Genomic DNA, 113,234 nt, shown 5'->3' on the forward strand with positions numbered 1-113,234 from the left:
AACTTGTGGGTTCTTGGCGGTTCTGTGGCATAGTGGGTAAAACTTTCGACTCCCGATCGGAGGACCCGAGTTCGAGTCACGATTCGATCACGATGTACAATTTCTCGATGGTAATGATTATATTAACATCATTTTCATTTTATTTCGAAAATTTGGGAATAATGGACTTGCAGGTCAACGACAATGAAGTTGGCATACATGAGGTTGACAAACTTAAAAGTCCACGCAATTTTTTGCAAGTTTTCACGCTAAAACATCTAAATATCCATTATTTGTGGTAATATCATTAAACGAAATCAAATCTAGTCAGGATATTAGATAAATAACCATGTTTAACCAAAAAACAAAAACAAAAACAAAAAACAAATAAGGCATTATCTTAATTCAGGCATCTTCTGTAGACATTTAACTTAAAGTCAATACTTTTGTTAGATCAGCCATGGTGCCTTATGGATGTCCAGAAGCTGACGCTGATTCACCGGGTGCGCTTCACGAGTTCGACACTCACGAATCATACAACCCATGAGTCAAAGATCCCGCGAGTTATACAGCCTGTGAGTCCTACAGCCCTTGAGTTCGTCACCCTTGAGTCTTACACCAGGCAAGCCAGGCCCTCCGAGTTTGCACGTAATAAACAAGACCCACGAGAAAAACACATTTACGGCCCTGCGATGTGAATATCGAACTCGTTGATCGTTTTTAACTTGTGAGTTTTTTTTGTTTTTTGTTTTTTGTTTTTTTGTTTTGGTTTTTTGGTTTGTTTGTTTGTTTGTTTGTTTTGTTTTTTTTTTTTTGGGGGGGGGGGGAGCAGTTGTTGCTTAGAAAAGTGTCAATCTCGTGGACCTTGTTAGCCTAGTGTCAAACTTGCGGGCCTTGTTTGTATACTGTCGGACTCATGGGCCTTATTTGCCTGCTGTCGAAGTCATGGGCTGTACGACCCGTTTGCTGTATATTTCGTGGATGTCGAACTCGTGGGATGACAACGAATCACTTTGCCATCCTTTCAAAGTCTGAAATTCTTTTGAGCTCTGAATCGAATTCCGATGTTACCATCATTGTAATTTTATGAGTGTATAGGTTTAATGAATTCATTTTTGCTCCTGTCACTGCTTCTATGCCGGTATCGGGCTTTGATACATCAGCCATAGTGCCTTTCAGAACGTCTACAAGCTGATACGGCATCACCTCCCCTGAGGTGAAGTCAACAGAGGTCGCATTAGATCTTCAGCCTTCGTCTATCCATGATCTTCATTTTGGTCCGTTGCTAGCTTCCATATTCTTAGTTTGATAATTGCTACGGAGGACATGCTGTTCAGAGACGTCTCTGATGAGAAGCCAAATCAAAAGTTTTTGCCTTTGTGACATAAATCATTTTACCGCACTTAGACTGTATTGTCAAGAATCGCAGAGCATTCACCTCCAAATCCTTCTGTTACCATGCAAAGCAGAGCAAAGTTCAGTTCATCCATCACCTCAGCTGTCCCATTCATGATTCAGCCCTTGTATGTACATAATTTCCAGGACTCCACGCATTTACTGGCTGCAATACCACTGGTGCCTTATGGGTAAGGGGAAGGTAAAAACAATGTCGAGGCAGATGAGTCATTTCATGCTGTATTTCCAAAGCTTGCTGAATCTTTAAAGCTGAGATGATGATGAACTGGAACGATTTACCTGTGCCTTGCATGGTAACAGAAGAAGGTGAATGCCCTCCAAACTCTTTACAGTCCAAGTGCGGTGAAATGGCTAATGTCACAAAGGCAAAAAAAAAAAAAAAAAACTTTGATCTGGCTATGATACCGCCCTGCTGAAAGGTTTTAGAGCAGCATGTCCGATGCAATTATCAAACAAGAACATGAAAGCTAGCAACAAACCCAAATGAAGGACATGGATGGACAAAGGATGAAGATCTAATGCGACCTCTGTGGACCTCAAGGGAGGTGCTGCCGCGTCAGCTTGGGGACATGCATCCTGGAAGTCACTGTGGCTGATGAATCGGAGCCGATACTGGTATGGCAACAGTGACATGAGTAAAAATGGATTACAGTGCACTCCCGTTATAACGAAATGCTCGGGACCGGCAGTTTTCTTTCGTTATAACGAAATTTCGTTATAACCGAACAAATACAATATATAACGAAAACAAGGAAACCACGTTTATATATCATATTATGTTTGCTGAATACTCATCATACACTGGAAAGCTATGTGAAATGTGATGGGATAACTGTATTACAATAATAAACGCAAGGTCCCCTCAGAAACTGTGCGTGACACAAGGAGCGGACACACAGTGGTGTGAAGCGTTCACACATGCAGAGACGCTATAAATGCTTGTTCCGCTACGTATTTTCGAAAGCAATTCACATTTCGTTATAACGGAGCACATTTCTTTTGTTTTTCTTTGTCTGTGGCGCTCGGAAAAGACTTCGTTATAACGGAAATGTCGCTATAACCGTGTTCGTTATAAGCGAACTTTGTACCATAGACTTTGATGGTGACAATTTTGGGACCAGAAGATTTACTTCGTTATAACGAAATTTCGTTATAACCGTGTTCGTTGTAACGGAAGTGCACTGTAATTCAACATATACCGCACTCAGAAAATGACCATTCTGGACATTGGAATTTGATTTGGTTCAGAACTCATGCGCAAATGAATATCAGACATTGACAGGATGGCGAGATGATTCCGCATCAGCTTGGGGACATCTTGTTAGGCACCATGACCTATGAATCGGAGTCCGATACTGATAGTGACAATGCAAGTAGTGAAAATGAATTCATTCAACCAATAGAATCACAGAGTTACAATGATAGTGACATCGGAATTTAATTGTAACAGTGTTCATGGGCAAACAAGTGTCAGACTTTGAAAGGATAACTTAGAGCTGGTAAATGACTCCATCAATTTCAACATATCGGTATTAAACCAGTGGTAATCATTTGAAGTATTTTGATGTTGGACCCTCAATAATTTCATCGGAAGTAAATCATGCTGGAAAAAATACATAATAATTAGCAAATAATCTTTATGAAATATCGTATAACTATTTCTACTCTGAACAATGTTACATTTACAAAGTTTCTTTATACTTTCAGATGGAATACAAAAATTTAAAAAGAGGTATCACAAATATAATTGGTTAGTGTTGACTAAGTATGAATGCTAATTTTTTTTTTTAAAGCATAAGTTACGAAACTTTACTAAGCCAAAAAATACTCTTGAAAAAAAGGCTATTTGAATTTGAGTATCTAACAGCAACCAACTTTTAGCAAAGAATGAATGTATTATGTGCCTCATATGATCTATGAAATAAAACTCTTATTACTGAACTATCATTGTCTAATAACCATTTCAGATAATGTCCCATGAATTGGGGAATTGCTTATGAATAATAAACATGCCTTTATAGTCACATTAAATGATTTGTCGTGGCAAATTATGATAGAATTATGTTGTCGTTATGATCAATAGAAATGGTGACAAGAGAACTGTATAGTTGCCTCCCTCTTTCTCATTTTAAGCCAAATTTCTCTTAGTTATTTTCTTTTATATTTTCTTTAATGCAAATTATGATACTTGAAGTTTCTGATCTTTGACGAAAAACCGATTGCTAGACAGCAGAAAAGAACTTACGGCGGCTTGTTTCACACACCTTGCATGCACAATCAGGATTATTTAAAAAAAAAACATACTAAATTATCTTTAAAGGATTCGAGTTTGTTGAGAAGGCAAAATGCAGATGTAATCAAAATTTTCTTTTCCTCAAAGCTAATGGTGTTAATCTTTAAGGGTCGTCTTAAAGTAATTGCTAAATTCAGTTGAATTTGGTATTTAGACGAAACTCCAATGTGATTTTGTCATCGACGTCGCTGTCTGTGCCGTCATCACTGAAGTCAAATGTATTTCAGCAGGTGTTTGATGATTTAACAAAATGATTAAAGTTCCGATTCTACTTGAAATAATACGAGTTAATATATCAATTTACTAGTCACCAAAAGGGACATGTTGTTGGTTCTTATTTCGCACTCCTCCTACCCTCTTGAACATCTACAGAAGAGGCCAGGATTAGAATAATGGCTCATTTGTTCTTTTTTAATGAAAGATAGCTGTTTATTCAAAGGAAAAGTTCAACTTGACAGACATGTGACTTGTGGATTGAGTGAATACACCAATATTAGTAGAATACATCAGTGAGAGTTTGAGGAAAATCAGACAATCCTTTCAAAAGTTATGAATTTTTGAAGTTTCTGCTCGCTCACTGCTGGATGAGAGACTAATACAGCTTGTGATGTCACTGCCATGTGTAAAACGATATAAAGAAAGTAAAAATAAAATTCAACATATTTTCACTTTTCTTACAAAATGAAGAACACTTGACCTTTCTCTGTCAGAAGGCAGGAAGAATAATATCCTTGATATAAGTCACTGACATGTCGAAGAAATATGCACGTTTTTCAAAAAATAAGATTCTGTACAATTTTCTTTATATTTTCCTTACATTATATATATCGTTGTACGCATGTGACATCACACACTGTAGTAGTCTTCTCATCCAGCAGTGACAGTGCAGATACTTTAAAAATTCAGAACTTTTGAATGGATTGTCCGCTTTCCCCAAACTTTTACTGATGTTGAATTCTACTAATATTGCCGCATTTACTTCATCTACATGTACACGAAGCTGGACTTATCCTTTAACATCCAGACTACATTCCAATTAATATAGTGAATTAACCATAAAGTAATGAATATCTAAATTAGCATAAGAGCTTGTGCTGACTTAGTTTGTCGACCTCACTAATGCCCATTTCGTTGTTGATGACCTGCAAGTCTCTATTGCCAAATTTTCGAAAGAAAACAGTAAAAAAAAAAAATCAAAATAGTTTAGGTCATATACTGCGTATTACTCAAATGAATATAAATTCAGTGAAATCAACGTAATAAACAAACAATCAGATATTGACGTTGATAAAATCATTACCAACGAGGAAATGTACATATTTGACTGACCCAATTACAAACATGACTTACAATATTTTTTCGAAATTTTAAAAGAGACTAAAACATATCAAAAATAATCTCTGCTATGTCGTAATTGTAGTCTTTGACGTCGTCTTCATCTTCGATGTCGTGACCAACGTCATCATCAAAAAGAACCATGGTCATCTTTGATTTCTCATTTTAAGGCAACTTTTATTCAATCAGGTGATAGCTGATTGTAAAAATTGATTAAAGTTGTGAATTTACATGATAAAAAGATTCGTTGTAACTCATTTTTTGATACTGGACATGAAAAAAGGCATTTCGGAGGCTGATTTCCAGACACAACGCATGCTTACTTGAATGTCTACAGAAGAAGATAGGATTACAATTAGGCCAAAATCTTTTGTTTTCGTAAAAAGGGATATTCATTTGATATCCAGACCAAATTTCAAGTCATTTAACAAATTTTTCACAAAAATATACAAACTTAAATGGAGAAACTTGAAAAATTGCAAAAATTTTGTAAAATTTTGTTGAATTTTGTCGACGTCGTTGCCCATTTCGTTGTCGATGACGACAAACTGAGGGCTTATATTGACAAACTTTGCTTTGCATCATATTTCCCATCTCCTGAGAAATCTAGAAATACCACAATCTTTGGTTTTCATTGAAATATAAAGGCATGGGGACCACTTTATTAGGATAATACCCAAATGCTATTCCCCCCATATTCGCGAAGAGGTCGTTCCGGAAGTGACGTCACAAAACGTCACGGGGCGGGTCTTGGGACCCAACTTTTTTTTTGTTAACATCACTTTTCTAACTCTCCAGACCAAGGGCTACATGGAAACAACAATGAATGTTAGGTGCAGAGTGGGTGCACGTTGACCCCTACTAGCCCATGGCCTAATGCATTGTTGCACAGCTGATTCGTGCAACGTTTTTGACTGGCTGAAAGTTATGGTTGCAGTCATCTAGGACCTACTTTCACGTGGTGTTTTGGACTTTGTTGTGCCCAGATTCGATGATGACTTGAATATTATTCTTGCGATTGGAAATGGCGAGCTACAATTCGCCAGCTCGCCGATGTATGATTTGTGATGTGCCACTTCTAACGTCCAAACACTACATAAAACTGCAAAGAACTCTGTGAAGGTCGTGAGATGTGGACCTCAAGAAAAGTTGGAAGATTTGTTTGGCGATGTTATTGTTGGTAAAGCAACTAAAGGGGATCAATATGTTGTTTTTTTTTTGGGGGGGGGATTGTGCCAATCATATTCATTAAAGGAAATAATTTTGTCATCAATTATTCTTCATTAATAATATTGTATGATGAATTTTTTAGTTAAGACCATATTCTAAAAGAGCAGACTTTAAGCTTTAAAATGATGTATAACTCAAATCAAATGGACTCTCCTAACTTATCTTAACATTGGAAAGAAAGCACAAACTCAGGAAAAGTGTGAAATGAGAAAAGAGGCTCTGAAGTACAGTATCTATTCAAGCGCTTAATCTTTACCAAACCGTGCTGGCTGTGCGATGAATGGGACAAAAAACAGGAAGTAAACCACCAGAGTAACAACAATGAAGGGATTATTAAATTAAACTGAAATTGAGCATGCCTCATTAACACATTCTGTCCATGATTAATGCCAACTTTCAAAGCAGTAGCACTATCCTTTCAAAAGTTATTAGAGTTGAAAGTGAAGAGTGTGGACAAGGTTTCTCAGAAATGAAAAAGGGATTCTAAAGACACACCTAATCACACAATTCTACCAAAAATGTTCGAGATAAACTGCTAAAAAACACACTTTCCTGCCCGTTTTATGATACCAAATTTTAGCATAATGTAAAAGAAGACCCGCTCTTTCAGAAAATATGAAAAAGTTAAGTTCGGCTAGGTTGACTTATTTCACTTATTTGCAGTCCTCACGCACAATCAGTGTGTGCGACTTTATGTTTGTTTTGAGGTGCACTGTCACAATTAAAGAAATTCTTGTAATGTAAGTTCAGGGCTGTGAGATGTGGGTTCTATGACCCGGTACTTGATAGCTATGGTATACAAGATATCAAGCATAATCAGGGGTGGTGGAGGTGAAGGGGATACATTACACAATTTGTAGTGCAAAGTTTTGAAGTACCGGTACATGTAAGGAACCAGAAAGTGCCTTTTTTGTTTGTTCTTTTCCCCAAATGTTAGTAGAGAGCAGTCTAGATTTAAAGAATTGCACTAAGTTTGTAAAACTTTTATCATTTTATTGCCACTTCATGTAGGGCCTACTGGGCAGTTAGACCGAAACTATTCGCTTTGATAATTTCTATAACAGAGACAATCAGACCAATATCCCTGTTGTAAAAATACCCAGTCACTCAGTCTTTGTTTGTTAGTCTTCATGATAATAAAGCTAAATTTAGTAAACCAAGATGAAGACGCTTAAGGGCATTTTTGCTACAGAGATATTGGTCCATTTGTCTCTGGCATTACAGAAGTGAACAGTTTTGGTTGAACTGCCCTTCTGCATATGCATATATATACAAGTATGTATGTATATATACATATATATATATATATATATCCAATTATATCTTCCTTTTTTTTGGCAAACCATACCTGTATTTGCTCAAAATAGTAGCTCCATGTATATATTATACATTATTAAATAAATAGGCCTATTCATATCAAAAGACAGTCTAACAGAGCAACTTGTTTGTTTCTAATTCACAAACATTTAAGGGGGATATCAGCGTGAAATTGTGCTTGGGAAATGTGTGGGCCATGCACACACACACACACACACACACACACTCAAATGTTAGCAATTTGATTAAACCCCCTATTACAAATCACATCCAAATTAAAACATTGTACATGTACTTTGTACATACAGCTGTAGATACCTACAGTGTAGTAGACTTTACTTTTTTTCCACGTTTATGGCAGCTGATTATTGGTAAAAAGGTTTTTTTTTCAGTGTTGAGGTGTGGTCACGAAATACATCAATTTATCACTATTGTACTTTGAAATGTACAATGTACAGTGTACATGTACATCGTACATGTGCAATATGTATACCGTTAAATACACTGTGTAGTCTTCATCATTTCATGTACAGTAAGAGCAGACAGCAAAGTGAAAACAAATGGACTACGAGTAGTGTAATGTGAACATAATTATGTATAATTTGTACATTTTTTAATCACATTACTTCTTAAGCCTTCATTATAAAAATTTGGCCATAATGGTAAAAATGTTAATGTTGTATCAACTACCAAGGAAGTTTCAAAGCTAGCATCCCACTCCCAACTGTCTATAATGAGTTCATAAAGTTGTCACTCTGGGAAGGACGTTCAAAATTATTCCTCAGGTGTATAAGTGTCTTTAAAGTTGGATATTCTGTGCCACCATGTACTCATAAGGAACTGAAATTAAATGTTCTATAGTTGAGAAAATATTAGGCATATTTCAGTTTTTTCTCCATGCTCTTGAAATTCCTTCATTATACACATGTACATGTACAAGTACTGTAATATACAATACATTTACTGTATATTCATGATAGTTCATGATCACTGTTCAACAACAGTGCATTATTTCAAACAAAATACATTGTAAACTGTTTGACTCTGAATTTTGAGGTCAGAAAAATAATTTGATATGTCACATTTCAGTCTAATTACCATGTGTAGTAGACTCTCATTACACATCAAAAACACGGGATTAACACAAACTGGTTACAAGTTATGACGAAGAAATCTTCCTGGTCCCACTGTAGATTTTGTTTTTTCAATTGCTTCGAAGTTCAAAAAAGAAAATAAATTCATTGCTACACAGTTCAACCTACAGGTACAAATGAAGAGTTTGTTTGCAAAAACCGATAAGTCCATATTTGCCAAATGGAGATATTTGCGATTAAAGGTCAAGAAAAATAAAGAGAATAATAAGAAAATTTTTGCTTCTTTTGACCATAACTTCAAAAATGTACCTTTATATGTAGTGACCAATATATCATTTAAAAGGTATTATTTTATACTTTATGACAGAGACAGTACTTCAAAATCTTCAAAAATGGACTTATCGGTTTTTGCGAACAAACTCTTCAAATGTTCATGTGCATTAACAGAACTAGTTTTATTTTTATCAAAATGGGCAAAAGAACATACTGTACTTCTCATGAATGATTTTGTATGTAAAGAAAGTATATGTGGTAAACAAGTCCTTGGTAGTTGTACAACTCAAAAACATACTCTACACATGTGTACACTTGTATGTACATGTATGCATAGATGAACATGCAATGTACAATTACATGTGCAGACAAACGGCATAACAATTCAATTTTCAAACACCCACCCAAACACCCAAAACACACAGCCCATCCCCACTTGGTATGGTCTGTATGTACATGTACATGTAATCCACTACATTACAAAAGCGCAACCTTAAACTAAAATATTTCAACTTTTCCATTATTTTATCACTTGTAATTACGATATGTACCCATCAACATGTCCAATGAAATGAAAATATTCACGCCTAAAAAACAAAGTACAGTATGAAAAGTAGGTGTGTACAAATGTACATTGTATTTGCTTCTATGAATAAGAGCAAGGTACAGTAATTGCAGTGATAAAAAGAAAATTATTGTAAATGTCGCATGGAACTGCAAAAATGTAGGTACACCAGAAACCAATGTACCAACCACTCACCATTACAAACCTTAAGGAGGAAAAACACCCACAGTGGATTCTTGTTTTAAACCAATCACATGAATTCTCTAAAAAAACAATTTTCAAAGCCCAAAGGTACAAGCTACACGTACACGTGTGTACGTAACATTCTTCACTTTAAAAAAAAAAAAATCTGAGCTACGACGTACAGCTGTACAGCTGTACATGATTCTTCATGTTACCAGTATATCTGATAAGGCCTGAAAATTGAGTGCTTTTAAAAAGTGGATATACTCGTCTAGATCACTTGGGCATCCACACAAAACCGTACTGTGTACGCTGCTTACGTCAACACCCAGGCCAGACGTAATGGTAGCTATCAGAACTCAGATTTCACCATCTGTTTCCAACATGCTGTCAACAATTTCCTTTTGGATATCAGTTTCCGTGTTCCGGTGGTACATACACGTATAAACTTATTGACATACCTGTGGCAACTTTCTGGAAGCAGTGCCATAAAGGCCACGTACCCATTACTGCACATTTTTCTTATCATCCTTTCACAACATGCACCATGGGTCTTCAAGTCATCTGCCAGCGAGTTGAACATTGTATCTAAATCTCTTGCAGCAGACTTGACAACATGTTTTATATTTTGCTTGTCCGGCAACTGATTTACCCACACATAATTGCGAAGACCAAAGTTTTCGATGATACCGCTACGCCCATCTTTGGTTGCAGTGGCTGTCATGGCAACAGCAGGACTGACGACTTGAGTTTCGATCGTAATTCACCCAATTTTCCATACGCTGCTCGAAATGCTTTGGTGTATCCAGATGCGGTCCCCCTATTTGAAAAATAAGAAAAAAAAAGCAGTACGATTAAAAAAAACAAAAACAAAAACAAAACAAAACATTTTCTACATTGCACATACTGGTAAGTGATTTTAATAATGCCTGCAGTCTATACAATGCATATCGCATAACCATAAGACTGCATAATTTTAATCTATAGATGAACAAGTATGAGTACATTTGCATACTGAAGCATGTTCCTATTTGAGTTTTTTCTCAATGTACATGCACATGAAGAATAAGTCTGAGGGCCACAGCGTGTGTGTCGATCGCTCCTCTGAGTAGAGGAGCAAAGCCGACGAGACACAGGCTGTGGCTCACAGACTAAAGCTATGAAAAGGCAGTAGGCCTATGTGTAATTGCATTTGTATGCGAGAAAGTTACAGTAGTTACTATAGTGTACAAAACAATTAAACCAGTGCAGTTACGGTGTTAACAATTTATCACAATTACACAGGATTTAACTCGGTACACCTAGGAACACTCACAAGAGTAGTACTGTAGTAGAAGCCTGACATGTGTTTACCCTACCCGGCCCAGAGGCCAGACATAACTACATTTAGTTTTACAATCATTTTTTGTTGTTTAACTAGGGGCCTACAGTTACAGTTTCCAATTCAAGACAATAGACACGTAATGAAAGTTGCCTTGACGAATCATTTTTAGAAACTGGATAGATCTAAATGATTAGCTTACCGCTAGGTAGGCCGCTGGAGTCTTTGACTTTGTCACGCAGGCCAAGCAAGATCCATATAGCCCTGCTCATCTGGTCCGAAATTAAAGACTTCAAAGGCATGACAACAAGAGCCACAGCTTTCGGAGAGTCTGGTGCATCATGTAGATCTAGTTTGCGAAGAATATCAACGCATAACTGTGCAGCTTGGAAGTGGAAACACAACACTATTGCCGAAACCAGTCGGCAGGGAGATAAACAAATCATGACCATGCACGGAGAAACGAGTACGTGTACGTGTAGGGACTTAAGTTCTGGTTCTGCTGCTGCTCCCCGAAACCGTCAGAGCACATTTACATTGAATGCTCTTCTCATTATCACTGTCAGAAAAGCGACGCGGAGACGCTGATGTTGACTTTCATTGATCATGTAAACAAGATTTGGAGGAAATACTTGAAATGCTGCAGAGATTTTGGTCGGAAAACGCAAGACTCGGAATCAATACGAAAAGCACATTGCTCAAGCTGTATGCTGTACACGCGATCCCGGACGCAATTTTTTTAAAGACGGCACAGATTGGGGCATGGCGCGTGTTAAACCTATGGGGAAAAAGTTGGGTTAGGGTTTTTGGTTATGGTTAGGGTTAGGGTTAGGGTTAGGGTTAGGGTTAGGGTTGGGGTTAGGGTTAGGGTTAGGGTTAGGGTTAGGGTTTGATGGTTAGGGTTAGGATTAGGATAAGGGTTAGGTTTAGGGATAGGGTCCCCGATAAATTTTTAGTTTCCCCAATCTGTGCCGTCTAAAAAAAACACGCATCCCGGACCCCGATCGAGAAGTAAAAGCCACCTCGAAATTGACATGTAAGATATGTCACGATGCTTTGAATGGGCGAAGACTTTTTTCTATACGCATTTATCAATTTTTCATTTGTGATTTCGAAATCATTATTTTTTGTCTAAAAATATAGATTTAAATTGTTGATAATTGTGATATCTATAATTTAATTTGTAACAGTTATGGGAACGAGTAGAAGTTAGTCTTAATCTTACGCACGGTTTATGTACGTTCTAATTTTATTCTCCTCTTATGATCTCTAAGATATATTATTTGAGCAATCTTTTAATAAAAAGAAAAATAATTTTGACATTCCATTAATACATGTTGAGATTAATAAAAATATTGGAGTAAAATACTTATCTTATATTGCTAAATGCAATATACCTGTTTGCAATAAGACTACAAGATTAGAGATCGATCGACTTTTTTCGATCCCGCAAATTGCCTCCTGGACGCGTTCTCATCGACCAATCAGGATGCTCGAAATGGATGAGGGAGTGGGGGTGGGGCTAATTTTTTCCGAAATATTTCGGGGAGACTTGGCAAACCAGACTGGAATGTTTTGGAGGTCGAGATGCGTGCGTGCGCGGCAAATTTATACACGAGCGTACGGTTGGGCATACGCGTGCTGTAGCGGTGTGTGCGCGCGGTAAATGATCACACAAAACAGTCCAGGCAGTGGACTGAAAGTGTGGAGCAAAGAGATTATACCACAAGATAAAGAGGGCGTAGTCCAGTGGGGAGGCAGCCGCGCGAGGGAGCTGCCATTTCGCGTTGTGGGAGCCGCCATTGCACGGATCTTGTACAGGATGGCAGCGCACTGTTTAATGCGCTCGACTTGAATATTCGGCGCAGTGACCTTGCGTTGTTTTATTGTGACGTCACAATGGTCATGTTTTAAGCGTCATAATGGTGCTGATGTTGTTTGATTTTATGGCGTGAGTAGGAATGTACGCGAAACAAACGTCATAATGCTCAATTACTGTCTAATCTACACCCAAGTTCCCACTGTTTATTTTGCGAACAACAAAAAGGTCTGGACTCTACCAAATGGGTCAAATGATATGATATCATCGTAGAAACTAATATTTAAACAATTAACCACATTGTGATTCTGAAAATGAAAATGTGGAATGAAGAATAACATATCATTCCAGATATGGTATGAGAAGATATGACTTGAACGTAGACTTAGATCCAGTCTGAGTGTGCGCTCCCTCTTCAATTTTGGACGCACTATTTGTACGCACGCGTATGCCGACTACTTACTCTATAGGTATAATCTCTTTAGTGTGGAGTAGCAAAAGCACCTGAATTTTATGATATCTTCGTCTGGAGAGAGTCTGCGGTTGCTGTGGCGATGTGATTCCAGCTGAGCTTCCTGTGTGAGTAGACTCCAAAATATTTTGCACAATCCGCTTTATCCATGGTTTGCCATGAATGCTTATTCATTCCCTGGGTAGGTCTCTGATGGCAATAGTTAGTTGCAAAACACAGGATTGCTTCATGTGGAATGCATGTTGGGCCTCACAGTCTGTTGAACTTTTCAAGATTGTCCATGATGTCGCAGTTGTGGACTGTACACTCCAGGACCATGAGTCATTCATCGCAGTCATACTGTAACAACCCACAAGCTTGACATTGGCCAATACACGCCCACCAGCTACTAACTATGCAAATATTGCCCATGAGCTTAATACTATAAGCAAACCAGTCCCAAACTGAGTCCGACACATGGGGGAAAATGTCTACGAGACCTACACTGGATAGATTAAACGCTCTGATGTATGTCAGTCTCGTGGGCCTTATTTTCCTCGAGTGCGGAGATAATGGCCATATTTGCTAGTCTGCATAACTAACCCAAGCATAGAATTCATATTTGAGGTCACTGCCATCACTCAAGACACTTAAAGCTTTATTTCTGAAGTAAGTGATCTCTCACATTCCAGAGACCTGTTACTAAAAACTAATGCTCTGTGGAATATCCCGGCATATATGCTTTGATCAAAACGTCAAGGCGGATTTTTACATGAAGCATTAACGATGAAACCAATGAAGCCAAACATCAATACAAGTATGCCTTCACAAATTCTGATATTCTAAAAGGTCAGTGACTTCTCATTGTCCTGAGGTCAAAGTTGGATGTAATGCACAGGGAAATGACTAATGTTCCTTGGAATGACAAGATTCTTGTATTATAGCATAGAATAAATGCTAATAGCATAATGCATGATTGTACATTGGGTATAAGTTGACCATTGACTATACACAAAATATTCAGATATTTTGAGGTAATTGTCCTGTCACAGTCCTTAGAGGTCAACGGTTTAGACACACGAGTAATTTCTCTTGCTCTGTGGAATAGGAAATGCAATTATAATACAAATGAATGTAACATGTTAATCATGTTTATCATCAACCAATAGCACTAAATATCAATGTTCTGATATTTTCAGGTCATTGACCTCATGATAGGTCATCTGAGGTCATCAGAGGTCAAAGGTAGAAACCTAACTTAAAAGGCTCTGTGGAACATTGAAGCATTTCCACTTACAAAAAAAATCAGATTTTAGTACATAATTACCGTGTTTCAGTAATGAGTGACGCATTAAAATATCAATTTTCTGACATTTTGAGGTCATTGACCTCTGAAGGTCATCAGAGGTCAAAAGTAGAAACCTGTCAGGGCTCTGTGGAACATGAGGACAATTCCACTGTAACAAAATGTAGGTTCGATACACTATTACCGTGTTAATCATTAACCAATGATGCAAAATACCAATTTTCTGACATTTTGAGGTCATTGACCTCTGAAGGTCATCAGGGGTTAAAAGTAGAAACCTGTCAAGGCTCTGCTGAACATGAAGACAATTTTACTGTGATAGAAATTAAGTTTTAGTACATCATTACTGTGTTTATCATTATCCAACGATGCAAAATATCAATTTTCTTACATTTTGAGGTCGTTGACCTCTGGCGACCTCTGGAGGTCATCAGAGGTCAATTCAGACTAACCTCCCGATCTTAAAATCAATCTTATAGCATGCACTAACAATGGTGAAAGTTTCATGCTTTAGTCAAATTTTGCACAATTATTCAGCTTAACTGCTCTACTACCGCGTCTTTTCTCGCGGATGACACCTCGCGCCGTGGACTGTCAATACATACGGATTATTATACGCCTTCGGATTATACTCATACGGCTTATACGCTTTCATATTTCTCCGATTTCGGGCTTCTACTTCGCGATCTTCGCTACATCCTACATCGCGACTCACACATTTTTTTACACTCCATCTGGGATTTTTACATCGCTACATTCAACGCGATCTGCTTCTCGTTACATCGCTGCTTCGGTCCTGCCAGCGTGCTGTCCGTGGTGTGCAGACTCTACCAGGGACCTCGCAGTTTTTCCTACCCAGGTTCCAGCGGTGGCTCTACCCTCGCTTGTGCTAGCCGCGACACTCGGAGGCTATTCCATGCTGTCGCTGGATCTTTTGCACATATTTCTATGGGACACTGTCGTCTTCGGACACCCTGAGTGCATTTCGGAGTTTGTCCATATTGTTTCTTATCATTTCGGGAAGTGCAATACCATTACAAGGACACTGTTCACCTCTCCTGGTGCCCTAGTGCATTCTACTACGGTCGTCTACTCCTGCTGACGGTCCCTTCAGCTCCACGTCCCGTTAGCCATTTGGTGAGTAGGTATTTCATTATAGGCCCACACAATAATACCTACAAAATTTTAATTTGTCATAGACTATTTTGCTAAAAGTGAGTGCATTAAAAGTTACCGTTCATCACAAAGCAAACAAAAAGTCGCACCCCTTGGTTTTACATGAATGCTCAAAAAAGCTATCTTTCTTCTATTATTGGGATCTTAGCATGACTGGGAAATGCGTTTTTAGCAGTTTTTTTTATAACCTCATTTTGGGGGAAGAGGAGAATGATCAGGCATGTCTTGGAGAAAATTTTTCATGTCTTGAAATGCTTTCCACACTCTTCACTTTCAAGTCTAATAACTATCGAAGGGACGACACTACTACCATATAAAAGTTAATTCAATTCACTTTCAACCTGGTAAGTCAACTATTAGAGGGAAATCTAGCGCATTAGGAACACATTTGCCGTTCTCTTCCAAAGTAAAAATTGCAAAAATGAACAAGCTGTCATTCATTCCTATGCGCATTTCCATGTAACAATAATATAAAGAAAAATAGATATATTTAACACAATAAAACACAGGATTTAAGACTCAACAATTAATGTATGATCTTTTCATTTTTCAAGCACAAAAGATCACCAAAAGACCAAACAATTGAGGAATATGAAGAATCTTTTGTCAAATCCAAATTCAAACGAAATCAAAGGAGAAGCATTTTAAACAAAAATGGTAGAAATTTGATTCGATTTCTCAAATTAGTAAAATTCAAGATAGTTTTTGGTTCTTGAAGTTGTCTCAGAATTCTTCAATTACGAGATTGAAAGAATGTAAAACAAATTCATTCATTTCTGTTCATTTAATCATCGTTATGCCTTTACTACCGATAAATGTACGTCATTTGAAGTTTGGGTTTAACAGAAATTTCTTGTTTTCTCCCTTTCATTTTCCTTATTATTTTGTTGCAATTGGAAACTGTATTTGAAATGTTTTATGAAATACAGGGCACTCTGTTAAAGCAGTTGTATGTACTGAAGACATTACTCTGTTTAATGAACACAGAATCAATCAATCATTAAATCAATATAAAGAAATAAGAGATCGGAAACTTATTTTAGCGATTTCATTCATGACTTTCGTGCAGATAATTGTTTCTATCATTGTTATGTTAAAGGGTATTTCCAAATGAACAAAAACATGTCAATTTTTGAACTTTTCTTTTTTCGTGCCTTGGAAGAAAAAAACTGAAAATATGGAATATTAGGTCCCTTCTAAATCTTGGTATTGTAAATGTGATGACTGCTTTCTATATGATTACCTAACCCCCGACCAGACAGAGAGAAGCTAACAGACCAGACCAACATTTATCTGCCTCTTTACATGATTGGTCGCACCTTAGGACAATTTGGGGTTTAGGGGGGTTATATATATATAATATATATATATATATATATATATATATATATATATATAGTTATATATATATATATATATGCGAAATTGAGATTTTAATTACTAATGCTAACATGTCCGTGAACTTAGACGTTTTGCTCTAAATCAGAAAAAAATGTCCCTAGAATTATATTTTTTTGGTCTATGAAGCCTTTTTAGCATTCGTTTCTTACATGGTACGTATTAAATTGTTTTATCAATATTTTTGTGTGTTACATTTTTCATTAATTTATTAAGAATTTCCCTGTTTTCAACATTATTTTTGTCACAGATCCGTTTTGAAGGAAAATTATGCTAAAATAAATCTCTCTCAGTTATTATAAAGTGAAAATAATCATATCTTTGTAAATAAGCTGAGAAAACTGATTTTATGTCTGTGGTCAAAGAATACAGAAATACAGAAAAATAAGTGTTATAACTGCTTTAGAAGAAAGATAAAGAAGTTTTGCTAGACGTCGTTGTGCTTTAATGATTTCAGTCGAAAATGGAGAGAAATCGATTATATTGGTATTTTCCCCTTTCTTTTTGAATTGGTATGCTTGCAACTAAAAATAGAAGTCGGATAATTAAGTAAACTTCATTTAAAGGACAAGTTCACCTTCATGTACATGTGGATTTTATAGTGAATGCAACAATATTAGTAGAACACATCAGTGAAAGTTTGAGGAAAATCGGACAATCCGTTCAAAAGTTATGAATTTTTTAAGTATCTGCGCAATTACTGCTAGATGAGAAGACTACTACAGTGTGTGATGTCACATGCGTACAACGATGTAATGAAAATAAAAGGAGAATTTCACAAAATTTTACTTTTTTAATAAAATGCACATTTCTTGGACTTGTTACTGATGTATGTTAAGGATAATATTATTCCCCTTGCCTTCTGAAAGAGAGAAGTCGAGTGTTCTTTTGTTATGCGAGAAAAGTGAAAATAAGGTGAATTTTCTTTATACTTTCTTTATACCGTTTTACTCATGTGACATCACAAGCTATAGTAGTCTTCTCATCCAGCCATGACTGAGCAGAAACTTTAAAAATTCATAACTTTTGAACGGATTGTCGGATTTTCCTCAAACTCTCACTGATGTGTTCTAGTAATATTGCTGCATTCACTCAACCCACATGTCTATGAAGGTGAACTTGTCCTTTAACTTCATTTAGCGCCATCTGTTATAAAGTATAATCTAGTAGTTGCTAAGTTTCCGATATGTCTTTATCGATCACCACTTAAAAAGCTCTAACATTGTCTCCTTTGAAAACTAATAGATATATTGCCTTTTCTTCCCTTAGATGAAAAGTATTCTCATGGATTGTAAAGATCCAAGTATTACGGCAAAAGATAATCCATTAATCCATTCAAAATTTTGCTTTCAGCTATACGTGTATACCTTGCCACTTTATTAAAAGGTATAAGACACAATGCTTCATGGAGACCACATACACGGATCTTTTTTTTTTTAATGAGCCTTACCCGAATTCTTTATCTCAATCTTCATCTTAGCAATTTGTTTTACATAAACAGTTCCTGACGACAAAATTTCGTTTGGGATAGACTGCTTGGTAAATACTTGCATATGTAAGGGCTTATAAAAGACTACCATTTACCTGGTGTTATGCATTCCACCCCAACGTCTTCACCATGCGAACAGTCGTGCACCCCGTATCCTTTGTGTTGACAATCTGCCAAGTAACTCTCCGTGCCAGTGCATTCAACGTCGTCTAGCAGAATCGGGCCAGATCCCTCTCCGTACTCGGCGCAGCAAGAATAACGTAAGGCGCTTTCAAAGCCCAGAATCCGACACACCACGTTGGCGTCTTCGATATCCCACCAGTCGTCACAGACAGTCCCCCATTGACCATCGTAGTAGATTTCCACTCTCCCTTGGGTGTCGTCTTCCCCTCCTACAAGTCGAACTTGGATTCCAGTATCTGTATTCAATTGGTAAAGACAAAAACATATGACAAAACAATGTAGGATTGTTGATTTATCTTGGACACTGTTTAACTCTTGGGGAAAGATGAAAGAAATTGGACTACAGATGAGCAGCAATTTCCGGAAATGGTCATGGAGCGAAGAAAACTAGACATTATATAATTGCCTTAAAGGCCAGCATTTGGCTAGAAACAAACTTGTACATTCTTTTTTTATATAAGCAAATTTGCATGTTTACTGGATTTGCCTTTTTTATCAGTATTTAATGAGCAGCTCACTAAAAATCCACTCACTCTAGCCGGGTCGATGTTGAAAAGCTGGTACCGTTCAGTTTCTAATACAAGGGTCAGCTATACACTTTGGTTTAAAAAAAAAAACACGAAACTCTTCAGTGACAGCTTTTACATAATTCTTCTTATTATCAATGAACATATCTTATGGTAACTTTACATTGAAGAAGACGGCCTACTAGTTACTTGCTTCAGCTTGAGCTGCTCGAGGTAAACCACAATGAAACCTTCATTGACCTTTCTTACTCCGGCGGTCAAATCGGTTCAGAATAAACTGTTCATTGCATGAATACGTGCATATGTATTAGAACATGTAAAATGTCAAGTATTAACCTGTTGGTATGCACTTCACTCCAGCGTCTTTATCATGACCGCAGAGTTGTCCATATCCGTTATGCTGGCAATCTGCCAAGTTGGTCTCTGCGCCAGTGCATTCAACGCCTTGCAGAATCGGGCCAGATCCCTCTCCGTGCTCGGCGCAGCAAGAATAATGGAAGGCGCCCTCAAAGCCCAGCATCCGACACACCACGTTGGCCTCTTCGATGTCCCACAAGTCATCACAGACAGTTCCCCATTGACCATCGTAGTAGATTTCCACTCTCCCTTGGGCGTCGTCTTCCCCTCCAACAAGTCGCACTTGAATTCCAGTATTTGTATTCAATTGGTAAAGACGAAAACATTATGACAAAACAATGCAGAATTGTTGATTTATCTTGAACACTCCTTAACTCTTGGGAAAAAAAGAAAATTGGATATAGATGAGGAGCAATTTCCGCAAGTAGTCATGAAGCGGAGGAAACTAATCATTGCATATATACCTCAAAGGCCAGCAATTGGCTAGAAACAAACTTGTACATTCTTTTTTTCATATAAACAGATGTGCATGTTTACTGAATTTGCCTTTTTTTAAATCATTGTTTATTCCAGCTCATTAAAAACGCACTCAATCTTGCCAAGTCGATGTTGTAAAGCTGGTACCGTTCAGTTTCCTATACAGGGGTCAGCTATACACTTTGGTTAAAAAAAAAAAAAAAACCCACGAAACTCTTGTGACAGCTTTCACATAATTCTTCTCATCATCAATGAACATATCTTGTAGTAACTTTACACTGAAGAAGACGGCCTACTAGTTACTTGCTTCAGCTTGAGCTGCTCGAGGTAAACCACAATGAAACCTTCATTGACCTTTCTTACTCCGGCGGTCAAATCGGTTCAGAATAAACTGTTCATTGCATGAATACGTGCATGTTTTTTACATGTAAAATGTCAAGTATTAACCTGTTGGTATGCATTTCACTCCAGCGTCTTCATAGTGACTGCAGTCTTGTATTTCGTATCCGTTGTGCTGGCAATCTGCCAAGTTACTCTCTGTGCCATTGCATTCAACGTTATCTAGGAGAATCAGACCAGATCCCTCTCCGTATTCCGCGCAGCAAGAATAACGTAAGGCGCCCTCAAAGCCCAGCATCCGACACACCACGTGAGCGTCTTCGATGTCCCACAAGTTGTCACAGACAGTCCCCCATTGGCCGTTGTAGTAGATTTCCACTCTTCCTTGAGTGTGGTCTTGGCCTTCTACTAATCGGATTGTACCTTAAATGAAATGGAAAGGAACCGTATTTTTATCGAGACCTGTCTTCTGTTCCTATCTCAGCAAAAATCTCAAAATCGAAAATTTGACATTAGATGTGATATTGATTTTTCTTTCTAAATCAATATTAATACAATCAGAAAAAAAGAGGAGTGTACACTACTAAAGTGTTAATTTCTCATAGAATATTTTGGTGAAGGTTAATACATTATGTGACATATAAAGGTTAATTTCATTTGCTATGAACCTAGTAAGTCAATTAAGAGGAAAATCTTACGCATTTAATACGAAACGCCTTTGTTGTCCTCTTCAAAAGTAAAAATGGCAAAAATAAACAAGCTGTCATTCATTCATGAGCGCTCTTGCATGTGACAATATAATGAACAAAACATGAATAAAACACGTGATTTAAGATTAAAAGATGTATGTGACCGTGCACCTCAAAACGAACATAAAGTCGTACACACTGATTTTGCGCGAAGACTGAAAATAAGTGAAATGGGTCAACCTAGTCGAACTTGACTTTTTCATATTTTCTGAAAGAGCGGGTCTTCTTTTACATTATGCTAAAATGTGGTACCATAAAACGGGCAGGAAAGTGTGCTTTTTTAGCAGTTTATCTCGAACATTTTTGGTAGAGTAGTGTGATTAGGTGTGTCTTTAGAATCCCTTTTTCATTTCTGAGAAACCTTGTCCACACTCTTCACTTTCAACTCTAATAACTTTTGAAAGGATAGTGCTACTGCGTTGAAAGTTGGCATTAATTATGGACAGAATGTGTTAATGAGGCATGCTTATTTCAGTTTAATCTGATAATCCCTTCATTGTTGTTACTCTGGTGGTTTACTTCCTGTTTTTTGTCCCATTCATCGCACAGCCAGCACGGTTTGGTAAAGATTAAGCGCTTGAATAGACACTGTACTTCAGGGTTCGGTGTAAAAATGGCAGAGGTAAAAATGGCAGAGGTAAAAATGGCAGGGGTAAAAATGGCAGAGGTAAAAATGGCAGAGGTAAAAATGGCAGAGGTAAAAATGGCAGAGGTAAAAATGGCAGAGGTAAAAATGGCAGGGGTAAAAATGGCAGAGGTAAAAATGGCAGAGGTAAAAATGACAGAGGTAAAAATGGCAGAGGTAAAAATGTCAGAGGTAAAAATGGCAGGGTAAAAATGTCAGAGGTAAATAATTATGTCAGTGGTCAAAATGTCAGAGGTAAAGTTGTCAGTGGTCGAAATGTCAGTGGTCAAAATGCTAGAGATAAAAATGCCATTGATAAAAATTTAGTCGTTGAAATGCAAGAGGACGAGGTAAAAGTGACAGATTTTTTTTTCTTCATGTTTCTGACACCTTTCTCGCAATACGCGCTTTTCGTGCCTTCTGAAATAAAGCACGGGGGAGACCGGGGAGAAATGGGACACGGGAAGAAATATGAGACACTCATGTAGCTTGAAAAATGCTTGGCCAGTCAACAATCCAATTGAGTATATGAATATAAGAACGACCCAAGTCCATTAGAGAAAATTTCGGGAAAATGGAAATTAATTAAAAAATTCCCTACTCCCTTAAGTTTTTTCGGTTATTGGGGTGTGATCAATTCAAATTTGAATATAAAACAGTCACTTGAATGATTATCTGTATTTGCATGACTACGTAAATGTCTTTCAAACGCGATAGCCAAATTTGGACTAGGGTCGTTCTTATATTCAGGTACTCAATTATATCAGTAAAAAGATGAGCCTCGGTACACCTGAAAATGGACAAGTTAACCGCTATACAGCTCTACAGGTATCTTGTCAGAAAAATATCAAACTTACCATAGATCTGGTAGGTCCTATACTATGTTTATAGGTATTGAAAGTGTGCAAACTTCTGAAAATAAAATTGCTTGATAACAGACATGCAGGTATGAAAAATTGGCAGGGATCTTTTACTGTTTCTGTTACCACTGGGAGAAATTTAATAGGGCAGTGTTACATTTCTCCCCGCGGCACATGTAAATCCTACTTTGGTCATGATGGTTATCCAATTTCTCTCCAGGTTGTCTCATTTCTCCCCGCTTGATGTCCCATTCCCCCAAAATTAAGGGTTAAACAAATCATTAATTACACGAAAATGTTTCATATATAAAGGGGTATCACTAAATACTCTTAGTGGGGCAGCTTAGCAAACCTATCGTGCATTTTGTGATACAAGCACCAAATTTGGCACAAATGTACATTAACATATTGCAAACATTTTCAGATATTGGGCCACTTGGAATTCTCTCTTTATGTCCGTCATATTGAATTTCAAAATGGTGGCCATTTGAAATCTACAGTTGCGATTATCTCTGGGTCTAATGGTGCTATTGACCTGATTCTGGTGTGTTCCGGGATTTACGCCCATGCTTTGGGGCAACAGCTAAGTTTGACAGGCATCAAACATTTACATTTTTTCGCCTGCGGATTCGTTCAACAATGATTGAAAGAAATCCCATGGCAAACTATCGGTTTTTTCTCTCACTAGAACAGTTTCTTGCTAAAGTTCGTCTCCAGTTTTAATAGGCATAAGTTTGTAAAGTGACCACAAAGTGTTCATTAAACTTTGAGATATTTGTTTTTGCGCCATGTGATACTTGAACAATGTAATAAAATATTTTGCAAGAGCTTACTTATGTCTGCCGATACATCTGCTGTAGTTTGTTTTTTGCGTTTTGTATTTTTACTTCTACATTATGTCGTGATCAGGACTTGTGAGATAAATAGGCTCCTACGAAACCTGAATGTGAGAAAATAACATAGAACAGGTGAAAAATTAGCGGTTTGCTTCGACTATGTCTCCTTCACTTCTTTACACTAAACAGTTCAAAAATGAAAAATAATGACAATATACTAGCCTGGACGTGAGCAGAATTCGTTTGTGTAAGAGTGTGTATGTGAGAGTATGTATATCTGCGTATAGAAGTATATGTTTATACCAAAAGTGGGTTCGTGCGTGTGTGTGTGTGTGTGTGTGTGTGTGTGTGTGTGATAACTTCATTGGGCGAAACAACGTAGGATTATACTGTTTAAGAGCTTTGCAGCATTGTTGGAACCCCCTTATAATGATAGATGATAGTAATAATGATAATGATAGTATTAATAATAATAATAATAATAATAATAATAATAATAATAATAATAATGATAATGATAATAATACTGAATGATAAAAATAATTTACCATAGGCCTACTAGGCTCTTAGCATGTTTATCATACCTCTGAACAGACAGATTACGCCACTGCACTTGAATCAAACTCAGAATAATGAGAGTGCTCTAGTCTTTTTAAAACATAATTCAATTAACATTCTTCAATTCTGCAGTTTGGATTTGATAATTCGATAAATACAGTTTGCTCTGGCTAGGTTATCATTTAAAACCTCTTCATACGTTTATCTCTGACGAAATCGCTGTCATTACTTCTAACATTTTACCTCTGCCATTTTTACCTCTGCCATTTCTACCTCTGCCATTTTTACCTCTGCCATTTTTACCCCTGCCATTTCTACCCCTGCCATTTTTACCCCTGCCATTTTTACCCCTGCCATTTTTACCCCTGCCATTTTTACCTCTGCCATTTTTACCTCTGCCATTTTTACCTCTGCCATTTTTACTCCTGCCATTTTTACTCCTGCCATCTTTACCCCTGCCATTTTTACCTCTGCCATTTTTACCTCTGCCATTTTTACCTCTGCCATTTTTACCTGGCACTGTACTGCAGAGCCTCTTTTCTCAATTCACACTTTTCCTGAGTTTGTGCTTCCTTTCCAATATTTAGATAGGTTAGGAGAGTCCATTTGATTTGAGTTATACATCATTTTAAAGCTTAAAGTCTGCGCTTTCAGAATATGGTCTTAACTAACAATTTATGTCTGGCGACTTTTTGTTTGTTTTGAGGTGCAAGGTCACATATGTGACCGTGCACCTCAAAACGAACACAAAGTCGCACACACTGATTTTGCGCGAGGACTGAAAATAAGTGAAATGGGTCAACCTAGCCGAACTTGACTTTTTCATATTTTCTGAAAGAGTGAGTCTTCTTTTACATTATGCTAAAATTTGGTATCATAAAACGAGCAGAAAATTGTGTTTTTAGCAGTTTATCTCGAACATTTTTGGTAGAATAGTGTGATAAGGTGTGTCTTTAGAATCCCTTTTTCATTTCTGAAAAACCTTGTCCACACTCTTCACTTTCAACTCTTATAACTTTTGAAAAGATAGTCCTACTGCTTTGAAAGTTGGCATTAATTATGGACAGAATGTGTTAATGAGGCATGCTTCATTTCATTTTAATCTGATAATCCCTGATGAATTTTTAATTAAGACCATATTCTGAAAGAGCAGACTTTCAGCTTTAAAATGATGTATAACTCAAATCAAATGGACTCTCTTAACCTATCTAAATATTGGAAAGAAAGCACAAACTCAGGAAAAGTGTGAACTGAGAAAAGAGGCTCTGAAGTACAGTGTCTATTCAAGCGCTTAATCTTTACCAAACCGTGCTGGCTGTGCGATGAATGGGACAAAAAACAGGAAGTAAACCACCAGAGTAACAACAATGAAGGGATTATCAGATTAAAATGAAATTAAGCATGCCTCATTAACACATCTACCCATAATTAATGCCAACTTTCAAAGCAGTAGCACAGTCCTTTCAAAAGTTATTAGAGTTGAAAGTGAAGAGTGTGGACAAGGTTTTTCAGAAATGAAAAAAAGGATTCTAAAGACACACCTAATCACACTATTCTACAAAAAAATGTTCGAGATAAACTGCTAAAAAAAACACTTTCCTGCCCGTTTTATGATACCAAATTTTAGCATAATGTAAAAGAAGACCCGCTCTTTCAGAAAATATGAAGAAGCTATTAAGTTTGGCTATATAGGTTGACCCATTTCACTTATTTTCAGTCCTCACGCAAAATCAGTGTGTGCGACTTTATGTTCGTTTTGAGGTGCACGATCACATATGATCTTTATATATTTTTCAAGCCAAAAAGATCACAAAAAGACCAAACAATTGAGGAAAATGAACAATCTTCTGTCAATATTCCCAATTCAAATGAAATCAAAGAAGAAGCATTCCATACAAAAATTGTAGGAATTTGAATTGATTTCTCAAATTAGGAAAATCTAAAATAGCATTTGGTTCTTGAAGTTATCTCATGAATATTCTCAAATTACGAAATTGAAAGAATGACCACAAAAACAAAACAGATGCTCATTTCATCTCATCATCGTTATGCTTTTACTACCGATAAATGTATGTCATTTGAAATTCGATTTAACAGAAAATACTTGTTTTCTTCTTTTAATTTTCCTTTTTAGTTTGTTGCAATTGTAAAGAGTATTTGATATTTTGATGCAATACAGGACTCTATGTAAAAGCAGTTGTATGTATACTGAAGAGACTACCCTGTACAAAGAACACACAATGAATGGATAAATAGATAAATGAATATAAAGACATAAAGAGATCGAAAACCTATTTTAGCTAGTTCATTCATGACTCTCATGGAGATTCTTTCTATCCTTGTTATCTTGAAGGGCATTTTCAAATGAAAGAAAACATGTGAAGTTTTGCAATTTTTCTTTTTATGCCTTAGAAGACAAACTTTAAAATTTAAGATTTCCTTTTATGTTGACTCACTATATTTTGAAAGCTTAACTGGAATATTGGGTCCCTTCTAAATCTTGGTATTGTAAATTTGATGATGATTGGTGTCTATGAGATTACCTAGCGCCCGGCCAGTACAGAGAAGAGCTAACAGACCAGTCCAACATTTATCCGCCTCTGTACATGATTGATAGCCCCTTAGGACATTTAGGGGTGGGGAGAGGGGTTGTATATAAATGTTTTATCAATATCTTGTGTGTCACAGATCCGTTTTGAAGCAAAATTATGCTAAAATAAATCTATTTCAGTTAAGTAAAGTGAAAATAATATCTTTTTGAATAAGCTGAGAAAATTCTTTTTTTTTCTTACAGCCACTTTCGGATTGACGAACATGTATTTTAAAAACGTCATACAGCGTCGTAGCAGTATACCCGATTTTTGTGAACATGTATTATGTCATAAGATGAGGAACACGTGAGATAAGGGATGATCTCGATGTCAGTCCGTCCGTCGCAAAAAAAAAAAAATGAATTAACTCTCTAAAAAGGGGTCCACATTCAATCAAACTGGGGGACTGTTATACAAAGTTTCACATTTTACCAAACATGGGGGGTCATCTCAAGGTCATTGAGACATAGGTCAATGTTATTTTTTTATGACGAATTTCTATTATGAGTCATAGTAGGGCCACACACAGAGACTCACATACATACACATACAGACATTCCTCACGCACAAACATGCGCGCGAGCCCGCACACACACACCCTTTTCACACATTACCCATCATCTGTCCACTCCCCCCCCCCCACACACACACACATGAACACACACGGTTTTGATTTGACATTGTACTCAGAGGAAGATAATGTAGAAAGAATTAACTGTAAACCAAACCAAACCAAACCAAACCAAAACCACGAAACTCTAAGTACACATCTTTTGTAAGGTTCTTCTCATCACCATTCAACATGTCTGATTAACAATAATCTGAGGATATAGGCCCTAGTTACTTTTCTGCTTGGGCTGAACCACTGTACCCTTTTTGGCCCTTCTCAGTACAAAGGTCAAATTCGGTAGGTCCTATGCTTAAACTATTCAGCGAATATATGCCTTTACCTGGTATGCACTCCACACCAGCGTCGTCAGAGTGATCACAGTTGTGCTCTCCGTATCCTCTGTGGTGGCAATCTGCCAACTTACTCTCTGTGCCTGTGCAGTATACATCGTCCAGAAGAATCGGTCCAGATCCCGGGCCGTACTCGGCGCAGCAAGAATAACTTCGTAAGGCGCTCTCAAAGCCCAGCATTCGACACACCACCTTGGCGTCTACGATATCCCACAAGTCGTCACAGACAGTCCCCCATTGACCATAGTAGTAGATTTCCACTCTCCCTTGGGTGTCGTCTTTCCCTCCTACAAGTCGCACTTGAATTCCGGCAATTTCGTGTAAATCGTAAACAGTCAGAGAATAAATCCAGTTCTGGATGATGCATTTATATTGTACATTGTATAAGCTTTGAGAGTGCCAAAACAACGGAGACATAATGAGGTACAATTTCCGCAAGAAGAAATGAAAATGATTGACTAAGGCTGCGTGCCAGCTCAAATGTCAGTTTTTGCTAGAAAAAATAGTTGGTTGTTGTGTTTTTTTCATTCTATGCAAGGGATGCATTAACCTTAATTTTTCACTCCATTTTACATGAGTACATCCTGAGTGTGTCAGTGAAACATGAGTCACTTACCCCCTGGTTGATGTTGTACAGTTGCTGCCAAGTTTCTTACAATGCTACAGATATCAGTTCGACTTTATAGAAACAAAACTCTACTAAAACGCTTTAATATAGTTCGTCTTATCATCAAAAGATATATTTTTTTTTGTAGTATTTACAACTCTACTTTCACACGGCTGGATTATATATATATATATATATACCATGCCCCTCAAAACGAACATAAAGTCGCACACACTAATTTTGCGTGAGGACTGAAAATAAGTGAAATGGGTCAACCTAGCCGAACTTGACTTTTTCATATTTTCTGAAAGAGCGGGTCTTCTTTTACATTATGCTAAGATTTGATATCATAAAACGGGCAGCAAAGTGTGTTTTTTAGCAGTTTATCTCGAACATTTTTGGTAGAATAGTGTGATTAGGTGTGTCTTTAGAATCCCTTTTTCATTTCTGAAAAACCTTGTCCACACTCTTCACTTTCAACTCTGATAACGTTTGAAACGATAGTGCCACTGCTTTGAAAGTTGGCATTGATTATGGACAGATTGTGTTAATGAGGCATGCTTATTTCAGTTTAATCTGATAATCCCTTCATTGTTGTTACTCTGGTGGTTTACTTCCTGTTTTTGTCCCATTTATCGCACAGCCAGCACGGTTTGGTAAAGATTCAGCGCTTAGATAGCCTCTTTTTTCAGTTCACACTTTTCCTGAGTTTGTGCTTTCTTTCCAATACTATAGGTTAGGAGAGTCCATTTGATTTGAGTTATACATCATTTTAAAGCTTAAAGTCTGCTCTTTCAGAATATGGTCTTAACTAAAAATTAATGTCTGGCGACTTTTTGTTTGTTTTGAGGTGCAGGGTCACATATATACATATATATATATATATATATATATATATATATATATATGTATATATATACACTCAACAAAAAATGTACGTTCCCCCCTACCATTTTTGGATATATCTCAAAAAGTATTTTACCGATTTTCATAATTCAAACGGGAATTGATAAGGATTTTAATTACTCATAACATGAGTGGCAAATCATTGCCACCAGACATTATTGGTGTGAAAAAATGCATTTTGTGTCAAAATGCATCGAAACAAAAGTTGTACTTTAGTGATTTGCAACGACTTTTACACAAATAATCAAACAATCACTCATGATTCTGAACATTTAAGCATGGTTTATTGCATATTTCTCTACCTCTTTCTTTTCATGAGCATACTGTGACGTATTCAATAATTGATATGTCCACCATCCGCTTCAATGACCAGCCGGCATCTCTTCGTCATACTGTTAACTAAAGTTTGTAATTGGCGCTGCTCAATGTTGACCCATGCTCTGCAAGATGCGCTGAAATTCTTGCAGTGAAGTGTCATCTTTCACCTTCTTGCTCGCTTTCCGCTTAATGATATCCCAAAGAATCTCTACTGGATTACAGTCAGGGGATCTTGCAGGCCACTCCATGCGTTCGATGTCATTTCCCTCAACAAACTGATCTACAACTTGAGCGCATGATGCAAAATGTCCATAGGCACCTTAATGTGATCAACCCAAATTGGAATAACAAATCACATGGCTTCTACCAACATTTTCATATTGAAAAGGCTATTGTTTAAAATGTATGCATAACACCTGTTTAATATAGGGCAGCATATTGTACTTGCGGAAATTCCTGAGAATCACACAATTTAAAAAGGTCATTTGCTAACTTACATAGAAAATGTATACAATATGCTTCATATAGCCTTAAGTGCAACTTTTTTTCTCATGCATGTTGACATAAAATGCGTTGTTTTACACAAATAATGACATCTGGTGGCAATGATATGCCATCCATGTTATGAGTAATGAAATTCCCTATACATTTCCGTTTGAATTATGACAATCCGTAAAATACTTTTTGAGATATATCCAAAAATGCTAGGGGGAACTTTTTTTTTTTGTTGCTGAGTGTATATATATATATATATATACATATACAGCGAGAGAGAGATGCACACCACCAACTCAGATCATGGAATAATAGTTTCTAAACGAAATATAAATCCCTCTATAAACCTTTAAAAAGATCTACATCAATGCTCTCCTTACTTTTATTGACAAAGTAGTCAACGTTACTGACAACACGTGACATATCGTTGCTATATTTCTGGACATACTTAAGACCTATGAAACTAGCAATTTCACCGTACTGTTACAATCACGAACCCTTGCACTATGCGATTTAAAAAAAAAATTGATTTAATATAATATATGTATATTTTATATGTAATTGTATATACATGCTTTTTTTTGCGAGTCCTCACAAGAATCCGTTTCGGACTTGCTGTTCTTATCATTTTTTTATAAGTTATTACCAAAATTCTTTAAATATTTTTTTCTGTTTGCCTACGTGTCCCCCCCCCCCAAAAAAAAACAACAAAAAAACAAAAAAACAAACAAACAAACAAACAAACAAACAACAAACAAACAAACCAAAAACAAAAACAAAACATGTTTTTACATCAAAAACTAACAAACTAACGAGCTGGAGAGAGTAAATTAAAATAAGTTCAGATGACGGGAGTGAGTAAATTAAAGTAAGCTCAGATGACGATTGAACCAACATCAAGTTAACGCGTGGTGTAAATAAAACCAGATATGTGGATTGAAGAAAACACCAATGTACCGCTCAATATAAGTAAAATTGTTTTATTGCCATTTTAGTGATTGAGTTTGTCATAATCTAGAAGGGAATGATGGCTATTGAATCATTTCAGCAATTACATGTAGTAATGAACATTGACCAGAACTAATGGTGAGATGTATTATTCTCAAGATATAGAGTTAAAGAAGAATAATACTATTTTTGGTGACGTATTGTAAAAATTCTTGTTGGTTCTAAACGTTGTAATATTCTGAAATGATTTTATTGTGATTGTAAGGCTTTAAGTGGACCCGAACAAATTTCAAATATGTTTGATTCATAGTGTGTTGATACAGGTCTTAATTTAGCATGCAAAAAAATTTAATGCAACGCCAATAGAATTTAAAGATTATGTATGAACTTTTTTTCTGAAATCATTGTTTTACGACCAAGTAATTATTAAGAAAAAAAAGAAATTGAATATTGTGAATTCTTGAAAACCAAGAAGATCTGTTGTATATGACTTAATTAGTGTTATTCGTTATATATTCATCTAATTGAACCTTTATTATATATTCTTGTTTTATCTATTATATATATATGTCCGGTATTTGCCAAGATTCTTTAAAGAATGCCATAATCACAGTAATATTTGCTGTAAAGAAAAGACGACCCGTCGTTAGCATCAAATTATAGTACCATATCAATTTTAGGAATCAATCTTACGAAAGATAATTCACCCAAGACTATTTGGTTGTGCTGGATAAAATAACATATCAAATCCAAATCTATACGGGTTCCTAAAGTTTCATTCCACAGATTCTGCTATTATACAACTACACGACAACATCATAAAGGCGTTATCGAATAAGGAACACTGTGTTTAAGATTTTAAGGGCCTTAGGCATACGTGACCCTGCATCACAAAAGACAACAAAACAGTCCCCAGACACAGATTTTAGTTAAGAGTAAATATTGAAAGAGCAGATTCTAAGCTTTAAAATGATGTATGGCTCAATTCAAATGGACATTATTAACCCGTCTAGATATTGGAAAGAAAGCACACACTCTGGGAAAGTGTGATCTGAGAAAAGAGGCTCTGAAGTACCGAATCTCTTCAAGCTCTTAATTTCCACCAAGTCGTATTGGCTGTGAGATGTATTGGACAAAATCAGGATGTCAACCACCGTAGCAACAACAATGAAGGGATTATCAAATTAAGCTGAAATCGAACATGCCATATATAAACACATTCTTTCCACGAATAATGCCAACTTTCAAGGTAGCATAGCTACATATTTCACAATTTGTTTTTCAAGAAATGAAAAGGGACCTGTATAGAAAGACATACTTGATCACCCTATTCTACAGAAAAGGTTGTAGGAAAACTGTTGAAAACACACCTTGAAATTCCTTTTTGACCCCAAACTTAAGAATAATGTAGACGAATAATAGGATTGACTTTGTTGACCTGTTTCACCTTTTTGGAGTCCTCACGTAAAATCAAGAGATGCGACTTTTTTTTATACGGTCACACATAACGGTTCATTCAATTGTGATTCACAAATATGAGTATTATTGTTCAAAGATAACCTAACAAATAGAAGACAATATGTGACCGTGAACCACAAAACGAACAAAAAGTCGCACACGTTGATTTTGTGTGAGGACTGAAAATAGGTGAATTGGTCAACCGAGCCGATGTTGACTTTCTCATATTTTCTGAAAGAGCAAGTCTTCTTCTACATTATGCTAAAATCTGGGATCATAAAACAGACAGGAAAGTGTGCTTTTTGCCGTTTTTCTGGAACATTATTTGGCAGAGTAGTGTGATTAATTGTGTCTTAACAGTCCCGTTTTCATTTCTTAGAAACTGGGTACACACTCTTCACTTTCAAGTCCTGTAACTCTTAAGAAGATGGCGCTATTGCTTTGAAAGTTGGCATTAATTAAGGACCAATTTCAATTTTGATCTGATAATCGCTTCATTGTTGTTACTCATGTGGTTTACATCCTATTTTTTTTTTGTCCCATTCTTTGCACAGCCAGCACGGCTTGGTAAAGATTAAGCGCTTGAATAGACACTGTATCTCAGAGCCTCTTTTCTCAGTTCACACTTTTCCTGAGTGTGTGCCTTCTTTCCAATATTTAGATAGGTTAGGAGATTCCATTTGATTTGAGTTATACATCATTTGTGACCCTGTACCACAAAACACACAAAAAGTCGCCAGACATGGATTTTTAGTTAAGGGCAGATCCTGAAAGAGCTGACTCTAAGCTTTAAAATGATGTATAACTCAATTCGAATGGATTCTCCTAACCTATAGGGAAGTGTGCAAGGTTTCTCAGAAATGAAAATTGGACTCTCAAGACACATCTAATCCCAATATTCTACCAAAAATGTTCAAGACAAACTGCTAAAAACACACTTTCATGACCGTTTTATGATCCCAAAGTTTAACATAATGTAGAAGAAGACTTGCTCTTTCAGAAAATATGAAAAAGTCAAGATCTGCTAGGTTGATCCATTTCACCTATTTTCAGTCCTCACGCAAAATCAGTGTGTTCGGCTTTTAGTTCGTTTTGTGATGCACGGTAACATTTTAAACCTAAAAGTCTGCTCTATCAGAATATGCTCTTAACTATAATGTCATGTCTGGCGACTTTTTGTTTGTTTTGTGGTGCAGGGTCATATATGTTTCGTTTTAATCTTCATATTCACCAAAAAAAAAAATGAAATATGAAATGTGGAGTCCCACAGGGCTCAATATTTGGTTCCCTTTACTTTATTATGCACATCAACGACATTGTTTCAGCGATTCAGCGAAAGTTGATTTATTGTTTCAATGTATTAGGTTATCATCGAAATAACCTAAACTAATTTCACGTATCTTTAAAATTGTTCATGCTCCACCTCTAAATCTTAATAATTGTGATTGATGGTTAATATCTCTTATGAAATTCTTAGTTAAATGTTGCATAACCTGGCATGATCATGGAAATAATGTATCGAGTTTATCATGGCCGGCGGAACCATGGGGACCGTAGGGGCTCGGGCCCCCACACTTTTTGTGCACCATACAAAGAAATACTTAAGGTGTCATCACTTTGGGCCCCACACTTTTTTTTTTTAACCCGGAAGTACGTAAGTAGCACTAAATAGAAATAGATAGAGATCTTGAAGTGTGATCATGAAGACTTTTTCTTTGCTTGTCAGCTGAAAAAAAAAAAAGAATAAAACCGGAAATGGAAGGGGGATATCCGAGGAACTTTTCTTTTTTTTTTTTTGCTTGTTAGCTCATGAAACCCGGAAGTGGCCCCCCGCGCTTTTAAAAACGTTCCGCCGGCCTTGATTATCTACAAATATAGGTGTACTATATCAATTGAAAGATCTTTTATCTATAAAGGTTTTTTGTTGTTGTTGTTCTTGTTGTTGTTACACAATGCTTTTATTCTTCTTGTTTGGCGGAAACTGCTGCAAAACCAAGATCGAAATACTCTCATTATTACAAAAGAAAGCAATTAGAATATGCTCCAAATCCAACTATTTTGATCATGGCACCCCCGTTTTTACAGATAAGAATGCACTTAAAATTGAGGATATTTATACATCCCAAGCAACCACTTTTATTTTCATATCCCCAAACGAGATTCTTTTTGCCAGTTGACAGAGAGATGGAAAGGTTGGTAATTCACCTGTGTGAAGCAGTCAAGCGGTACATTGTATCCTTCTTTCAATGGTCAACTGCATGTGCCAGTTCACGATGAAAATATCGATCGGGTGCGAGGTATGAGTAAAGCGTGCACTGAAAGCAGGCACTGTTGTCTTCATCTTGGGAACTTGATATACCAGGTTCCCGTATATCAGCTGCTCCTACGGGAACCTGGTATACCAGGTATCCGTAAAGAATGGGTTAATTTTCTGTCATATACATAATGCTTGTATAACATTGCCTTTTTGTAAGCTCTGTATATGTGACCCTGCACCACAAAACAAACAAGAAGTCGGCAGACATGGATTTTTAGTTTAGGACATATTCTGAAAGAACAGACTGTAAGCTTTGAAATGATATATAACTCAATTCAAATGGACTCTCCTAACCTATCTAAATATTGGAAAGAAAGCGCATACTTTGGAAAAGTGTGAACCGAGAAAAGAGGCTGTGAAGTACAGGGTCTTTGTGTCTATTCAAGCGCTGCATCTTTACCAAACCGTGCTGGCTGTGCGATGAATGGGACAAAAAACAGGATGTAAACTACTGGAGAAACACCAATGAAGCAATTATCAAATTAAATTGAAATTAGGCATGCTATATTCACACATTTTTTTCATGACTGATGTCAATTTCCAAAGCAGTAGCGTTATTCCTACCAAAGTTATCAGATTTCAAAGTGAAGAGTTTGCAAAGGGTTATAAAGAAATGAAAAGGCTCCTCTAAAGACATACCTGATCTAATACTCCACAAACAAAAGTTGAAGAAGAACTACTGCAAATGCAATTTCCCACTCATTTTATGATTAGGAATAATGTAGAAGAAGGGTAGCTCTTTAACAATATATGAAAAACTAAAAGTTGACATGGTTGACCAGTTTCACGTTTTTTGAGTCCTCACGTGAAATCAAGGTGTGCGACTTTTTGTTCGTTTTGTGATGCAAGGTCACATAATAGCCATGTCATTTGTATGTCTTTTTATGGCGGGAAATAAAACCAATCCAAACCAAAAGAGTTTGTTTTGTAAAGCGAGTTTGGTCGCATACCGCTGTCTGAACCATACATTAATTGATTTTGGTTGGAGTAGTAACAACGGTATGGACCATGATTGGGAGAAACATTTTAGTTAGCACATCATATATCGATACGGGTTCCAGTCATAATCTACGAATCGACGTTAGCGAACGGGTCTGTAAGGCTGGGGCGGCTATACCGCTACGAGGAGCGTCGCCAGCTGATGGCCAAACCTGCTGCCGATCTGCGAGGTTCTACACACAACCAAAACTTGATTATTAAAAACGTTGATTTAATTCCTTATGTGCCATGGTGGAAACCTCCAATGTGTAACATTATTCTGAGACACCAACGTATTAATGCTTTGAGAAAACATTCGGTTTTTCAAATCTAGATAACTTTTACAGGTTTCTGTGAAATTGTATATGAAGTGAGCAAAGTTAAAAAGAGCTTTGCATAATGTAAATTTTATGTCAAATCTATAATGGCTTTTCTTTCGGAAGCCCAATGGCTACATTACTGTCAATGTATGACTTTTGCACACAAAGCAAATTCATCAAGTTAGAATTTGTTAGCAAGTCCACCAGGAAACACTGCTTGTTAGTCAATCACCATAATTATACAATGCTAGCTACAGACGATATTAAACGGAATCGCGAGGAAAGCTTTCATTGTACTGTGGCATTTGCCGATTTATTGATCAGTTTGGGCAGGTTTGTGCGTTTGAGCAGAATATGCGAAGTTGGCACGCCGTCGACAGAGTCGGTCGTGCGAACGCGGAACATAAAGAGTTAAATCTACTTGATCTGCTCGAATTTAAATGTTTATGAGTCAACGGAGCAGAAATAAATAACTAAAAATGTCGCTACGGCAACTGGTATGCATCCGCCATAATGCCTGGTTCTCCTAATAACCATTGTAGGTCTATAGGACAATGTCTTGACAATGTGTGATGAGTTTCACACAGTTGGCAAAATATCAACATGACATGTTTGTCACAAATGGGTTGGACGTTCACTTTCCTTGAACTAGGTTTAATTGGATGGATGCTATAGTGAATAACAGCACATGTATAGTGGATTTGGGGATATTTACCTCACTTTTGACACTTTTTTATAAGTCTTTAGATGCCTTGAGTCGCTTTCAAGTTATGGAGAAAAAGTGTAATTTTACTATTAAATAGCAAAATTGTTACATTTTAATTTGGCCTTTGACCCTGGACTTCTGACACTATGACCCTAAGAAAAGAGAATCACTTTCACTTAGAACATGCTTAAATGTTTATTCTGTTTCTTGATGATACCTTGAGTCACTTTTGAGATATGGAGGAAGAAATGAAATTGAGCATTTTCACTTGACCTTTGACCTTTGAACTTTGGGCAAAAAACTTCACAGAAAATCTCTATCGGGTTTGACGTGCCTGTATCTAATCTATGTCACCTTTCAAGAAAAAAAAATCATTCATGTATTGCATAGATTAAATATGAGGGAAATAGTGAAATTATGAGTTGACCTTGACCTTTGACCCATGACCTTTTGACTATAACCTCCACATTTCCTACATAATCACTTCTAGGTAGTACATGCATATATGCTAAGTTCCATGAAGGTACCTTGAACCATTTCTAAGATATGGAGAAAAAAAAGTTATATTTTAACATTTTCACTTGACCTCTTACCTTCGCCCTTCTTCCTCATGTCTCCAGACTCTCTCTTGAGAATCATTGTGTTGTACTACTTGTATCCACCACGTTTCAAGAAAAAAACTCCATGCATTGCATAGATATGGGGAAATAGTGAAATTTTGAACATTTAACCTTGACCTTTGACCTTGAGCATGTGCACTCAAAAGTTACATAACTGCATTCACTTATGCATATATATATATATATATATATATACCAAGTTTCATATTAGGATAGCTTAAACGTCTTTTTTTTTTTGTAACGCTGTCCGCAAAATCCATTACGGAAGGACGGAAAGACGGAAACCCGAAAATATAATTCCTCCGGCGACACTTCGTGGCGGAGGCATAGAAAAAGGTGCCTCAAGTGACAATTTGGAGGTTTGTACGTAATCAGAAAAAGCACACTTACATTTGTGACCTGAAATAAAGTTTATCGCAATGGGATGACTCTGAATTGAATGTTTTTGTCTTCCGCTGATACACGTGGACGCAGTACACTTGTGTTACGCGCATTTTACATGTTAAACCTGTTGGATGTGAATTGTGAGTGTTGTCTGTGTGATAATGTTAAGTGATTTTGTTGGCCTGGTATACATTGTTATACAAATGATGCACAGGATAGAGTGCGTTAGTGGAGGCGTAGCGCACTCTCGGGTATTTACAATGTAGTGCAACATGCACTCGGCGAAATAATCCTGTGCATCATTTGTTTTATAAAATGGGTCGAAAATTCGAAAACTAACAGCATTTTTCACGTACCTTTGTGGGTCAAGATGTCCGAAGATGTTCGTCCCAAACATTTAAGCACGTCGCACTCGGAAATCCCGCACATATAAGTATGATGGGGGGTTGGGTTTCCGGACACTTAAGTTCCCGCATGAAAACTTACTTATTTTACATAGAATATGCACCCTTTACCTTAAAGACTTGATATAGACTCCTCATTTAGGCCTACTAGACAACATACTCTGAAAACGGCGTGAGAATTAACCTGCTAAATCGTTGGATTCAAAGTGACTCCATGTACGCGTCCGGTCCCACAACGCTTGGTCTACTGTACGTATAAGAGTATACGTACGCCACACAATATGTTATGCACGTCACAAGGGAAGAAAGGCCGGCCGGCCGGCAGCCCGAACTAGAAGTTGTTTACAGGATTGACAGCGCGTATGCATGCAATTCAAAGGAGCCGCCGCGCGCACAGACGATCGGCAATAGGATTTAACACGCAGTGCAATAGGACTAAGATAACCAAAGCACACGTGACTCATTTCAGCGCTTCCTATTGGCTACATTCTTGAACCCATTTTATAAACATGTATACGACATTTTACCCTAAGTGTTTCTCCCCAACGGTTACGCCCTTGATACTTTTTGATAAGACATAGCCGGATGGTTCGATTTTAGTGTCGTGAATTCAGGTAGGGAATATTTTTGTGCTACGAATCTTGTCAAGTGAGTTCGACGTGTTCGCCATGGTCTGCCCCACACCTGGTTACGCACTTGGTAGTGTCTTTGAGATTTAGTTCGGAGCGAAATTGATTTACGTGCCAGAAATTCTAGTAGAGAATTTTTCTGGGCTATGAATCTTCACGTATGAATGACCCGCCAGGTGAACGCCAGGTTACGTCCGTGGTATCGTTGAGATTCAGGTTGGAACGGTTATGATTTTCGTGCTGTGAGATGCGATATAGGGAGTAATGTGATGAAATGATTTTTCAGGGGGGGGGGGGGGTTCGTATGAATTCACACACATTACTTTATTACATGATTTCGCAAAATACCAGAATTGGCTGACATGGGACTCTGCCCATGTGTTAAAAACAACAACAACAACAACTATGCAATTAATGTTTACTGAAAAGGCTGAAGGATTAATTCTACTTGCATATACTGGTAAACTGTAAGTTAAAAAAAAAACAATTGTCTTCAGCAACGCCAAGTTTTTGAATGATCTACTGTGGCAAAGAGGATAAGACTCCCGACTCCGAATCGAAGTACCCGAGTTCAATTCCAGTCCAGTGCTTAAACGTCATTGGACAAGATGTCTTTTCCCATCATGGCGTCCCTCTCCCTCCAGGTGTATAAATGGGTACTTGGTAACTCTAGGGTAATAATAATGGCAGAACCCACTGGTAGACCAGTGACAACAATAAAGAGGCTACCCTGGATAGATAAGACCTTATTATAATTATTATTCTTACTATTATTGTGACCCGCTACAACAAAATGATCCTAAAGTCGGGCGAGGTCGATTATTTGAAAATTGCATGATATAATCCCCTAATCTTTTTGCTTTAAATTGATATATAACACATTTTATGAAAATAATCGGCTGCGGAGATATCGATGTTTAAAAGAGAGCATGTCGAGATGTCTAGAAAATCACTGTTCTGAGAAAAGCGCCCTAAAAGTCTTCCTTCCGACGCAATCGCGATCAAGGGACACGCAAGTCAGTTTTCACCTCGACACAATAGAAGGTAAGCCCTAGCAACCCCCGAAGAGTTCATTCAAGCACATCAGCGTCGGCGGTCTCCTCACCAACCAATCAGTGACCAGGATGAGAGAAGCGGTTGAACATAGCGCACCCCGCCCGCACGCACCAGTCGACTGGGCAGTGTGCGAGCTTCACGCTTCGGTTACCAGCAAGCACCAAACTGACCAATGAGATCACTCTGGTCGTTGTTAGGGGCGGAACCTATCTGTGGCGCTCAATCCAAATTTTCGAACCAGTTTCTGCTTCGTTGAAACGCCAAAAAACATGGCTCAGAAAAACGCTATTTTTTATCTTTCCTTTGATTATTTTGCTTCAAAATTTCGACAGATGAAAGAAGACATGTTAGACTCGAGTGATATATCAAAATCAGAAAATCGTAAGTTTTGACCAATTTTAATGCTCTGACTTCAAACTCGATTTTCACGGCTTCGACCGTGCGCGACTTTAGGACCTTTTTGTTGTAGCGGGCCACTATTGTTAATATTTATACCAATAGGCCCCTATTATTATTACTATTATTATTATCATTATTACTATTATTACAACTACTACTAGTTCCACTGTCATCATCTTTCCAAACATATCGTAAAATATGCTCAAAACTCCAATCAGTGGTACTCAGTGGTTATAAGTTGCCTTTATACTAGAACCCTTCCAATCTGCTATTTTACGTTATCCTCTGTTAAATACGTTGCGGATCAATCTTATGTTCATGTTTGTTTTTGTGTTCTATCCAATTCAATTCAAGTCAATGTTTTCCATTCTTCTTCTTCCAACAAAATGTAACACAGAATGAATCAGGAATAACATAAACATTCGACTTTGCAAAAGATAAAAGATATAAATAAACAAAAGAATGCATACTGGCAAAAAAAATCAAAGTTATGCTTCAGTTGAAAAAAGTGACTTGAGATCGATGTTCACTAAAAAACAAGCTTGTATGTTGTGAACCACTCAAGAAAAAGGATGGATTAAGGGGTTGATGGAGTATGTGCTTCAGAGAGCTGGTGGCTGATGTTCAGTGTCTTGCTTCCATAGCCTCATTACACCGTTCTCAAACTCTTAATTCTTGATGAAATCAACTGTAAATGTGGTCGATTACGTTATATTGGCCAAAGCACGTCGGTATTTTGTTTTCGCCTAGTTTCCTGCTCTTTTTTTTGTAATCAGTTCCCTTGGTACATTGTTTTTAAGCTTTTAATACAATTATTTCATTTGTTCTTGTTTTGTGTCTCGTCTCCATTATCAGATGTACTCATAATGTTGACAGGAACACATTATTATGTACATGCCTTTGTGTCTTCTTTCATAATAGCAATATAATTTCACATCTATCGGACAGTGTCTTTCATATTATCTCCTACACATTCTAGTAATGATTCACCGTATTTCATTATTGTTTTTGTATTTTTCATTTTCTCTATTATCATTAAATTGAAGAGAAGTATGACAACATCAGACCACGTTAAGAGTAAATATCAGATGGGCGTTTGGTGTCACGTTCTATGTAAATATACCCATGCATTCTGTGACTGTTCAGTCTATAATATCTGAATTGGAAAGACAACACAACAACATCGCAAATAGGAAGTAGTTATTTTCTGCTTCAGCTTAATTGCTTTCCTTCTTTATTGATCCTTCCCGTTCCAAAGAGTAAATTCCTTCAGCAAAATTTGTTCAGAAAATAAATCACAATGCACATATGTTAACATTTAGGGCCTACCTGTCGGAATGCATTCCACGCCAACGTCTTCATAGTGTCCGCAGTTGTGCATTCCGTACCCGTTGTGTTGGCAATCTGCCAGGTTACTCTCCGTGCCATTGCATTGGACATCGTCCAGCAGAATCGGGCCAGATCCTGGTCCGTACTCTGAACAGCAAGAATAACGTAAGGCGCCCTCAAAACCCAGCATCCGACACACCACGTTGGCCTCTTCGATGGTCCAAAAGTCATCACAAACAGTCCCCCATTGACGATCGTAGTAGATTTCCAATCTCCCTTTGGCGTCGTCTTCCCCTCCTACGAGTCGGACCTTGGGCTCTAAAATCAAAGTTGGAACCTTCTAATGATCCATTATTGAACATCGATACGCCTGTGGAATTACTCATCGACAAAAATTAAAGCAAATTTCTAATTTTTCCCAAGTTGACTACTCGCTATATTACCCTTTTTTTTGCCTCGATGAATATATTTGCTACGAAAAAATGCTTCAAAAATTCCATTCTAAATTAATTTGTACTTTCGCCGTATACTCGTAACTTTTAAGTTTCCCACAGAGTGACAGCTATATGCCTTTTCTTTACAACCACAAAACCATGTTTTCACACTTTCAAATTGATTTTTTTTTCTTAGACATGAAATAACGTAATCTTTCAATAATCTACACTAAGGAATTATTTAGGTCTACTTTTCTGCCTCAGCGCAACCAACTTTTCTTTAATCCTCAAATTCCAACTGTCAATTTGTTTGACACAGCGCCGTTTCTTTAACCGTTCTCTTGAATATTATGTATGGGCATATTTGTACTCATAAAACAAACAAAAAGTCGCACACCTTGATTTTACAAGAAGACATGAAATCTTAAGTTTTTCAAATTTTCCGAAAGAGCTATCCTTCTGAACTATTCTTTAGTTAAGGCTTATAACATGAATGGGAAAATGCGTTTTCACCACTTTTTCTACAACCCTTCTTGGGGGAGAGTATAATGATCAGGTATGTCTTTAGAGGCCCCTTTCATTCTTTTTTTTTAAATCTTTTGCACACTATTCTCTAATTTGTTCACAACTCTAATAACTTTTGAAAGGATAATGCTACTACTTTGAAAGTTGGCATTAATCATGGACAGAATGTTTTGATAGAACATGCTCAATCTCAGCTTGATGTGATAATCCCTTCATTGCTGTCGCTCCGGTGGTTTACATCCTGTGTTTTGTCTCTTTCATCTCACAGCTAGCACGGCTCAGTATAAAAATTAAGCGCTTGAATATTAAAACGCTGTACGTCAGAGCCTCTTTTCTCAATTCACAGTTTTTTTCAGATTGTGTGCTTTCTTTCCAGTATTTACATAGGCTTGGGGAGTCCATTTGAACTGAGTTATACGTCATTTTAAAGCTTAGAATCTGCTCTTTTAGAATCTGTCCTAAATAGATATTCATGTCTGGCGACTTTTTGTTGGTTTTGCGATGCAGGGTCACATTTACTCACAGGATTAAAAAACATAATTATGGAAATTTTGACTACATGACAATTAGGCGTTCAAGATTTTTCTTTTTGATTTCTCTGTATGTTGTTAGGGTGTTGTGACTTTAAAACTTCTGGTTCACCTCAATTGCGTATTGAGATGTACAAAATGTTTAGACATTTTTATTATATTCATTCTGATAAAAACATGATTGTGATTTACATTTCATTTGATCTGAATTAAAAGATCAAGAATAATAGCGAATGGTGGAGGATTTACTTTCAACTAATAAGAAATAGAAACTTTACCTGCTTTACTATAAAGATGATTATTAAAGTGTGAGAACAAATTGTATTCAATTTTCAAACAGGAAAATGCAAACTTTGGACCTTTCGACCGTTTTTTATGCGTAGTCTCTGTTAAATATTTCATTCATGTTACCCTTTGGGAAATAATCCGGGTAATGATGCACGTATGTTACATATCAGTCCACAATACTTGTAACACGACTATTTTATATTCAACAACATATTCTATTTTCTGTGATATTCTAATCGATGACGATTTTCCATCTAGGGAAAAAGGGGAAAAATCCTATTATACCAGCGAGAGGCATCACAATTTTGGTGCAAATCAAGAACAGTTTACTTGCAGGTAAAATTTCCTTTAATTCTCATGTCTCCTTTCATAGTTTCTATATTGGTTTCTCTCAGTGGCGTATCTAGGGAAAACGGCGCCCGGGGCAAGCGCGGAAATCTACGCCTCTAATTTTTGAAAAAGTGTTCAACTCCAACCCCATCCCGGTAGGGACTTTAAGCTTTTTCATAATATATGCTTTTTCAAGCACTTAAAAGGGGTCCTTTGAGAGTGATTTAAATGTCATAAATTGTGATAAGCGGCGAGCGAGCACAGCGAGCGAGCCGAAAATTTTTGTATTTCAGCTTACAAAACATGGAATTCTTGTCATTTTTTGCTTACTAAATCTTACAATTCTAATCAAGATATAGTGACGGCCTTATAGATAACGATTTATACCAACAAACTAAAATACTCCAACTTAGTAGGCGCGAGTGAGCCGAAATTTGTATATTTCCACGTCATCATCACGTTTTGTTCTTATCTTTTTTGTGTGACAAATTTTGGCGAGCGAGCCGAAAATTTTTGTATTTCAGCTTACAGAACTAATAGATAACCTAACGATCTATACCAACAAAGTGAGGACTTGAAAAAAAATACTTGAAATTACTACGCGCCAGGGAGCCGAAATGTGTATATTTCCACGTCATCATCACGTTTTGTTCTTATCTTCTTCTTTTTTTGATAAATTTTGGCAAGTGAGCGCAGCGAGTGAGCCGGAAAAAAAAAATTATATTTCAGCTTACAAAACATGCAATTCTTGTCATTTTTTGTTTATAAAATCTTACAATTCTAATCAAGATATAGTGACGGCCTTATAGATACGATTTTTAAGAACAAACTGAGGACTTGAAAAAATACTCCATCTTAGTACGCGCCAGTGAGCCGTAGTTTGTGTATTTCGGCGTCATCATCACGTTTTGTTCTTATCTTTCTTTCTTTTTTTTGATAAATTTTAGCGAGCGAGCGCAGCGAATGAGCCGAAAAATTTGTATTTCAGCTTACAAAACACGGAATTCTTGTCATTTTTTTGCTATTAAATCTTACAATTGTAATTATGATAATATCATAATATTATATTATTATAGTGACGGCCTTATAGATAACGATTTATACCAACAAACAGAGGACTTGAAAAAATACTCTAAATTAGTACGAGCGAATGAGCCGAAATTTGTATATTTGCGCGTCATCATTACGTTTGTTCTTATCTTGTTTGATTTTTTGCGCCCCCCCCCCATGTTCGAAACCGTTGGCGCCCTCCTTTAATCCAATCGGCGATCGCTTCAGAACAAATAAATTCGGTGTAACATTCTGCCTGCTAAATATAAAATGACATGTGTGAACACAATATACATTGTCATTTTGTCCGCATCATCATCATGTTTTGTTTTTATCTTGTTTGATTTGGATTTCTGCCCCCTACAACCCCCCCCCCCCCCCCGTCCGGGCGAGGGTTTTTTCTTCTTTTTCTTCTTCTTCTTCCTTTTCTTCCCCCCCCCCTTTTTTATCTTTTTTCTTCTTCTTTCTCGTTTTGTTTTTCGTTTTTTTCGTGGCCCCTTGCCCCCCCCCCCCGTTACGCCACTGGTTTCTCTTCCTTTTTATCTCCCAATTATTTCTGAATTATAGGGGTTTAGATTCACGTATAATTGTAACCATTCCATAAATTCTTCATGAAGTCAGATGAACCTTGACTCAAATGAATACGAACGCTGTTGCGACACGGATTGTCGCCCCTACACGGATTGTCGCCCCCGTAGACGACAATCCGTGACGCTTGTGGAGTTCCCTATTTTTGACCTCGATGGCGACAATCCATGATGGCAAAGAAAAAAAAAATGTTGCGACACGGATTGTCGCCCCGTCAAGGATTGTCGCCCCGGGCTCGGGGTGGTTGCTCCGGTGTTAAGCTTTGGTGGGATGGGTATGACTGGTAAGTTTAATATGCGTATGTGTGTGTGTGTGTGTGTGTGTGTGTGTGTGTGTGTGTGTGTGTGTGTTTGGAGTATAATGATACAATATGTAGAAACTGTGCATGTGTGGTGGTTGTAAAGTGGTAGTGGTTTGTTTGTCTGTGTGTATACGTGTGCCTGTATGCGTACGTGTGTATGTGGTATATAGTGGCGTATGTGTATATCAACGGGTATGTGACGGTGCGAGTTTGTGGGAGCAGTTTTGTGCCTGCATGAGTATCTGAGGGGTTTGGTCTTCGTGGGCTACGTAGGCCCTACGTATGTGTGTTGTGTGGGAGCGTTCGTGTGTCTACGTAAGGCCCCAGTCACATAATGCTCTGCGTCCGGTGTTACGTCCAAATATTTTTTTTTTTTTTTTCTGCGGACACCAACGGATCCCTTGCCTGAAGTACAGTGTCTATTTAAGCGCTTAATCTTTACCAAACCGCGCTGGCTGTGCGATGAATGGGACAAAAAACAGGAAGTAAACCACCAACTTATCGGTTTTTGCAAACAAACTCTTCATATATATATATATATATATATATATATATATATATAATATTTCGAAAAACTGGGTTTTTTACCAGGTCTGAAAGATAAGTCACAAAATCTAAAGTATTCGAATTAGGAAGTCTGTATATTATACCCAATAACACATTCCTACATCCTGGGATAGAAATTTCTACAAAAAGAGATTCAACAGTGTTGTCCACTCTACAAATGTCGTTGTGAACAATACACTTGTAAATACTTGATACATAAAATGCAACACCGCCTCCACTTCTGTCTGATCTATTACTGACATACATATTGTATCCGTCAATTGCAAAGGAATCTTCCGTAGTGGAAGTCAACCAGGTTTCGCTATTACAAAGTCCAATGATAGAGAGTGATTGGCTAGCATCGGATTCTAATAAAAATTTTAACTCATCAACATGTTTATTCAAACTTCTTATGTTAAAATGCAACAGAGAAAATGTGTCTTTAGAGAATTTAAAATACATATCTTTGAATTGATTAACTGTTATGTAATTACATAACATGTTCAGATTTAAATCATTTCTAAGATCATAAGGCAGTTCATTTACTGCTGAATTAAGATAATCGGCAACGAAGTTGTCATAAGGAGTTGCTTGTGTAACTGGTGCCTCATCAACTGAGTCAGATTCGGATGTTGTGAGCCTATACAATTCAAAAAAAAATCGTCATTTGGCACGGAATGAAAGGGTGCATTCGAGAGATCAGCCATAGCGAAAGATGAAATTGTCTAAGATATGAACCTGCATATTAAACAGTAGCGCTGTAATGAAGGAATGCCAAGTTATTATGCAATGGGAGAATAGCCAGCAGACACGGAAGACGGAATGTGACAAGGTGCGGGAAATAATCGTTGCACATAGCAGTGTGCTTGGGTTGCGTAAAGACCTGAATAAATAGAGGATTGTTGCGAAGGAAGGGAACTTGGAGTAAAAGAATGCGGAATGAATTGGGCTAGAAGGGTCAATAACGATGAGAGAGAAGAACAAGGAACACACACCAGGTGAACGAAGATACAACGAGTGTCTCGGTGGGCTTCCGAAATAAAATAAAAAGACATGCATACGCAAGATGATCGGCGGAGAGTATAGACAAAAGAAGAAGGAATGCACATGATCTTACCAGCAGAGAGCATTGCCCTACCGCTGCATTAATACAACAAATCCGCCTCAGAAAGTACAAAAACGCTATAACAGAAAGCATCGGTGCACATCTTCCTGTCAGCCACCACCATACACCGTTTAGAATTTGGCAGACAGGAAGAAAAACAAGTAAAATGAATATCCAAATCAAAAGAAAATGCAAAGGGAATTTGAATTATCTAAATTTCAGTAAGTAACAAATTTTATGAAGGAATATACTTAATGCGAATACCTGCGTTCACTCGCGGATATTCTTACGAATTTTCACGTAATGTTTTTCTTTCAACTTGCATAAACTTCCGAATAGTTCGGAACACTTGCGGAGAGTTGCGACTATTTACGGAGAGTTGCGGATATTTTCGGATAGTTACAGATTGTTATAAATAATTATGTACAATATGACGATCCCTGCCAAGTCAGTGCATTATGACAGTAAATTTATCACATATTGGACTGTCTTACATTGTGCACTTAACTGGGGAAAACTGAAATTGAATTTACGTACAAGTTGTGAAAAGTTTTCGCATTTCTTTAATTTGTTTTACAGTAATAAAAGATATATGAAATTTTGAGCTTGAAGTTTGAATTTATTTGTGCAGCTCAAATATAAATAAACATCATAAATGTAAAGACCACATAACATAATTATACCACAAATAGAATATAATCTAGATCGATAAGTTGAACAGAGTAAGAAAATATTACTTACAGTCACGGAATAGACAAACTGTGGTTACGCTGTCATTGTGCAGCGATATGCATGACTTTCTGGGTTATGTTAAGGAGATTGTTATAATAAAGCAATGCCTATTACATTTCCAGAAAAAAAAAAAAACATTAGGACATTCGGACACCCCTCCCCCGCCCAAATACAATAAAAGAAAATTTGATATCCATGGAGCGTAAAGTGGGTAAGACTATAGGGAAATACTAAATTCGTTCTCATTTTATATAGTTTATCGCTGTCCCACACCTTCCCGACCAGAAAAGTGAAAAAAAAAAATGCTGTCACCTCATCCCCAAACCAAAAATTGCCTTCCGAGTTTCGAAAAATATACATTCAAATAGTACAAGGAAAAATGTTCAGCACCAATGGTCAAGCGGTGCCACCTAAAATGACCATTTGTGGGAGAAATTTCGTAACATGACTTTGCGGTTCTGCCTTCCCCGCCGCTCCGAGTGTGTTGTAGCATTCCTTCAGGTAAATGCACTGCAGCTTGGCAACACGAGTTGTGTGGCTTCCCACGCGTCTCTGTGTTCCCATGCGAGTGGAAAACAGAAAACGTCGAAGGACGTAATCGTCTACAGAATCCGTAACTCTCCGCAAATACATACATACACACACACACACACACACACACACACACACACACACACACACGAAGGTTCGTTATTCCGAAGGTTCGGTTTTTTTTTTTTTTTTCCGACGCTTCATTTATCCGAAACACACAATTCCCTGTACCTAGAGGTTCGTTGATCCAAAAATGAAATTCGGAATAACGAACCTTCGAATAAAGAACCTCGGACTAAAGAGCCTTCAGAATAACGAACTTTTGCAATAACGAAATGTAACCCCCTTCCCACATACGCACACACATCCGAACCGATACCACATTCCTTCTTCCCAATGTTGATAAATAAGACATAACGGACCGTATGCAGAAAAGCAGCATCCGTCCGCACGCAAGCACCACTCCGAATTCATTTATAAATCCGCCAAACAAACTCATCAAAGTCAAAGCTGCTGATAAAATCAATATCAACGTTTATGCCAGTAACAGTTTACTAGGTATCCCTACCCACGCGCATTTAAAAAACACATACGCAAAAAGCTGACATAGTAAACACATTCTTCCATCATACACACACACACGCACAAACGGACACTAAATTATCATGTGCGCGCGCACATACACACTTCCTTGAAACCTCACCATGACTTTTTACATGGCATGTTTGCATGGATGTAGCCATTTAAGTTATGTGTTAGTATTTCAATGACTATGTCCAGAACGACATTACCCAGCAAAATGTACTTCGAGGGCGGGTGACAACCCGTGCCGCCAGCCCTCGTGCCGCCAGACAACAATCCGTGACGGGGGCGACAATCCGTGTAGGGGCGACAATCCGTGTCGCAACAAACGCCCTCATGTTTTGCTTTTGGTGCACCTAATCATCATTATGATTAGGTACACTAAAAGCAAAACATGAGGGCGTTCGTATTCATTTGAGTCAAGGTTTATGTACCTCGCTGGCAGGATCCCTGAGAAAGACGAATGTCATCTATAGCGATGTCACTTTTGTAGCTACTCCCACGCACACCTTCCATGGTAATATAGAATGGCCGGGTGTAATTGTCGATAGGGATCTATTAAAGAAAGAGCATGTGATTTGCAAAATATTTTCTCGTAACAATGCAATGCAGCCAGGGAAATCAGAGGAGAAATGTAATAGCTTAGTGTAGTTAACAGCGGTTGTGATGGACATGATGGACATTGTGGCATATTTTCATAAGTATGAACTTTTGTGTAGAGTTTAATGTAGCACTTACGGTCATAACGATGTTATACGGAGTAATGATTTCGTCATGATATCGCAAAAGAGATTTAAACCTAAGGGTGGTATTTCCCGAGAGTTTCCAATTCCCCCCATGAGTTTAAATCAAGACACATCAGGATCATGTTGTAATGAGGTTAAAGAAGATAAATCAATCGGCCAGTATTTAGCACACAGATCATAAAATCAAGGTGTTTTATTCCAGTAGACTGCTTTAATTGCTCTCTTCTCCCCTGCCCCGTGTCATTATTTGATTTGATTTGATTTAATTTACTGGTTTCTGTATCATTATTGTACATGTACATTCATGTATCATACATAAACATAAGTTGTTCACAGACTATTTTTTTTTTATTCATTTCCTTCGCACAATATACAGCAAAACGTACAACAAACATACAACAATGTATAATGATAACAGTCATCTCTGTCACGATTACTATATGCTGCGTAAATGATTGCATTTAATCTTGATGATTCACTTTCTTAATACACGTCCATCTGCGCGCATTCTGCAATGTTCGTACCTATATTTTTATTTTTCTGTATAGAGCTGGTACATACACGTACATTATGTAAATATATAAACATATATATACTCTCTAAAAAAAATCGAGTGAAAATATTCACTCTTAAAAGAGTAAATACAAAAAAAGAGTGAATTCTATTCACTCTGAATTCACTCTTTTTTGTATTCACTTTTTTAAGAGTGAATATTTTCACTCGATTTTTTTAGAGAGTATATATATTAATTATATATATTTATATATAAAGATAAGTAACAAAGCTGCAACAAAGTTCATGCTGTATTCATCAACGGTTTATTTCTTCTTATTTCTTCAACCGTTGGTGAATACAGCATGAACTTTGTTGCAGCTTTGTTACTTATCTTTTTATCTTGCCAACACGTGGACTACCTTATCAACATATATATATATATATATATATATATATATATATATATACATACATACATATAGATATACATATATAAGTCTTTGGAAACACTCTTGTCTAAACTAACCTGTGCTTCATACCAAGCATTTCCACTGGCTCCAGTAAGTGAGAATGAAACGTCACTTGAACTTGGAGTCGTTGACGCCGACTTGTAGACATTCAGTGAATGTATTGTACTACCGTGCATATGATACCAAAATGTCAGGCACTGAGGCCCGTAACGATACTGGGCGGGGCTGGTTAGGCGTGCGTCTTGCCCAAGAGAACGTGGATGAGATGCCTCCATGTACATGTAATATCCGTCTACAATAGAAAATGAATATACAGTACACTCAATGAAGGGAAGAAAAGAATGCGGTTACAGTCTCTTTAATACACTGAAGGTTTCATTATCCGGGTGGTCATATAGTTTGGCAATCCGAAGATGAGTTGAAATCCAAAATGAAATGAGGCTCGTTATTACAAATTCTTATTTATCCACAGACTTAATAAGGTTTATTACTGTTAAGGGTTATTTTGATTTTTCTGCAATCTGAAAATGACGACGGTACAATTAACAAAGGAATACTTTTAACGTAAGAAATAAAAATCGATACTAAAAGCACTTACAGCCGGTTGTATGGTCTCCTCCAGGTCCGGTGAACCACGACGAGGTACCTCCATTGTTACGGGTCCAATCAAAGTCATCATAATGTGACTGCTGCCAGCCACAGGTACCGTATTCAAAGTCACAGTCAATGCTATGTTGCCCTGAGAGATAGCGGCACAATAAAATAACGGTCATTTTTTTTTTGTACTATTAGAATACTACAAGCGATATTGATGCACCAGTCACTTTCAGAAAAGGAATGAATATGAATTGTTTTATGAACATAACATATCAGCAATTAAGATTTGATTTTTTTTTATTATTTAACCTTCGTTTTTTAGGCTTAAATGATAAGTGTAGATCCTATGTCACAAAACAGGGAACAGTTGGTTTAAGCCCTATATCAAAGTGATAATAAAAAAAAAATGTTATCATGAAATTGATCCATAGATATCTTACCTTTGGGCGGTGATGTTGTTGGTTCATAACTTCCGTGTGTTCTTGTAAGTAAATCAGTCACTTGTTTGTGAGAAAAGACAAGGACAGATAAGATGTTTCAGACCAGTTCCTTTGTCAGATATTACTGAATGTAATCACCCTTGGAGGCTTTGAAAATAAGAAAAGAAAAAACTTGGCATCTAAAGATAGTCGAGGTTCGAAAAATACTTCATCTGATTTCATACGCTGAATGGCCTTATTCTTTACACTCATGATAGTCAGGAGTGTTAGGTGCAGCCATCAAGTTGTTACAATTCTTATCATCATATTAACATAGGCATGGATGCTTTCACAACTCAACAAACTTGAATTCACGGGTTCGCGTCACGACACCGACACCCACGAGTCATACACCCCACGAGCCATACAGCTCACAAGTCATACAGCCCATGAGTCATACAGCCCACCAGTCATACAGCCCACGAGTCATACAGCCCATGCCCAACTCGTGGGCTGTATGACTCGTTGGTGTCGGTCTTTTGGGATGACCCCGAATTCACAAAGGGTTTAAGGGGGATAAACACGTTGCAGTATTATCTTTACTTATATATTTGACAATATACAATCAAGTCAAGTAAGACCCTAACTTTTTTCCCCTCGATCGAACAGTATTTTCTTCGCATGTGGGTTTTCCATCAAAAATCATCCAAACCCAGGATCTTTTCTTTTTTTAACTTGACTCGTTGGCATTTTATTCTCGTCGAAGAATAATTTTCTTCAAATTTACAAAAACAAAATATCAAAACATGGAAATTGATATTAGTCTATGGATTTCCCAGTGATAAGCATTGAATATCATTTTCTAATCGTTTTGTCATTCGAAGGTTTATTGGTTAATAACTACTTTTTGCCTTAAGATTTTCCATGTACAAACATTCAAAGCCACTTTCCCATCATTTCCTATAAGATGAATCATTGGCAACATACCTGTTGTTCCTGTGAGTAAATAAGTTTCTTTGAGAGTGAAAAAAAACAAACAAACAAACTTGAAACTAATCATTGAAGGCTAATGATTGTACAAAGGAAGGAAGCACTTTGCTACTTAAGCCATGCGGCTGAACTCGAATGGGAAACATTACAAAGTTGGCGTTTGGTCCTGAAGTTTACTTTGCTATCAGCTAGTTTCTTCTACATTCTACTTTCTTGAAATGAAAGCGGTCGAAGCATAAACCTACGGTAGAGTAAAGAATAATGGCACATGTAAAGGCTTTAGGATTGGACTTTATGACGTAGCATAACCCAACCGCATACTCCCCCCCCCCCCCAAAAAAAAAAAAAAATCTAAACACGTAACGCATATCGTTAGGTTATAGGAATTGTTTCCTGTACATAAGGAAGTGCTAATTAGAAGGAAGAATAGGAATCTGGCATAATGGCCAAGAGAAGTCATAAAGTAATAATGGGTCAGAATTTTGAACGATGTACAACTGAGCTAAAACAAACCAAATTTAAAAAGTAGGAAATTCGCCAAATCATTTATCTTACCTGAAAGAGTATAACTCAAGCTGTAATATGAATCAAATTATACTAGGATTTTCTCACAGGAACAAGCTTTTATTCACCGCGGAAGTTTACCATGTCCAGAGCAGCGAATGTCCGTGAGGAATAGTTGTACTGCACATACATTTGAATACCATTTAAAATAGATTGCAAAGAACTGATTCAGTTCAAAATCGTAACAAAATATCTTAAGGGACGTGTGTACGTGTTGGCATAATATTAAGCTTGTACTCCTAACCTGTACGTTATGGCAGACAACTGATGATTTTAGGCAAATTCGTCATTTCTGTTGAAATATTGCTGTTCCGCTAAACACTTTCTCAACTATACGCGCATTTTACAGAAACTCAATATTTTGACCTCTTATTTCACTATCCCATACTTTAATCCTCACTCCCAAATAATAACATAACTTTTTAAGATGTATCTGATCTAGGTAGTCTCTATAACCCAACAAACATAGCATAGTTTTCATCACGGAGGTTCGCATATAGCTCACGGACGTTCGGAACAAACAAGGTATTGAACAATGCAGTTCTCTTGAGTTGGAAACGCATTCTACTCAAAACAAACAGTAATTTTATGTCGAGAACAAACTCCTCTACAAAATCCTGAATAGATATTACCAATTCTCAATTATAAAAGCTTGTTTATCTTCTCACACTGAGGAATCAAAGAAAACAATTTTCCATCTCTCGTAAATAAATGTACAAACGTACGTGTAATCTCAGTGAAATATATTTTTTATAGTCCATCCTTGAGAACGAATGGCGTTATCACGAAGTAAAGATTCAGGTCCTAAATTTGTTATCTAAAGTCTACAATGCAAAATTTGCTTATAACGAACATGGTCACAGCTAAATATGACAAAGAATTAACAAACAAAAACAAAAGAAATGTACTCCGTTATAGAAATACGAAGTTTAGCTGGGGAGGGCAAACAAATACGTTAGGAAGAAATCCCTCTGCGTTTGCTCCTTGTGTTACACACTGTCACCGAGGAGAATTTGTGTTATTAAATAGTCAGAAATGATTATTATGTTCGATACTGCGAAGTTTCGTCATAACAAGACACAATAAATCCATATAACTTGGATGGATGTTTGTGACTTCGATATTATACATGGTTTGTTATAACAAACATTTTGTAGCGCGTCATTTCGGAGGCTCGTTATTCATACAGTTTGTCAATCCGAAAATTGATAGAGTTCGTAAAATCATGAAGCTTTTTTATTGGGTAAATGATAGGAATCTCCGAAGTTTAATCGAAAGGTTTATTAATTGAACATGAAAAATCAGGTTCGCTTATCCAAATGTGGAGAAACAAGTTAACAACCAAATCCTCCACATTTCAAAACCTCATGATAACCGTTTTCACCTAAACGAATATCAGGCCCATTCCACTTTTAGAAGAACGGACGTAAACATACTGAACCTTAATATTTGATTTTCGGACTAACAAACTTTCGGAATAAGAACATTTTTAATAAGAAACCTCCTGAATTAACTACGAACATTTTTTTTTTCATTTTCGGAATAACAAACCTTTGGACATTCCGAGTAACGAATCTTTGGAAGAGCAAACGTATCAAAATGCAACCTTAAACCTATTCTTAATCATTACTTTTTTAGCATGATGTGTTTTCAAAGTAAGAACAAGAGCACAAACAAATTAATGACGATCTCGCTGTCTCTGAAATGTAAAATGAAAAAAAAAAAATCTTGGAAAGAATGACATATTAATATTGCTTTTCATTGATGAGTATAAAAAACACACCATGTCATGATAAGCGGAGGATTTGCGTGTTTTCATCAGACGATTTTATTGAATACTGCATTATTTTTGTTCGCTTGTGACGGCATTTCGATGAATTAAAAAAAACTTCTCCAGAGGAATTTGGTATAACGGGAGTGCACTGGTAATTCTTTTCTCTGTGTGTTGGAGCTCGATCCCTTCTCCGGTTCTTCTCATTTTCATTCAACTGCTTCCACGTCTTTTTGAAACTTTTTCGTTTCTTCTTCAACACATGCCCATTACAGACTTCTTCCGTCATTATCCTGAATGTGATTGCGTAGCACTTTTGGTATTTGTTTTGCTTTTGTTTTCTGTTTGGTCGCAGCATGTTCAGGCTACTTAGGGAATGAGAGAAAAATCGTCGTGAAGAGATAAAATAAGAATGAATTAAGGCATTTAATATCATAACAATTACAGCGAACGTCCGCTATAGAGACCAAAATAGGATGTGTTCTGTTTGAGAGGGCAGCTACCATACTCAAAAGATAAACACTTGGAGCAGCTGTCACTAAAAAGTGGCACTGTTCTTCTTTCTCCTACTATGTAATCCATTGACTTATTCTACCAACGAACATCCGTGACCAAAACGTTTTCCGTTTGTTGTTACAGGTAAATCGAGTGCTGAACGTTATTCACTTTTGTGTATGAGCGACTCGGTGATTAGGTAATATTTTCAAGTAACATTATCTTAATGTGCAGTGATATATTATTTGTAATTATCAGAAATGTCCTTTCTCGGACAGAACGTCCGTGAGCGAAACTTTCAGAACCTGTAACAATACAAATTGTCTCCAGAACCTCATTAGAAAGACATTTAGATGCACAGAAATTACAGATTATGCAAAATTTTATTTTCCTATTACTTTGTTTTCAGTGTTAAGCTGTTTTTGTATGATTACAAGGAAAACAAGCGTAAAACTGTGAGTAAATTTTCAACTGTGTGTTCATTATGATCATATAACGCCTTAAAAGCTCTGAAACTACTGTTCGAAACTCATTGTTTACTTTGTAAATCTTTATTTGTCGCTATTGGAGCCCAAGGATTTAAAGAATACAGGACACTTTCGGGACAAGTTATCCCTATCGGTGGGATTGCATACGTCACGGACGTTCGTTCTACTACTACATAGGGTCATGTTCCAGGACTGATAACTAATCGGCAGAGAGTACCTAGCCTTCCTAACTCTTTCAAAAATTTGAAAAGGTATTGTCAATGCAAATTATAAGAAATTTGACATCCTTACAATATCTGTATTGCTCAGAGGGGAATCAGGAGGTGACTTTTCAGAGAAAAAAAATAATTATTTGCTTGGGTTTCGGTAAATTGCATGGTCCAAAAACTGCGGACGAGCGTCAGTCCGCTCCAAAAATGACATGCAGCTCCTCGGCTAGAGAGCCAAAGGTCAAATGTACCTTCGCCATCAAAGCAAGATGGTGTCCCACTCGAAAACGTTCTAATCATCACGGACGTTCTTTTTTTTCTCGGAGGTTCGTCTAAAAATATAATTTCGGTTCCTATTTGACAAATGATGGACAGAAACTCAAAACAAACACATCATCGTGTGGCTAGATCTTAGCTGATTACGACTCAGAACAATATCGCCAATAACGTCTAATGGGCTACGATCTTTATTAGAAAACAGCGGAAGCACGTCCGTGTCGAAAAATGAGTATAATTTTGCATAAAAGAATGTTACGTCCCATGTACAGCCAGCAGACGTAAAATTTTTGCAGGATATATTTATTAGTGGAACACCAAATTTTCGTATACATTACAGTTGGGACAACAAAATAGAATTTGCAGCAGCGATAGAAATAAAAGCATCACGGACGTTCGTCTGTTTAGGGCTTTTATACGTGCTCATAAAGTTCTTATAATGTTGTGGTACATACCCATGATATGTAAGATCCAGAACATGGTCAGATATTAGATGCCACGTACCATAAAAAAGGTCGTTTGAAAAACAAAAAATATAGTGAAAATAGCGTTTTTACCGTATTTTTACGCTTTAAGTCCTTGTCAAATGAAAAATATCAGGCAAAAGTCAACCAAACCATACATTTCCTGAAAGGAAATTTACCAATCTTTCAGATGACATGAAAAAATCTGGTTTCTTAGATCATCCTGGCGTGTGCTAAGGGAAAGAATGTCATAAGGTGCGATAATTCGCAATTGTACATCGTTCAAAATTCTCACCCATATATATATATATATATATATATATATATATATATATATGGGCCGTGACGCGAGAAAAGGGCCCTTAGGCCGTAAAATACCGAAATTGAGTTTTCAACGCCACATTGAAGCGCGAGTTCTGACGTATGTAAATATGCAATCCGTTTTCTGAAATTCCACTCCTAAGTGCCCCAATTATGAAATTTAAAAAAGCATGTTTTGCCCAAATCCTGCCACTTTTTAACGCGTTTATGCATGCGCGCGCGTAAGTCATGGATGGGGAACACTGTGCCCCTTTAACAGCTCATAGTCCCACAGTTTGGGTCCGTTATTCATCAAAGTTGGAATCTTTCCCCCAAGTCTTGTCATGGATGATATGATGTAAAAATTAAGTATTCTTATGAAATCATCGTTGCCATGACAACCACAAAAATAAGAGTTGCATTTCAAATTCTAAACGAATTTGGGCTTTCAGTATAAAACACGCATAGAGAAACATGTCGTTAGATATGGTAACAGAATGTATCCGATTGAGAAGTGGATGTGTGCGTGTGTGTGTACTTGTGTGTTACTTACGTGTATGTACATTGAAGATTTGTGTGTCTGTCTGTTTGTGTTTGAGAGTGTGTAGGCTTGTGTGTGAGTGAGACAGGAAGATGATAAGAGACCATGTTTTTGTCGTGAGTGTCTAATGTAAACTATACAGTCATGCAAGTTTAACGCTTGTGTTGGATTGTATGTTAAGCCATCATTGTGTTCTCTAGCCTGTGAAAGTGGGTGTGTGTATGTATGTGTGTACTTCTGTGTGAACTTGCGCGTATGTATATTGTATGTTTATGTGTCTGTCTGTCTGTGTTTGAGTGTTTGAGTGTGTGTATGTGTGTGCTGAGACAGGAAGAGGATAAGGGACCATGTCGTTTGTCTTGCATGTTTGAACACATGTAAATAACGTTTGAATGTGTTTGAATGTATATTAAGCCATTATTGTGTTCCTCTGCATGTGAAAAGGTCTATAAACAAGCTTTATATTCTAAACAGTTGCATGCATGAGTGTTTGGCTAGGTGTGTGATATAGCTGAAATACGAACAGGGCCATGGTTAAAAATGAATGCAGCAATGTTTGTGCAGGCCTAACGGAACATCCCGGCACTGTTACACATACAAGATGTAATGTGTTTTTGCAAAATATGCAATCTAGATGTAGCAAATGTGCGGATTTTATACTTGCAATGTAGGATGGAATTAATCATGGCCTATTTTAACCCTTCTTTTACAATTACATTACAAAATTAAACTAGAATTATGTCACTGGGGTAAGAGTACTCCAATTATACATTCATTTCATTCATTCAACATAGGCCTACATGTGCAAAAACACACACGCATACACACCTATGTACAAAGAAGTACCGGTACACAGCATGCACTATGCAAACAAAACTGTAACATACATATTCACACATACTTCCAAGACAGTATCAAAATGAACATGAAAAAGAATACATAAAGAATTGTAGGCACATGCTCCATATGGAATTTGTTGGAGTAAAGAGTTATTGCACTTGCAACACTTTAATCTCTTCTCCTACCACTTAATGGATCTCAACTCCATCAAAGACAATGCATGATGCAGTGTAGATAATTCAATTCCTTTTTCTTCATTCTTCTTTTTCCAACATAACACAACACAGAATAAATCAGGAACTATATCATAAACGTATACATTCGACTTCGCAGAGGATAAATGATACAGATAAAGATATATGCATGCATACTGGCAAAGAAAAAATACAGTTATGTTTCAACTGAGAAAAAAAAAAGAATTGAGAGGTCCACTAAAAAGCAAGCTTGTGTATTGTGAACCACTCAAAGAAAAATGTTATGAAATACTTATTTGCAAATAAGGGACACGACGTGACAGAATAGATGGAAAGAATTGAAGAAAGAAAAAAGAGAATGCCTCCACACTGAACAATTTACATGGAACTCCAGAAAGATGGATGCAACTTCCACCAAGAGCAGATACAGAATGAAATAGTCTAAAAGTAAAATTCAATAGATAAAGTAATGGAATTCAACTATGTACCCTAATTGTCTTGTATAATTGTACTAAAAACTATGTGTCGATATACTGTTTTGTCATATTCAAATGACTGTAAATGACATGTACATACTCATATCTGATGTAACGGAATTAAGCAGAAATAAATCAAATCAAATCAAATCAAATCAAATTGTTCCCATTGCTATATGAAAACTGAGGTAATGTTAACATCTGTTCCCTGAAAAATGAAAAAACAAACAAACATATAACTCTTAATCATGTCATGTTGCCATTCCCCCTAAGAAAGAGTAAAACATCTACTCACGAAAAAGATCCAGTGATTCTCAAGTGGAAAGTTTTAAGTGAGATTTCTGTTGGTTTCCATGCTTCCCATACCCTGATGAAATTACAGTAATCACGTTACATTAATATCAGCCCAAGCTCAGCTACATGTGAAGAATAGTCATCATATGTATCCTTTTTCCCCCCTGATATTAGACACAGAAAAACAGAAAAGAAGAAACATGTATGTCAACTGCTTCAGGATGAGGCTAGCTACATACAAGTTTTTCTCTCTTGGGCTCACTAAAAAGACTGAATTTCACATTGATATCGACCACAGTCTACTAATACATGAGCTAATTAAATCACAATATCATTTGCACATTATTGGTAAGCTGACAGCAAAACAGTGGAAGTGAAGAGGAAACTTCTATGCTTATAACTTTTTTGAACAAGTCAACAGTGAATAATGCCATTTATAAACACATGTCAACAAAAGACAATACATAAAGGATATTGTAACTACTGAGAGAAAACCTAGGAATGTGAAGTTATCTGAAGATGCATTTGAAATTGTTACCCGTAAATTCATAGCAGAGTACTGATATGCCATGAGTATTGATAGTTTTCCACAGCTAGCAGTGTCTTGAGGGCATGATAATCACACCTGCCTTCTCGCCAACGACATTCATTATAGGGTGGAATTTTTTTTGGCTAAACCAGCTGTACTCAAGTACATTTGTAGGTTATGATAATGTGCAGTATAATTATGCTGCATACATGCATGGGGCGAAACATATTGTCATCCATGATCCAAGTTTCCAAACCAAAGGGCAATACCAGTATCTGCTCTAAGAGTGAAATACAGTAGGAAACATAAAGTGGAGAAGTATGCCAATAAGTTGAGGATGACACTTCATAGCTCTATCACGAGGCCTCAGTCTCTCGGACTGGGGGCAAGTGACATCTTGGAAGAGGAAAGGTCTGATGTGCTTGAAGATATTCATAGCGCTCTGTCGAGTGTTGATCCAGTAGATATCAGCCTGAGTGGGTAACTGCTTGTTTTGAGGAACCATTCCAACTGTCTTGAGTAAACCCAATTAGAGTTTTTCTTTTTTTTTTTCGTTATCCCAGAGGTGTTCCCTCACACAAACAATCAGCCTGGCTGAACATGGTAGAAGTGAAAGTACGAAAACTTTCTGATCTCAGACAGCTCCCTGTAAACGGGACAGGTACGCTTTCCAGTCTTACAATTGCCAACCCCACCAGAATCGTGAAGGAAGATGACTTGTCCACGACTTTTGAAACTGTTGAAAACTCCTCAAGGCTGTCACATTCAGACCTGAAAATTATGAATATTTTGAATGTTAATATTATTCTATTTCTTCGAAGGTTTAAGGTCATACTCAATACTAGAGTGTCATTGCAGAAGAAAATGAACCATGCAGGTTACAGAAATGGAATAATTATTAAACAGATTAAATTAGATTTGAAATGTAAACTCAAGGAATTAAGTTTAGTTCTATACCTCATCAGCCAGTGCAAGATGCATCTTAATACAAAGCATATTATGCAATTACCAAAAATACATCCCTGGATTATGTCTTCTGATTTGGTTCACAGATCCAGGTATTCATAGTAAATGAAAAGGATAGGTCATAATAACAAATGATTTCTTTTTTTTTTTAATTCAAATTATAGTTATAGTTCTACTTTACAGTCATAAGGTTGTTACTAAACTCAACATTCGATACTATTAATGCAATTAGCTGATGCACAGCACAATACAAACCTGCAATTAGTTGTTTGCTCCTGCCAAATTCTTTATCTACCAGACACCAAGTACGTCTCCTCTCCATCTGATGGTTCTGTTCCAGTTCTGTGTGCAGCCCAGGGTTGTCTGCTTGTTCAGGAATAATAGCACAGCCAAGTTTTTATTCTGCCCTGAAATATGAGAACAAATGCTTAGTCTGATTAATGTGGGTTTGAAAGGTGGACTGTACAGTGGGATTTTTAAAATCAAAATAGTAGTATAGATGCCAACTTTGTGGACTGTTGTTGTGTTCTCCCAGTGAAATATGTATTACAACAATTATTTATTTCAATTGGAAAGAAAGAAAAAGAAGAAATGAATACCGGTACTACATCCAATGATCAGAGATGACAGGTGAAAGAACCTTCACAGTCACTAAATCATTAGAGTCTACATGACATCTGGAGAATAATCTCCCCTTGACATTTAGACAGTGAGTACCTACCCATAAACTCCTATAACAATGCTCTGAAACATATGTTGACAATGAACACTTATTATGAATAGGCCTAATTCTACAGTACCAGAATAACAAATGTAATGCCATGGTAATAGTGTGTCGATGAGATGTCTTTGTAACCAAAGTTTAGCACTTAAGAGTCTTTTGTGGAAAATATGAGAGAACTGATTTTGTCTTTTGGGCTTGCCCTATGATACTTCAGCCTCATAAAGGTTCCTACTGGTTAGTACGCTGTCGCTAGAACAACCCGGTATTTAATAATTATCAAGACTATTAATAAGTATTAAGACCTAGTTTGATTTACCAATGTAGAATTCAGTTATGCAGTATAACTGTCAAGGAACAAATGTAGTTGTAGAACTATCTTGCTGACAATGACATTACACAAATGTCACAATCTCAAGTAGGCCCAATCTTGTTTGCCTTTGGGTGCAGAAACCTAACGTTACACTTGAACAAGTCAGACAAATAAGCTGAACCACATGCATGATGCAGTTTTACGTTGTTGCCTGAACTAAAGCACTCCGAAATTATCCTCACCGCTAAAACACAGGATTGCTAAGGACAGTGTGAATACTGGTAGTAGCTTATGTTGACATTTTATATGAAAGGAGCGTTAAGATGAATGTATTAACAATGCCATACATCTACGCATCGTCAGACACAATGTAGGCTTATTAAACACGTTACTAACACTACTACGGAAACGTTTGATAGCGTCAGCAGATCCCCAACAAAAAATTGAAAGATTGGGACTGCGCTGAGCACAGGCCTGACCGAGCACGAAATTCAAACATTTTTTTTTTCCATTAATTTAACATCAAATTCAGTGTATGTTCTTACCATTTCATCATTGGGGATCCAATATGTTGATGTTCACCTTGAGTTAGATAATCAAAATACTGCAGGCGCCGTAGAAAAAGACGTTGTGGACGGGTTAATAAGGTTGATTCGAGCTGACTCCACGTGAAGCAAAAGGTGAACATGTTACACAACGAGCTGAAATCTTTTGGATTGCGCGTATTGCTTTGTCAAACTTCCGCGCCGTTTTCTGGCGTTTGTGCGCGTCAGAGCTAAGGGCCCTTTTCTCGCGTCACGGCCCATATATATATATATATATATATATATATATCAGATATTATTCATAAGTGAAATCAAAGAAACTGTCATGGATTCAATTCCAACGGATTTCCATATCTAACTGCGTTCGCCTTCTTTCTGTCTAATTGAGTAAAGCTATACACCTTTGCTGTGCAACCGCGAAAAACTCTGAATACGCGATTTCACCTATTTTTTTTTTCTCACCATAACCCAGATAGCAAAAAATCTGCGGCCCAATATTATGGGTTTTACATGGGCCTTTTGGGATCCGTATGTCCCATCTAACACCCACATTACTATCAAACCATATGTGCCCAATATGGGTTTTACATGGTATTTCTTGGAACTTCTTTGGTCCATGTTTCCCATGTAAAACCCACATGGAACCCACATAGGTGTGCCCTTCTTCAACCCATCTAGAACCCAATATAATCAAAGCATATGGGTCCCATTATGGGATCCATATGGGTATAAAGTCATAATTGGTGGTCTACTAAAAGGATTGCGAAACAGACACAACGTACGCACAGGTCAGTGCCGTTAGAGGGTCTGGCCAACTCGGTTTTCGGCTTATGAGATTTTAAGTCTGTGATAGGTCATGTCGTTACCAAAGTCAATCACGCGGGCGCGATCCTGTTCACACACAGTGTCCATTTTTCATTACGAATAGCTGCACCCTAATATTGCTTGCCTTTGGGACGTCCCCAATATTGGTCACGGTGTAGTGGGGATGATAATTAAAAAGGCCTATTCACATTGTCTAAATTCGAAATTGGGAAATCGCGAAGTTAGGTCCACCCATTCTCACTACAATTTTACTAGCATCGCGGAGTTCGCCACGGCAACATTCGCAAAAATTAGGTTAGGGTGGAATTTCACGGAGCACGCGAACGATTTGCGAAGGACGCGAATGGCAAAATCCAACATGCGGAAAAGTTTTTCTCCGAATGCGTTCCGACAATGAAGCCGAAAACTATTCTTGCGCAATGTGTGCGAAGTTTCCACGACGTATGTGCGAATGTTGTGTGTATCATTGCTAAAGTACAGCATGTGACCTACACGAAGAACACGCGACGGAAATGCGAACAACGAAAAATGTTCAATAATCATGGGATAAAATGTACCCAAGGAGAGGTGGAAGCTGACTCGAGTTGATTTTTTTTTCCTCTATTTCTCCTTTCTTTTTCTCTCATTTTTCTATCGAGTGCGTGCCTACATTTTTTTTTCCCTATGACCTATCTCCATTAGTAAAGCATTTGATTTTTTTTTGCAGTTCCTCCAACACATAATCTCTATATACAGTTCAAATGAAATTTTGCATACTTTAGATTAATATCAAGTGTATTCTGCGATTTTTTTTTTGTATATCAAACATGTCTTTTTCTTTGGTAGTCTTTAAATTCTTTTGTTACTGTAGTTGTTAATGATTGTTTGATGTTTAGATGTATGGTACGATTTTTATTTGTAGAAAACGTATTGGTCATACATCCCCAAACGTGCGCCAAATGTTCGCGAGAATGTCTCAAAAGGTACGCGTACAGTTTGCGATTACGTCGTAAAATGATTGGAAAAACTTCGCAGATTTCGCGTAACATACGCGAGACATTCTCCAAAGTTTCGGAGTCTGTTTGGGGTTTCACGAACATTTTGCGAACATCGCGCGTGTCTTGCGAAGGTCTTGCGCATGTGACGAGGCTTTAAAGACACTTTCGAGAACAATTCACGAGCAAATCACGACCAAGTGTGCGGAAAAGGTTTCCAAAAAATTTCAAACTTTTTTGAAATCATCGCCGAAGTAAAAATGACATTCGCGAACAAGGGTGGGATTCCACGGAGCACGCGAACGATTTGCGAAGGACGCGATGGCAAAATCCAGCATTCGTATTTTAGTCTGCAAAAGATCGTCAAACGAACGTGAGGATTCGGAAGCGTCGTCAATTGTTCGCGAATGTCGTTTTTACCTCGGCGAGAATTTCAGAAAAGTTTGAAATTTTTTGCGAACCTTTTCCGCACACTTGGTCGTGATTTGCTCGTGAATTGTTCTCGAAAGTGTCTTTAAAGCCTCGTCATATGCGCAAGACCTTCGCAAAACACGCGCGATGTTTACAAAATGAGGACCTGAATATAAGAACGACCCAAGTCCAATTTTTGGCCAAATTCAGTTTGACATGGGAAATTGTAGCTTATGCATGGACTCATCTTGTGTATAAATGCTAAATCCTAATTACCCCCGGAGGTGCCTGAAATGAATGAGTTAAATCTTATATTAATGTAAGAATGAAGGACTTGAGTCATTCTTACATTCATATAATTATAGCGCCCTCTCTCATCCTCTCATCTCTATAGCAGAATATCATGTATATGAATCAAAGAACGACCCAAGTCCATATGAATCAAAGAACGACCCAAGTCCGCCACACAAAATGGCCTCTCCACAATTAATGTAAATATAAATTGTCATAATAATATATGTTCAAATTTGTATATACAATGTTGTCTTCCCATCACAGTTAAATAGAATATTATTGGACAAATAAAAAAGATATGAAGTTTTTTTAGTTTACTCGAAATGGTCTTCCATGGACTTGGGTCGTTCTTATATTCATACACTCAAAATGTTCGTGAAACCACAAACAGACTCCGAAACTTTGGAGAATGTCTCGCGTATGTTACGCGAAATCTGCGAAATTTTTCCGATCATTTCACGACGTAATCGCAAACTGTTCGCGTACCTTTTTAAGACATTCTTGCGAACGTTTAGCGCACGTTTGGGGGATGTATGACCTATACGTTTTCTACAAATAAAAATCGTAGTATACATCTAAACATCAAAGAATTATTAACAACTATAGTAACAAAAGAAATTAAAGACTAGCAAAAGAGAAAGAAATGTTTGATATACCAACAAAAAAATCGCAGAATACGCTTAAAATTAATCTAAAGTATGTAAAATTTCATTTCAACTATAGAGATTATGACACGGAGGAACTGCAAAAAAAAAAAAACAAGAACAAACAAATGCTTTGCTAGTGGAGATAGGTATTTTAAATAGGAAAAAAATGTAGGCAAGCACACGATAGAGAAATGAGAGAAAAAGAAAGGAAAAATAGAGTAAAGAAAAAAAATAAACTCAAGACAGCTTCCACCTCTCCTTAGGTGCATTTTCTCCCATGATTATTGGAAATTTTTCGTTGTTCGCATTTCCGTCGCGTTTTCTTGGTGAACGTAACATGCTGTACTTTAGCAATGATACACGCGACATTCGCACATACGTCGTGGAAAGTTCGCACAAATTGCGCAAGAATAGTTTTCGGCTTCATGGTCGGAACACATTGGGAGAAAAACTTTGTCGAATTTTGAATTTTGTCATTCACGTCCTTCGCAAATCGTTCGCGTGCTCCGTGAAATCCCACCCTACATACGCAATGACTTGTGATTTGCGCTGATGAGAATTGATACATTTTAGGCCCATGGGATGACTGAGATACAAATAGGCGCATTCACATTGCCAGACCAACATCGCAATTTTATTGCCGCTGCAAAGTTCACTATAGCAACACTGACGTCAGGGCGAAGTTCACCTAACAACTATCGCAAGTTTAGCTGGAGAATCACTGTGTAAGGTTAACTCACTCTGCGCAGTTAGACGCAAGATTATCACGCCCTGTAACTGCGCGAAGATATGACTGAATAATTAGACCGTCCATTCCCACTGTCGATCTGACTTAGCGATTTTACTGCCATCGCGAAGTTCATTATAAGAATTGTAACGTCGGTGCGAAATTCACCTCGCAAATATCGCAAATCCAGCTCGAGCTAACATGGAAAACCAAAACTTCGCGATTTTAGATCACGTGACTAAACTTTGGGTTCAGTGCCTTCGCAACGCACAAACACTGAAAAGTGCATATGTGACCGTGCACCTCAAAACGAACATACGACCTATCACAAGTCGCACACACTGATTTTGCGTGAGGACTGAAAATAAGTGAAATGGGTCAACCTAGCCAAACTTGACTTTTTCATATTTTCTGAAAGAGCGGGTCTTCTTTTACATTATGCTAAAATTTGGTACCATAAAACGGGCAGGAAAGTGTGTTTTTTAGCAGTTTATCTCGAACATTTTTGGCAGAATAGTGTGATTAGGTGTGTCTTTAGAATCCCTTTTTCATTTCTGAAAAAACCTTGTCCACACGCTTCACTTTCAACTCTAATAACTTTTGACAGGATAGTGCTACTGCTTTGAAAGTTGGCATTAATTATGGACAGAATGTGTTAATGAGGCATGGGTAATTTCAGTTTAATCTAGTAATCCCTTCATTGTTGTTACTCTGGTGGTTTACTTCCTGTTTTTTGTCCCATTCATCACACAGCCAGCACGGTTTGGTAAAGATTAAGCGCTTGAATAGACAATGTACTTCAGAGCCTCTTTTCTCAGTTTACACTTTTCCTGAGTTTGTACTTACTTTCCAATATTTAGATAGGTTAGGAGAGTCCATTTGATTTGAGTTATACATCATTTTAAAGTTTAAAGTCTGCTCTTTCAGAATATGGTCTTAACTAAAAATTCATGTCTGGCGACTTTTTGTTTGTTTTGAGGTGCAGGGTCACATATTATTGTAGGTACGGCTACAGCTGTAGTATCTTCGCACACTGCAGAATAAGCTCATGAGACGTTGTATGCCTTTACTACTGTACAAACGTACATTATTCGCAATGTTAGTACAAATAATGTTTAGATGCAGATTTTATGGGATCAATTGCCCTACTCGGGTCATTAATACCTCAGGTTTACCTTAACTGTTATTTAAATCCCATTTACACATCACATTAATAAACATCACAATATTCTTCGACTCTTTGCTTCAAACGTTTAGTATGTATCACGTATAAAATAGGGCCAAGTAATATATGTATATATATATATATATATATATATATATATATATATATATATATAATTTAGATTTCTGACCCTGTGCAGGAAAGAAATAAAGAGAATGAGTATAACATTTATTTAAACTTGAAGCTTTGCCATATAAAGTGTCATTCCGTGCTGCAATTACTTATTACATATTTTCCAAAAGTGCAGGGGAGAGTAGAATGAAGTAGGAAAAAAAATGTGATTTGATGAATTTTCTCGTATGACTTTTCTGATAATCAGAATGGGGCAATCATCTCTCGGACCCGAAGACTTCTGATATTGGGCAATTATTATTTTAGGTTGTTTTCTCATAGTACTCATTTTCCTCTGCCTACAGGTTTCATATTTATGTTCATGATTCTATTTGAAAAAACACAAAAACAGCAATAACAACAACAGTAAAAAGATGGTGTGGGTGTGTTTGGGTGTGTGTGAATATATATATGCAAGAAGAGCTTCATCGCAAATCGCGATATATCCGTTATGGTCCATCAGAGAAAATTATGATTAAAGCGCCTGAAATCTAAACAGAATATAGATAAGAAAATCTGTGATATTTTTATCTTAACATTGAAAAAAATGGAAGATATATCAGAATATTATTAGAAAAGTTATGAGAACAAACCTCTTTACCGCCGGTGTAGTTTCACTATTTCAGTTAAGCATCATTTTATTCTGTCCATGTCGCATTTTTATTCCAAGAGATATCTATATTTGAAATAACTCGTGTGACTACATTGCATCAATTCTTATCAGCCAGTGCGCACCAATTACAATTAATCGCAAGTATGTGCCGAATGTAACCTAATTTTTCCAAATATTGCCAAGGTGAACTTCGCGATGTTTAAAAGAAAAATTATACTGTGAATGGAAGGACCTAACTTCATGAAGTTAGACAATGAGAATGGCCCTAACGCCGAAAATACGTAACAATGCTTTGTATTGTTGAAAGGACTGGCCTGCTGGTTCTTTTCATTTTTTTTTTTAGTACCATCTGCAAAGTTGTGTAAGTCTTGATATTTTCCTTTTATTATTAATAGTAACGTTATGTAAATTAACTTTTATTAATATTGTTATTAGAGTAATAAATTTCCTTTTATTTCATATCAGACTTAACTTGCACATCGCATCGCATTAACCGGAGGGCCAAACCCCCCAAACTCGCTTACTTTTCGAGTGAGTTCCACTCTCTCTACAAACGAGGAAGACCATGCTTATTTTTAAGTTGTAATTGTAACAAACAAAATTCCACTGGTCTAGCTCAAAAAAAAAATTGTTGCGAAAGCCTCCAAATCCAAGTGCACGGCGTCTAAAATGGCCGCCATATTTACTGAATTTGTTATTTGAATGATAGAATTTGATAGAAACATCAGATTGCAACAAATTTGATGTCATATGAAAGAAAATAAATTTTTCGACAAGTTGATACCATTTTTATGGGTTATTGAGATAACTAGAAGAAAATTTTAAGAAAAAACTAGTGTTTTTATAATTTTTCTGAAAAAGGAAAATCATCAAAATGCTTGATTCAGCATAAGTCACAGAAAGACTAATGGATAATCTTGAAACGATTCAAGAATTTTGTTTGACATATGATTAATATTTGAAGAAAATTAAAAGTCCGTACCATTATCGGTTCAGGAGTTATATGGTCTTAAAGTTGAAAACTCATTTTATGTAAAAATGGCCACTTTAGTTGTGACAAAACCTGGTATTTGTAGTAGTCTCGTCAAACGTAGACTCTTTGTTCGACGAACAAGGGTTTGTGCCTGCAAACTAACTTTTCATACCAAGTGGTAGCTCAGGTGACGCTGATCGCTATTACTTAAGAGTACATTGTTCTAAAGCAGATGAGATAAAGCAAAAAAAATATTATTCAAATAGAGGTAGAAGCTCAAAAACTTAGCACCAACCTTGCTATAGAAAGTTTAAGACAAAATTTAGATCAATCACTGAAAAATTTCAAGATTGCAGGCCAAAGTAAATGTATAATTGCAATTGTGATTCAATGTTTTCTATTTTGCTGTCTATTTATATGTTTTTATATATCTTGAACATTGTAATGTTATTTTAAACCGTCTTAGGTTTTTATGGAGACATTTTCAGAATGCACCATGAATATTTCCTTAAAAAGTAAAAAAAAAACACTGAAATTTAAAAATGTTTAAAAAATCACGTAGAAATTAACATCTTCACCATATACTTCACATTTGGAGAGGTCAGTATTGTATTTGGTTCAGGAGTTATAAAGTCTACATGCATCCGTTCCCAAAGACTTCACAGAGGGTCAAATTCAAAATCGTGATTACTTTTCGAATTCCACTCACTCTATAAACAATGCCATGCATATTTTCAACATATAAACATACTAACCAATGTTCCATAAGTACACCTCAGTAGATTTGTTGCAAAAACCTCCAAAGTACAGATGTGGTTCAATAGGGCCTCTATTTTTATTGAATTTAGCATTTCAAATATAAAATTTGATAGAAACATCGGATTGCAAAAAATGTGATGTCTTATGAAGGAGAGTAACACTTCTTAAAAGTTGATACCACTTTAGCTGGTTATTGTGATAAATGGGGGGGGGGGTGTCGGGTTGTTAGTATTTGATGTATGGGATAATAGTCATTTAATCCGCGTGATATGTTTAATCTCTGAGCTCAGAAGACTATTATATTGTACGACCGGATAATATGATTTGAAGACCTGATTACATTTTAATAAATGCACACATAATTTCAACGGTACTTTATCTCTTCTTATATTTCATTTCGGGTGATCAAACTGCCTCATCTAGACCAATAAGCTAGTTCACGTGTAACACACTGTGACAGGGTTGTTGGCTTTTTTTTTTGGGGGGGGGGAGAAAATCCATATTTTCATATTGTTTTGAAAGAAAGGGAAGAAATATAACAATGCATGATTTAGTATTTATCAAAGCAAAACTGAAGGATTATATTGAAACCTGAGATTGAGATTGCAATTGACTGAGACACAATTCATATTTATAGAATTGTAACAGGCAACGACTGTTGACAAGTTAACATCTTAAACTTAAAAGAACTCCGAAATGATATTGATGCATTAGCATACAATACATTTGAGTATATGAAAATAAGAACGACCCAAGTCAATGGAAGACCATTTCGAGTAAACTAAAAAAAAAAAAAACTTCATATCTTTTTTGTTTGTCCAATAATATTCTATTTAACTGTGATGAGATGGCAACATTGTATATACAAATTAGAACATATATTATTATGACAATTAACATTAACATTAATTGTGGAGAGGCCATTTGTGACCCTGCACCTCAAAACAAACAAAAAGTCGCCAGACATGAATTTTTAGTTAAGACCATCTTCTGAAAGAGCAGACTTTAAGCTTTAAAATGATGTATAACTCAAATCAAATGGACTCTCCTAACCTATCTAAATATTGGAAAGAAAGCACAAACTCAGGAAAAGTGTGAACTGAGAAAAGAGGCTCTGAAGTACAGTGTCCATTCAAGCGCTTAATCTTACCAAACCGTGCTGGCTGTGCGATGAATGGGACAAAAAACAGGAAGTAAATCACCAGAGTAACAACAATGAAGGAATTATCAGATTAAAACTGAAATCAAGCATGCCTCATTAACACATTCTGTCCTTAATTAATGCCAACTTTCAAAGCAGTAGCACTATCCGTTCAAAAGTTATTAGAGTTGAAAGTGAAGAGTGTGGACAAGGTTTTTCAGAAATGAAAAAGGGATTCTAAAGACACACCTAATCACACTATTCTACCAAAAACGTTCGAGATAAACTGCTAAAAAACACTTTCCTGCCCATTTTATGATACCAAATTTTAGCACAATGTAAAAGAAGACCCGTTCTTTCAGAAAATATGAAAAAGTAAAGTTCGGCAAGGTTGACCCATTTCACTTATTTTCATTCCTCACGCAAAATCAGTGTGTGCGACTTTATGTTCGTTTTGAGGTGCACGGTCACATTTTGTGTGATGGATTTGGGTCGTTCTTTGATTCATATGGACTTGGGTCGTTCTTTGATTCATATACATGATATTCTGCTGTAGACATGAGAGAAGGACGAGAGAGGGCGCTATAATATGAATGTAAGAATGACCCAAGTCCTTCATCCTTACATTCATACAAGATTTAACTCATTTATTTCAGGCACTTCCGGGGGTAATTAGGATTTATCATTTATACACAAGATGAGTCCATGCATAAGCTACAATTTCCCATGTCAAACTGAATTTGGCCAAAAATTGGACTTGGGTCGTTCTTATATTCATTATACTCATTTGCATAGCCACTATTGTAATTCTGTAATGGTCTAGTGACTTGCAAGTGCCTGCAAACTATTGTTTTCATGCCAGAATAGTGGTAGGTGACGCTGGTCGCTATTACTGTAGTATTTTATAGTAAATTGTTCTGAAGCAGACAAGATTGAACAGAAAGTATCCTCCAGAAAGAGATAGAAACTTGGAAATTGGCACAAATTTTGCCAATGTGTCATATTTTGCGACAAAAATAGTATCCACACAAAATTCAAGATGGCGTACTTAATACAGGTTGTCGTTTACTCTTTATGTGCCATCATGGAAACCCCCTGTGTGCCACGTTATTCTGAGACACGAAGGTAGTCATGCTATGATAAAGAATTCAGTTTTTCCAATTTGTATAACTTCTACAAATTTCTGTTAGGCTTGACATAGTGAGCAAAGTTAAAGAGGAATGCCATATTTTACTTCGATATAAATTGTATGACAAATCTATTTCCAATTTTTCTTTTGAATGACCAGTTGCTACATTAATGTAAAGGCATGACTTTTGCACATAAAACCGTCACAGAAACTTAGAACGTACACGCAAATCTAGATGGAAACACCGCTTGATAGTCAATCACCACATAGAATGCAAGCCGTGTGTGAGAGGAACAAAAGCGCGAGAAACGCTTTCATTGTACCGCGGGATTAGCGATTTAATACCGATCGGTTTAAGCGGCTTTGTGTGTTGAGCAGAATATGCGAAGTTGGCACGCCGTCGACTGAGTCGGACGTGCGAACGTGGCACATAAAGAGTTTAAGGCATTATCTACTATTATTGCACGTGAAACAAAAACCCAGCTTTAGTTCCTCAAAATAATTCTAAAAATGTGAGTTAGGGATAGAACAAATAATGTACAGACTTGAATCAGTGTTGTTAGGTATATACAACATTGATCTGATTTTTTTTTAAATATCAAACTGTCAACAGTTATCATGGTTATGGTTTATTGAAACGAAATGGTGATATCTCCGTATGTTTTAGGCTTTATTAGAACTTTTTTTTTTACATGGTAGGATGTTTTGTGATACAACTAACCTATATAGCTACACATACATATGGTAAATCAAATCTCTCCAAATGGTAAACAATACCTTTAGCCTGTTGAGTCAAAGTAAAATCTCTTTTTTTGACGTTTTTATCATCTTATTTTGATGTCTGTTTTCATACAATACATCCGAACAATATTTTGCTAGTGTAAACCATGTAGAGGGTCTTTCTTTTTCTTTTCTTTTTTTTCTTTCTTTTTTTTTTGGGGGGGGGGGGTGGTCTTATTCCAGTGTTTAGGTAAGGCCCGATCTTTAATAAAAAAAGAAATGCCTATTCATCAAAGATATGCTTTTTATGACTCTGCCACGAAGTGGTGCCAGAGGAATTATGTTTTCGGGTTGTTCGTCCTTCCGTCCTTCCGTCCTTCCGTCCGTCCGTCCGTCCGTCCGTCCGTCCGTCCGTAATGAATTTTGTGGACAGTGCAACTAAAAAACCTTTTGAGGTATCCTAATGGAACTTGGCATGTATGTGTGATAGGGGTGAAGTTGTGCCTATTAACTTTTCTCAAAGTGTCTTCATGGAACATAGTATATATGCATGTACTGACTGGCGGTGATTATCTAGGGAATTTCTCTCTTTTCTTTTTTGCCAAAAGAGTCAAAGGTCAGAAGATCAAGTGAAAGCGCTGAACTTACTTTTTCCTCCATATCTCGGAAGTGGCTGAAGTAAGCTTGAAAATTTTTACATGTTAATGTGTGTTCTGCCTGCCAGTGATTTTCTGATGAATTTTAGGGTCAAAGGACAGATGAAAATGTTAACTATTTACTATTCAATACAGAAATTTCACCTTTCCTCCATACTTTGAAAATTACTCAGTGCATAAATTGATATGAAAGGGTCAAAGTGAAGTTAATGTCCTTAAATCCCCAAATAAATGCTCTCATTTTCATCCAATAAAACCTATAATTCAAGGATGGTGAACATTCAACACATTTGTGACAAACATGTCATTTCATCTTGGAGAGGTCATCCTGGACCTCTCCAAGGCCTTTGATACCATAGACCACAATATACTACTTCACAAATTATCACATTATCGTATCAGAGGAAAGGCCTTGGAGTGGCTCAGGAGTTACCTTACTAATCGAAAACAATAAATATTTGTACTTATGTACGGTCATGGATCGACTACGCAAAATGTTAGTTGTTGTGTTCCTCACGGAAGCTTACTAGGTCCCCTTTTATTTATTCTTTATGTCAACAATATATCAAATTCTTCAAACATCCTCTCTTTCTCATTATTTGCGGTTGATACTAATGTGCTCTCATCTGATTCTAATTCTGATCGATTAGTTGATATTTCAAATAGTAAATAAATGAAGTTACTCCAGTGGATAAAAGCCTACAAGTTATCAATAAATTTGCAAATTTTAATGCATGCTGTTCAGTAATTCGCTGGAAAATTTACCGAGAAATATTTTCCTAGAAAACACGATCATAGAAGAAGTCTCTTCCGTCAAATTTCTAGGCTTGATTTTGAACAATAAACTTACCTGGGGTTTGCATATCGATTCTCTATGTCGTGTTATCTCAAGGAATATAGGTATTATAAACAAAGTTAAATTTTATCTTCCAGAAAAATGTACTTTTCATGTTATATTCTACTTTGATATTACCTTATTTAAACTATGGGATACTCGAATGGGGAAACACTTTTTCTACTTATACAGAAAGAATATTATCATTACAGAAAAAAGGTCTTCGTATCATTTGTCACGAATCGTGGAGAAGTCATACTAATAATTTATTTCACGAAAATAATATTTTGAAATTTTATGACCTTTATCGTTTGCAATTAGGACAATCCTTGTATAAACTCGCCAACCATTCTCTCCCCCCTCTGTTTGATTCCATGTTTTTAAAGAATGAAACTGTTCATGCATATCCAACCTAGCAATCCCATGAATATCATTTGCCTTTGACTAGGACGGTTTTTTGCAAAATCTTTATTCTCCTTTTCTGGACCAAAATTCTCTTGATATTAATATAAAAGAAGGTTTAGGTTTTAATTCATTTTCCTTAAAGTTAAAGAATCATTTGAAAATTCCGTATGCAGCATTATGATGCATTATTCTTCTCTTCCTTTTTTATCTTACTTTTGATTTTCAAAATTGTTGTTGCTTCGTTAATCTCACTTCTCTTTGTTCATCAGCGAGCCCGTGTTTCTGTGCCTCCAGTGAACTGGTTATGACCCACCATTTGGTTATGACCCACCATTCCCCTCTCCCCCCCCCCCCCCCCCTCTTGTCCACCTCGGACCTAATACCTTCTTCATTACTGTATCTTTCTATCCTCTCATCAATCTTTCCTTACAAGAGAGCCGCCTTGTGTTTGTGAATGTGTGTCCGTATGTGTGCATGTATGTGTGTATTACTCTGTCTTCCTCTTGTTTTTTTTCTCTTTTTTTCACCACCGCTTAGGGAAATTCGTTGTTGTTGTTGTTTTTTTTTATTGTATTGTTTCTCTATGAGGGGACTGCATTCTACAAGCTCTGCTTTCTTAGCAGTCCCCTCCATTGTCAGCAATATTTTGTATGCCTTTACCACAGTGACTTAATAGTTATTTGTATCTCTGTTGATAATACATTTATATCTCTTTTACAATGTTATTCTTTTTATCGCATTGGGGTACTGATTTCCTGACGTCTGTGTTTCATTGTATTTCTAATTATTTGTTTGTTGGAAGTTAAATAAATCAACTATGCGAAAATGTAATCCCACATTGTCCACATGTACTATAGACCTATCAGGAGAATCATGCATTGTGGCGGAGCCATACCAGTCGCCATAGCGACATTTCTAGTTTACTTGTATGTTACCCTGCATGCTGTTGTACAAACGTGAATAACGATGGTGCATGTGTAATAATGTCTGATCCGTATATGTCCTTGAAAGCCTTTTAGATCGGAGAACCCCCCCTGAAAAATCCGACATGGCGGCCATTTCTCAAATTTGCTCTTAAATGTGTTTCACGAAATTACTTTTAAGTATATTGTTCGAATAGAACTGTCCAAATTGAGTATTTGTGTTGTATATTCACATGTACAAATAAGCATGTTTAAACTGTATTTACTAATTGTGACCCTGCACCTCAAAACAAACAAAAAGTCGCCAGACATGAATTTTAAGTTAAGACCATATTCTAAAAAAGCAGACTTTAAGCTTTAAAATGATGTATAACTCAAATAGAATGGACTCTCCTAACCTATCTAAATATTGGAAAGAAAGCACAAACTCAGGAAAAGTGTGAACTGAGAAAAGAGGCTCTGAAGTACAGTGTCTATTCAAGCGCTTAATCTTTACCAAACCGTGCTGGCTGTGCCATGAATGGGACAAAAACAGGAAGTAAACCACCAGAGTAACAACAGTGAAGGGATTATGAGCTTAAACTGAAATTAAGCATGCCTCATTAACACACTCTGTCCATAATTAACGCCAACTTTCAAAGCAGTAGCACTATCCTTTCAAAAGTTATTAAGAGTTGAAAGTGAAGAGTGTGGACAAGGTTTTTCAGAAATGAAAAAGGGATTCTAAAGACACACCTAATCACATTATTCTACCAAAAATGTTTGAGATAAACTGCTAAAAAACACACTTTCCTGCCTGTTTTATGATACCAAATTTTAGCATAACGTAAAAGAAGACCCGCTCTTTCAGAAAATATGAAAAAGTCAAGTTCAGCTGGGTTGACCCATTTCACTTATTTTCAGTCCTCACGCAAAATCAGTGTGTGCGACTTTATGTTCGTTTTGAGGTGCACGGTCGCAATTATTACATTTTTCTTTTGCTTTTAGACTGATTTTATGTGGGTTATAGCGTCGCAATAATGATCTGAACTTGTGCCATTGGTAGATGTTTTCCCGTATTGAATATCAGGATCACTCGGGAGTGAAAATGTTAGTTTTCATTCATTTTAGAGTAATCTCAGGGATCACTCGAAGAGTGACGGGTGATCCCTGAGGCAACTCTAAAATGAGTGAAAATGGACATTTTCACTCAAAATTCACTCCAATTTCATTATAAATTAACTGTTTTCTGTTATTCACTCCTTCAAAAATGAAAACTTTCACTCGATTTTTTTTTCTTTTTTGGAGAGTAGAATATCACTGGTTTTAAAAATGTTGCCATAAAAACCTAAGATCGTTTAAAATAGCATTACAATGTTCAGAATGTATAAAAACATACAGTTGTATAAATAGACTGCAAAATATACAAAATTGTATCAAAATCGAAATAATACATTTACTTTGGCGCAATACACTATGTCAACTTTGATGACCGCCATCTTGAATATTTTTGAGTGGTTGATCTAAATGTTGTCTTTGAACTACACGATTGTATCTATAACAAGATTGGTGCTAAGTTTCAAGCTTCTACCTCTATTTGAAAAATATTTGTTGCTTCATCTCATCTGCTTCAGAACAATCTACTTTGAAAAAATAGCGATTAGCGTCACCTGAGCTACCACTTGGTATGAAAAGTTACATTGCAGGCACAAACCCTTGTTTGTTGATTAAAGAGTCTGTGTTTGCCAAGACTACTACACGCACCACTGGTAATTGATACAGGCGCCAGTCCCAGTGGTGTGTGTAGTAGTCTTGGCAAACGCAGAATTTTTACGACCAACAAGGTCTTGTCACAACTAAAGTGGCCATTTTTACATAAAATGAGTTTTCAAGCTTGAGACATTATAACTCCTGAACAAAAGGACCCCTGACAACTGACAACTGACAACTGACCCCTTATTCTCTCAAAATATTAATCATATGTGAAATACAATTCTTGAAAAGTTTCAAGATAATGCTTTGGTCTTTCTTTGATTTATGCTGAATCAAGCATCTTCATGATTTTCCTTTTTTCAGAAAACAAACAGTTTTTCCTTAAAATCTCAATGTAGTTATCACAATAACCCACAAAAGTGGTTCCAACTTGTAGAAAATTGTATTACTCTTTCACATGACATCAAATTTGTTGAAATCTGATTACAAATAACAAATTCAGTAAATATGGTGGCCATCTTGGACGCCATCTTGGATTTGGAGGCTTTCGCAACAATTTTCTTTGAGGTAGACCAGTGGAATTTTGTTTGTTACAATTAAAACTTTAAAATAAGCACAGCCAGCCGATATCTTGAAATAACAATGGGACACGGAACGAATAGATAATTTCTTTTTTGGCTGAAATAGTCAAACTATGCCGACGACAAAGAGGTTTCTTCTAATATGTTGTCTCAAATAGACAGCGAGAGCGCCGTTTCTAATAATTCTAAGATTTCTTCTTTTTTTTTCAAAGCTATGGTGATAAGAATATCGTTTTTGTTCATTATTATTCTTCAATTACAAAATTAGACATTTTTCTGCTGGACCATTATGGATATACCGGGTGTCCCAAAAAAAGCGGAACGGTGGATTTTCAATATCTTGCGGTCTAAAAGTTATATATCTTTTGACATCATTACAAAGAGCATATTCCGCAGAAGACTATGATACCAAATCATTCAATTTGGTTCAGTAATTTTTATTCTACGCCAATTTCTGAAAATGCAGTCATTGTCAAATTTCGCCGGATTTTTGCGACTTATGAGATAATAATTTGAGTGCAACACGTGACCCATACGCTGAATATTGTGTAAGCTCGGTGGTCCATGTCAACAAAAGATACAGCTTTCACATTGGGCACGGGCCAGGAAAAACAGTGTGTGTGTGTGTGTGTGCGCGCGCTCCCAATATGAAAGCGTTATCTTTTGTTGACATGGATCAACGAGCTTACACAATTCACCGTATGGAACGCGTGTCGCACCCAAATTATTATCTCATAAGTCGCAAAAAATTGAAAATGACTGCAATTACAGAAATTGGCGTAGAATAAAAAGTACTGAACCAAATTTAATGATTTTGGTATCATGGTCTTCTGCGGAAGATGCTCTTTGTAATGATGTCAAAAAATATATCACTTTTAGAACGCAAGGTACTGAAAATCCACCGTTCCGCTTTTTTTGGGACACCCGGTATATCACGCTTTGCGATGAAACTCTTCTTGCGTATATATTCGCCCTCACACACATACACACACACACACACACACGATGTTTTTGTTTTTGTTTTTGCTTTTGTTGTTGTTTTTGTGTATTTTAATGAAATTATTAACACAAATGCGAGACTAGTTGTCCTATAGGAACAAAAGAGAACAGAATATCGTTACCCCTACACGTGATACATACTGTACTAAACGTCGTATAAAATAAACCCGGGAAGTAAAGCGCCGAACATAATTATTATTTGAAGTGTAAATGGGATGTGTGAATGGGATCTAATTACTGACGGATGACCTTGGAAATTCAATAATCAAATTGGGCAATTAACCCCCCAAATTGGCATTAAAACATCATCCGTGCTAGCAATGAGAAAATGTATGATTGTACAACAAAAACACATGTAGTGTCTCATGAGCTCATACTCCTTTTCGAAGATATTACCCCAGCAAACACATAACGTTTTCAGAACGTTTTCTCAACGTTTTTTGAGGTTCCGTACGTCTTCATATAAAATGAACGTTTTTAAAACGTATATACACTGCAAAAAGTTCGGTGTTAAATAGTGAACACCGAGCTGGTGTTAAATTTTCGGTGCTCATTTATGGTGTTGAATTAACACCTCCGGGTGTCATTTCCAAATTTTAAACTGTTTTTGAAGAGTTTCTTAGTAACTGCACTTCTTGTTGATTTTTGATTTAAACAAGACGATCAAGAATTTTACATTAAAATACTAGATTTTTGATTTAATTTAATTGCATTGCACTGGCTTGTATGCGAATATTTGGATTTGCGTAATTATCACTCGTAATTATTTTCGGGCTGTTACAGCGCGTGATAATCTGGCGTCTACCTGCAAAATCGAAGTGAGCGAAAATTACACTTTCGTTATCCAGCTCATCTCGCGTTAGTTGCTAGGTGAATTTAGCACTGACGTCACAGTTGTTATAGTGAACCTTGCAGGGGCAGTACAATTGCGATGTTGGACTGGCATGTGAATGGGCCATTGCTGGTGTCTACTTTTAATTGAAGAAGAAGGTATACACGAGATATATTTTGATATCTTACCGCAATATTAAAGCTGAAGATTCGTTCAATGCCTTCCTGCGCAGCATGTGTTGCGCGAAACAACCTGCTTCAAGTGTAATGACGCACCGCTTTCCGACAGATCCAAGAGGAAGGAAAAAGTGGGAAAGCAGAGTGCGACCGGACAACTGGTCAGCGAGCAGCAACTTAATTGTTTCTATGCCAGCGAGATTCATTACACAGGCAAAAGGATTGGTTTCAAGTATATGTTGAAATTCTATCTTTTGTTGAAATATTGTTACACAGTTCCTCCATAGCTTGGAGATTACCCAATGCATACAAAACCAAATTCGGTATTTGCTTGCCACCATTAATGCCCCGTAAGAAAAGATTTGGCTGTGATGGTCAAAGGTCAAGTGAAAATAAAAAAAAAAATTACATGATTTTTCTCTTGTTTTTAGAATAGCCGCTCAAAGTATTGCCATGAAAATAGATTGGTAAAAGTAAGCTCCCTACAAGTCTTTAACATTTACGAGTCTCTACAAGTCTTTAAATTGATTGATATGTTTGATTACAACCTAGGTATCTTCACGTATACATATTCTACGAATGATTTTTCTGATGTTTTTCTTCACATGTTCAAGAGAAACTACTCAGTTCACAATTATCCTACCCGCCCATGGGACGCTTATCACCTTCCACGTACTCGCACAATTTTCGGGACAAAAAAAATTATATATGCTGGACCAAAATACTTGAACGATCTTCCCCCTGAACTCACAGGTTATCTAACACTATCTTCAAATACCAATTAAGGCAGTATTTCAATTCAACTCAATTCAATATTTGTTGAATAATTACATTTAAATCAGCTCATAGAAATTCTGTTTTGTGCTGTTCAGGACTATCCCGCTGTACTCTACTCCAGGGTTGTTGTCTTGTTAAACCAGTCTTGAGCCCAGCTGTTTACGCTCTCAAATACTGTCACTAGGCGTTTTCGGGTCACACACGATAGGCATAATGGGATGCATCGCGCTAATTTCCTGAGGCGATTTTACATTATAAAATAGCGAGCTAGTTCTCCAGTTATCCCTCTATTTCAGAAATTTCCCGAGTTGGACTCGAGAAATTTTCTCGATTAGAGCGATACAATAGTAGCACGCTAAATTGTGTTCACATTATCAAATAGCGCGCTTTTTCGTTATCGGGTTAATTTCCCAAGTCAGAAAATAGCACGCTTTTTCGAAGCATCGGGCTGATGTGAAAACGCGTACTGTGTTCATGTATATTTTTTCTTCTTTCAAGACATTTGGGGTGAGAAAGCAGCTGGTAGTTTAATTCTCACTGCACAGCAACTGGTTGTTGAATTTCTTTTTTTTTCTGGATTTGTAGGTGCATGTGCTTCTTTCTTAATACACGCAATGCATAATTTTCTAATACTGTCAAAACCGTATTATTGTTATTACATATTGACTCATGTTGTTATTTTTGGGAGAATGACAATGGTTCATCCGCCTACAGCACTTGGCTTACCCGACCCCAAGCCTGCATTAGAGAAGAATTAGCTATGTAACTGTATAACAGTATTTTTTATTTTGTTTTTTTCTATGTTTCGCTCATTTGTTGTACCCGTGCTCCTCATCTAAATCTTTAATAACTCGATCTTAACTTGGACCTACGCTCAACAAGCGCTTTTAAGTAGGTTCCTTCATATTTCTTTAGAATTTATTCACAGATTCCAACCGTCAGAGATCGACCACTCTAATATGTTTTATCTATTTACAATATGTTATGTATGTCTCCTAACTGGATATCATGTATTTCATTTAATTTTGTTATATTATTTGATGTATATTTTCCATCGACAAATATGAAAATAAATTGACATTGAAAAGTGAAATTGAAATTTAACAATAAAAGTGTTTCCATTCGCTCGACACAATACCATAACAATAAAAGTGCTCCCATACATCTACACTCAACGCAAGCTGCATTATCAAACGTAACGGAAAAATGGTTGGATGAGATTGATAAAGGTAATATTGTTGGTCTTGTGGCAATCCACCTCAAGAAAGCGTTCGATACTGTCGACCATTGTATATTTTTGCAGAAGTTAGAAATGTAGGGATTTGGTCAACATGCACTATGGTTCAGAAATTATTTTGAAGATAGAAAGCAATATACGTCTGTGAATGGTTATATCTACTGGATCAGATTGGAAATGTGGTGTACCCTATATAGGGCTCACTTCTTGGCCCTTTATTATTTTCTATTTTTTGTTAATGATATGCCATACAATGTAAACCACTGCGAGGTTTCTTTGTACGCAGACAATACATCGTACCTACTTGTTTACTGCATCGATACATTACTGATATTACCAGGAAATTTAATATTAATTTGCTTACACTGTAAGTAATCCTGCTGGTTTAAACAAAATAAACTCACCGTGAAGGCAAAGAAATGTGAAATAATGTTTCTCGGTACACATCAGCGATTGAAAAAGTATCAAACAGTACTTAACAGTAGTCATATTTGTACAGATGATAACGAAATAAAGAGAAACGAATGTTGTAAATACTTAGGTGTAATTATTGTTCAGAATTTATGTTGGAAACAGCATGCTGATTATGTGAAGAAAAAAAGTTTGATAGACGCATGGCATTATTGTTTTTCAAATCAATTATTCGGCCTAATTTTGACTTCTGCGATGTAGTTTGGGCAAATATTTACAAGTCCTATCTTAATGAATTACAAGTATTACAAAATAGGGCACTTCGGATTGTACTAAATGTGGATTATTTGTTTCCATCGCAAAACTTGTAGATGAGAAAGACTTAGTGTGCGTTGGAGAAAACACTCAGCATGCATCATGTACCAAATATCGCATAATTTTTGTCCATCATAGGAATCAAGCATTAACAACAACAACAACAACAACAACAACAATAATAATAATAATAATAATAATAATAATAATAATAATAATAATAATAATAATAAGGTCTTATTTACCGATAAGTAGCCTCTGCAGTGTTGCCACTGCTCTACCAGAGGGGCTGCTATTATCATTACCATAGCGTTGCCAGGTACCCATTTATACACACGGGTCGAGAGGGACACAGTAGGTAAAAACATCTTGTCCAAGGATGTAAGCACTGGGCGGGATTCGAATTCGGGTCCTCCGATCTCGGATCCTTCGATCGGGAGTGAGGGGTCTTATCCACTATTCACGTGTGCGTGAAACCCCATATGCAACGAGACCTAAAACTAATTATGGTATACGATCTTTAATCTATCGTAGTGCAAAAATATGGAATGACCTGGATATTATATATGGTAAATTCGTTACATTCGAGAGCTTTAAACGTAATATTTGAACACTATTCAATTGCACTGAATGCTTTACATTATTGAGTTTATGGCATTTTGATTTGGTATAATGTACGAGATACTATTTTTGCTTCCGCTCTTTTCTTTCTCTCTCTCTCTTCTTTTTTTTTTTTTTGCTCCGACCCTACCTCTGATTTTTTTTTCTGAGTTCTTTGCCTTGCCCTCGCGTATCCTGTTTTATTTACTGTTTCAGCTAGATATGCGTATTTCATGTGGCATGTCCCCTAGCCTTTCCAGTTCCTGCTTTCCCTCTGTTCTCAAAAAAAAAAAAAAAAAAAATAGGCATCTGGGCCACACAGGCAGCCGGAATAAACACGCGACATGAAAAGAATAGATAAATTGTTGTTCTGCTACAAAGAGTGAAACTACACCATCGACAAAGATATTTCATTTGATACGTTTTCTTCAATAAACAGCGAGAGCGCCGTTTCTAATCATTTGACATTTCTTCCTTTCTTCAAAGTTCTAATGAATAATATCACAGATTTTGGTTTATCATTCTTTTTAAATTTCAGGGGCTTTAATTTTAATTTCCTCAGATGGACCATCATTAATGATAATAATAATAGATAATAATAACAATAGTGGCCACTTGTATAGTGCACAGGTCGATCTCTCAGTGCCCATGGCACTTCAAAACTGTAAAGATAGATATTATATACTGGCATATACATGTTCAAACATGTCAACAAAGAAAACATTGCAAAAATATACTAAATAAAGACTAAAGCATATACCAAATAAAGAATACAATATTAATTGTTTCACACATTGATGACAGCAATTACAGTCCTCAGTGTGACAGGAACAGAAACGTTTTAAGTTTGGATTTAAATGTCTCTGTAGATGACAGTTGCCTTAACTGAATAGGTAACTGATTCCACAATTTTAGTCCCATAATAGAGCAAGCACGATCACCAAATGTGTGTTTTACTCTGGGTGTTTGGAGTAACAATGCATCTGATGATGAACATAGACTTCTTGTCGGATTATATTTTTGAACAGAGCTACGTAGGTATACCGGGGAAAAAATGAACTGAATGATGTACTATAACAAGAAAATCTTGATTTTTTTTTCTACCTGTAGCCTGTGTAAGAAACGAACAATTGTTGATACGGAATCAAACGTATATGGGTGAGAATTTTGAACGATGTAAATTGCCAATTTTCGTACCTTATGACATTCTTTCCCTTAGAACACGCAAGGATGATCTAAGAAACCAGATTTTTTCATGTCATCTCAAAGATTGGTAAATTTCCTTTCAGGAAATATATGGTTTGGTTGACTTTTGCCTGATATTTTTCATTTCACAAGGATTTAAAGCGTAAAAATACGGTAAAAACGCTATTTTCACAATAATTTTTGTTTTTCAAACTAATGATGTGCATTTTTAATGGTACGTGGCATCTAATATCTGACCATGTTCTGGATCTGACATATCATGGGTATGTACCACAAAATTATAAGAACTTTATGAGCACGTATAAAATTACAGAGAACAATTGAAATATCAAAGTCCTAAACAGACAAACGTCCGTGATGCTTTTATTTCTATCGCTGCTGCAAATTCTACTTTGTTGTCCCAACTGTAATGTATACGAGAATTTGGTGTTCCCCCTAATGAACATATCCTGCAAAAATTTTACGTCTGCTGGCTGTACATGGGACGTAATATTCTTTTATACAAAATTATACTCAGTTTTCGTCACGGACGTGCTTCCGCTATTTTCTAATAAAGATCGTAACCCATGAAACGTTATTGGCAATATTGTTCTGAGTCGTAATCAACTAAGATCTAGCAACACGATAATATGTTTGTTTTGAGTTTCTGTCCATCCTTTGTCAAATAGGAACCGAAATTATATTTTTAGACGAACCTCCAAGAAAAAAAGAACGTCCGTGATGATTTAAACGTTTTCGAGTGGGACACCATCTTGCTTTGATGGCGAAGGTTCATTTTACATTTGGCTCTCTAGCCGAGGAGCTGCATGCCATTTTTGGAGCGGACTGAGGTTCGTCCGCAGTTTTTGAACCATGCAATTCACCAAAAACCAAGCAAATAATTAATATTTTCTCTGAAAATTCACCTCCTGATCCCCCTCTGAGTAATACATATGTTGTAAGGATGTCAAATTTCTTATAATTTGCATTGACAATACCTTTTCAAATTTTTGAAAGAGTTAGGAAGGCTAGGTACTCTCTGCCGATTAGTTATCCGTCCTGGAACATGACCCTAGTAGTAGAACGAACGTCCGTGATAATTCCAGAGAACGTCCGTGACGTATGCAATCCCTTCAATAGGGATAACTTGTCCCGAAAGTGTCCTGTATTCTTTAAAACTTTTGGCTCGAATAGCGACAAATAAAGTTTTACAAAGTAAACAATGAGTTTAGAGCAGTAGTTTTAGAATTTTTAAGGCGTTATGTGATCATGATGAACAAACAATTGAAAATGTACTCACAATTCTACGCTTGTTTTCCCTCTAATTATACAAAAACAGCTAAACACTTAAAACAAAGTTATAGGAAAGTGGAATTTTGCGTAATCTGTAATTTATGTGCGTTTAAATATCTTTCTAATGAATTTCTGGAGACAATTTGTACTGTTACAGGTTCTGAAAGTTTCGCTCACGGACGTTCTGTCCGAGAAAGGAAATTTCTGACAATTACAAATATATCACTGCACATAAGATTAATGTTAGTTGAAAATATTACCAAATCACCGAGCCGTTCATACCCGAAAGTGAATAGCGTTCAGCACTCAATTTACCTGTAATAACAAACGGAAAACGTTTTTTTTCACGGATGTTCGTTGGTTGAATAAGTCAATGGATTACATAGTAGGAGAAAGAGGATCAGTGCCACTTTTTAGTGACAGGTGCTCTAAGTGTTTATCTTTTGAGTATGGTAGCTGCCGTCTCAAACAGAACACATCCAGTTTTGGTCTCCATAACGGATGTTCGCTGTAATTGTCATGATATTAAATGCCTTAATTCATTCTTATTTTTCTCTTTATGACGATTTTTCTCTCATTCCCTCAATAGCCTGAACATGCTGCGACCAAACAGAAAACAAAAACAAAACAAAACAAACCAAAACAAATCCGAAAAGTGCTACGCAATCACATTCAGGATAATGACGGAAGAAGTCTGTAATGAGCATGTGTTGAATAAGAAACGGAAACGTTTCAAAAGGACGTGGAAGTAGTTGAATGAAAATGACTGAGAAACAGAGAAGGGATCGAGGTCCAACACACAGAGAAAAGAATTGCCAGTGCACTCCCGTTATACCAATTCCTCTGGAGAAGTTTTTGTTTGTTTGTTTATGTTTTTTATTCATCGAAATGCCGTCACAAGCGAACAAAAACCATGCAGTATACAATTATTGTCTGATGAAAACACACAAATCCTCCGCTTATCATCACATGGTGTTGTTTTATACTCATCAATGAAAAGCAATATTCATTTGTAATTTTTTCCACGATTTTTTTTTTCAATTTACTTTTAAGAGACAGAGAGATTGTCAATTTGTTTGTGGTTTTGTGCTTACTTTGAAAACACATGTTAAAAAAGTAATGATTAAGAATAGGTTTAAGGTTGCACTTTGATACGTTCGCTCTTCCAAAGATTCGTTACTCCGATGTCCAAAGGTTTGTTATTCCAAAATGAAAACAAAAATTTGTAGTTAATTCAGGAGGTTTGTTATTAGAAACGTTCTTCGAAAAATAGATATTAAGGATCATTATTTTTAGATCCGTTCTTCTAAAAGTGGAATGGGCCTGATATTCGTTTAGGTGAAAACGGTTATTATGAAATTTTGAAATTGGAGGATTTTAGTTGTTAACTTGTTTCTCCACATTTGGATAAGCGAACATGATTTTTCATGTTCCAATTAAAAAGCCTTTCGGTTAACCTTCGGAGATTCCTATCATTTATCGAATAAAAAAGCTTCATAATTATACAAACTCTATCAATTTTCGTACTGACAAACTGTATGAATAACGAGCATCCGAAATGACGCGCTACAAAAGGTTTGTTATAACAAACCATATTGTATAATATCGAAGTCACAAACATCCATCCAAGTTATATGGACTTATTGTGTGTTGTTATGACGAAACTTCGCAGTATCGAACCTATTATCATTTCTGAGTAATATAATAACACAAATTCTCCTCGGTAACAGTGTGTAACACAAGGAGCAAACACAGAGGGATTTCTTCCTAACGTATTCGTTTGCCCTCCCCAGCTAAACTTCGTATTTCTCTACGGAGCACATTTCTGTTGTTTTTCTATATTAATTCTTTGTCATAATTTTAGCTGTGACCATGTTCGTTATATAAAAAGCAAATTTTGCATTGTAGACTTTATATAACAAAATTAGGACCTGAATATTTACTTCATGATAATGAAATTTTGATAAACATATTCGTTCTCAAGGGTGGACTACGTCACTGAGATTACATGTACGTTTGTACGTTCATTTACGAGAGATGGAAAAATTGTTTTCTTTGACTCCTCAGTATGAGAAGATAAACAAGCTTATATAATTGAGAATTGGTAATATCTAGTCAGGATTTTGCAGAGGAGTTTTTTCTCGACATGAAATTGCTGTTTGTTGTGAGTAGAATGCGTTTCCAACTCAAGAGAGCTGCATTGTTCAATATCTTGTTTGTTCCGAACGTCCGTGAGCTACATGCGAACCTCCGTGATGAAAACTATGCTATGTTTGTTGGGTTATAGAGACTGCCCAGATGAGATACATCTTAAAAAGGCATATTATTATTTGGGAGTGAGGATTAAAGTATGGGATAGTGAAATAAGAGGTCAAAATACTGAGTTTCTGTAAAATGCGCGTAAAGTTAAGAAAGTGTTTAGCGGAAGAGCAATATTTCCACAGAAATGACGAATTTAGTTAAATCATCAGTTGTCTACCATTACGTACAGGTTGAAAGTACAAGCTTAATATTCTGCAATCACGTACACATGTCCCTTAAGATATTTCGTTAGGATTTTGAACTGAATCAGATCTTTGGAAACTATGTTGAATGGTATTCAAATGTATGTGCAGTACTATTTCTCACGGACGTTCGCTGCTCTGGAAATGGTAAACTTCAGCGGTGAATAAAAACTTGTTCCTCTGGGAAAATCCTAGTATAATTGGGTTCATTTTAAAGCTTGAGTTATACTCTTTCAGGTGAAATGAAGGATTTGGAGGATTTCCTACTTTTTAAATTTTGCCTTGTTTTGGCTCAATTGTACATCGTTCAAAATTCTGACCCATATAGTAAAAGTTAACAACCGCGCAGCAACATTTTGCAACCGTTGAAGTTTTGTGTAATCTATATTGGGAGATTAGACAACAGCCAAACTAAACATTTGGACGTTTTCTGAACGTTCTTGAAACGCTGCAAGTTCGTTATTTGGATGTTTTGTAGAACGTCTTTTCGAGGAAGGTTTTTGACATATCTAAAACGTTTTAATTTCTTTAAACGTTTAAAAAACAATAAAATACATTTCAGAATTTTCAAAGACCTGCAGAAAATATTTTAAAACTATTCAAAAATTCTGCCATGTCTGTGGCCGTTCTGCGGACGTCCAGAAAACCTTTGAAAACCATCTAGAACGTTTAAAAAAACATTTTAAGGAGTCTCATTATATTTTTTCAAAACGTTTAGAGGACCTTCCAAATCCGTCTATAAAACGTTTAGAAAACCTTTTAAGAAAGTCTGTTTATTTTTACTTTTTTGCATTTCAAAAAAGCATAGATATGAGGTTATACAGGCATAATCTGGTATTAATGCACCCGAATCCTAATCCTAATTTTACCTGTTCCTAATATCCTACCACCTTTACCTATATACTAAATGTTATTCCAAGTTGATGTATCTGTATCATATTGATTCATAAACCCGCTAAAATGTTGTAAGGCATGAAGACATCGTTACTTAAATAGAATAACACACACACACACACACACACACACCTTAATTAGGCCTATTAAACCTTTCGATGCCGAATTCTGAAATCCCAATAGATTTAATACACATGCCGCCAGGTTCCCGTAGGGAATGGTTTAAAATATTATGAAAAAAAACCCCTCTTCATAACATAGTTAGAAATTGTGAATAACTGAACAATAACTATAGGTACGTTTTTAACACAGACAGTTTAAACCCCAGCATAGTACTTTACAATAATTCAATGCCTTTTATTGTTTTTCCCACAAGTTTTCACATTTTAGATTGTCTTATTTGAATATTCATAAATACGCATTAATATTCATGATAAGGAAACCAATGACGAAGACGTAGCGGACCAAATCTACATAAAAAACACCGAAAAATATTACGCCCTTTAGTACGTGATACATACCAAACGTGTGAGGTAAAGCAACGAGCAATATTGTGAAGTGTCTTTATGTGAAGTGTAAATGCGAACTAAATAACAGAAAGCAAACCTGAGGTATTTAATGACCCAAGAAGGGAAGGTAACCCTTAAAATTCACATCTAAATACTATTCGTACTATCACATAGCGAATAATGCATTTTTGTACAGCAGTAAACGCATGTAATGTCTCATGAGCTCATTTTGGATTTTGCGAAGATATTACGACTGTAGCCCAACATACAATATCCATGCACAACGCACTTTGTCAGTGTTTGTATTGCGCGGGAACTAAACCCAAGGCTTAGTATACGTGATCTAAAATCGCGAAGTTAGCTAAAATCACACTTTACGAAGTTAGGTAGAGCTAGATTTGCGATAGTCGCTAGGTGAACTTCGCACCGACGTCACAGTTGCTATAGTGAAGTCCGCGATAGCAGTAGAATCGCGAAGCTTGGAAGAGACTGGAAATGGACATTCTAACATCGCGATATGCTGACGTCACGAATTTCATCAAGCAGCGGCCTCCAATACTGTGCATACACTACTTCAGTAAACGCATATCGCATCGCGACATTTGGGTGTAAGTTGCTAAGCAACTACACCCAAACGCCCTCGAAACATCGCCAGAAAAATCGCCAGCCGGAGTGCCATTTTTTGAAACATCGCGAAGTTTGAGGCGAAGTTAGCGAGTGTAAACCCAAGCTGCAGAAATATCGCGATTTTTCATCACGTGACTTTCGGTATCGGATTGCACCGGGAGTTTACGCGCGCTCCCGATCCCTCTTTGGAACGTGTAGAGAGTACGTCGGTCACTGGCCAGAGTCGTACACACGGTATAGACAGCTGTGTACAGGTCTAAACGGCCGATCCTCGATCGGCTCGTGGTCTCTCACCTCCCTCTCCCTGATGAAACTAGTACGTGAAAACTACTACTACCTGTACTAGTAGCAAACCTGAAGTTCTCCAACCACGTATCATCACCCCATGACGACTTAACAAAATGATGTTCTCCCAGAAAATGCGTTGATTCTGATTGTGGGAGTGCCCGTACTGCTCTCGATATACGTTGTTTGTGGAATACAGGAGTACGTAACAAGTGTGAGTTCTTGCTGTCGCCTGATAAAATACCAGTCCTAACTTCCAAGTCCTACTTCTCACTTTCGTCATATCGGCAAAATTTCATGAACCTCCTGAATGCTGCTGTAGATGAAGTTTTACACACATACTACGTATGTGATCTAATATAGCAAGCTCTACAGTTTAAACAGTCTCCAGAAGCACAAATTTAAATGTATGTGTGCATTGTACTGATAAAAAGCCCTGGCTCAACATTCCAACCAGCTAGCAGTGATCAAAATACGTGTGTATACTGCATGCACTGCAGTGAAAACGAACAAAATAGCGCGCGCTTCCACTACACTCAGCTACCGTGTTGAAAAGAGGTAAATAACGCATGCGCACTACCGACCAAAAAATCGCGATGTTTCGTGAAGCTCAAACTTCGCATGCTTTTGCGCAAGTGTAAACGGTGGACCAAAATATCGCGATTTTAAAAATCGCGATGTTAGTAAGTGTAAATGCGGCTCTTATCTTGCCTCTAACTGCACGAAGTGAGCTATACACTTTGGTTAGTTCTCCAGCTGAACTTGGGATAGTTGCTAGGTGAACTTCACATCGACCTCACATTTGCTATAGTGAACTTCGCAGTTGCAGTAAAATTGCGATGTTGGACTGATAATATGAATGGGCTTATTGCCGTTGTCTCCTTTGTTGAAGTAGAAGGTATACATGGAAGATATTTTGATATCCTGTTTATCATAAGATTTGTCTTGCCTTTCTGCGCAGCATGGTGTTCCGCGAAACAACCTGGCTCAAGTGTAATGACGCACCGCTTTTCGACATGATATTAGCCATGAGGACGGAAAAAGTGGAAATGATCAGAGTGCGACAGGAAAAATGATCAGTGAGCAGCCATTTGTATCTATGTCAGGTGAAATTGATTATACAGGTTAAAGGATCAATGTCAGGCAAAATGTTGAAATTCTGTTTTTTTTAGTTGAAATGATATTACACAGTTCCTCCATATCTTGAAGATAAAACAATGCATAAAAAAAAAACCCAAACCGTATTTGTATGCCACCATTACTACATAATGACACGTTGGGGAAGATTTTGGCTATGTTGACGAAACGTCAAGTGAAAATACTTAAATGCCGGATTTTTACCACCATTTTTTGAATAGCTACCCAAAGTATTGTCATAGATATAAATTGGCCAAAATGCTGAAATTCCTAAACACTTGCTTTCTTCGAGTCTTTAACAATAGAAGTGCATCCATTCACACCTAGTTTAAGGAAATAGGTATTCGGCTACGATGAAAGGTCAAGTGAAAATACTTAAATAACGTGGTTTTTCTGTATTTGAAATACCCACTCAAAGTATTAACATAGAAATACACTGGTCAAGGCAAAACGCTCAAATCGATCCTTAACCCTAACTAGGCCGGGGTACTTGTATTTAGGTAGATGATAGAGCAGGAGGGGGGGGGGGTGGGCTCCCACGTACCCCCCCACCCCCCCCCCCCCCCTCCAGATCTCGGCCGTGGACACACATTGACTATGATGTAATTTAAAGTACCATGAAGTTATTTTTTTTCAATTATCATTTTTGCTAAATTATGCTAATTTATGCATAATGATGCATGAAATCAGACAATTTGGTATAGATTACTAAACAAAGCTCAAAACAGGCAATTTTTTTGCGCAAATATTCTTTTTCGTGTCCTTAGCAAAAGAGAAATTTCTTAAGTATTTTATTGTTTTTGAATTTCTTATATATTGCTTTGTTTTTTCGACTTTATGTTTTTCTTTGTTTTTTTCGATGATATTTGTCCGCGACATTGTTCCAAACAAGAAAATATGTCCTGAATTGATTTTAATCTATAAAACTCCCAGATAATAGTGCTTTTATGAAATTTGCTGTAAACACGGTTTGCATGTTTTTGCAGATTTAGCATGGTTCAAGTTTTGCAATGGCGGATAGAAATGAAGATATAGTAGGATTTAAAAGACAAATAAAGTTGTATATCATCCGCATAACAATGGTAACGAATACAATGCTTGCGAAATACTTTACTGATTGGTTGCATAAATTTAAATACGGAGAAAAAAAACAGCGGGTGGGGTACACCAAACTTTTTAATAGTTTTACATAAAATAGAATTACGAATTCAGACATAATGAGATCGTTCACATACGCAGGACATAAACCAATCATGGACGGTTCCTTTGATGCCCAAATACCTCAAACTTTGAGTCAAAACAGCATGACTGTGTCAAAAGCTGAGCTCATATCAAGCAAAACAAGAGCAGTGATGGTACCACTAGGCCTATCTAAATCTCTGAACACATCATCTGCTCGGTTAACGAACAGTGTTTGTATACTATGACCAGGCTTGTAAACAGATTTAAATGAATCAAATGTACTCAGACAGGGTAAATTTGAAGTTGGTTGGTAATTTTTAGACACTTCTGATCTATATAAGCCTGTTTTTTCAAAGTTGGATGAATAACTGCTTTTTACACTCCTGTGAAGTTGTACCTAATTTCAGGGTAGCATTAATGATTCTTGTGATAGCGCATGCTAAAACTCTGCTACACTTCTCAACCAACCCTGTTGGGATTGGATCGAGATCCCATGATTTGTTTGGCGAGTTCTTAATAAGCTTTTCTATCTCATTAACAGTGACAGACTGAAACTCACTCAATTCTGACTTGACTTCACTGACAATGTCATCTAGCTATTCACAACAAGTTAGGAAACTCTGGTAGATTTTCACAATTTCATCAACAAATTATTGATTAGAACAATTGTGCCAGCTCAACCCGATCATGAGTGAGGTGGTCTGGTAAAGGACATCGCTGTTTTCTGTGAAGCAAGGCATTAGCAACTTTGTACAGGTTCTTTTTGTCTTACCCACAATCCGTATTTTTTTTCTGAAAGATAATGATAATTCTTAGCATCCTTAATCAAGGCATTTACACATCATCTTTGTGCACGATATAACTGCTTGTGAATCTCCAATTTTGTAGACCTTGACTTTTTTTCGAACTGTCTGAGAAGCAGATATGGGTTGGCCAGACTCTCTTTATATACGGGACTGCCAGTATGGCTGTAGTTACTTACCTCCGAAAACAAGCTGAACTGCAATAATCTTTGAGACGATCTCCAGGATACCCATTCTCAACCGATTCGCAGTTGATGCCCAGGGGACATCAACGTTTTTACCTTTTGAAGTTGTACACGATCTCATATATATGTTGGGCGAGAGCCAGAGATTACCGAGTGTTTTTTTCTTAATGTGATCATGAAAGTAGTTCCAGTTAGCGCATGCGCAATGAAAATGGTCAGTTGTTGATGTTGTCGGGCTAGATTCTATAAGCTATAGTTTACTTGCAGCCAATCTTGGGGTGTGCTGACGCGATGTTCAGTTGTACTTGGGCCAGCTGCTTCGATTCCGCGCTTGAACGAATTATAATCCCCGTGTGTTACGGCACAAATTGTCGCCTGCCCTCAAATCATATTAAGTTGGTAATATCCTTGACACAGGCATTGGAATACCAACACATAACTTACATGGATTATCATGCAAACAGCCCATGTAAAAAGTCACAAGAGGAAGTGACACATGATAATTGCAAGGGTCCGTTTGTGTGTGTGAGTGTGTGCATATGTACAATTGTATGTATGTATGTATGTGTGGGGTGCGCGTGAAGGAAAGAGGAGTGGATGAATGAGGTGTGGGTTTGAGGGACGGGTGTAAATGTGTGTGTGCGTGTATGTGTGTCTGTGGGGAGTGGATAGATGATGGATGAGTGTAAGGGCAATGTGTGTGTGTGTATGTGTGTGCGTGTGTGGGGATCTCGGGCATGTGTGTGCGTGAGGGATGTCTGTATGTGTATGTGAGTCTGTGTGTGCATGGTGTTAAGAGTCATAATAGAAACGCGCCATAAAAAACAACTAAACATTGACCCTTGCCTGTGACCCTTGACCTTGAGGTCACCTCCATGTTTGAAAAATGTGAAACTTTGTATAAACCGTCGTTCCCTCCAAGTTTGATTGAAATAGAAGCCCTGGGTCAATTTCAACTTGTAGCGTTACCGACAGACGACGGACGGACGGACGACGGACGGACAGACGCCGCAGGTGATTTCTTAGTCTTACTTGCCCCTCACCTCTGGTGGGAAGTGGGCTCTAAAAATATGCAAACAAAAAGACGCACAAACATACATAGACACATACATACAATCTTACATACATGCAAATATACGCAAATACATGCATGCATACGTACATTACTCCATACATACATACACATATATCAACATACATACATACGTAAATATGGGTAGTACACGCGCATACACAGGGAATAAGAGAGGGAGAGAACCACCACCAACAGCAACAACACACAGACTCCACCATACACGTACACATACACACCACAAGCTATATGAACCCCTATACACATGACCATATATATATATATGACCACACATACACCCGTTCCAGAAACACCACGATCTCATAAACCATGCAGCACCCCCCCCCCCCCCCCTTCCCCGCACACACACAGACACACACACACACATATGCACTTCACATTACTTGCAGTCATACCGACCGCACCCAGGCCTGCACAAACTGTTGCCCTGTGCCGGGGGTGACAATTTGTGCAGGGACTACAATTTGTGCCACAACACCCGTAACTTAGATCAGCGATTGTGTTGTTAGATATTGGTGGAATGCAGAGAATGACCAATCAATTGTCCTCATCGTCGGTACCATCACCAGCTGCCTCGTCATCCTCCCACTTGATGACCGAGTCGACATTGCCATTGCCAGCGTCATGACTTCCCTTCGACCAAGAGTCAAATAGAGGATCAGTCCATTTGAGTTGGGCTGGTCCGTCAAGGGGATGATACTGTCGGATGAGCTAGAAATGTGGCCGCGATTGAATTGTTCCGATCTGAACACATTCTATTTCTGCATATAATTTCAGCAACATGGGCTTCGAAGGGATTGGCGAGGGATATACCATTAACCTTCCGGAAGTGGGCTTCCGCATGCTTCCATCAGGCTCCTTCAATGCGGTTTGTATTTTAATACCGTGATCACTTCTCCGGTTGTTACATTCTGGTAGTCCTTATTAAACGACATCACCGGAGAACCTGTAGTTGTTCTTGTTGTTCTTATAGTATGATCGTGGGTATCACCTATCGTCACCCTAAAAATCTGCAGCTATATCTATTCCAAAAGTATAGAACAAATTTGCCTCAGCTTATCTCCTTTCTTTCGTGTGATTAGCTGAGTTGTTAAATAATTCTAACAAAACAGATGTACAAAGTTTTTTTTTCCTTTGGTGAATCAGGAGTAGTAGGTCTATTATTGTAGATTCTAGTAGTGAAATTGCCTAAATGATTATTTAAATACATATATGTGACCCTGCACCACAAAAGGAACAAAAAGTCGCCAGACATGGATTTTTAGTTTGATAACGACAGATTCTGAAAGAGCAGACTCTAAGCTTTACAGTAGGCCCATTTACACTTGCATGGAAAAATCGCGATTTTTCTAAAATCGCGACATTTGGGTGTAAGTTGCTAAGCAACTACACCCAAACGCCCTCGAAACATCGCCAGAAAAATCGCCAGCCGGAGTGCGATTTTTTGAAACATCCCGAAGTTTGAGGCGAAGTTAGCGAGTGTAAACCCAAGCTGCAAAAATATCGCGATTTTTCATCACGTGACTCTCGGTATCGGATTGCACTGGAAGTTTACGCGCGCTCCCGATCCCTCTTTGGAACGTGTAGAGAGCACGTCGGTCACTGGCCAGCAGGAGAGTACTGTACTAGTACACGGGAAAGACAGCTGTGTACAGCCACAGGTCTGAACGGCCGATCCTCGGTCGGCTCGTGGTCTCTCACCTCCCCCTCCCTGATGAAACTAGTACACTGTACGTGAAAACTACTACTGGTAGCAAACCTGAAGTTCTCCAAACACGTATCATCACCCCATGACAACTAAACAAAATAATGTTCTCCCAGAAATGCGTTGATTCAGATTGTGGGAGTGCCCGTACTGCTCTCGATATATATACGTTGTTTGTGGAATACAGGACTCAGGAGTACGTAACAAGTGTAAGTTCTTGCTGTCGCCTGATAAAATACCAGTCCTAACTTCCAAGTCTTACTTCCCACTTTCGTCATATCGGCGAAATTTCATGATCCTCCTGAATGCTGCTGTAGAAGAAGTTTTACACACCTACTACGTACGTGATCTAATATAGCAAGCTACATAGTTTTACCGTAAGTAAACAGTCTCGAGAAGCACAAATTTATGTGTGCATTGTACTGATGTGATAAAAAGCCCTGGCTCAACGTTCCAACCAGCCAGCTGTGATCAAAATATACTGCACTGCAGTGAAAACGAACAGAATAGCGGGCGCTTCCACTCAGCTACCGTGTTGAAAACAGGTAAATTACGCATGCGCACTACCGACCACAAAATCGCGATGTTTCGTGAAGCTAAAACTTCGCGTGCTTTTGCGCAAGTGTAAACGGTGGACCAAAATATCGCGATTTTAAAAATCGCGATGTTAGTAAGTGTAAATGCGGCTAATGATGTATAACTCAATTCAAATGGACTCCCCTAACCTACCTAAATACTGGAAAGAAAACACACACTCTGGAAAGGTGTAAACTGAGAAAAGAGGCTCTGAAGTACAGAGTCTATTCAAGCGCTTGATCTTTCACCAAGCCGCGCAAGCTGTGCAATGAAAGGGACAAAACACAGGATGTCAACCACCGGAGCAACAACAATGAAGGAATTATCAGAGTAAGCTTAAATCACGCATGTTCTATCAAAACATTCTTTCCATGATTACTGCCAACTTTCAAAGAAGTAGCAATATCCTTTCAAATTTTATTATACTTGAAAGTGAAGAGTGTACATAGGATTTCATGAAAATTAATGAAAAGGGGCCTCTAAGTTGGTTACTGATCATTCTACTCTCCCCAAAAGAGGGACTGTAGAAAAACTGTAGAAAACACACTTTCCCATTCATGATATGAGCCCAAACTAATGAATTGTGTAGAAGAAAGATAGTTCTTTCAGGAAATGTGAAAAACCCAAGATTATATTGACTACAATTTGAAAAAAGATGAAATGCAACATTCGGGCACACCCCAAAAACAATCATGAACCAACTTCAAACTGTACACATATAAAAGAAAAAAAAAAACTAAGAACTCAAGCGTTATCACTTTTGTTGGAAAAAAAATATATAAAAACTAAAGTTTCCGTAATGTGGTACGTTTAGGAGGACGCATGTTCATGCCAAGTTTCGTAAAAATCCGCGTTGGTGTTTGCAAAAAAAAAAAATCTGAAAATGTTAAAACCTTGCGCAAGACGCACTTTATATATATATATATATATATATATATATATATGTGACAGTGCACCTCAGAACGAACATAAAGTCGCACACACTGATTTTGCGTGAGGACTGAAAATAAGTGAAATGGGTCAACCTAGCCGAACTTGACTTTTTCATATTTTCTGAAAGAGCGGGTCTTCTTTTACATTATGCTAAAATTTGGCATCATAAAACGGGCAGGAAAGTTTTTTTTTTTAGCAGTTTATCTCGAACATTTTTGGTAGAAAAGTGTGATTAGGTGTGCCTTTAGAATCCCTTTCTCATTTCTGAAAAATCTTGTCCACATTCTTCACTTTCAACTCTAATAACTTTTGAAAAGATGGTGCTACTGCTTTGAAAGTTAGCATTAATTACGGACAGAATGTGTTAATGAGGCATAATTTAATTTCACTTTGATCTGATAATCCCTTAATTGTTGTTGCTCCGGTGGTTTACTTCCTGTTTTTGTCCCATTCATCGCACAGCCAGCACGGTTTGGTAAAGATTAAGCGCTTGAATAGACACTTTACTTCAGAGCCTTTTTCTCAGTTCACACTTTTCCTGAGTTTGTGCTTTCTTTCCAATATTTAGATAGGTTAGGAGAGTCCATTTGATTTGAGTTATACATCATTTTAAAGCTTAAAGTCTGCTCTTTCAGAATATGGTCTTAACTAAAAATTCATGTATGACGACTTTTTGTTTGTTTTGAGGTGCAGGGTCACATATATATATATATATATATATATATGTATACATATATATATAAGAATGATATCATTTTGAATTTTTGATCTTAATCTCTCTCTCTCTCTCAAATTGTTATAGCATGAAATTTCAATGTCATGTCATTTTGCTCTATGAAGCTGAAAAAAAAGATTAATTTGTCATATAAACTTCATTCATAGCAACAGGAGAGTAATCAAGCAAAAGTCACAGTAGGCCTATAATTGCATTTCCGTTCATCATATCAACCCTTGTTGCAATGTTATATTGATTAAGTACGAATATGTTTATGATCTGCCAGGAAGGCATGCAGTCTAATTCATGTTCTATACTCTGATGGCGATAATACCTGTCAAGTTTGTATGCAATTGTACCATTTTATGTTTTAAAACAGGATCACACGGTAAAAACAGATCCTCACTTTTGCTTAGTTTGGTGGAAATCTTTCATGGAAGCTTTGAAGAAGCTGAAAATATGAAACTCTGTCCCCATTCTCCAAGGAGGGCACCTCCAGATCCAGTGTGAGCATAATGCAACTATTACACAGTCTGTAATCTTTAGTATACCTTGTTTTAGGGAAGATACATTGTAGTAACTTTTATGGACCCATTTATAGGGTTCCCACGGAGGAGGGAACATGACATCATAGCCTCTGGATGATATCTGCTAAGTTCTAAAAGAAAATGCAGCTAAAATAGTGAGAACTGGGCCCTATAGCTCTGTTCCGCACAATAGAGTCCTTGGATTATGAAGTGAACATAATGTGGGCTAGACAAAGCAAATAAAGAAACGATAACTGATTAAAATGAAATTGCATCCGTCTAGTATACGTTTTACTTGATAAAGCTCTCCATACACACACACTACACACGGTATGCTTTATCTATTAGAGTCCTTTCAGAATGACGACATGACAACGTTTATCACAGCAAGCAATTTTTATTATTATTACCACAAAAATAGTGCGAGTATAGACACAGTAATGTCGTGAGGACAGCACAATAATATGAGATATATAACGGCAACTGTTTCATGTTTCATGAATAATACACCTGGTACAAAGTGTATTGATATGACATGAAAATGTAATTGCATTATGACATGATTTGCATCACAGCAAGCAAATTTAGTATCTGTAGGACATCGACAGAGAAATGTAATAACGATGTGATTACTACATGATAATAGCTAACCTAGCTAAACTAATAATCTCTAAGCTACTAATCGGAATAGATAGGGAAACAAAATATTATTTGAATAGTTCTTTATGTTTCATAATGTAGTGAATATTCTTTTACTTTTAAGCACTTTGTCGCACATACCATCGAACACGCACTTTTTTTAGGCAAAACTTTAAAAGGCCTATCGTATACATTGGATACTCACATTTTTTTTTTCTAGGTAGGTATTGAATGGGCATACCAAATTTTAAAGATATGTTATTGTTTCTTATTGGATTTGTAAAAGTTTATATATCTATCTTTTTTGACAGATTTAATGAGCTTATGATATCCATTGAAATTGTTCTTTTTTATTCACAATATTTTCATGTCAATTTACTGACGTCAAGGTGATTTCTTTGAAAATGCCGGTTTGATTGTCCAATTTCCGTCATAAACATACACATAGATATAACAGACATTATATGTTTTCAGGAAAATGATACATCCATAAACAGAAACATCGTATACATAGCAAATGAACAGTAAGAAACATCAATATACAAAAAAAATAGAACATACGATAACACAAAGATAACGGCTGGATGGCCCATAATCCCCTGCATTTTATGGTACCGCTAGTCTCCTATGAGATGGGGACCAGCTACACGGAGGTAATATAATAAAGTGTATAAAGATTGATTGAAGTAAAAATATAAAATCATAATAGTCTTATGAGATATTATCTTATATTGAAATATTGTACAAAGTCTCAAAGCAATACGAAACATTCGCTGGTGGCTACATTTTTTTTTCTGTATCAAAGCAAATAGGTGTATTGTCGTGATTAAGATTAATTGAATTCAGAAAGGGACGGTTTAAAATCAATTAATGACAGACATACAATTTCCTTCCTGTGCTAGTGACTATTTTTCCTTCAGATAAGTAATTTCCAAACCATTTAAGGTATAGTTATAAGGGTAAAACGTATAAAGGTATAGACCTTTATATAAAGACTTCAACCATTCATCGGTAATTCTAATCAGTGCCGTGAAAGTGGAATGTGTTAAATCCGGATTGTTCTTCTTGTTTTTGTATAACCTTTCTCAAGGATTTTTGATGAACATGATACAAATGAAATTAGTTTGTAATTATTTGAAATTAATATATCCTCCTTCTTATGTAATGGAATAATGTCCGTCGACCTAAATTATCCAAAGAGTAAATGGGTTAATAGGCAATGGTTACACCACAATACGAAAACAAACAAAAACAAACAAAACAAAACAAAACAGGAAAGTCTGCAGACCACTGGTACTAAAAACAGTAACCCTAATGTCTGTGACAAACATTAGGGTGAATGTTTTCCATACCCAGGCAGGCAAGCCTGTTGCGTCTAAGAGTCTAAGTCTCTTTCTTTTTAAAGTGTCAATGTATCTTGAAACCGTGCACTTAAACCCTTTAAAAATAATCTTGTACAATGAAGCAATGACAGTGACGACAATAATAAAAATGACAACATTCAAAGAGGATTGAAACTTTGCTAATCACAGAAATAGCAATGAGAAACATGACTATCAAGTAAGTTGTGACCTAAAACTTCATACAGGATATTTTTCCCCCTCAGGGACCGAGAAAGAAACGACAGAGAGGGATTGGACGTAGATTGTATTCTTAAAAAAAAATGAAAAGGTAAATAAAAATTAAAGTAACACAATAACGAAGGACCTATTATAAGAAAAGCAGGGAAAACCCAATGGCGCTTCCGACAGCGCCGCCCTAGATTCGTCAAAGTCGTGAGATACACAACTATGATGAATAGTATTGATTTTGGCGGCCATTTCGTAAGTTGTGTTCGTACAACCGAACACATTTTCTACTCCTCCCTCCCCCTCCCCCCTAACCCCCCCCCCCCCCCCCCCCCCCGCTGTGGTGAAACCCATTTTACGCCTTTCTACCTCCATGTGCTCACCATAATTCTTCCATGGACATTTTGGTTTCTTCCGCAGCTGTCCATGTCGCTAACCCTTCGCTGCTAAATTGGGCAAAACTATCTCGAACCGGAAACCTCACATTTGAATTTTACAACACACACTACAAAATACAAATATATGAGTGAAACAGAAAAAGAAAAACAGCACTGCAATTACGTACACGTAAATAGGTTAAAATGTATCCTAAGACAGGCACCATCTAAAAAGGAAATGTTTTTTTTTTCAAAAACATTTTCTACATGGTAAATCGTAAAAAAATCGTACAACCACGAAAAGCGAGCCTCAATGATCAAAAAGTGAAATTGGATGACTGTCCTCAAGGTGCTTCTTTTTCATGCAATTCTGAATAATCCGATTAAATATAAAAATTATATGAAACGTACATACATAATGGTAAAATAATAACACTACAAAACACATGAACAAGAATAATTAGCCTCTTACATAATATCAAACACACAAATCTACCAGCTAATAAATGTAAAATGTTGCTAACAAAAAAAGTCGAAGTGCTGAGAGACTATACACGTAGGTCGACTTGGAGAGTATCCACAGAAACCGGAAGTCCCGTCAGTCTGGTGTATGTGACGTTGCCACCGTCCTGAGGTCATCCTGGCGGGATGGAGGATGAAAGAGGTGAAGGGAGGATGCGTGGGGTCCTCAGCCTCTTGTTAACATGGCTCGCCGAAACGTTGTCGTAGATGACATAAAAGACAATGACGCCACGCAGTGTTATACTACTCCCCCATGATGCTGCGGCATATACTAGGGCGATACTATAGTTGACCGCTAGCTAGATATAGATCGATAGAGGAAATGCGTACATTAACATTTAACGTTTAACAGAAATCCAAAAAACAAAAACAAAAAACGTATGAATGTATAAACAGATAAACATTTACAAAACAGTCCTTCATTTAATATCAAAAAGGTGAATACATAAATAAATATTGACTGACAGAAAATAAAGACCATGTAGAGGTTAATGTGGCGTATTTTTAGTGAGCTGTGCAGTTTTTTTCCCCTTTACTTTTTCTGCGATTTTTTTTCTCCAAAAATTTATGTGGATGCTATGGACTGACGTAGTACAAGAGTTTATATATATATATATATATATATATATATATATATTGACATCAAATCTTGCACATTAATAGACGTGGCTGGTGTTGGGTAGCACCCCTTTAATCATCGAGCTTTCGGGCGAAAAGCCCTTCTTCAGGATCTATACAGTCAATGATAACAACGTATAAATAAAATCAACCTAGGTATAAAATCATACTAAACTCAACTAGCCTCATGTACTATACATTTCAAAATATACTCAACATAAAACATACCTCAATTCAGCGCATTTTATAACAAAAAACAAATCAGCGTACTATTACTAAATACAATCACAAAAACAAAACTTACTGTGTTGGTGCTGAGTGTGGTCTTGTAGTGTTGTCTGTGTGAAGATTGTGGTCGGGTGTATCTTATATGTATTTGTGTATATGGGGGGGGGGGGGCGTTCCTGTACTAAGGCTCGTTCTCAATAATCAATCAAAAACTACCAATACTCAAAAATTTTCACCATCCAACAATACAGAAAAACTTCCAAATTACCATTACAATTTCTACATATTAATACACCTCTTGTAATACATACAAACATACATATGCGCATACATAATATAATTTATAGAAATTGTAATGGTAATTTGGAAGTTTTTCTGTATTGTTGGATGGTGAAAATTTTTGAGTATTGGTAGTTTTTGATTGATTATTGAGAACGAGCCTTAGTACAGGAACGCCCCCCCCCCCCCCCATATAAACAAATACATATAAGATACACCCGACCACAATCTTCACACAGACAACACTACAAGACCACACTCAGCACCAACACAGTAAGTTTTGTTTTTGTGATTGTATTTAGTAATAGTACGCTGATTTGTTTTTTGTTATAAAATGCGCTGAATTGAGGTATGTTTTATGTTGAGTATATTTTGAAATGTATAGTACATGAGGCTAGTTGAGTTTAGTATGATTTTATACCTAGGTTGATTTTATTTATACGTTGTTATCATTGACTGTATAGATCCTGAAGAAGGGCTTTTCGCCCGAAAGCTCGATGATTAAAGGGGTGCTACCCAACACCAGCCACGTCTATTAATGTGCAAGATTTGATGTCAATAGATTTACTGTTCTTGCACCGCCCGCCATGTTGTGGTTAAGTCTTTTGATGCCAGTATATATATATATATATATATATATATATATATGTATATGCATATTGCCTGACTCTATTTCTTCAAAACTGATACCTAATATTAGTTCATATCAATTTTGGTTTGAAACGTTCAGTTTAAGCATAAAATGTAAAATAATGTCGAAGCAGTGTAGCTCGAACTGTAAGCTGTCTTAGTAGTCTTAGCGTGTTTTTTTTTTTAAATCTTTGGTTTGTGCTGCATGAGCACAGTCAGCTGCCACTCATATCTTAACTCCAGGCAAACAGTGGTACCCTGTTCAACACTGATCTCCAAACAAGTAAATCTTAGAATAAATTCTCTCCTTCTTTGATGCATATTCTAGGGACTCTTGGCAGACATGGATTCTTACAACAAATTAGTGATCTGCAGCACAAAAGGCTTCACTCACTGATAATAAACAAAGACAAGCGTCACGCCTGCAATACCATTGCATACGGAATGCTGATTGTTCGCTTTGTTTGTACGGAACACAACTGCAAATATGGGTAACTTCATGATTCGCAATAGATTGAATGTACTGGGATTGTGTGAAACATGTCTCAATACACATGTTCGCGATCGATCGTTTTCACAGTACGCAGCCATTATTTGTTAGACTCATTTCAAGTCGCATTTGTTTAATTGCAATTTTAGTTAATTTCAGATAGTATTGCAATTTTTGGTTTACTGATGTAATACTGCAATTTTGCTCAGCATGATAATGTCTTATGCAGACATTCATGACCCGAGAGTATTGTTTTATACGGCGAATTGAATAACTTTAAGTTATTAACATCATTATCATCAAAAGTTTTTAGTTGAAGTTGTTGTAGCATAATGACTTCGCAGAACCTACTCAATTAATTAGCGCTTTTCCTGTAAACTTTTCCTTATTTCCTCCTTATTAAACTGTGCAAATTATGTTCTTAGGGCACTCCTCATTCTACCGTTTCCCTTCCCTCAGATTTGAGCTATTTTCATATTCCCAGGTGCTTGTGAAATCATGAGATACAAACATAAAAACCGTAAGCAAACATTGAAAAGAAAAACCATTGTATTTATGACCTGCATCGAAAAACCAAAATAGTAATGCTATCTTTTCATGTAGATTGGGGAAATAGAGTTTGTGACCATTTTCAAATATGTTGGGGGGGGGGGGGGTGGCAATTCCTTTGATAAAGAATGAACATCATTCATAACTGTTCCCTGTTGAAAGGAAGAGAAATTTCCCCATGCTATCCATGAATGAATTATTACGTAAGAGAATACCTGGAGTAGAAGAATTATTAGGTGTTTGTTTCCGTGTGTTGGCTCTAATCATTCGACGTGGTGTTTGTCGAGGCTGGGGTTGTGCCCTCTGTCGTAACGAAAAAATATGCACAGGAGAAAACGAACACAAACAAATAAACACGCTATGCCCTAGAATGCAACAAAGATAGATCACAATGTATTTTTTGTTCCTTTTGAACATGGACTGAGACCTTCATTTAACCCAATTGATAATGTGTATTATGTGCCATGAATGATGAACCAGTTCAGTACCAAGCATTTCAAACTTGGAACGTTTGTTTCCGCGGCTGATTCACTGCGTGTAATGGAGCCACTGATGTGATTACCGTCACAATCGTGATGGCATGAAATAATAATAATAATAATAATAATAATAATAATAATAATAATAATAACAATAATAAACAATAATAATAATAATAATAATAATGATATTGATAATAAAAGTAATAATAATTAGCATTTTTACCGCGCTTAATACATAGTTTCTAAGGGCCTTACACTTATCATAATCATAATAATTATCAAAACATAATCTTACATATGAAGAGTTTGTTTGCAAAAACCGATAAGTCCATATTTGCCAAATGGAGATATTTGCGATTAAAGGTCAAGAAAAATAAAGAGAATAATAACAAAATTTTTGCTTCTTTTGACCATAACTTGAAAAATATACCTTTATGTGTAGTGACCAATATATCTTAAAAGGCATTATTTTGTACTCTATGACAGAGATCGTACTTCAAAATCTTCAAAAATGGACTTATCGGTTTTTGCAAACAAACCCTTCATATCATTCAACATAGCTACAAACCCTACAATAATTTACATTACTTCAGATACTCTGGCAATAATCATCAAATACTGAAATGAGCATACTTGATACTCACAAAAAAGAAAAAAAAGTATCTGTATATTAAAGTATCTGTATTTTCTACTACTTCAACACATCACACAATTCTTCTTCTTTTTTTAAATCAGAAAGTATCGATGAATTTAATTACGAGCATAAATATAGTAACTAAATCGAATCAGAGTATTCATGAACATAAACCAAAAAAATAACCAACAACACTGCTTCCTATTGAAGACTAAACTTTTACTTCTCGTTCGTGTGTATGTCTTCGGACAAAACTTTTTTACGGAGAAGACGCTTCATGGCTTCAAACACAGGTTGCTATTTTACTATCAACGTTTACGCATCATCGCGATTTCATGCAGAAACTGTACTGAGACTGAAGTTAAAAAACTCAAGTGAACCCCATTTTACGAAAACTTATACTTCTTGTAAAAAATTATTATGTGACATGTTAGCCCAAAGGTTGCAACAACATTTTTTATTCTAGTACTTTACTATTTTCCTAGTATTTCTGATTAACTATGTATGAAACTTCCCATTAAGCAGTGGGTATTGGGTGCTTGTGTTAAAGAGAATTCAACGGAGAAATCATACATTCCCCTTCATCACGACACATCTTACCGTTGAGTGGTGATGCTGTTGGTTTATTATCTCCGTCAACTGAAGTGACCCAATCAGTTTGTTCTGTCAGACAAGACACAATGACAAATAGGATTTCCCAAACAATTTGCTCAAAATGTAATGAATCTCTTTAATCTTGCAGTGCTTGAGAAATAAGACAACAGAAAAAAATATAGAAGATTTGACGAAAAATGTTACGATCCAAGAATGAAAACGAATTACAAATCGCCTGCGTGAGAACCAACATATTGTTAGAATCTTACAGTATTTACATTGACCTGTCTTTGATAAAATAAACACATGATAAGAATGTCTGATTGATTCCCTTAGTCTCTTCAGTGAAATATTTTGTGTAACTCGGTGATTTGCTTTCATTATTAATTTCAAAGATGTTTCATGTGAAGAAAATGTTGGTTACAAAGATTAAGCACTGCCTGATTTGCTGAACATTACCTACCTTCATACACTGTAGTAACTTCACCTTCACATACATCATGGTAGTCAGGACAGCAGTCCCCAAAGTTTGTACAAGTCTGGTCACAATAACACGGGCCTGGGTACTCGATGCAACTCCATAAGCTGGAATTCACACAACAACTCTCTCGGCATGAACCTACCGCGGTATTATTTCTGACTATAAGGGAGAAAAGGAAACATTTATCGAAACATACTTGTCGTTTTATAAGCAAAAGTATCAAGTATCAGAGCAATTATGTTGTGCATTGTGGTTCTGAGCTTAAAAGTTCACAAACATGTCGATAAAGGGAATAAAATGCCAATGTCCTTAAAAAGATTGATGACGTAAATTTTTCGAAAACGTTAGTGCATTTATCACTAACAGAAAAAAGGCATGATTGCGAATGATTTTATTTCTTTCAGGCAATGGAATTATATCAGCGACAAATTTTTATTTGGTGATCCATGAAAGTTTACGGATCGCCCCCCATTTCTGTTCGAATCCATTACTTTTCTTTCTAATAAGGTGATCCGTGAAAGTCCACGGATCACCTTCTAGTTTTGTTTCACCTTCGGTGGGTTTTTTTTTCTGTTTAGTATCAGTTTCTGAAATCATGGAAAATACATCCACCACATTCTAAGTCTATATCCTCGCAAATATGCAAAAAATCTGTGTCGGATCATTCTCAGCATTTTACAGCATTGCGCGGGCACAACATTTCCACCTTCATATGGGCATACGACATTTGCACCAGATGCTCGTCTGTATTTAAATTTGACATTCAGTGTCTGCATCACTGGTTGTCATAATCGCAAATAATCGTTCGCAAGGTGCCACATTAAAAAACCGGCGCAAGTATTAATTTTCCAACCACGTCTTTGATTAACCTCTCAAAAAATGCATGACCAAACGTTTCGGATCACGGATGAAACAAATCATTATTATGTCAGTCCAAAAAATTTCTCAGCCTAGTATTAATTTCTCTTTTGTGTACAGTCATTTTAGCCACTTTCTTTTTTTCTCTCTTTTTAGGGCCTCACGATCGACAATCAAGAACCAGTTGCCTATTACCAATAACATGAAGATACAGCAACATATAATTTTACTTCAGATTAGATACTACTACCGTACAGTACAAAGTAATAAGAATATTTTCCAATTTGCACCGTTACCAGTGTCACATCGGGAGTATCTTAACGGGTGAAAGGTTTTTTTTGTTTTTTGTTTTTTGCTTTTTCAGACCTTTAAATGTGCTTCGTTTGTGACACTGGTCTTAAAAGTGCACAACTGCACCCGTAAAGATGTTCACAGTTTGAAATTGGTATACGTAAAAAGTTGGACTTATTATTCTAATTTTTCCTGGAGTGTAAAGTTCACAATTGTAACTTGACTTTAATTAACCAGGGGAAATATTCGCTTGAAAAGAATGTAATTATAGTTCGTCGTTTTTCCGTCTATTTTGGAAGCATGTATCACTAACAACAGAGAGACAAAAAAGTTCAATTATATTTGCCTGTTATTTTGTTTTATGTGTCTTTTTACCCATTCCCAAGCCGAATTATTTCTGAATATGAATCATAGCCATCCATCGCTTTCGGCATGTCATAATATTCCTGTGGCAGTCAAGCAAGCTTGACAACTAAGATTTCTTTTTTCCTATTGTACGAACGTCAATTGTGTTTGATTTCCATCGGCGTTTAGTACATAATGTAAAGTTTTAAAATTTGTTCTTTATTTTCTCACGAACGCTCTATTCCTATAGTTTCTCATGGGAAGTAAGAAATTATCATTACATACCTTGTTGGCAGGATCCCTCAGAAAGCACAATGTCATCTATGGCGATATCATCTCGGTAGCCACCCCCAGATACACCTTCCATGGTAATGTAGAATGGTTGGGTGTAATTGCCGATGGATATCTGTTAATGAAACAAAAAAACCAACACCATGATGTTGTTAGTTCTATCATCTCTTGACTATTTAATGCAGTCATGAACAGCCACATATTTGTACCTATTGCATGGCACTTGCTTATCTCCATAACGTTTTCACGTCACAGGGAACTACCCCCATTTTTTATTCTTTTTATTTTACGCCTTTCCAATTATAGTTTTCGTTGTCTCGGTATGAACGGTATTGCTTCCCACTGGGAGAAGTGATTTTTTCTTTCTTTTTTTTTAAAGTTTGAGTTGTCACACTAAATGCTTATGTGTATATCAGTTGTATCACAAAACATCCTACCATATAAACATTTCGCAATGAAGCCCAAAATAAAAGAAGATATGACTTGTTTTCTCAATAAAGCATAACTGTAGACGGTTTAGTCTAGAAACAATTTTATTATAATTATTTCATTGCTCAAATTTCGTTTATTTAACGACGTTAATACATGACTAACATTTCTACATTGGTTGTTTCTCTCCCTAACTCACATTTTAACACTATTTTTTTACAGCACTAACACTACGTTTTTGGTTCATCTGCGAATGTTAAATGATGTCTTTAATACATAAGACAGGATCAGGGACTGATCAAGGAATTCCGTAAGGGGAGGGGGGGGGACCGCAAACAATATTTACGGTGCTACTTCATCTCATTATTTTTTTATATCTTTTGTTTAACATACAATAACATACAATAGGAACCCGCGCGCCTAGTGCGCCGACCCCCCCCCCCCCACCCCCCACTCCGATCCGCCACTTCGGATCTTGCTGTCAATAGGTTAAATAGTACTGAAAAGTCAAGTATAGATTTATGATAATCTATGATGATAGACAGAAATTTGGAGACCTGAATTTTCACTTCGTTGTACCGGGAATTTTGTCATTACCGAGTGTAAAATATACATTTCACTAGAGAAACTTATTATTGGTTTTGAGAGTGTATGTTACCAGCCGTTGTTAGGAAATGATAACTAAAGTAGTATATCTCATGAGACCACATCCTGTTTTTTTTTTTTAATGAATATTACATCCTTGAGAAACAATTCTGTCAAAGCTCACCTGTGCTTCATACCACGCGTTTCTCCTAGTTCCGGTAAGTGAAAATAAGACGTCATTCGAAGTTGGTCTTGTTGATGCTGAGTTGTATACATTAAGTGAATGGATTGCGCTACCGTACATATGGTACCAAAATATCAGACACAAGGGACCGTAACGATACTGAGCGGGACTTGTTAGGCGTGCGTCTTGCCCGTAAAGACGTCCAGATGTCTCTGTGTACATGTAGTAACCGTCTGCAATTCAAAGTCAATATAAATGAATACATAAACAACAAATGAAGAATAGGCTATACGGATTATCTCTGTTTAGATAATTAGATTAGTGGTTTTTTTTTTGCCGTTAATCTGAATTTTTCGTAAGATTCGTCATCGTGAAGATTCGATAAAAACCCCAAACCACAAACAAACAATAAACAAAGTATGCAGCTATTTTTTTTTTCAATTCCGCATAACGAACCTTAAAAAAAACACAAACAACGACAAGAAAAACGAAGCTTATTTTGTTTTCGGAATCACAAAGCTGTAGAATACCAATCCCTAACTCTTTTTCCGACTATCGAATCTCTGGAACAGGAACGGTGCAATTCAAGACAAAAAGCATAAACAACAACAGCAACAACAAATATTCTTAACCACGAAAAGGCAAATAAATACTGCAAGAGCTTACAGCCGGTTGTATGGTCCCCGCTTGGTCCCGTCTGGTACGACGGGGTAACACCACTGTGACGGGTCCAGTCAAAGTCATCATAATACACCTGCCGCCAGCCACAGGTATCGTTTTCAAAATCACAGTCAATGTTGCTCATTCCTGTGAGATAGAAGTGTTGTGCAGCAAAGGTATTTTTTTTATCTCTCAACATGTTTGTGGTAATATTGATACATCTAATCATTCACAATCAAAGTATGAAGATGAATACGTACGACAAAAATGATTTTACAACAAAAATATTTCAGTTTTCACTCTCTTCTTAATTTCTAGGTTGAAATTATAAAATCATGTAACAAAACATTGGGCTGTTGAAGGTTGAAAAAATAATGATAAAACGGAAATTACAGGTAAGTCCATTTTCCCCCAAATCAGAATTAATCCACGTACTTGATTTCAAGTAATGGGACCAATCTGAAGAAAACATTATTTGGAAATAATACGCAATATAACTGGAATTATTTTCGTCTAGAATCAGTGTTTTGTTACAAAAACCCTTAAACGTCATTCTCCTCTGTTTGCAAACCCCAAAAAGTCTACTTTAACTCATCAAGATCCCGTATGTATGTCACGTGACTTAGAGATTTGTGCCTCCATGTTGTTGTGTTATGCATGCTGTACAGTACTTAGGGGATCCCGGGGCAAAGAGAAACGAAAGGGGAAAAAAACACTATAAAACCTATAAGTCTTAAATTTAAAGCTCACTCACTGAGAACCTGGCCTCCACGGAAGCTGCACCTTTTGATATCGGAATACCGGGACGTAGGCGTACGTTAGATTGGGTTTCATTTCATTTATTGTCAATGTAGGGCTATACAAAAAAGGTAGCTCATCTTTGGGAACTACCACTATAATTGTCAGTTACGGAGAGGGCAATGTTGGTTGTAAGGAAAGGGGAACTCTTCGACCTCCTTCCATTGATACCTAATTTGCTGATACACCCGTCACACTTATTCAGAATCAGTACGAATCAAGCAGAACAGGCCGAAATGACAGTTTTTAAAGTTCGTGTCACATTTGGGAGAGAATTTCATATTTCGTTCGAATGCTCGGAATACACTTTGAACCCGTCTGAAATTATTCTTGCACATTCAGGGTGTTTTAGCTTTCGAATACAGCTCGAACGCAGTTGGAACACGATTATCAAGGATATTGTTAGAATGCAGTCAGAATATTTAGAAAGCACTTCGAATAACATACGAGTGCCGGTGGATTGCACATTTGGCTTTTTCGTAGTCTGGTTCTAAGGTGTCTCGAATGCAGCACGAATTCATCTCGAACGCAGTCACAAGTCTTCCGGAATGCCTAATTTTGCCTACCAAACACGATTTGAATGTTCAAGGATTCAAACTGAATGCAAGGCGAATGTGTACAATATACTCAACATGTACTTAGCGTGTAACACAAACGTCCCGTTTGTATCAGGAATGCCGCCGAAATAGTCTTCGATAAGGAAACAAATGACGATGAATTGAGCATTTTTTTCCA

General features: G+C 36.8%; 1 protein-coding gene and 1 pseudogene across 1 annotated transcript; both read right to left on the reverse strand.

Annotated features, from left to right (window-relative positions):
- Positions 1-1,931: 1,931 nt before the first annotated feature.
- On the reverse strand, positions 1,932-13,615 carry LOC139736807 (ATP-dependent DNA helicase RecQ-like; annotated as a pseudogene).
- A 5,114-nt stretch (positions 13,616-18,729) lies between these two features.
- LOC139736808 (scavenger receptor cysteine-rich domain-containing protein DMBT1-like) lies at positions 18,730-51,486 on the reverse strand. Its single transcript, XM_071647471.1, has 7 exons — positions 51,433-51,486; positions 49,558-49,678; positions 41,582-41,899; positions 27,698-28,006; positions 20,637-20,951; positions 19,692-19,994; positions 18,730-19,064 (listed from the first exon to the last, which is right to left on the reverse strand). The coding sequence occupies exons 1-7, from the start codon at positions 51,484-51,486 to the stop codon at positions 18,730-18,732; spliced, it is 1,755 nt and encodes a 584-aa protein (XP_071503572.1).
- Between the last annotated feature and the right edge of the window lie 61,748 nt (positions 51,487-113,234).

This window comes from Diadema antillarum, unplaced genomic scaffold (genome assembly GCF_040938485.1).
Source record: "Diadema antillarum isolate AM-2024a unplaced genomic scaffold, OU_Dant_1.0 seq00000663_RagTag, whole genome shotgun sequence".
NCBI classification, from domain to species: Eukaryota; Metazoa; Echinodermata; class Echinoidea; order Diadematoida; family Diadematidae; genus Diadema; species Diadema antillarum.

Bases quoted from the DNA above. Each gene is read 5' to 3' on its own strand.
- LOC139736808 (XM_071647471.1), bottom strand. From the start codon at position 51,486: ATGGAGGTACCTCGTCGTGGTTCACCGGACCTGGAGGAGACCATACAA. The intron at 49,679-51,432 runs GTAAGTGCTTTT...TTTCTTTAATAG, and splicing joins AGGAGACCATACAACCGGCT to ATCCCTATCGACAATTACAC. The intron at 20,952-27,697 runs GTAAAGGCATAT...ATTTCATTTAAG, and splicing joins TGGTGTGGAGTGCATACCAG to GTACAATCCGATTAGTAGAA.